The following is a 121,896-nucleotide window of genomic DNA, read 5'->3' as shown; positions in this document are numbered from 1 at the left end:
ATTTCAGAGTAACATTAAATCAGAAGTACCCACAGGGTGCTTGAGAAACACTTGGCGCATCTACACAGGACGCTTATTATTCAGTAGCCTAATGACAATGCACAGTAGTGTGCCAGGCAAAACCTGTGCTAATATGCTACTGCGCGGTGTTACTAGGCTACTGCACAGTAAGTGTCACTAGTAAACCATGTGCTGGTGCTACTGCACAGTAGCATGAGTTACTGCACATTGAGTTAGTACTTTATTATCCAAGTACTAAACTTCATGTGCAGTAACTATGGCCCATTAATGAATATGTAGATGTGCCCACTAAGTATGAGATTTACTACCCTTTTATTTTTATCAAGCTGTGAATGGGACTCAAGCTGAAAAAAACCTAGACGGCCCAAGAGTTTCAGAAGTGACTTCAGTAAGTGATTTTGTATGTTTCCATTCTGATGTATCTGATAGGATCGAGGTGCCAACTTGTCCATCCCCATGGGCTGGATGAGTGACACAGGGGTGGTCCATGGGCCAGATTGGGCCCACAGACCCTTCTCTACTTCCTCCTTCAGTGGGGACCACGTGGCACAGACCAAAAGGGACTGGCTCTGTTGATAGCGCAGTGCCCACTCTGGCTGATCTACGATGCACGCTACATGCCCCCAGCCAGACTGAGCTGTACACGGTGTCTATTCTCAGGGTTGAAATTACAGGGGAGCTCAGGGGGGCTGAGCCACCCATAAGAGAAGAGAGCCCCCCTTTGGCTGGCCAGGCTCTGGCCTGCCCCACACCTTTCTAAGCAGCCTAGGTGGTGGTCATGGCTCTTTCTGCCTGCCACCACTGTAGACCCCACATGCAGCACAGTCCCAGAGTGGCTGGAGTGGGTACTGCATGTCCCGGGCCCTGCCTGTGGAGCTGGACTGGCACACCCCGTGCCCCACCTACGTCTGCTTAGAGCTGGGGCAGCACTGTGGGCTGGATGTTTGACTGACCTGTGATAGGGGCCTAGTTTTAAGTACTAAGCAATGGCATCTCCTGTCTCAAAGTTAAGAGTGCCTCAGGTTATACATCAAAAAACCTTTGCCTCTGTTTTTGTGAAAATTAATGTACCTATTATCAGGCTCACTCACCTACCACTTCAGAAGGATGAAGGGAGTCTCAACACAGCAAGATTCAAGTCATTTGCTAACACCTTAGCCATTATTCTTCCCATTTTCATATTCTTTTCTAACAACGCATTTAGACAAACTATTTTTCTTTGGTTTAAATCAAATTTTGCAGTTTTTAAAAAGGGATGTTGGAGAAAAAAAAATCCCATCTGGCACTGACACCCACAAGATAGACACTTCAAAAAACTTCTTCTCCCTGAGGAACATTCAAAATAGAGTGAACCGCTCTCTTTCATGCCTACGCAACATTAATTCAGTTCTCTTGTGCCTATGCCTTATGATACAGTCTCCAATAACTTGATTGCATCCTCTTTTTTTCCCCACAGGGCTGCTGCCTCATTCTGTATCCAGGATGCATGGTGCTCACCTAATGAGTTCTTATTCAAATATTCTGGTTTCTTATTATTCAGTTTGTGACCTCAGCCTTCTTTATACTATTCACTAACTCTAACTAATAGCAAAATTATTAATTTTACTGGTATTTTCTACCACAGGGATATGCAAGTTCAGTATAATTTTTGAAGCCTTTTCACAAAATTCCTGCAAACCAGCAAACATTGATGAAGAGAGAGAAAGGTAAAAAGTATTGTATAATGCCAAATATTTTGAAAAATCAGGTTCCAGGTGATTCACATTGGACACTCAAAACTACCCATTAATTGTGGGTGTCTAAATTGAATCACATAGGACTTAATTTTTCAGCATCTTTAGCATCATATAATACAAATTAGGTGTCAAAGCACAGCTCCCTCTGACTCCAGGCATTAAAGTCAGGTACCAAGAAAAGAAGGAGTATACACTTAGTGGCCACCTGTTAGAAGCTACCCAGCTTCACACAGGATGTGTTTAAAAGGAGGAGAGAGAGAATCCAATTCTCCAGGACACCATTCAACAGCCAAAACCTTGAAACCCTCCTTTCACTTCCTACCCTCCCCTGCATCATCTGATACATACCTTCCAGTTTCCACTACAAAAGAAGGAGTCCTATAGACCAGTCTCTTCTACTCCACAGCACTGATTCATCCCCAGAGCACATTCATCCTGTGCATTGAACATGGCACAGGTCTCATAATAAAAACAGCAGGTGGTCATACAATTAAAGACCGTATCATAACACATACACACATTGGAGCCAAATGAATATTAATATTGGCATTGCCTGATGCGGGTGCTTGACTTTGCAAGCTTAATTACTATTATTTTAGCAGAATTGCATAGTGTCCCAAGTTTTTAAAAAAAGCAAATTAAAACAAAATTCCCTCATGTAGATGGGAGGGGGGTATCAGTAATGCTGGAAGCTTTAGATTTACCACACAACCCTCTGCTGCTTGAGCTCCCAAAGTAACTGGTATCCCTTGAGGTGGGCCAGAGGAACTGGTATCCCTTGAGGTGGGCCAACTCTGGAAGGCGACACTTTGCCAGCGGGTTTCACAGATAACATTTGACAGCCAAAAAATGAGAACATTTGTGAGACTTGAGCTCCCTTCCAGGCTCTGGACTGGAGTGTCAGTGCCACCTTCTCATTTCCCTGCCCAAGCCCTCTCTCTTCCCCACCTTGCCTCTCCAGCTCAGTGCCGTTTCATGCAGCCAGCCCCATTTTCCACACCTCAGGCTTCTCACGCAGCCCCGTTCTTCTGAACCACCCATTTCTAGTATGACCTATTGCAGTCTGCTCACCCACCCACCATGCCTGGGCCCAACTGGGGCCACAAAGAGCCTAGAAGAAAGAGGTGGTCTGTTTTCAGTTCAGTGGTCCACTCCAGGTCTGCCTACCATAGCCCAGAGCAGCAGTTGCCTGTGTCTGTCTACAACTGAAGAGCAGTGCCACATTCTCAGCTGAAGCATGCACAGTACGGACAGATTCTTTGGAGATTTTAGCTTGGGAAGCTTTGGCAAACTTGCACCTGTCTTGTGCAAACCACAGCTTTTTAGAGACTTATAAAGTTTGGGAGGATTTGCACTGAGATGGAAAAAGGTACATATGACAAGAAAAGCAGACCCCTGCCAAATATTGTCTGCTCTAAACCACAGGGGTACTCAGAGAAACAGCTGCCAGAGTGTCATGGGAGCAAACCAATGTGTGTGTGGGGGGGGGGGGCGGGGTTCTTAGCTTTGTTCTGAACCATCTGAATCATTTTGGTTGAAATTAAAACAAAAACCAAAATATCCAAGTCCGAGGTAGACATCCAGGACAGAATGCTACAGCCTGAATGGATAAAAGTTTGGCAAAGCTATAAGCACCTGAAAACAGGGTCTTAAAATGGAAGTCTTGTGCAACCTTAACAGTACCTGGTGTTACCAGCCTTGCTTGTGTCAAAGATCAAAGTCTTTGATTTCACATGCCAATGGCAAAAGGTCAGATGACAAAAGGTCAGAGGCTAACACAACAAACTCTGTGGTTGTAATTTATCCCTCTGTATTAACAGTGTTGCATATACACACCCCTATCTGTGCCTCATTTCAAATCGCTTGAGCTTTTCATACGAGAGAGAGAGAAACTGACCTTGACCGCCCAGCACAAAAGATAAAGTACCTATAGTAACGAGATTAGCTGACTTTAGTAAAGTTGTAAAATTAAATATACTATGCGCGCCATCCTGTGACCAAACAGAACCAGTACCACCCAAGTAAAAATAACCCCCCTTTTTTATGAAACCTGAGCAAACAAAGAGAGCACAAGTGCCAGCTCGTTAATTATTTATGATTGGTGTATAGTAATTGGTCACCTGTGTCAAAAAAAACTTTGAAAGAACTTCTGCCTAAAGCAGAGAGCAGAGAACCGTGTATACACTCAAGAAGAACAGATCATGCATCTCTCCGCCTACGTTATCTTTCTGGCGTACCGCCGTCTCGTCTTATCGGTCCGTTTATCTCTCTATCTTTGGCGTTATCTTTCTTATCAAGAGCTCTTAGTAATCTGCAGACTGCAATGGCTTATATGAATCGCTCAGAAGCAACTGTCTTACCCACCCTGTAAATGCTAGGTAACATGATATCTGCATGCTGTAACTGAATAAATCAACTCCTCTGCCTACACTGCAGCACATCAGAAGCGTAAGTAAAATAAATCTTTTGTGAAACCATCACGCTGTGTTTAAACCATACTGACTCCTGCTCACAGTTATCACCCACCTGCCCGGTCATAAATCCCCCTCCTCATGCCAAGCCGGTCATGCCGACCCAGGCTCGCAGGTCAAGGGTGCACTGGCGTTAGAGGTGCGACAGCTTGTAATGCTTATTTATACTGATGCTTATATAGTCTCTCAGATTTAAGAGGCCTCATCCTCATTTTGGATTTTGGCTTTAGTGAGAGCAACATCACTGTGTATTCTTACATATTGTTACTGTGAAACTTAAAGCAGAATCATACCAGACTAAGAAAAATTCCCAGCTTATAGGTGTCTCTTTTTTTTGTATTACAATGTATTTTTATACAGAGTTATATATATATACATCCTCTATCATAAACTTAGTTTCATAGTTGGTAGGGTCGGAAGGAACCTAAGCAGATCATCTAGTCCAACCCCCTGCCATGGGCAGGAAAGGATGCTGGGGTCAAATTACCCTGGCTAGGTGATTATCTAGGCTCCTTTTGAAGACCCCCAGGGTAGGGGAGAGCACCACTTCCCTTGGAAGTTGGTTCCAGCTCCTAGCCACCTTGACAGTGAAGTAGTGCCTCCTGATATCTAGCCTGAATCTACTCTCCATCAACTTATGGCTGTTGTTCCTTGTTACCCTCAGTAGTGCTCGGGGGAGCAGGGACTCTCCCATTTCCTGCTGGTCCCCCTTGGCCAGTTTATAGATGGTCACCAGGCCCCCCCTCAGCCTTCTCTTGCAAAGGCTGAACCAGTTCAGGTCCCATAGTCTGTCCTCGTAGGGCCTGCCCTGCTGCCCCCGATCATAAAAGTGGCCCTCCTCTGGACCCTCTCCATGCTGTGCACATCCCTCTTGAAGTGCGGTGCCCAGAACTGGACACAGTACTCCAGCTGCAGCCTGACAAATGTTGCATAGAGGGGGAGAATCACCTCCTTGGACCTGTTCGTGATATATCTGTGGATGCATGACAAGGTGCATCCATAGGTAGACAAAGTTCCATCACACATTTTAAAATCACATTAAGAAACCTGCGCTTCCCATCACAATAAAAGCACGCACTCCCCTGCACCTCGCGCACCCACCCTCCACTACCCCAATTGCAGTCCTTTCGTTCAAACCCCAATTGGGGGTTTACTTTCTCAGTTCATTCACTGTCTTTGTTGCTGTCAGTGTCACTGTCACATCCGCTGCTGCTGATCCTGTCATAGTCTTTCTCATTGTTTCCAGGTCCACTGTCCTCTTCATTCTCCCTGTCCACTTCCCCTCCTGGGGGTCTTTGAACAACCTGTGCTAGGTGTTGCTTTTCCAGATGAAGTTGGCTGCTTCTTCTCCATCCTCACTAACCAATTTCCAGTGGTAGGATTGAAGTTCACTCAGAAACATTTTAGCACATTTTAAGTCTGTTTCCTTGAGCTCAGTGTGCCTGTATAACAGGAGGTTCCTGCATTCCCATGGGGTGCTCCTGACACAGGACACAAAGTGGTCAAAATGCATTGTTTGGGACCCCGGCTGTTCAGTCAGGTGTCTGTACATTGCCACCTCCCTTGTCATCAGCCTGACTCCTGTCACTCTTTCAAGGAACTGGCTTACCTTTTTCCACACACCCTTGGCATACGGGCAGTGCCATAGAAGGTGGTCAATGGTCTCTGCTTCTTCCTGGCAGACCTGCCTGGGGCAACTGGGGCAAATCCCTTCTCCCTCCTTGTACCTCCACACCCTCACTGGGAGTACTCAGTGTGCTATCAACCAAATTAAGTCCCTGTGATCCTTGCAAAGGTCTTTGTGGAAGATCCGGTTCCAGAAGGCTTGGCAATCATCTCCATGGTTGATAGCCTGTCTCTGTCTCTGACTGCCTTCTGTATCTTTTTGTGGCTGGATATAGTTGCCAGGCTTTCCTTCTGTAACCCATACTTGCTGTAAAACTCACTCAGGACCCTGTAGAACCAGGGCTGCTCCATTGTCCACCGTGTCGCATTGGTTTGGTGTGTATGCCCCCACCGTCTCCGGAGGTGACCTGGCTTGTGTACCGTGCCCGCAGGAACAAGTGGATGCCTGGCATCCCCCTGCCCCTAGCCCATTTCTTTTTGTACCGAGTCTTCTTTGCCACCTTCTCCATTCGGGATCCCCAGAAGAAGGCACTCACAGCTCTCTGGATTCTGTGGATGATATGCTTTGCGGGGGGAAGACCAGTGCAGTGTACAGAAGCACTGGTGACAACACTGCCTGTATGACTGCCATGCGCCCACTGATGGAGAAGCGATGCCCATGCCACATACTCGACCTCTGCTTCACCTTGGCCTCCTGCTTGTCCCAGGCCCTCCTTCCACGCAGTTCCAGGTAAAATTCCATCCTCGCGGGGGACCGAGACCCTCAGGAACTCCAAGTCCCTGAGCTTGCCTATGGCCAGGCAGGTGCTTTTGCTCACATTGAGCTTGGCCCCCACTGCCACTTTGTAAATCCATGTGTGCCACAGGACTCTTTCTACTGCACACTTATTCCTGCACAGGATATTTAAATAATCCATGTAGGCCAGGACATTTGTTTGTTCCTTACTTCTCCTGGGGATCTGGACTCCGTGGATCTCAGGGTCCTGCCAGATGGGCTGAGCCAGTGGTTCGATGGTGCAGATGAAGAGGACTGGGGAGAGAGAGCAGCCCTGATGGACTCCTGACTCTATCGTGATCCACTCGCTCAGGAAACTGTTTGCCAGCACCTTGCTGTTTACGTCTGTGTACAGCGTCCTTATCCAGCTAGTGAAAGTCAGAGGGACACCCATCCCCTCTCAAAGAGGAGCCGGTTTGACACTCAGTTGTAGGCTTTTTCCAGATCCAGGTTCAGCACCACTGTCGTCTGTCCACTGTCTCATTCCAGCTGGAGCACATCTCTCAGCCGCAGCAGAGCTCCATGGATCTGGCATCCTGGTACTACACACAACTGGTCCTTGTGGATGATGGCACCCAGGACAGATTTAAATTGCTCAGCCAAGACCTTTCTGTTTATAAAAGCAAGAGAGGCTTTGGCTTTTCTGGGCTCCAGACAGTTTGCCCAGCAGCGAGCTGATCAGTAAGGGTGGGCAAGGAGGGCGGGATGTCTGTCAGAGTGGGCTGGGGCCCCCACAGTGCTGCCCAGGCTGGTAGACCATGGGCTCTTGCCTATGCTCTGATAGCCTCAGGCAAGAAACCCCACCCCTGTGGCTAGTATATCAGCAAAGGGCCAGTGCTTTGGCCATGGGGCCCCAGAAACAGCTCTGCTTGCTGCACAATGCCTGGGAAGAGCTTCAGTTTGGTGGCAAGAATAAGGGGGCTTCCTGAAAGTGGCAGCAGGAGATAATTGGGTCTGTACCCACTGATCAGCTTCTGCTTTCCTCACCCTCAGCTCTATGCAAGTGACAGTGGCAGGGGCAGCTTGCAGGCTGAGGTGTCCCTGCAGGACAGTGAAACCCATCCAAGAGGGAACCTGTAAGAGCCAGAAACCTGGCAAATGCCCTTTCTGTTTGTATGTTAGCTTCCAGCTTACAGAGACTAAATATATATAATTCCCCATAAACCCTGCCGAGACGGTAGAAATTTCCCAGCTGGAGCAGGTTTCCAGCTGTTTACCTGCCTTAGACAGGTTTCATTAAATTTACATGAATGCACAGTGCACTGTTATTTTTGCACACTCCCAAATGCATCATGAACATGCTGATTAACGCTCCTGGGATATAAATGGCCAAAAAACCCCATGGTTCCCTGTCAGAGTATAAAAAGGGTAATTGTTCTAAAAACAAGCATTATTCAGTATCAGCAGCCTTATTTTTACATCAAGGAGTAAACAGTCTTCCATCTTTCCTTTTGCTTTGCCCTGTCTCCTACTGTGAAAGCATTTTCAGAGAATGGAAGGAAGATGAAGATGAATATCAAAGTGCTAGCAAAAAAAATGACAATTTGAAAAGCCCTGTAAGGTGCATATATTTTTTAGCTTTTCTGCATACATCTCCTACAGTCAGGACTGAGTACTTAAAAGAGACTGCTTTCTATGCATCAAACCTGGATTTATTTTTATGCATTTTAAACTATTGGTGGTTAGTTTCATGATTGAGACAATGGAGAAAATTAATATGTAATCCAATAAAAAATAAGCCCTATTTACCAAGTGCTAAGTATCTTCCTATTGGCAATATGCTTTTAGGTGCATTTCCCCTGTTTAAAGTCTTAATTTTGCAGTCTACTGAGAAATCAGATCCCAAATCAGCAAAGCCCAAAAGCATGCTGATTACCTTGATTTGAATTAAAACACCTTAATATGTCATTCTGTCTGCAATAGCCAGCAGGTAAGCCACTGCACATTTTCTAAATTTTTTAGGGGCCCCAGGGGCCAGATAGAATGGCCTCACAGGTCGTATTTTGCCCACCATTGACCTATGGAGTCCAGTCTTCAGCAGCAGCTATGGTTTTAGCTGCTGACAGTTCAACTATGAAAGGGTTAAAACTATAGCTTTTGCCTGAGCAGGAAAGGGAGGGTGAGTGAGTTGAAGACTAAGTGGGGTCCCTAATCTCTATGACCATAATTTTTTTTTCTTCTCTTTACCTTTTAAAAAACAAGTAGCTTGTCTTGTTTGGGGGAATGTGGTATGCAAGACAATATGCTACATTCACAATGCAAAAGAGGAAACTTTCTCTCACATGCATGGATGTTTTTTGCAAGAGAAATGTTTCTTTTTATCTTGAAAATCTTGGCCTTTATGTTACTAAACATAAATCAGCCCTTCACAAGCAGCAGATAAGATTGTGGTAATAAAAGCTGCAGTGGGCTGGGCCTGGCAAAAGTCACAAATGATGTGCACTTAATCAAGAGTGAAAATATTTTGGAGGATCAGAAGGGCATGTTACTAGTAAGACTCTAGGCTCCATCTCCCCCCCCCAAAAAAAAACCTTCAGGCCCTTGTTAATATGAATAGAGCTGATTCTCCCAAAACACTTGGATATTTGCATTTTCCTACTCACTACTGCAACATCTTTAACAAAGCCAAGGCATAATTTTTTTCAGTTCCCCAAATACCACTAGATTGTATAAGAAACCTGAACCACAACCCAGATCATCGCCTCTCTCAGTAACACTCACAGGAGAAGACAGGGGAGAAAGTGACCTGGAGGCTGACACTTTCCATGAGGAGTTCATCTTCTACTGATTCATTAGACTTCCAGTACAGTAAAAGAATAAACCACAGATCTTGCAGGGGCTGGGAAAAGTCTTTACAATAATTTATCTGCCAATGCAACAGAGATGTGCTTGGGCAGGAAGTTTTCTTCTTCTCCCAGCCTCCAAACTACATGTTTTAATGACTATGAGCCATGCTTGCTGTTGAACTTAATCAAATGGCACCAACTTGTTTATACCTGGTGAGGATTTGGCCCATAAGCTACATCCTTTGAAAATAACCACACAAACCCAATTTTTTATTTTGGCATCACATTTTGTTAAATGTTAAATGTGACAATGGCATCTGAGAACTAGATCCCTGCCACTGGTGTGTAGGAGGTCGAGGGGAGGAGAAAGGGTTAGAAGATGTCAGGGTCAGAGGGAAAAAAGAAGATCATTCTGGAGATCAGTGACACGAACATTACCTGACTTTCACTTGGTTCTGAGAGTAATAGAAAACATGCTTGATCCCAAGGGAGGGAGGAGTAACACCTCAGAATGCGTGAGCAAAGGAGAACGGGGTATTGGTTGTAGCCATGTTGGCCTAAGGACATAGGCAGACAAGCTTCTTTGGGTAGATCTGAATGGCACATTAGACAGCAAGGGCACTGCACAAGGTGGTGTACACAGATTTGCTAGCTGCACTCTGTGACCCATACTTTATTCTCTGCACATATATACCAATGAAAAACTAGCACAAGTTAAAAGCATCTGGAAATGGTTTCACAATATAAATTACAGGACATGAGTGAAACTTTCTTATGATTATTTAAAAACAACAGCACATTTCTCTCTTTCTCACCTTACTGCCAACTGCTGGGAGTTTAACGCAGAATGAGGCACCTTTGGGTAGTAATGCAGCAATGATAACTAGCTGATTTCCCAAGAGCTCATGCTGGGGTAACAATTCCTGTGCAATAGCAAAGTACAGTTTCTGGAGGCTTCTGTGTTGTCTTGCTCAGAAACACACCCCCTGTGGTTTAGACCTTGAGGTGCTGAAGTCCGGCTGCCACAGTCATACCTGATTCTAAACAAAACACCAGCAAGGACAGTGTGAGCTTTTCTCCCATTCATCACTGTGCAACAAAAATGTTCAGTCATCATGGGTCACCTTGCTGAAAAAGTTCCTCTTCTGTTCTTGGTGTCATTAACACCATTTGTCCTGCTTTTTTAAAGCTCTATGTGTGTGTGCAGTTCCCAAGAAGCACCATCTAAGGCATCTAAGTAGAAAGAAGACAGACACAGCCTACCAGCCTCTTATCTGAGATCAAATGTACCAAGGGAACAAAACTCAAAGGTAAATTCAAAAGCTAAGTTGCACAATTTGTTAGATACCACATGACCACAATGATGTATATTTACTTAGGTAAATAAGAGTCGAAATTAAATTGTAAACTAACTTGTGTATTACACTTGGTGTATAGTGTATGATGATTTTCATATTTTTAATTCTCTTTTTGCAAGACATTTCTGAATAGTCTTTTCTTTTCTTTTCTTTTCTGAGACTGTAATTAGACTCCCTTTAAGAAAGGCTCCGTTAACCAGTGCTGGCAAAAGATACTGAACTGATGGCCTGGTGTCTCGAGTCCCAAGTATGAACAGCTTTTTCCACTAATTTGCCTTAACTGTAGAAGAGGCACTTGTACTATATAGGGTAAGAGGATGCTTCTATTTTCTCATACCCTCCCAACCTATGCCCTCTCTGATGATTCCCAAGAGGGATGCTAACTTGGGTGACAAATCTGTGATACAGATACTCATTGGGTGTAGCTACACATTCATAGTTTCATAGTTTCATAGTTAGTAGGGTCAGAAGGGACCTGAGCAGATCATCAAGTCCGACCCCCTGCCATGGCAGGAAAGAGTACTGGGGTCAAACAACCCCAGCAAGGTGTACATCTAGCCTCCTCATAAAGACCCCCAGGGTAGGAGCCAGCACCACTTCTCTTGGAAGTTGGTTCCAGATCCTAGCCGCCCTGACAGTGAAGTAGCGCCTCCTGATGTCTAGCCTAAACCTACAAGCCTCTGCCAGCTTGTGACCGTTATTCCTGGTCACTCCTGGCAGTGCTCAGGGGAACAAGGACTTCCCCACTGCCTGCTGGTCCCCCCTGACTAGTTTGTAACAGGCCACTAGATCCCCCCTCAGCCTTCTCTTGTGGAGGCTGAACAGGATCAGATCCCGTAGCCTCTCCTCGTAGGGCCTGCCCTGCTGTCCCCTGATCATGCGGCACCCAGAACTGGACGCAGTACTCCAGGTGTGGCCTGACCAGTGCCGCATAGAGGGGGAGGATCACCTCCCTGGACCTGCTTGTGAACCATCTGTGGATGCATGCCAAGGTGCAGTTGGCATTCCTGACTGCATCCCCACACTGCTGGCCCATGTTCATCTTGGAATCAGTAGTGACTTCAAGGTCCTTTTCTGCCTCTGCACTGATGAGAAGGGAGTTCCCCAGCCTGTAGGTATGGTGCTGGTTGTTCCTCCCCAGGTGCATCACCTTGCACTTGTCGGCGTTGAATCCCATCCTATTCTCGTCCGCCCACCCTTGTAACCTGTCTAGGTCCAATTGTAGCCTATTCCTTCCTTCTAGTGTGCCCACATCCCCCCACAACTTAGTGTCATCAGCAAATTTAAACAGGGTGCTTTTTACCCCCTCGTCCAAGTCACTGATGAAGATGTTGAACAGTGCGGGCCAGAGGACCGAGCCCTGGGGGACCGCACTGCCCACATCCCTCCAGGTCGGAAATGACCCATCCACCACCACTCTCTGGGTGCGGCCCTCCAACCAGTTGGCGACCCATTTGACTGTGTAGGTGTCAACACCACAGCCCCCCCCAGTTTCTTAATGAGAACAAGGTGAGAGACAGTGTCGAAGGCCTTCCGAAAGTCCAGGAAGACTATGTCCACTGCTACCCCTGCATCTAAGGATTTGGTGACCTGGTCGTAGAAGGCCACCAGGTTGGTCTGACAGGACCTGCCTCTAACAAACCTGTGTTGGTTGCCCCTATGCATAATCTCCCCCAGCTGGCCTCTCGTGGCAATGTGCCAGAATAATTCTCTCAAAAAGCTTATCCAGGATTGAGGTAAGACTAACTGGCCTATCGTTCCCCGGGTCCTCCTTCCTCCCTTTTTTGAAGATGGGAACCACATTGGCCCTCTTCCAGTCCTCTGGCACCACACCAGAGCACCAGGAGTGCTCGTACAGCCATGCCAGTGCTCCCGCAATGACCTCAGCTAATTCCCTCAGCACTCTGGGGTGGAGATCATCCAGACCAGCTGACTTGAATACGTCCAGTCCCTCCAGAATTTCCCTGACTAGATCCTCCCTGACCCTTGGCCTAGGTGCACCTCCCCTGGGATCTGAGGGGATCCCAGTGGGGGCGCTGATCTGGTCCCTGCTCAGGAAAATGGAGACAAATAGGTTAGCTTTGTCGTCTGGTGTGACGACCAAATTTCCTAGAGTGTCTTGCAGGGGCTCTACGTTATCCGGTACCTTCTTTTTGCCCCCTATGTATTTAAAAATCGACTTCTTATTGTCCTTAATCTGGGAAGCTAGTCACAATTCCATCTCCGCTTTGGCCTTCCTGACTGCCCCCCCTGCATCCCGGAGCAACTGCAGCATAGTCCTCCCTGGTGATGGCCCCTCTCTTCCATTGGGTGTACGCCTCCCTTTTAGCTAGAAGACATTCCTGGATGCTTTTGGTGAGCCCTGGGGCTTATGTGCCATCCTGCTCCCTTTGATCTGTGTTGAGATTACCACCCTTTGGGCTTGGAGGATCATCTCCTTAAGGAGCAACCACTTTTCTTGGACACCTGACTACCCTACCCTCCAGGACCTCAGTGCTTCCCTGACTATTCTCTGTAGTTCATTGAAGTCTGCCGTCCTGAAATCTAGGGCTGCTGCCTTGCTGCAGGCCTTTGCCACCTTGCGCTGGACGGTGACTTCCAGCAAGGGATGATCACTGTCGCCCAGGTGGTCGAGCACCCACATCCCCCTCACCAGGTCATCACCCGTGGCCAGCACCAGGTCCAGCAAGGCGTCTCCCCTGGTGGGGCTGTGAACCCCCTGGGTTAGGTGGAGGTCCTGCATTCCGGCTAGGAACCTATGTGAGCGGTCAGACTTGGCTGACTGCTCTTCCCAGCAGATGTCTGGAAAGTTCATGATGACCACGTCCTTTGACCTAACTACCTCTGTGAGCTGACTTAAGAATTCCTGGTCTAGCTCTTCCCCTTGGTTGGGTGGTCTGTAGTAGACCCCCACCGTTAAGTCTCTTTCCCCTCGACTGCCTAGTATTCTAACCCAGAGCACTTCCGTGTGCCCCTTCTCTGACCTTGTGCTACCTGGTGAGAATGTGTATTCCTCCTTAATGTATAGCGCCACACCCCTGCCTTTCCTCCCTGTCCTGTCCCTCCTGTACAGCCTATAGCCCTTGATATTCACTGCCCAATCATGCGTTGAGTACCACCACGTTTCAGTGAGCCCCACTATGTCTGGGTTGGCGTCAGCTAGCAGGAGGGTAAGTTCCTCCTGCTTATTTCCTATACTATGAGCGTTTGTGTAAAGGCATTTGAGGCCTCCTGTGGATGTGTGCACTGGCCCCCTAATCATTCATTAACATGCTTTTCCTAATGTGCATTAAATTCAGTACCTCTAATGTAAGGCACTAAATAAATGCACATTAGGTTTCCCTACTGCACAGTACCAAACGCGCATGCTTTTTAGTGACTCTTAATGCACAGTAGCCTATTTTTACTGCACATTAACATATTAGCATTTCTTTGCCATGATGCTTTAAGGTGCAGTAAAATAGGCTACTGTACATTAAAGGACATGGGTAGATGTATGCATATCGATTTGGAAATGAACTATGACTGAATACACTACAGAGGTCAAAACCATTTCAGGGTATCATCCTTCTATCACTGTTATATTGGACTGGATTCAAGCCAGCAACCAAAGGTGAATTGTCTCAGTAGCAATTCCATGTTCACCCCAAAATATTTTTAAGAATAAGTTTTGATGTATATAGACTGTGGATGCAATGCTATGGCTCTGGCTCAACAATAGGCATCACACGCTCACAAAGTCTCACAGGTAAAAGGCTACAACTAAGGCTAATGGAGTACATTATCCATGGATACCACATTACACATGCAGTGAGGGCCAGATCCTATTCCACCCCAATGAAATCTCTGGGGAAAAAAATTAAGTACATCTGTCTTTGTAACACACCTTCCTTAAGACAAAGTCACAGAAAAGTGAGAGGAGATGCATGGGCAACTGGTGCCTCCTGAGTTAGGAGGAGCACTTGCCCCCCCTAGCAGCCATTCAGCAACCTGGGGGGAGTTCCCCCTATGGCTGATCGTGCCAACCTGGAATGGCCAGGGTGCTTCTCCTGGTGCCCCCACTCCCTGGCTGGCACTCTCAGGGGGGCACCAGCGCTCCCACCTGCCCCCCTGCCTGTTGCCTAAGTGGGGAACACTGGGTGTCAGGGGCATACCAGTGCTCTCAGGGGGTGCACCTGCACCCTCATGCACCCCCTATGTATTGCCACTGAGGAGATGGACCCAAATCACCTTCTGCATTGATGGTTTTTCAGGGTGGAATAGGATCATGCTTAGGCACTATTCTATGGAAAAGAATTCAGCCCAGAGGGTACTGTGTTGCCACCCAGTTGAAAGACAATTGGACAACAGTTGTCTATTCCCTTGGCGGGGGGGGGGAGGTTACTGTCTTTATTTCATTTGGAGGCTGCATGTATATTTTCTGCCAGTCTGCTTTAAAGATGTCAGAGGTAAGGAATTTTGTGGGTGATAATTTGTATTGGACCAACTGCATGGCTGTGATAAAGTTAGACAAGCTTTTGAATGGAAGGCATTCTGCTTCAGGTCTGGGGAGGGAAGCATGCACAGCGATGATGACAAAGTAGGGGAGCTGTGAAATTGGATGGGGAGAGAAATTCTCATAGGGTAGCAAACACACAATTAACTGGGACATCAAAACCTATCAGAAGGGAGATGGGTCATTATCACCTGTAGTGTGAAGGAATCATTTCAGGAATCAGGTAGACAGTAGAGTGCCATAAAGTTAATACCAGTGTTCAGTCCTTGCTGCTTAGTGTTCAGCCAGCTTATGAAATTTTGTTCCCAAATTCATCTTTTATTAGGTAGATTTCCCTTGTGCTCGAGGTCAGAAAGGGAGCAGTTTTTCTGTGAGAATTGTACTCCTACTGATATTTGTATTTCTGTCCTTTATACTTCTTCTGTGAGAGCTCATTCTGGCTGGACAAGGTTGTACACACTCTTGCCAGTAGAAGTTCATTGCCTCCTGTGAGTCAGAGTTACCTGCACAAAGGGGCCTTTTACCATGTACTTTTGTCTGTGCCCTGCAGTAAATCTTCAGTTCTTGGTGAATCCTGATACTTCCTCCACAACCATTCATATTGTTACCTCATTTAACTCACAGCAACAGTAGGTTCAACTGAAGAGATGTCTGTCTTTCCCAGTTGGCTATTAGAGATTGAGGGAAGCCCATGGGAGACCTGAAACTTCTTGCAGTTGCTGTTTTCTGGCCAGGCTACTTTATAGGAGGGAACCATGGACAAATGCTTGTGCTCTTTTGGCGCAGGGGATTTTCGACACATGTTGAGCAAAGACTTCAGTTCCGACCTGAAATTGTCGTTGAGCCAGCAGTAAATGAAGGGGTTGTAACAGGTGCTGCTCATTGCAAACCAGTGAAAAGCAAAGTATAAGGCATTGTTAGTGCGAATAGTCTGGCTGGAAAGGAGGACAACGTAGCAATTTAATGGGAACCAGCAAACAGCAAAGAGGACAACTACTAACATCAGCATCTTAATGGTCTTTTTATTCTTTCTACGAAGGGCAAAATACTGTTCCGTAGTCACATCCCCTATAGCACTGCGCAGCCAAAGCTTCTTGGCCACTGTTAGGTAGGCAGCAGAGATAATCAAAAGGGGCAGAACATAGAGCAAGATGAAGGTTGTTAGGTCCAGATACTTCCAGAAGAGATCAGCTGGTTCAGGAAAATCTGGGACACATAGGCAGCGGATAACTTCTTCACTGTAAATAAGAGGATCAACAACAATGAATTAACTAGCCTGGTATCAGATAAGAAAGAAATTAGAAAGGGAAGCCTTCACACGAGAAGGCTGAGGGGGGACCTGGTGACCGTCTATAAACTCATTTGGGGGACCAGAAGGGTTTGGGAGAGGCCTCGTTTCCCCTAGCACCCTCTGGCATAACAAGGAATAACAGCCACAAGTTGTTGGAGAGTAGGTTTAGACTAAACTTCCGTAAGAACTACTTCACGGGCAGGGCAGCTAGGATCTGGAACCAACTTCCAAGGGAAGTGGTGCTGGCTCCTATCCTGGGGGTCTTTAAGAGGAGGCTTGATGCCTACCTGGCTGGGATCATTTGAGCCCCATTTTTTCTCCTGCCTAGGCAGGGGTCAGACTTGAAGATCTACAAGGTCCCTCCCGACCCTACTTCTATGATTCTATGATCTGTAATAAAAATGTACCTTATAAAAATGTTACTGTTAAAACACTTCACAAACATAATCCTCAGCACAAATCTCTGACCATATCTGATAGGTGTTAACATCCTTATTTTACAGAAGAGGAAATGGAGACAGAGACAGAGACAGAAAGAGATACAAAGCAGAGCAGGAGTTAAATCGGTACCCATGAGTTTCTGGTTCCCAGCAGTAGTTTGAATCAATGGAGACACTGGCTGGTGTCAAGGCCAATTTTTACCAAATGAGGATCTGTGCCTCTGTCTTGCTAATCATAAGAAGAATAAAACTAAAGTAATAGAATACAAATACAATAAGAACTGGAAGGCAACCATAGTGTAAACTGCAAATTATAGGTCAAGTCTCTAGTTCAATTATAGATCAGTGTGGCCTCTGCCCTTCAATGATCTACCAACTTATCACTTCTATGCATCTGGTCTTGCAGACTGCAAGTAGGGACCATCCTTACCTGTATTCAAAAGTGAATAATTTTTGGTAGATAGCATGAGGGAGGGAGAAACAGGTGGCCATGATCCAGATAACTGAGATGTAGACAACACCTTTTGCAGTGGAAATGCGAGGTTTCAGTGGGTACATGATAACCTGTGGGAAATATACAGTAAAACTTCTGAAAATTGCACCTTATCTCCCAGCTTTAATTACTGCAGGAAACATCACATTGACTGGCCAGATGTTGCGTGGCCAGCGACTATACACAGCTCCAACTGACTTCAAATGACAGAAGCTGAAGTTAATTATATAAAATGAACTATTTTCACTGAGGAACATGAGTAAAGTAAGCAAGGGTGCTTCCAGGGGTTTGCAACTTTAGGGCAATGCACCAACTTCAGAGGTGCTCTATGCAGGCATAATCTCTGCAGCTGTGCATCTGTTTGCAGGTTGGGTCTAATTAAACAGGATAAATAATGGGGAGACGCACAAAACTTTCACATTCATTCTCCCTGTATAAGACAGACAGAATTGTGGGGGACAATACATTTGGAGTTGGTTCAAAAAAGTTCTGACAGAAAATGCATTTTTTGCCAGTTACATTTTTGACAAATTTCACTATTTTTGCTGCAAATTTCAATTTTCCATTGGGAGAGCCTTTAAGAAAATCCCTCCTCCATCTGGCAGGTCCCTGGGCTTCTGACCATCTCTACCATCCCATCTAACTTCTGCTATATTGTATTTACTCCCCCTTTTGACATGATATGTGAGAGCTGCTTAAGTAAAAAAAACATATCATCACACTGGCATTTCCTTACATACCTGACACTATGTTCATTGAGATCTGAGGTATAAAGAGGATGCGATTTAACCACTGCTTTAAAGCAAGCATTTCCAGTTCATCAAGACTTAAGAGCACTCTCACCTGATGCCTGTCCACTGCAATTGCTGTGAGGGTTAGGGCAGAGACGTGCAGAGAGCAGTACTGTGCAAACCTACTGACGTGACACATTCCTTTCCCGAAGATCCAGGTACTGTTCACAAAACGAGCCTAGGAATAATCCCACGATGGAACAGAGTCAGCTTTTGAGGCACCTGCCACATGCATTATTTCTACCTCCTTTCCCAAAGGATGGAATTTTCAGGCTACAAGTTGTTTAACACAGCGATTCTCAACCTTTTTAGAATTCAAGCCACCCCATTCAGAAAATGTCAGTTCTTTGTTTTCGGGCATTTTTTGATTATGGAACAATATTAAAGCAATTCTTTGGTCACGGAAAACTCAGAACACAGTAGCTCAGAATATTTTTGACACTATGGATTCCTATTTGAAATCTCTGGGTTTAAGTTGTGAATCATGTGTGGGCATTTGTACCCACTGGTACTTTTAAAAGGATCTTACAGCACCCTGGTTGAGAATCACTGGTTTAACACAATCCTATTTGTTTTATCTACTCTTTCTTCTTTAAATGATTTGCTGATTTCTGAAACCTGCAACAAGGCGTTAAACAGATTGGAGCTATCAGGAGCTGATCTGACAGTCCAACTGTTCTGATGCTACTTACTGATCCAGCAACTGCATCAGATCAGTATGGTGAAGTGACTTCTGGTGTTTTTATTTTGCTTCCTTCAGAATATTTTCCTTGTACCTAAAGAACTGTCAGTAAGTCATTTCCTCCTTTACAGCCCTTTGTGCTGGGTACACAGATCACCAAGCATCCCTTAGGTGGTACAAAGCTAGTATATCTTTTCATCAAATCATGTAAAAGGATACTGACCATTAATCATTGTTAAAGGGAGAATTATACTGTGTTTTATATTTATTTATGTATTAGACTGCAACGGATTATTGTACTGAAAACTCTTCAAGGAAGAAAAATAACTAGATGCTGTTAAACAGCACTGTTATTATTGCTTATATAGTGCTGAGAATGTCTTTTGCCTTAAGCACATGCATCTTTTTATTATTAACATCAGATTTTCAAACCAATCATATAAAATCAGAGAAAACATTAAATTTGCCAAAGACTAATTAAATAGACTGCAAAGATCACTAACAAGCATTTCTACAGAACATCCATGCATGCACTGGAAGCAGACAGACTAGGAAATACTTAACTGCCAACAATAGGATGAGTAAAAAAGGTTGATTAAATCGACAAGAATTCTTTGAGCATCACTGGAAGCTCAAATTGCATCTGTAATATGGTACCTTTTGTCATTACCTAGAAAGGAGATCCACATACTAAGCCATTTCTATAATTCTCTTACCAAAGTTCACATTTTAAAGGAAAGGTAGAGGGAAGAGACTTTTGCTGCTCTGTCTTACCAAAGTAAAGGGAGTATTGAGAAGCGTAATCATTATGTCTGCCACAGCCAAATTTACAATGAACAGGCTGGTGGCAGATTGCATCCTCTTGTTCTTGACCACGACGTGACACACCAGGAGGTTCCCAAACAGCGAGAAGACAATGATGAAGGAGTATGCCGCAACTAGCAGGGCTTTCACCATCAGATTCTGGGACTCTGCTCCATATCTGCTCCTGCCCACAAAGTTCTGCCACTCAGCAAGGGTGTAGTTATCCCAGGAAAAGAAACTCGAGATGTTGGGGATTCCAAGAGTTCCTTCAAAACTTCCATTGATGGGTGACGTACCTCGTTTTTCAAAGGCATTAACTAAAGATGGGAGAGAGAGCCAGATGTAATGAGAAACCATGTCTGATAAGCTGCAGCGTTTTTCAGGTTTAGAAATAACTCATCTACAGTACTGCACTGCGAGCCCATCAATGGGAGCTTTGATGATCAATAGTTTGCTGTCTTTAATGCAAGTAATCTTCATGCCTAAAACTAGAATGTGGTAATTATTGTAGATGAAGCAAGCACACACAGCCCCAGCACACAGCTGCCCTTCACTTGGGATGTACTGTTCTCTCTCTGCTTGTCAGTACTTTTATATCTTAGGCAAGCTCCCATCGCATGAAAGCTGCTACCAGAATCTCTGCCCATTGGATTGCATATTAGTTCTACTCTGACGTGGTTGCTTTGTGCAGGAATACACTCCCCCTGGGCTTTGCTCCATGCTCCTACATTTGTAAGAGAACTCCATCTGTGCTCAGAGAGACAGACACATCTCTCTATCCGCTGAGTCATAAGCACCTGACCTCCAGTCTGACTTGCACAAGTAGCTGCTGATTTTATGCAAATTCTGTAGATTTCAAAAATGTACACTGTGCCTGCTATATTCTAGGAGAGATTATAATTCAGAGATATAATTTTAAAATGTGTTATAGACTAGATTCAGCTACTTTACTGCATTGCAACATACACTGTATCCAATAGTAACAGGGTCTAGAGACTAATAAAACAGAGAGAATAACAATGTTAAGTCAATTTACTCAATTCATAGGTTTTTATTCTTGTGAACCAAAATGTTACGGGGCTATTATAAAACTGCTTAAGCCTACATTAAAGGTAATTTTTTATTATCGCTTCCAAAGATTTCTCTCACATACATGGAAGCCAGGCTTCCTATTGGCAACTCTTTTTCCTTGTGGTCAAAAGAATAAAAACTGGATTTTGTATAGTTGAGGTTTTACATGCACACAGTGTGTTATTTGCACATATTCAAGTGTTGAATATTCAGAAAGAGGATATCTACTTTTATGTTTCACAGGACAACAGTAGGTATATGCCTGCATGTGTATGCACACGCATGCACGAACACACACACACACAGCTTTAGAGACCGACACTTCCTAGAGTTAGATTCTGCCTAATAGTCTACAGGCCTGACTCTCTCCTTCAAAGGATTACCACTGTACAGGCCAGTCCTCAACTTACGTTTTGAGTTACTAAGTTTTGCACTTACAACATTTATAAATTGATAGCGTTTCAACTGCATGATGTCAGTTTCGACTTGCAACGTTTGATCCAATGCAACGCCATACCAGCGAACAAGTTCCCTGCGTTGCTCATCTACCTGGAGAACATCTGTCCAAACTTCCTTGGACACTTTCTTTAAGAAAGCAGACAAGACTCCAGGAAAACCTGCAGCCAAGACTTCTGAAAAGACTCCAGCCAAAACCCTTCAAAAAGTCCAACCAAGAACCCTTCAAAAAGTCCAGCAGTCACCTCAAAGTTAAGTCCTTCCAAATCAATGTGATTATTTACAATATAAATACATTAATGTAGCTATGCTACTCATCTATAATTGATCGAATACAAAATTCTGTGGTATTATTGGTGAAAATAGGGTATCGGACTATAGTTCAGGAACTAATCCCCCATTTATAACATTGTTTCTTCTGAGAAAATTGGTTCCGAGTTACAACATTTTGACTTAAGATGCGGTTTTCAGGAACCAATTGCGTCATAAATCCAAGGACTGCCTGTATGTTTTTTCTACTAGACCGGTCTCTGCTCAGTCATAGTATCAATGGAAAACACTAGTGATAGTGTTCATATTGAGTAGTGTCCAAGAGCTCCTATCAAGTTTGGATCCTCAATCTGCTTGGCCATATTCAAAGGCTTAGTAAACTCTTTAGCACTGAGTCTTATTACGTAAATAATTAACCTCCATGGTGCAAACCATATTTCCACAAAGCAGCAGGAAGTAGGGCATCTGGTCTGCTTCTTATGGTCTCCAAAGCAGTTTAACATGCTGGAAAACACTTACCTAGACAATGTTAAACCCTCTATAGAGCTTATTTGCATGCTGCTTTTTTTCTGCAACCATTTCCATATGAACTCTTTTCACAGTAAGCAATGTCAGAGGAAGCTTTCCAATGAGTAGGCTATCAGCTGGCAAGAGTGCTGTGACTGTTCACCATCTGGGCTGGGCAGAGAAAAATCTAGCCGTAGCCAGTTCAGAATTCTCTGGTCCGTGAAAAATGTCTAAGTATGTTGCCAAGCAGGATTCTCCCCTGACTTGGCAATAGCAGGAAAACACCAACAGTTTGACAGTTCGATTTAATGAGGACCAAGGGAACAAGAGCTAAAATGGGGTGGCAAAAAGCTGGTTCAGTTTTGCCAGGGACTAGACAGAGCGCTTGGCTTTTGCATTTCTATGCAGCTCAGCGTAGGCTAACAATGCCAGGAGAAGAGAACAGTCCCAAGATCAGAGGGTGGGGAGTTAAACTGGACAGTCCCAGGCTGAATGCATAACTTTGTCTTCATATTCTCTACACAACTTCTAGCCCTAAGACCAGATTCTCTCTCAATAGTTTCAACAGACAGCCAGCCCTCCCTTCTGCCAACCAACCCCAGAAGTCTTCCTGCTCTCCATATTCCCCTTAACATGCCCACTGGTCTCACTCTTACCCTCCACCCCACTTCTACTTTCCTCTTCCAACCCACTCTCTCATTTAGTATTTGTTTTTACCATAGATGCCATCTTCCTAGCTTTGGCAGCTGGGGAACTGTTCATTAAATCAAAAGTATCAAACCAGATCAAGTCTCTCACAAATCTCCTGCAGCGTTTGAAGCCGGATAATTCCCTAACTCGATCGTTCTTTAATTTCCCCTCCTGCCTTGGTGTCAATCACTTTGGCATTTTTCCAAGCAGCTGATAAAGCCATTTTCGTTTCTTATGAGCAGTCTTTCAGAAAACTCTGCTCCCAGTATAGTCTGCCTTGCCAATCAAATTTCCTGAAAAAGATGATTCAGCCTGTTAAATACATCACAGGAATAAGGTAGCCAAGGTCCTTTGGGTGAATCCAATATCTTTTATTAGACCAACTGAAATAGTTGGAAAAAAAATTTTTTAGCAAGCTTTCAGGTTTAAAAACCCTTCATCAGGCTGAGGAAGCCTCTACAGTTGGTGTGTGCCATCTGGGAATAGTTGCCATTCACTGTGCCATCAGTGAATATAAATATCGCTAGAATCTCTTTGGGCTTTTATTAACTTTTTAAAGAACAGGAGATGCCCTGAGTAATGCTGAATACATCACTGAGAAGTTTCTGAGAAGGCCTTGTCTTTATTACTAGACCAAAACAGACTACACCATCAGTCAGCATTTTTATATAAAAGCATGTATATCTAGAACTGTTAAGAAACTGTTATTTTTTTTAAATATTAGGCAGGTTTATCTTTATGTCCTGTAGCATTACCAGGTAATAACTTTGTGTTCTCTAGTGAAATTTGAGAAGGGTAATATGTTCTAGTAGTGTACATACACCCACTATGAATTACAACTAGGTAAGGAAACCTTATTTTAAAAACAATGATGAAGAGAAACACTGGAAAGCATTTGATCCCATATAGAAACAGACAAACCACCTAAAAGATTCAGTGTTAGTTCCCTGATGACCTGGGGCGTGCCTGGACTGTAAGAAAAAAAGGAGCTCCATTCAACCATGCTTTTTTATGACATTTTTTGCTTAAATAAATCAGGAATCTATTTATTTTCAGTAGGAAATTTTATTTAGCTAGCAAGATATATAAAATGTAAATCCTTCTGATCTAATGCAGATAATTAGCAGAGCCATACAGCTGACATCTACCGTTTACATAACATTGTAAATGGCTTTTTGTGAAAGAAACATTTTAACTTACATCTGGTAAACATTATTCATAATTAGACTGAATGTAAGTTAGAAAGCTTTTGGCATCTAGCTCCCCCCAAAAGTCTCTGTTTGCTGCTATAAAATTCTCTGCTAGGTCTATCTGACAGGCAAGACTGCTGCACAAGGACAGCCATTTGTGAATGGGAAGAAGAATCAGACCATCAGCTCGTTTCCTCATTCCCCAAAATGACTTGCAGGGCTCCTCAACAGTCCAGAAATCTGGTGGTGGAAGAGTGGCGGCATTGCCACTCCCCTGCTCCCAAATTTCCAGAACTGGGGGAGTTCTGCGAGCCAGATAGCATGACCATGTACCGGTACGGGGCTGAATCAGAGCAGCAGGTAGTGCAGAGCCACACTGACTCCATGTAGGATCTATCCAACAGACCAGATCTGGTAGGCAGGCAGCTGGACTGACCCTGCACCACTGATCCGGCCCATGGGGCCAAACAGGTGAGCACTACTGCCCCAAAGGAACAGTGCTTTGTAAATTCTACAAATCTTTTAATACCTTGTGGGCTACGTTCAGTATTTGATGATTTCCACAAAGTACTCCAGATCTCAAAAGTTTACTTGGTTTCATAGCTGCAGAATCAAATGCAGACCCATGATGGCAGAGCCAAGGTAACACAGCTGTAAAGCTCCACCTTACTTCAGGAACTGTCCAAGCTTCTGTATTTCCCCTGATAATTACTGTATGTAGTGTAGTGCTTCCCAACATCCAACTGGGGGGGGGCAGTCAGGGGGACTAATGAACCATACAGCCCAATGAAAGCCATGAAGGCTTTGCACATTATCAGTGCTAAACCATTGAAGGCTATACTAGCAGTATCTCAGATATTTCAATGTGATAGGTCACTTGGAAAGAAGTAAAAAATTATCAGAAGTGACCTTACAGTGGTTTCATGCTGTGATCATATTATTCTAGTCTAGAATTTGTCCCACTGGAAGAGAGCTCTGCTGAAAACTGTGATGTTTCAGTGGGAATACTGAAAAAGAAGAGAAGAGATGTAGGAAAAAATATCAGCTAGAAAAGAAAAGGTAAGTCCATTTTGCCCAGTATTGTCTTAATGCCTCAATCTTTATGTAAGCAAAACTCATGTTGACTTCTCTGAGAATCTCATTTAAACAGCTATCCTACATATTTCATTCGAGTGACAGAAGTAACCAGCCCAAGTCAACTTAAAGCCTCTGGCATTTTCTAGAACTGCACAGCAAAAAAAGCATTTCTATATTTTGTGATATTTTGCAATAGATATAGTGTAGTTTCTCACAGAAAGCTAAAAATATGTCTAAGTCTGGCAGTAATACTTTTAACACTACAAGTAGCATTTTGGGTCCTCAGGCTTCTCTACTCTTACTGCAAAAAAAAGAAAGCAATTCCCATTATGCCTGCAAAACTTCGCATATTGCTCTTAGTCAGTGGTGCTCAACCTTTAAAGCAGTGGCACATGTACTTGTGATCCAACTGCATCATAGGCCACCATTCCCCTCCAGCAGGGGAGGGAAGTGGCTGCCTGTATCAGAGGGAGAGGAATGAAAGAGTAAACTACACCTGCCCTAGGGGAGAAGGGAAAGTAAAAGCAGGAAGAACTGCAGAGATCAGCAGAACAGTGTAGGGCAGGGCAGGACATGTGCCAGGCATTGATCCCCTGTGCTGTAGGCCAGATCCAATCACTTTGGGGGTTGGATCTGGCCTGCGGGTCACACATAGGTCAAGCACCATTACTCTAATTTATTCCTCTATAAAATTCAAAAAAGATTAATACATTTTGTGGAAGGCAGAATTCTTTTATATACATTCCAGTGATGCAAACAAACCTTAAGAAGTTTTACAAAGTAAACATTTTGAAATACTCTAGGGATTCTCTCTCAAAAAGTAGTTTTTTTACTGTTAGACATTTAATAATGCAACACCTAAATCACGTTGCATTCACAGTATCACTAAGAACTACTATTTCACACAAGGAGTAAAACATTAAGGCAAAAATAATTTATGGTAAAATGCTATATAAAACATTGCATATTTATTTCCTATTTCTTCACAATTTTGGCAATATCTTTTTATTTAATGAAACCAGAATCATCTTCTATTTCTTCTTGATGCAGTGGTGTTTTTGAAGGGGTCAAATTCATCCTGTAATTTAAGAAGGTAAATAGGTTTTTTTTTTAAATACTAAAAAGTGCTGAATAAAATAAAATTATTACAAGATCAATTTAGAGCACTGGTAGGTCATTTTATTTAATCTTTTTTTCCAGTAGGTAGGTTTAATTATTTCGTTTTCTTAGTTCTTATTTATTACTTTGAATATAAATGCAATTCATGGACAAACTGTAAATACAATGACGTTCCAAGTAAGACAGTAAATCAGGCTAGAGTTAACTAGACTGGAATAATTATTCCAAAATCAAATCAGTTTCCAAATGAGCTCACGGCAGGAGGTACACGTAACTATATTTTTGGGGGATCCCGGAATTAAATTATGGCATACTCTTATTTTCTTGTATACTAATAATCACAATTAACTATGTACTGTGATACTGCAATAGCATCAGCTGCTTAGAAACTAAGATGATGTACCGCAATTTAAACCCTAACATAGACAAGTATTCTGCAAAAAGCACTGAATGAATCTACGTTGTAGTAAATGTACATATGGAAACAAGTCCGTTTCTTTTTGGATGTGGGTTGCCAAATATTAACTTGCATGTTTATGAACCGCAGTTATGGCTTTTTTTTGGCTCCTAAGAGCTAGAAGAGTTAAACTGCAAAATTAGTTTACTTAATTTTAATAGACAACATAGTACTATTAGAAATAGATACAAAAAAAATCCTGACTAAATATTAGCTATTATTCTGACTACATATCTTTAGTCAAGTAACTTGCAAAGCAATAATAAGTTGCAAAAACTGACGACAAAAAGCATACTGTACCTCGTCCGATTCAAAATCAACTCCCTTACTCATCAGGCTTTGAGAATCTGTTTTGCTGGATGTAGATGTACTTGACACCCTTGATGGTTATAAACAGAAACACATATAAAATCATAATAGAACATGGCACCCATACCAGATGTTCCAGTGAATTTCCCGAGTGACTGGACCAGATCTTATAAAAACATTATTTGTAGTTCCCCCTCTCCTGTTAAAATGCATATACTTAATGTAACAAGTGAGGTATTAATGAAAGAGTGAAAATCAGCTGCCTGTTAGCTGAAGATTAGGTGGTGCCAGTTTTTCAGAAGAGACCAACTCCCAGCTGGGCCACATACTAACCTGGTGAGATTTTCACCAGTACCCATCAAATCCCAATAAAAACAATAGGAGCTGGCCTAACAACAACAAAAATATCTGATCTTCTTTGTAGATTCAATCAGCTATAGATAAAAGCACCATAAAGCCCTGCTGAAGCATGTAATCTATACAGATATTGGGCGAGCCAGGTCCAGCTAATATGATGCCTCTTCTGGGCATGCACTGTGCTTGGCATGGGAGTACCCCAAGCTAAAAGAAAAGCAGTCTTGTTTTGTTTTTTTTTTTCACATCTGTAAGCGGCCTTGAAATCCGTTGTGATAGTTTAAAAAAATGAAATTCAGATCTCTGAAACACTATGAAGCCTGTGCATGTCATATATCATAATTTTTATTTTTGCTTTTAAATTTAGTGAAATGTGATTAGAAATAAAAATGATAAATTCTAATGAATAAAAAGTGAATTTCAGCTAATGGAGCCCTTTATAGATAGTGACAAAAATGAAGTGCTGTGATCCAATAAATATGCAACATACCAGAATGGTTTACAAGACCTCCAAAAGTCCTTAAGCCATTATAAAAATAAATGTACCAACCTCTGATTTACTTTTGAAGCAGTAAAAGGAATTTCTTCCACATCTGAGTCATCATCTACAATGTCCTGGAAAAATATAAAACAAATTATATTTAATATCTACTGCTTTTGGCTAGTACTGTGGCCCAGGGTAGACCCTGCTGAAGTGTGAAGCTCAAGGGACAGAAAGTTTATCGTGCTTCTTTGGGAAAAGGGGAGGATGAGTACATTTTGTAAACAGCAACAGCTTCCCAGTGAGAGATGCAGGCATGGGCTTGGGAGAGGCAAAGTCTCTACGAATTATGAAGCAGGAGAGTAGGAATTGATAAGGATGGGAGAAAAAAAATTAGAAGAAAATGTTTACCTATTATGGAGGAAATGAACAAGGGCTGGGAAGTGAGATTGTGTTGGGCAGGGCCAGATGTCCTCCTAGGCAAGAGGAAGTGGAGCAGAAGAGGGTGGGGTGCGGGAGGGCATGGACTGTTTTTGATCTCTGGGGTATTTAGAGGTGGTGTTTTGTTATACTAATTTTATATTAATATTTTATTCTGTTTTTATAAGACTCAATGTGGAATCTCCAACCCTGAAGGTTTTTAAGACCCCACTAGACAAATCCTTGACTGATATAGTTGGGGGTGGTCTTGCTATGAGTAGGAAGCTGGACTTCCTGAGATCCCTTCAAGCCCTAATTTTCTATGATTTTGTCTTTTATTGTAAGCTTCCCTGAGCATTTTTTGGGCAGCATATACATCTAATAAACAAATATTTTTGTTTTTGCTTGAAAAGGGTAGATAATTAGAACACTACAAAAAGGCAGCAGTATTGCAACTTTACAAGATAGTTTTTCTCACCTCTGAGTAATTCTTAGCAGATGAATTCCGAGAAGGCTGTTGCCTTGAAGATTTAAAGGCTAAAATAAAGGACATGAAAACACATCACAAGTGTTATCTAAAAAGAGTAGTTTTCAACCATTTTTGTACCAGGGCCCATTTGTAAACATTGATGGCCAGTCCCGAGCTGCTGCCTCCCCTCCCTGCCCAGGCCCCAGCCTCCCCAGTGTGTGGGGCAGGGGGTGTGTATGGGGCAAGGAGATGTGTGTGAGGCATGGAGGGCACAAAGCAACCCCTTGCAGTCTGGAACTCTGCCAGCCTGCAAGGGAAAAGCCATGGTTTCCCATGTTTGTCTCTTTTAAAGGAGAATCCATTGTTAAAGGTTGTTAATCCATTTTTAAAGTCTGTTCGCAACCGTTTCAAATATTCTGGCAACCCACAGGTTGAGAAACAGCGATCTAAAATACCCATAATTTATTACATGATCAGGTCATTTCACACAACGTTCCACCTTCAGACTTGCTTTACAGTTTCTTCCATGACAAATCAAAATTAAGCAGGATTAGATCTTCTCTGAAGTAACGTAGCAACTGAGTCTTTGCTGGGGTCAGAAAACTGAAAAGAAATCTGCCATTATCAGAAGCTTCCTATTCTGGCTGAGAAAAGTTTAATTACACTGTTCAAGATAAAGAGGACAAAAGTTAGGGAAATGTACAAGGGTGTTTCAGAAAGTAACAGAGGTTTTGAAATAAGACCATTTTACATACAATGGTCATTTACTGGACTATATCACTTCTCCACATAATCATCAGGGATTCTGTTTTTCTGTTTAAAAATCCCAACTTTTCTGATTAAGCCCCCCAAAGTCCACGTTTCTCCACGATTAAAATGAAACGCCACTAATATATGTATGTGCATGTGTGCATTTTATTTATTTATACACACACAACTGGGCCCATATCCTGGTGAGCTAAGGGAGCAGGAGGAGCTCTGATTTTGTACGATAAAAACAAAATCAAATGCCAAAATATATAGGTATTTAGAATGTATTTTATTATAATGATTGAGGCACTGGTATGCTTCCAAAGTACTTTAAAATTGTGACTATATCAATAAACATTGTGTTCAACTGATAAATAAGAGCTATTGAACACAAGTTCCATTTATATAATGTGTCAGAACGTATTTGCAGTGCTCTTATTTTAAGTAATCTAGGCAATTTTTTTCCTGTATTTTACGTTGCATGCTTTCTATACTAAGGCATCATGAATCTAATACTTGTAGCACAAGACATCAAAACTGAATTAACCACTGATTTCCCCATTCCCATCTACCATACTATCCAAGACAACAAATATATTCATAGCAAATACACCTATCTTCCTGGTCAGTGCCTAGACCTTTTGTATCGCTGATACTGTGCAGTACTCTTGGACAGAAAATGTTAATCAGATTAGGAAGTGAATCAGCACTGCTATATGAACAACACTATGTTCAAGAACACTTGGACTAAATGCGTATTTGGATGCCCAAATGCACTGAGATGCTCACAGGCTGACTGATTTTCTAAACTCAAAATGAAGTTGTAGATACATCTTTAACACAAAGTTGTAAACCAAAAACTGGATTTGCAGATATTTTCAACCAGCAATTAATGGGGGTTCCATACATATGAGATATTTTAGACCATGTGTTGTTACTGTAGCAAAGTTCTTGATGTCTGTGGAATGTATCAAAACTCTCTCACCAAGTCAGCCTAAAGTCAGCACTAAATGATCTTGCTTGCTTCTTTTTGTAGGCAGCATGGGCACCTGATTATTCCTGCAGTGAGTTAGGGAGTCTTAGACAGTTGCGGTGTGGAGGGCCTCTGGAACAGTGGTGGCCACAAATATCACAGACAGTCCGCGTGATGTCATGCAGCAGATGAAGGAGGGGCTAGGCAGCAGAGGCAGGCAAGGCAAGCAGCAGAAAATAAAGCAGCAAGTCAAGCAGGGAGAACAGACTCCCCCCAGAAAGCAGAGCAGCACATTGGGCAGGTGTGACAGCGCCATGCCCGAGCTGCCGACATACTGAGCTCCAGGTGGTTGGCATGGGACTGGGGCGTGGGAAGAACCCTGCCCCAGATGCTGCTGTGACTGGACCATCACCTAAGATCCCATGCTGGGTGACCAAGGTCAAACAGGAAAGAGAGAGGGCACCTCCAAGGAACTGGGAAGAGGAACAGCTGAAGGAGCCACAGCAAAGTGGCTCTCCAGTACAGTGGAAGCAGCAGGCATGCCTGTCGAACAGACAACTGGTGGGAGAATGGACTGTGCTCAGATGCAGCATAGGCTGATCCAGGACTGCACTATACCCTGCCAGATACAAGAAAAGGAAGAGCCCACATGATAGGAGCAACCTGCCAGAAGGCATAGGGAGCTCAACCTGGTGGGTCAGAAGTGGTGCCCAGAGCACCAAACTAAACCCATGCTGTAGGAGGGGTAGCTCAGTGCACCAAGGTGTCACTGCCCTGCCTGACTGACAGGCACAAGCTATTTATGTTATATTATCTGTTTGGCTGTAAGTCCCAAGATAGAGTCACAGGCACAGTGTACGCAGATCTGATGCTCATTGGGCATCTAAAGAAAACAGAATCACGTTGCCGCCCAACTCGTCACTAGAGTTTGGCTATAACACCCAAGCAGAAAGGGGTGGGATATAAAGGGGAAGAGGAGCCCCACAGAAGCTATATCAACATGATCACACCAGGGCTGCCAGAGAACTAGATACCACCTCCTCGCAAGTGAAGGTTCATCTGGAAAAACAACAAAATTGTGGTGTGTGAGAGAGCTAGGTGCAACATGACCAGGTGACCAGGGCATGCCCACAGCCCAGCAGTGGCTACGTCAGGTGTGGACCTGTCACACAGGGGAAGGGGATCTGAATGGCCCTTGGGGAGGGCAAGGGACGAATCTGTAGCACACCTGTCATAAAGGCTGGCCCCCGTTGCTCTAACAGTCCTCTGGTACCTGGCCAATCTCCCATGACCTCATGAGGATCATTATTAAGGGGTCTGAAAGAACTCTGCCAAATCTTTCAGTACCCTAGGATGAGGTCCATCCTTCCCTGATGACTTGAATTCATTCAGACCCAACAAAAGTTCTCTGTCTCGTTAGCTCCTCCCTCAGCTTGTCCCCTTCCTTATCCAGATAATCCTCATTAGGTGTCTGGCTGCAGCTTAATTTTTTTTTTTTTTGTGAAGACTGAGGCAATATAGCTGTTGAGCAGATGCATCTTCTTTGCATCTTCTGTTAGGAGTTCCCCCTGACTGGTTAGCAGAGAGCCCAGTGTTAATAGAGGACCCACAGAAATGGACTATGGGGGTTTTTGCCTTTCTCTGCATCAGACGCATGGTCCTCTTCCTTGGATCTCTCAAACATATTTTAACAAACTACTTCCTGTCCTTGTAGCAGCATCACATTGAGAGTACCTCCAGCCCCTGTGGCACAGCATGGTGTTTTGGGGATTTGTAACTGGTAGCTGTACAAAAGGGTTGTTCATGAAGTTTCACAAACAGGTTAGACATACACTTGTACAGGACAGTCTGAGAGAGGAATGATCCTGCCTTTAGCAGGGAGTTGGACAAAATGATGTTCTACAGTCCCTTTGAGCCCCATTTTTCTATGATTCTATTATAAGGCATCTAAGTGGCTTAGATGCTGTAGGTGACTAAATGTCATTCTATCCCAATCAATTAATTTTATAATACTCTCATTTCATCCTTATGACTGACAAAAAAGGAGCAACAGTCTCAAGTTGCAGCAAGGGAAGTTTACTTTGGATATCAGGAAGAATTTTCTCACTAGGAGGACAGTAAAACACTGGAACAGGTTACCCAGAGAGATGGTGGAAGCTCCATCCTTTGATCTTATTAAGACCCAGACAGACAAAGCCCTGGCTGGGATGATCTTGCAGGGGATGGTCCTACTCTGAACAGGGGGTTAGACTAAATGATCTCTGGAGGTCCCTTCAAACCCTAATTTTCTATGATTCTATGACAGTAACAAAAAAAACCCAAAACAATGAGGACCACCCACCCCCTGGAGTCACTAAGTCCACTTATGCACTTGCTGCTTTTTTCAAATTGGGGTAGAATAGTGACACTTCGGTGCTTAAGATGACTTACTCAAGGAGTTGGAATAGAATCTGGTCCTCATCATTTCCGTAATAAACCCTGGTGACCTGAGCTCAACCGTATTAAAAAACCCTGGCCCTGGTTATTTCTTATACTACCTCTACTTTGTAAAAACTCTATTATTTATTGCCAATGAGTTAGCAGAGTCTTTTATCAACAAAATGCCTACAGAACAACCACCTATCAAATCAAGGTAAGCTAAAAACATGATCCTTCTGAGTTTGCTAAGGAGTGCTAGAAAGAAACAGAGTGGCAGATAGGGGTATTCTGCTCTTCATGCCCTTGAGGGGGCATGAGGACATAATGGATGTGGAAGTGACTGTGGATATTTCCAGTTAAAAATATTCTGAATCCCTATGCAAGGGTGCATGTACACCAAGAGTAGAAACCATAGGTACAAGACTTGAAGGAGGAATTAAAAGTTTCTCACGTTTGACATGCCAGGGATCTTGGTTTTCTCCAATAAAAAAAAACAAAACAAAACCCCCAATTTTCAGTTTAAAATAAGAAATATAAAATCCACAGTTTTCAATTATTAAAATGAAAACCTTAATCATGGAAAAAATGTGGATTTTGGGTTACTTTTTTAAATTGAAAATTGGGGTTTTTTTTTTTTAAATCAGAGAAAACCAGGATCCCTGGACATTACCAATTTGTCAAACCTATCATTATTTTTTATCCAGCACCATCCCATCCACCATATTCACAAGACATTTAGACTTTAAAAAAAAAAAAAAGATTCTGTGCTAAGATTTTACCGTTAACCTTGTCTGGTCAAAAGAAAGGCCATTTCATATATACTTGTGAGGCTCTTTAAAAATAATTTCCACATAAACTTCCAAAGACTGAGAAAAATGCTAAAATGTCTGAGTAGAGGATAATAATAAAGCGAAGTTTAAAACTTGTGATGTGAGAGCCCATGGAAAGTCTGCAAGAATGTGAGGTCCTGTGTGGGAATAATGGCTCTTCCCTCAAAACCGCCTGGAGGACTGGGTCCGTGCAATGCAATATTGAAGACTGTACCAATTCAAAAGAGAGTTTTATGAATGCAATGTCAAACCCATATGCTGCTGTCTTGTTTCAATTAAAAATGGAAAAATCCAGTCCACTTCTGAGAGCTACTCCAACAATGGCCTAGCCTCTTATTACTGTCAGCAGAGGTGCAGAAGACCCATATATTAAAATAGAGAAAGCACTTAGATACTAAAATTATATAAATATAAAATAAAAATAAAAATCAAATAAGACACTTTTCACATATAATACTGAAATTATCTCATATTAAAGTTCTTTAGAAGAGTGAATTTTGAAAACTAAAATGAGCCACTTCTGTGAATGAAGGCAGAAAAAGCCACTCAGAAGATCTAGTATTAATGCTGCTGTTCCACATAACATACTTCCAGAATACTTACAAAAAATGAGACCAGGAAGTGAGGAGCAGATGAAAACTAAAACTGATAGCAATGTATTTACTGTATTCAATATAATTATAAAAATGTAGCCATTAGATAACAAGGTTAATGTTTTAAGCACAAAAACAATTTTAAAATATTTTTTAAAGTTATGAAGTAATTAGATTTGTAAAAATTAATGATACAGTTTGTAACTTTAAACAGCAGAAAGCTGTGGAAAGCTACAATTTTGAAGACTGCTAGCACAGTGTACTTAGTGAAACAGATTTTGGTTTAAAATTGTAATTGAGAAAAAATGTGCTTTTCAAGGGCAGCAAGCCTCATCTGACCTACACTGGGTAAACATGAATACTGTTTTCTTTACGAGAGTTGCTCTAGATTTATCCTCATCTAACAATTGGGATCCTAGCATTTTCACCATTGCATCTGCCACATGTCCACAAGTATTGTTATAAAGCTTGGCTTATTTGCACTCATTAGTGCTTAGTGACATTTTCATCCATTAGATTCTACGTGTTTCCTACAAGATCATATTTGGAGGACTTCAGAAGGCATGAGCATCTGTTCAGCTTGCCCTTTAAAGTGTTTCAAAGATTCACATGCTTGAAATGTCATGCCTGTCTATACCCTAAGAAATTTATTTCATTTGGTTAAATGGAGTTGAAAGATGGTAGTGGAAACCCTCAACTTTCATTTGAACCCCATTCACACTTTATTATTCCACTTCATGACAGCCAAAAGAATCTCCTTGCAATGGCTGAATTCTGACTACTGGAAAGGAAAGGCAACAAGATACTGCATCATAAAAGCAGTTAACTTCATTATGGCTTTTTGCAAGTAGGTAACTATGGGGGAGGCTGAAAAATGCTGATGCCGTACTGATTTTGAACGTACCATCAAAGATAGACATATTCTTGGTAGGCGTAGCAATAGGCTTGTAAGTTCTACTGCTACTGGATGACTCCTGGCTAGTATTTCCTGTAGAGAAAGTAATCAATGTTCAGTTTTGTTCACAGGTCTACCATACCCACAATAATTACAAGTTCTAAAGAGGTGGCCTTGCCCATGCTGGAACAGGTGTCTGATGTACCCGGAGGCTGGCGGGTATGGGCAGCTTCAGCACAGAAAGGGCCATCTGGGTGTCTGTGGGGAGGGCCGAGCACATGCCTATTTCCTACTGCTCTAGGTGGGGCTGGAGCAGGTCCTGGAAGGTGGCCCAGGTCATGCAGAAACCATGGCTTGTCATCCAAGTGTGCTGGATGATGCACAGCCAAAAAAGTACCAGGCCCAGAGGCAACGGGGCTAGAGACCCAGGAGGGTGTCAGCAGCCCCTGCGGTGGCATCATGGAGCCCTTTGTTGGTGTCCCTGCTGGCAACAGTGGCAGCAGTAACCAGGCAAGCGATCACTGTGCATAGGGGAGCCGGGTGAGGCAAGACAGCTGTGGGTCAGGTGAGTTAGCACAGCGGGCTAGCAGGAGTGCTAGCCATCACTGCCAGGGGCAGGGGATGAAGCAGCTATAGGACAGGGCAGCATAGTAGCCAAGGAAAGAGCTGCTGTATACTGTCCCTGTGCTTGGCACACTGCTCTTGGGCAAGGAAAGGGCTGGCCAGAGAGCAGAGAGTGGGGCTGGCTTTTGAAGATGGTTACTGGGTGCTGGCAGCTGCAGCTGGAGCCTAGAGCTCCCCCCATGGTGATGCCAGGGGCCTAGTGCAGGGCTGCAAGAAACTGGGTGCTAATGTGCTCCCTAATCGATGCATGTGTAGACCCCGGTCCAAAAGGGTTTATACCACATTAGCTTACACCACGTTAAATTTATGCCAAAGTAAATGCACATGTAGACATGCACAGTGTCTTCCAACCTGTGGTTCCCTAACCACTTCATTTTTTAAAATATTCATCCTCCTTTCAAATCATAGAATCTGATCCTGTTATCATATCCGCTAACACAGGCTCCCCAAGGCATCCATACTGAGCCTGGTAAAAACAGGCTTGCATCAAGCAAATCCATTTGTACAACTGGGGCCTTATTGCAGCTTTTAACAAAGGGAAGGAATGATACTCTTTAAAGTGCATAATCAGACACAGCCAAGCTACACATCATTTTAGGGCAACATTGAAAAAACTTGCAACAGAAACCTCTAATACTTATAAGACAAAAAACATAACTACTAACCTCTTCCTCTTCGAGACACTCCTCTTGTGGCTGCACTTTGTCCTCTTGTACCTCTTGCTCGAGCCCTTCCTCGCCCTCTTCCTCTGCTGGTTGTTGCAGAGATGGAGAACCCATCATCTGAATCATCGCTACCTTTTTGTTCCATTGTTCTCGTGTCCATACGTTCATCATCACTAGAGAAAGTGGTGTGAACAGTTTCCTGAGATCGGTGGGCTCTAGCCCTGGTCATTGCCTGAAGTGAATGATAAATATAGAATATTTAATTTTAGTAAGGAAGTACATCAGGGTTGATTAGTAATGACATGGTCATACCATCCCAGTTTTGGGACCAATAACAACAACTAAAGGGCATCAAGTTGTGGTGTAAATCAGTTTAGAAAACAGAAATCTTCTTCCTAGTCATGCCGCAGTCACATTTAGTATACAAAGCCAGGATTGCTTATGAAACACTTTTCTTCTTTTCAAAGTCTACAAAACTATTTTTTATAATAGTCTGTTTCAGAGTTTATTATTAGGTGACCATACCACACAATAGTTTGAAATGTTTTCTCTCTGTCATAATATGGTTATTTTTCTACTTTCAAGTGTGTGCAGCAAATAGTTAAGCCTCAAAGGCAAATAAGTTGCGTGACTAAGCTGTCCTTCAATGTAATAAATGTAGTAATAAAAAAATAAAACAGGAATGAGAGAACAACGTTTGGGGGCAAAGGAAATGCAGAGAAAGAAAAAAATATGAAATATAATCTGGAAAAAAGATGAGTAGGTTGAATTTTAAAATCTGCATTTTCAATTTTAACAAAAATCAGGGTCCAGTCCTCCTTAAACTGGAATAAGTAGCAAGTCCTCAGATACCATTATGCTTATTGTGTTACGGAAGTGATAAAACTGACCCATAAGTAGATTTGACCCTCCTAGTATTTGTAAAAAAGCACTCTTTTGCTGAGAAGTGTACAGGATTTCCAGTAATCTGTTTGTATAGCTGTCCTCTGCCCAAGTCAACTTCATTCCCCTTTTTAATTTAGGCAGGACCTTAAATCACAGATGCAACTACATGAAAGAGTAATAGAAATAACTATTACTGGACTTAGGAGCTAGCATGCCACATATACTAAAAATGAGAATTATGGGGTAGCAGCAACTCCTGACTTGATTATATTTCTAGTCTAATAACGTATTTATGTTCCAATAGAAACTAATAGTCCCATATTCCTATGCAAAGTACTTGATATACACTGGGTTTGCAATTCAGGGTAATTACCTCCCGGACTTCTTCATCCTCTTCTTCAGTATTCTTTTTTCTGGTCTCCCTAAATTTTCGCACCTGTATCATAGAAAACAAGTTTAAAAAAAAGTTTTTTCTGTATATCATCATCCAAAATAGGGATCAGCACCCGAAGGTCCATGAACCCGTGTGGATTTGATAGCATTTGGTAACAGAAGGCCCTGACCACATTGCAATGAGACTAGACAGCAGGGGTTTGGCAGGAGGAGGGAGTTCTGCCTGACAGCGCCAGGTAGCAGGGAGAAGCAGTTCTAGTGCCAGCCCACCTCAGACCCAAGATGGCTTAATCTGGCCTGCCACTGGAAATGTTGCCGACCCCTGATTTAAAATTAAGTGAGCAAGTAAAAGAGCCTTTGCTTTAAAAAGGTACAATAAACTACACTTTCAGAAAGTAATCCACACAATCTTTTGGTTTATACAGGCAGTCCTTGGACTTACAACACAATTGGTTCCTGAAATCCTCGTCTTAAGTCAAAACATTTTAACTCAGAACCAATTTTCCCATAGGAAAAACAATGTTATAAATTGGGGATTGGTTCCTGAACCACGGTCTAATATGCTATTTTCACCAAAAATAACCCAGAATGTTGTACTCAATCAATTATAGATGAGTAATATAGCTACATTAAGGTATTTATATTGTAAATAGCAATCATATTGATTTGGAAGGACTTCTTTGAGGTGACTTTGATGGACTTTTTGAAGGGCTCTTGGTTGGACTTTTGGAAGGGTTTTTGGCTGGAGTTCTCAGGAATCTTGGCTGTAGGTTTTTCTGGAGTCTTGTCTGCTTTCTTAAAAAAAAAAAGTGTCCAGGGAAATTTGGACAGATCCTTTCCAGGGAGATGGGCGATGCAGTGAACTTGTTCACTGGTGTGGTGTTGGATCAAGTGCTGTAAAGTCAAAACTGACATCAGAAAGTTGAAACAGTTGTCAATTTATAAACACTGTAAGTGCAAAACGTTGTAACTCAAAACGCTGCAAGTCAAAGACTGCCTGTACTGGACGCGTTTTGAACAGAATTGAAAAACATCATTTTGCCAGGAAGGCTACTCTGATCATAAAGAGCAACATATATATTTTTTTTTTACAAATATGAAACAAATTTTTTTACCCATCTTGGTAATAAAGTTGCACCTGAAAACCCAAGATGTTTTAAAAGTTTTCTTCTATAATCAAAGTAAAAGTTTTCTTCTATAATCAAAGTGAAGAAAGTTTAATAATGTAGTTTATTTTGATCTAGTCCACCCCAGGTTAAAATAAATCTGTGAAACAATCCACAGCTGCATGAGGGGCAGAAGCAACACTATTACTGATGAGTGTAACAGAGAGATCAATGGATCAATGTCAGAATGGCACAATGTTTCAAGAAGGATTCCACAGGGGTCTGTTTTGGGTTCCATACTAGTTAATTTTGTTTTATTAGTGATTTGGATGCAGGAGGAGAGAGCTTGCTGATCTTGTCTGCAGGAAAAACAACACTGGCTTGCAAACACTTTGGATGATGGGATTAGAATTCTAAAGGAACTTAGTAGTAAATAGAAGAATTGGGCACTGGACAACAGAATGAAATTCAAAGACAGGTGATAAGAGGTGTTATACCTAGTGAAGAAAAGCCAAATGTAAATACAGGACAGGAGATAATTGGCTACACAGTAGCATGGCTGAGAAGAATATGAGGATTTGGTGCATCACTGACTCAACTTGAGGGAGAAAAAACTGGCCATTAAAAAATTAGTAAATACAGTATAATCTTTGTTATCCAGCATTCCCAGGGTAAGGGGATTGTTGGTTACGTAAAAATTCCAGTTATCTGAAATAACCTGGCAGTATTTTGCAGATAATGCAGAGTTGGCAGAAGATGGTGGCTGCACTCGGAGCAGCCAGGGCAGGGTGGTGGGCAGCAGCAGTGGAATGCAAGCCCCCCTCCCCACGTCCAGCCAGCTGGCTGAAAATTCCGATTAATAGAGTTCTCTGGTTACTTAAACACCGGAAAACAAAGATTTTACTGTATAATCTTGGGCTGTATTAACAGTACAGAAGATGCAGATGGTAATAATACCACTCTACTAAGCACTAGTTAGGCCTCAGATGAAGTATTGTGTGGAGTTCTGAATTCTGCAGTGCAAGAATGTGGAAAAAGTAGAGAATCCAAAAGGTGAGGCACAGAGATGATAAAGAGGTTGAAATGCAAGCTGTACAAGGAAAAGTTGAGAGGACTAAATATATTTAGTTTGATGAAAATATGATTGTGGGTGGGAGGAGAACATGACAGGCTGCAAATCAAGAAAAATGTGAGACTAACTGCTGAGAGCAGGACACAAAGCAATGGGATTAAACTGCAGCAAAGCAGATTTAGGTTAAATCTCCGGAAAATAATTTTTTACTGTTACAACAGTAGGACAGTGAAACAAGGTGCACAGGAAAGTTGTGGAATCCCCTTCACTGACAGCTTTCAGGGTAAGTATCTGTCTGGAATAGTACTGGAATACCACATCCTACATATGTGCACAGTGGATTGGACTAGATGAACAACTCCACTCTAGTCTATGCCTTGGTTGTTCCTAAGCATGGAAGTAGTTATTCATTACTAACCTCCTCATCTATTTTTTCTTCCTCTGCATCAGTACGACGTTCCTTAAGAAACCTCTGTGTTTTCTCTAACTGAAATTTCACCAATTCTTCTATAGCATCTTTCTCTTCTTTGTCCACAAACTCTTGTACTGCTTCTCCCATTCCTCTTTCAGTCAAAAGTGAAAGTTGCACTTTCTTTGAGGAAGTAAAAAGAAAAAAAAAAATGCATGGGTGAAAAGTACAGCATCTTTCCCTCAAACACACCTGAAAGAGCAAAAACTATTACGTGGCCAAATTATTCCTCAGAAGAGCAATATGCCAAAATAAATATTTTAAATGCAAAGAATGAAGGTTAACATCTCATGTATTTGTTCTTGGTCAGAGAATTACAGATACCCAAAATGACAATGCTAATCCCAGTGTACGTCTTTAGGAACCAAGAAGCAGCAAAATCGTTTACATTTAATTTTTGTACCTGTGACAGTCTTCATCAAATTTCAAGAAAGCCATGTTAGTCTAAAGTCAGGCAGGAGTAAGTAAGTCACAGCACTGGATAAAGTAGGCTGTAGTCTACATGTTTATGGCTCTTTGAATAAGTTAGTTTCTACAGTACTGACACTAAAGACTAAACACTCCTACACTGCACTCACCATCTTATGGGCAAAACTCACATGCATATTTACTACAAAGGAGTACTTTCAACATGCAAAATTAGACCTACGAAAATCATCCAATAACAAAGTGTCAGCATTTCAGATCTCACAAGTTTCTTATTCAATGTGCTTGTATTCTAGATTTGAAAAGAGTTGCTTTACTATAACTAGGAAAATCATTTTTCTTTTGGTTATGATACAGTTATACATTAGCTTCAGGGCACCCAGTTAATTTAGTTTAATATATGTGCATTACAAACACATGAAGTAGATACTGCTGTAGAAACTCATTTTAGGTGCCTCAGGCTTAGAAAAAGAGAAAAGAAGTAGAAAACTACCTTCAGTGAACTCTATTAGATTCTATAAAACATTTTCTCCTCACAGACATATAGCCTTTTAAACACACTCAGTTTATTGAATCGATTCTTCCTAGACTCGGACAATAAAATTGCAAGAGGAAAACCGAATGGTCATTTAAAAAAAAAAAAAATATCTCTTTGGTGAAATTATGTTATTTCCATCATTAAATGCATATTAAACCCTATTGCAGTGATGATTTAATTTCTTAGCATAATGCAATTATTTACATACTCCCATATTAAAAAGCAAGCAGATACATTTATGGGTTACAGGCAAAGGATATGCATGAATCACTAACGGAACAATGTTTTCAGTATATCAAAAACTTAAGATTTCACAGATGAAACCTACAACTTAAAAACAAAGAAACTGAGATACCTTCTCTGCTGTCTGGAAGTACTGCTTTACAAGATCCTCTACTCTCAGGGTTGTCCCTTCAGGGGCAGGTCTGCTAAGAAGCTTCCCGAAATTAATCTCATTTTCTAGAAAAGAGAAACATTAAAACAAGCATCCATCTTGTCACCTTCACCCAATATCAAATTAACTGATAATGACATCACTTTTATCAAATGCTGACCGTGTCTGATGAAGTGAGCTCTGTGATTAAGTGACTATATAAAGGTGCATCTCTAACAAGCTTTCTGGAACACTTCATCCCAGACACATTAGGAAAAGGTCTTACCATAGCTACTCCCTGGACATTCAGATATATTACTAAGCTGTATATCCATGTTATAAAATAATGCAACATTCCCTCAGCAAGCAATCCCAGGCTATTCTTCAAACACTTTTCCTACTTCATGTTATCCATTTTATTGCACTCTAGTAGCAGCCAGCTGTCCTTCAGGCAAGCCTCAACACTAGATAAAGCTCTTGAAGGAGAAGGCCTCCCAACAACCCTCAGCACCAGCTGACATGCTGCTCTTCCACAGAGAATGCTAGAAAACTCTACCAGCAGCAGACTCAGTACCTGTAGCATCATCCAAACAGATCTTGGTTATAAATGTAAAGTCTCTGACCTCATGCTGTATTTAAGTATAGAGTGAATTAGCCATATTAGTCACTTAAGTGCTGAAAGAAAGAAGTGTTATGCAAAGAAGCCCAAGACACACAAGTGGGACATCATCCTGTCATTTTTTATATGTTGTTCGTCCTTCACAGGCAAAGACAACTGCATCCAGCGGGGGCAGGGAAGGAGAGAGAAAAGAAGTGGGAAAGGAGCAGGGAGGGAGAAAAGAGGAAAAAAAAAGAGAAAAAATGGAAAAAGGAGAAAAGAGAGGAAAGAGAAAGGAGGCAGGTGGAGGCTAGGTCACGTGAGTATGTAGGCGATTTATAAACCCAATCTTTGCCTTGAACAATCTGCTGCAGCAGGGGCATGAAAGTGATGAGGACTCAGTATGAAAGGTTTTCATTTTCCTGGCCAAGCGTTTCCTCATTGCTTCCACCATGTGTTGCTGTTTGAAGGCCAGTGCTCTGTTCTGGATTGATGACCTCCAGGATGGACAGTCATAAGTGATTTGCTCCTATGACTCTGGGTTGATGCCAAAACTCATTAGGGACACCTTTAGGGTGTCTTTGTACCACTTCTTTGGTGCGCTGTGAGAGTGTACTCCATTTGACAGTTCATTGTAGAAGATTTTCTTCGGCAGGTGAGTGTTGGGCATTCTTGAAAGATGGTCAGCCCATCTTTGCTGCACCAGTTTCAGTGGCATGTGAATACCCCTACTTTTATATAGCCCTACTTTGAAAGTGAACATATCAAGCAAGCAAGTAAACCCCAAATGATCAGAGCTATAGTAGTGATTTTGTAATTTGAAAGTACCAATAAGTTAAATGTTTATAAATGCACGATGTAATCAGTTAAAAAATAACTGAGAAAACAGCAATCGGATTTTAAATTAGGTAACAGGCTCTTTAAGTGTGGCTACTAAATCAGAAAATCACACGTTTTCACAAGTTCATGCAAATAACATTACAAGCAAACCTGCAAACAGGTTAAAAGTATTGGTAAAACACTTATGTACTATATTAGTGGCCTTTTAAATCAGTACAGCTCGCTCTTACACAAATTGAATCTTCATTAGTGATTGTTACAGATTTATTATTAAGCAACATTGTTAACAGCTATTAACTAAATAAATACTACAAATTCTAGGCACAATGGAAACGCTACTATGTTATTTAACTACTGTTTAACATGTAATGGCTTTAAACAGAAGACATCTGGCATAAGATATTCTCGTACTAGATCAAGGCACTTCCATATCTAGACTTCTGTTTTTACAAAATCTAAAAACAAGGTATGCCACCTGCATAAGCCTGGTATTTTAGGAAACTTTTAAAATGATCAGTTCTAAAGACATACCAAAGGAAATTTCACAATTCTTTCACTCCACCTTTCAGACGAACATGTCCTAAAAATGAGTGTGGACCAGAGATGGCAAATTTGCTGAAATACTAAAGACTAAGTGCAAAAGGAAAAAACCCTGGGTCATGCCTAGTTCACTCTCCCTTTCAGCTTCCACCCTTTGCCACTGTGGGTCCATCAACACATGTAGGTAAAAGGTACAATGGGATCTAATGCATGATCCACACAATCATGCTTCCTGCTGTGTCACGTGCATGGCAGAAGGCACAACTATGGGATTGTGCATTAGATCCCATTGCATCTTACTGCCCATGCAGGGGACAATCCCTGCATCACAATACCAGGCTGCCCCTGCAATAGCTCCTCCAGCTGTGAGTCCCACAGCTGACAAGGCTCAGCTGGGCTCACAGCTGAGGCAACCTTACCTGCACTGCCCCTACTGCAGGGCTCCCTGGCTGCAGAGCTTGCAGCAGGAAGAATGCTGGCACCACTGAGAGTCAATACTGCCCCCACTGCAAGCCCCAGAGCCGAAAGAGCTCACAGGGAGGGGCAGCATCCTTCCTGCAGTGGAGAACACTGCCACCACTGTGAGCCTTGTCAGTTGTGAGGCTAGCACTGGGTGTGCATCTTTGTGGTTGGGAGCCCCTCAATTGGTGCAGAGCACTCTACAGGGGAGCATTTGGCCACTCATTCAATTAATGGCATGATCAGAACAAGCTAAAAAGTTATTACACATTTTTTGTGAAATAATTTTGTAGCTTATTGCTTATTTTATCATACCGTTAATTGGTTGAACAAGTAGCTGGGTCACAATTTAAGGCATAGTTACCTAGTTAAAAGGGGGCCTGTGTGATACAGGATACTGGGCAAGATGGACTTACAGTCTGACCCAGTAAATGGCAGTTCCTATGTTCTTAAATCCCCAGTCAGGGAGGACACTTGCAAGGCCAGATCTTTGACACCTGTGATACAGGGACTTCACAAGGTCATCTAATCCTGCTCAATCATCCCTGACTAAACCATCCCAGCCAAATGTTTGTCTAACGTACTTTTGAAAGTTTCCAAGGATGGAGATTCCACAGCTTCTCTATGTAGCTTGTTCCATTGCTTGACCACCCTCAGTCAGGAAGTTCCTCCTACTCTCCAACCTAAATTTTCCCTGCTGCAACTTTAGGCTGTTGCTCCTAGTCTTGGCCCTTATAGCCACAGGAAAAAGCTTATCCCCGTCCCCTCCATAATCGTTCTCCAGGTACCTGAAGACTGTTATCAAATCCCCTTCTCCTCAGTCTTCTCTTTACTAGTAATGAAAGAAAGAGGGAAGGGGATTTGAGGGGGAAGGGGGCACAAAAATAGCAGCAACTGTGCTGCCAGCCTGGCTGCTGCACCACCGGCAGCACAGCCACTGATGATATCCTATGTGCCACTTCTACCAAGAGCACTCGAGCATCCAGTTATGCCTCTGTGTTTCACAAATCTTTTTAAGCAAATGCACGCACCTAAAAAAAGGAAAGAGTCCTCATATTTCTCATGAAACATGGATTCAAAGGAGGTTAGGTAACAGACATTTCCTAAGTCCACTAGAGCTCAGTAGTTGTGAAATGAGGTAGAAACCTTTGCAAAATGGTAAAAAGGTTAACATGCACACAGCACTTTTCACATTCTCTGCAGATGCTGACAAACCATTACCTTTTAAAATGTTGATATTCAACTGCTATGCAAAGCAACACAGTAGACATGCAGTGCAGAAGGAGTCCTTTCAATACCAAGACTTTTAAAGAAACAAAAAGCCACCCATAAACCCAAATCTTTCTGCAATATTCTAAAGATTAGTTGGGACACCTTGCACATTTGTTAACTGCTTGCCAACATTTTATAAATACTGTTATGAAGATAAAATATAAAGTAACAAGGAAAATTAGCTCACAGCATTATGTTTTCTATTTACCATTTTTCTCTTTTTGCTCACGATGTCTGAAAAAATGAACAATGTCTTTTGGGTTAGCTACCCTATCCATGAATTTCTGGCTGAAACGATGAACATTAAATGGTTCAAAACCTCCTGTGTAGTCAACCTTAAAAAAAAAAGGGGGGGGATGGGAAGAGAAAGAATGCATTAAGGTATGAAATCTGAAGACAGCAGTGTGAAAACTAAGGAATTAATGTATGCCAAGATACATATATTTCCTTTCAAAAAATAATTAAAAACATGAATAAGTTAGTCTGTTGTTAAATGCTGTGCATGTGCAACACACCTCATCATAGTACCCCATGTCTGGCTGCAGAGGTAGCTTGCTCATCTCTGGAGAGAGCAGCATCTTTCAGTAATCCATAAAGTTCTGAAATCCATAAACCATATAAAGCAGTAGCAGTGATATGTACAGAAAGAAATTCCATCCAATCATTCTCTACTACAAGAATTCCAGTCTGAATGCAGGATTTAATTTTTAAATTACATATGAGCAAATAACAACACAAACCTTTTTTTTTTTAAACAAAGTTTCAAAATACACAACAAAGTAACTGGAGTTTTAGAATAAAACAACTGAGCCTTACTCGTAATCTTATGAGGGGCTTTTCTGGCTGACGTGGACTTCCTAGACGTTCCCTTTCTGACTTGTCCAGCATTGCATCAACCTAAAAAAGCACAAATTGAAAGGTCTTACTATAAAATTAGTCTTTAATTCCAATTATTTGCTCTTGTTGTAGCTACCCAGAGGTTTTAAGGTACCGTTTAAAACTAACCCAGTTAGAAAAAATATGGCCATTTAAATAGAGAGTCAAACTCTACTCTCTGATGTGCATAAAGACAGGGTAAAATCTGGCCAAAAATGCATGTAAACTGAAAAGCTCCTCTCACATAAGATTGATAACAACACCAGCACTAAAATGAGCTAGGGTATGTGTATGTTTTAATATCTTATATGGTTCAATATGCTTATCAGATAATCATAATACTTCATGACTGACTACTCTAAGCACAGCCAGTGAAGCCCTATACAGAGGCAGAGACCAGTAGTGGAGAACTTTATTCTGTCATCCGGTGTGCAAGCAGCAGACAGAAAGAGAAGCAAGACGCGCCCCCGGGTCAAGTGAACTGATATCATAAAAGGAAATTACCTTTTCCATACAAAATGCTTGTATTTTTTCAGTTACTTTAGGATCATCTGGGTTAAAAATGTCTGGATGATTGGCAAGGACAATATCTTCTATATAGAAACATCGTACTGTCTCAAGAGGAATCTTCTGCATGTTCATTCTCTTTCCTTTAATGTGCAGCAAACCAATGTGCCTATAATGAAATGAATAAGTTAGTATAAAAGGGACACAGAAGTCACAGAATCCATAATTTTCTAAATGACTTAATTTTAGAAAATTAATCAACCTCACCGAATATCATTCAGCAGTCACAGTGTTCTCAAAACTCTACCCAAGACACCGCCCTCACTAAGTTTGAATTCACGTGGCCAGATTGTGCTTAGCTCTTCCACAAGAATGCAAAACTGCACATGCTGGAGTGATATGAGAGGTGTTCTGCTTAACACAGTTTGGGAGTATGGTAAACTCAAGCACTGCTCTTGACTCATTCCATATGTCACACCCAGGAACACAGCTGCAAATGGTTAGTCAGCCAATTAGGCTGAGTCAAAGTTAGGGATGTGAAAAGTTAAACAATTAATCAATTAATCAATAAGTCCAGTGAGTGACGTGGAGTGTGGCACAGCCTGGTAGAGAAGGGGAGGAAGAAAAGCTATGCAGTGCCCCAGCAGGAACAGGAAAGCAGAAGGCAACAGAGGGAGGAAGGGAAAGGGAGGAGCAAGGGGGATTAGTACCTACAGCCTGAGGTTAAAGAGGAAAACAGTGAAGGGCCTAATGCATCAATTAACCAGTTAGCTTCTCCTTCACAGGTGCTTCTTGCCTCCCAGCAGGGGATTCATGTGTTGTCTGGCTGGGCTTGCTACCACCTCTTTCCCATCCTGTCAAAGGGCTGAGAGATTTTTTAACAATATTTACATCCCTAGTCAAAGTTGGATGGACATAATGCTAGCCACATGACTCCTTTGTTTGCTGGTGGATACAGAACCAAGCAGTTTTTAACCATATTAGCCCTATGGACAGTTAGACTCTGGGAAGCCTTTTGCTGACTTTTCCAGCATGCAAGAAAAACAGAAAAGAGAAAAAAATTAAACAGAAAAATCAAAACATACTTTTTCACAGCTTCCCCTGGTGATAGAGAAGTAACTACTGAACTTCCTGGCTGTGATACATAGAAAAGTTGCTGTTCATTTCTGGTGGGTGCTATTTTACACTCATGTTCATGACCCCAAATAACAAGGTCAATAAAATCATCTAAAAACTGTTCTGGAATGTAATTCGTGGCTCCATGTTTACTCCTGTTCAAAAGAAAAAGAAAGAATTAAAACAAGCATTGTTTTAAAGGAAAAAAAAGTTGTGAATTTAAAGATACTTCAGTTAATGTTTATTTTGTATTTTACAATATTTATTCCCTCCATAGATATGATATATTAATTAAATGTTATGACAAATACTGCTTTTATTGTTTTTTAAAAAGTTATTTTTCTGTGTTTAAAAGAAAGTAGTTGGGAAAAACCCACAAAATTAATGACCTTGGAAATATAATCTCTCTCCTAAAACTTTTAGTAAAATGCATTCCCTTTTTCTGTTCCTCCTCCTGGGTATTTGGACTTTTTCTGTTTCAGTTGTTTTATCTGTTTCTCATTCTTCTTTCATGCAGACTTTTCAATCTTTCATAAATTTCATTTTGCTTTTAAACTTCTTTGAAATTTCTCTACTTCCCTCACTTTAAGGGAATTCCCCCCTAAACCCCAATTACTAAAAGGCACTGACAAGTAAGTAACCCAATTCAGCAAAAATGTTTTTACTAAAGATGCCTGGAAAATTGTGCTTTCTGTGCAATATTCATAGACTTCTGCCTCCTCATTTCCCTAGCAAAACACTGCAGGCAGGAACAGCACAGGCAGGTCCAATTCCCTGCAGTAGATAGGTTTTTATAACAAAACATGCAAAGAAAAGCATGGGAACTTCTAAACTCACCTTCACAGTCAAATAAGTTGAGAAACTGGAACATTAAAATCAGCAGCTGAGTTATTCCACCTTTAGTATACAACCTTATATCTAGACTTGTGTGTATTACGCATGCATACTGGGGGTGTGCAAAATGGGCTGTGTTCAATTCAGATTCAGTCCGAATCAGAGACAGTGATTTGATTCGTTGATTTGGATCACTGTCCTGATTCGATCTGGCTGAATCCGAATCTGAAGAGTCTATGCCAATTTGAAGAATCAGCAATTTGGTCACAGACACAGCTTTAAATGTTTTTTCTACATACCTTGAGGTACCAGGCGTGGCTCGTGAATGCTGCAATGGTGGGGCAGACAGAGCATCCCACAGGAGCATGGGGACCCCCCACAAGCTCAGCGGCGGAACCTCCCTCCCTCCCCCGCTTGGCAATCAGCCAAGGGAGGGACCCCAGGTGCCCTCCCACCACCTCAGCATTGATAAGCCACCTAGTACCCATAGGTATGTAAAAAACATTTCAAGCTCTGTCTACAGCCGAATCATCGAATTTCTTCAAATCCATTTGGAGGGTTCGGATTCAATTCAGAGAGATTAATGGCTCTCCCGATTCGATTCGGAGATTTGGCCGCTGAATCAAATCAGCAACAGAAGCTTCTCACAGCCCTAATGCATATTAAAATAGGACAAAACAGAAATTCAACAGCTGTTTTTATGGCAGGCAATTTTATTCTAACTGTAAAAAGCTACTAATAGGGTTGTGCTCTTTTCACTGTTTTAATTCAGTGACTGACTTCTCACTTATGTTTTTGCTCCTTTACACCTTTCTATCCAACTGGTCTAGCTGCAGAAATCACCACAACATTAAGCAAGTTTTGCTTCTCTCTATACTGTCACTTCCTTGCATAGTATTCCTGAATAGCTTTTTTAATGTTTTGTTGCATTAACTGTATATTTACATACCAAAATCAAACTCCAGTCAATTGGATTACCTGTTTTGATGAATCACGAACAAATTAAACCAGCTGTCTTCATCTTCTTTTGGCCTCAGCATAGTTACTTGCTTACTAACAAACATACGATACAACCTCTCATCTGGAATAGCCCCTGGAATGGATGGAGCAAAACGTTAATCTGTTACCCAGTATGCCAAGGGCGATATCCACAAAGGTATATAGGTGTGTAACTTATCATTGAGACCAATGGTAAATTATTAGTGTCAACAGGGTTTAGATCCCTTAACTACTTTAGGAAAATTAACATTATTGGCAATCAGCGCTTTTTGGCCAGTGTAGCTCATAATGTCACTGATAAATGTTGCGTGCATGTGCGCAGGTGCAGCATGCACACGGACAGGAATGTAACCAGGCAGCTTGAAGAGCAGCATCCTGTCAGTAAGTCTATGGGGAGATGCAAATCGAGACCCCCCCACAATGAAGGAGGGAGTGAAGCAGGGGCAAGGGCAGAGGCAGGTGCTGCCCAGCAAGGGAAACCCTGGGGCCAGACAACCCTGGGGCTGGGAGCAGGACAGAGCTATGAGCGGCTCCCCCAGAGGAGGCATGGGTGGCATATGCTCCTCCCCCAGTTTTGTACATGGGGCAACTGTAGGCTGCTTGCTGCGGGCTCAGGGCCAAAGGCTGCGCTGGGGCTGTGCTCAGGGCAGGTGACGGCGCTGAAAGGGGTGGCTACAGGGAATTTTAGGTGGCTATAGCTCACCCTGCAGCCACCCCTCCCACCACTGCCACTGCCTGCCCCAGGCACAGGCCCAAACCAGCCCCCCCACTGCTGGGAAAAGGCCGGTGCAACCTCTGGCTCCAAGCGCACAGCGAGCAGTCTGCCCTCGCCTCACACACAAGTCCAAGGAGGGCCCATGCCCCTCTTGCCTCCGCCAGGGATGCATGCAGTGGCAGGGAGCCACTCCACTCCCCAGACAAGCCGCCTGTAGCTCCATCCCCCTCCCCCACTCCCTCCCTCACCACTGAAGACCTTGATGTGGATTCCCATGGCCCTTCCCCCTCCCCCCCACAACTTATCGGCCAGATGCTGCTCTCCATGTTGCTGTACTGCATTCCTGTAAAATCAGCTATCAGATCAGTATCAGCTGATATGGCTGGTTAATACATCGGCTGTTGGTATCGGCCAAGAAAATCATTATCAGTGCACTCCTAACAGAAACCCAGGCTAACCCACCTAGATGTTGGCCCCTATGCTTTTGGCAACCTAGTGGGCACCTATGCTTTCTGCCAGAAACCAACTTGGGTCACTCAGAGGTCAAGAACTGCACAGCCTGAGGAGGGTTCAAATCCACATCTTTCATCTCCCAAGAAAGTATCCTAACCACTAGACTTGGGACTAGGCTGAGCTGAGGACACGATAAGCAAAAGAGAGAACAAGGAAGAGGGAGCTTAAATTTATAAGCCATGTGAGGAGGTTACTCTGCTAATGAGGAGGGAGGAAGTGGAGAGGGAAGGGGAAAACCTAGGTTCTTGTCCAGCTCCTGGTATCGTTTATGAATTTAGCATGAAATAGTATTTGGATAAGATGCCTAAGCAAACAAAAAGATAAGTCTGTGTGCTGAGAGGTTTTGTATTTGCCAACAAAAACAAAGTGATGTACAAGAGAACACAAATAATAAGGAAGCAGAGGATGAAAGGGGTTTCATTCAGGAGCAAGGGACGAGAATGTGTAATAAGCAAATATATCATAGGAAATACCGCAACAAACATGATATCCCAAAGGCATAGCAATAGAAGATGGCATTGTTAAGAGATCAATTCTAAGGTGAACAGGGCTCAGAGGATGATGTAATTCTACGCAGAACAGACATGATTAAGGGCTTTATAAACCAATATGGCCAACTAAAGAAAAGAAAATTTTCTTTTCACAGGTACTCAGTTGGAATAGTGTGAGAAGCATGAAAATGGCAGTGAGCAGACATGCGAATTCTGTACAACCTGTTTCTTGGACGCTTGCCTTCCGTTGGTGAGTGAATTACAAAAATGGATTCTTAGAGCTCACAGGGCACACATGGCCTATTGTTGCAAGGTCATGGCAGAAAAGCACAACTTATACACACCACATTTCCAGTGTACAGTATGTACCTGGCTCACTGGCTTTAAATTAAACCAGAATAAGAATCTCAGTAGGAATGGACGTGTTGGTACTGCACTAAAAAACTGTACTAAAAAACAGGGGCCTACACGTGCCTCAGAAATATGCAGGAGGATTAACCAAAGTCTGGCAAATAGGAAGCTTACCTAATCCATACAGAGCAATTTTTGTGCTGCCTTTGCGAAGTAAAAGGGGACTAATATCTATCTTCTCTACAGACACCGAACGTCCAAAATGATTCAGCAATCCTGCACAGCTTAAAATATCCAGTGCACACAGTGCATCTGCCTACACATATAATAAAGAACAGAAAGTTAATCAATTTGCCTTCACACAAACAGTAATAATCTCTCAAATATCATAAAAGAAAATCTGAACAGAATCCAACTTGGTTAAATGGTAACTCATGGAAAGCAGTCAAAGTTATTTTTGCTCTTATTAAAAAGGTTCATCTTTGTTGTACAACATAAGCAAAATCCTGCTATTATACATTATGTAAAATGCAAAATTAAAATCTATAAGAAAAATAATTTAAAGAATAGGTGCCTAATTATTAGCAACAATTGGGAGGGGTTTAAACTAAAAATATTTTGTTATTTTGTAAAAATAATCCAATTAAAATTTAGTAAAAAATACAACCAAAGTACATCAAGCTAGAATACAGCTAATACATAGACAAAAAGGAGTCAAATTACAAGTCAGGATACTGAATCTTTTGCCTTATGAGGAAAAAAAAGTTAGCTTCTACACCTAAATTTAATATTCTTTGAATATCTGTTACTTCTCTCCATCAATAGTGCCTTTATCTCAACTATAAAGTTGGATCCTAGAATAAATTAAAAGATCATATGGTTTCTTATGGTCCATTTTCAAACTGGATGTGGTCTGAGCGTGACATGAGCAAAGCAGAGGACTGTGGGGGGAAAGTGATTAAAAAAGAAAACAAAGAAAGAAAGAAAGAAAGAAAGAAAGAAAGAAAGAGGACTGAAATGATTCAAATGCTTATAATGAAAAAGGGAAAAGAATATTTCTCAACACTGTAATTTCTTTATGATTAAGATAATTACCCCGGTGGGATCATCATGATTACCATGGATACTAAAAACAGGAATAGAAATGTTGAGATTCCCATCCTGGTAGTTCACCCATGGAAACCTAAATAAAAGGAGGGGAAAAAAATGACTTAAAATGTCTTTGCAAGTTCTCTCTATACAAAAAAAAAAAAAAGCATAAAAAAGTATTACTATTGTGAGACGATTACCCTAAATTAGTGGGAATGGGGAGGGGAGGGCAGAGATAAATAAATAATCTATTTCACAGTTCTGCTGATTTATTTCACATTTTCCAAATAAATAATCTATTGGTTGGCCACTATGCTAGGATTTGTTTTCAAGTCCCTGCTTTGCCACAGATTTTCTGTGCAACACTGAAGTAACTTAGGGCTCGATTCACAGTAGACACTAAAAACAAACAAGTTACTGCAACATAAAAATGGCAGGGATTTCCCATGCATCTGCTATTCCACAGCTTATCTTAGTTTAACAATTTGTAAATCCTGAGCTTCGCAAAGATTAAATTTTGGTGCCCTGCCACTGGGCGCATCCACACATGCAGGCATATGAGCTTGCAGCAGCTCAAATAGGAGCAGCACAAATTTGTGCAAGAGATGTTCGCCTCAGCACACATGCCTGAACATTTACTTTGGCGTAGGGCAAATTGTGCCACTGGGGGCAAAGTGACCCTGCCCAGCTCCCCCCACATCTTCAGGAAGGAGGAGCTAGGGCCTGGGGCCAGCACCTGTGCTGGCCCCAGCAGTATAAAAACCTGCCCTGACAAGCAGCTCAGGACTACTTGCCCTCAGGAGCTTGAGGCCCAGCCACTTGGGAGCTGAGGATACCAGCCCCTTGTGCCAGCTGGACTGCTGAAGCATCCTTAACCTGGAGTGGCCCCTGCACCCTCTACCTACTGCAGCAATCTGGCAGTCGGGGCTGCTGCCTAGCTGTAACCTGCTGCCACCTGCGACAACAGCCACCCCTTTGCATCTGTGGCCCCGAGGCTGCACGCCTGCCAGATCTGGATGGGGACTGCAAGGCCTCCTAGGCTGTGGTATGAGAACTGTAACAGAGCCTCCTGCACCTCTGAGCCAGCTGCCAGTGGGCCATGGCTGCACAACTGGCCATCAGACAGCATTACTGTCATGTCTTCTGGTGCTCCCGCTGTGCCATCTGAGCAGCTATCGCCCAGAAGATCTGCTTCTTATGGTGGCCCGCTTTGAACTGTCAGAGCGTACCCTCTTGGTCCCAAATAGCCAGGAGGCCGACCACCTCTGTCTGCCCTCCAGCTGGCCCCCCAGTACCATCCCTGGAAAGGCTCACCTGCCCAGGTCTTGCCACTTGTCTCACCAACAGAGATCCTGGTGTTCCCCATTTAAAAATTACAAGTTCTCCGATAAGAAACCCAAATTATCTAAATTCAAATACCCCAAATTCATGTCCTTTCACTATTAAAGTTAAATGCCACTATATACAGAGAGAATGGTTGGACAATGTTTTATTGATATATTTACAAGTTTAAAGCAATTTGGAAGCCTACCAGTGCCTCTATCATACTAATAAATTGGGTTCTAAATACCTATACACTTTGGCATTTACTTTGTGGGGGGGGGGGAAGGAACAGGGGCTTGTCATAGAAAAAATTAAGCTGCCCCTACCCCCTTCACTCACCAGGGTGTATGGCACTGAGCAGCACTGACATGCCAGTGCCTTGCCCCCCACTCTCAACCCACAGCCTCTATCACCCCCCCATCCCCTCACTCCTGACCCACAGCCCCTGCCTTCCCCCACTAGCTCCCTCCCAGCCACAGCTCTGCCCAGCACCAGGACATGAATCCAGCTGCAGCTGTCCCACCCACTGCATTGTGGCTCTGAGCAGCACCATCCCTTGCTGTTCTTCTCCCTGACCCATGTAGCTCCTGGGAAGCCCTCGACTGGGGATCAGGGACTGAGATGGGCCCTTTCTTCCCAGGCCAGACCCCCTTGCACTGGCTGCTCTAGGAGGGTGGGGGTCTATGTGTGGCTTTGGAGACCTCTCCTACCTGGGGCGCTCCCCCCACTCCCAACTCTCTCTGACACACCCCTGCTCCTACCTCCACCCCTCCCCCCAGCCCATCATGCCCCCCAGGCTGGAGCTGCATGTCCTAGCACTGGTGTGGGCGGAGGCAGGGCTGCAGTTGCCCCTGCAGCCACAGCTCCTGCCAGCAGGTTCCCATGTGGCTGGCCGGGCATGCAAAGTGTAAGATTTGTAGGGGTAGATATGGTTCAGGGGGGAGGGTGTGCGTGGGGTTTGTGGGTGGCTGTAGGATTTGTGGAGGTGAAATTTGAAGGGGGAGGGTGGTTTGGGGCGGGGGGGCTATGTGTGGGGGGAGGGGGACTGCTCAGGAGGGGTGGGTCCCCCGGTTCCAGCAGGGCATGCCACCCCCACCTCGCTCCCCCACAAGGGCGCCATGCACCATCAGGCCAGGCTGGACCAGTTGCATGGAGGCAGGACCTGGCACAGCCCAGTGCATGGTCCCTGCATGCAATGCCAAGACCCAGGGTGACAGCCTGAGTGGCACAGTGTGTCCCAAAGTGCAGTAATTAGTACGCTTCAGCAGACTTGATTAATGCATCGAAACAGCCTCGCTGCTCATGAATAGGTACCCAAAGGGCCTATAGAACAGGATTTGCAGAAGACATGATGGGCACTGTCTAACCTAACCAGTAGGAAATGCTGAGGAGAAAGGCAGGGCTCTGGAATTAGTCTAGACTGGAAAAAAACACAATTATCTGATTTTCACTATGCATTATGCTTAAAAATTACAACAGCCACACACAAACACACACACATAATCATACTTTGGTCATGGTAGATCATAAGATTATTTAAAGAAACTAAAGTTCTCAGAGAGAGAACTCAATCCTACAAGCTGCTCCACAAAAGTAAACCTCTGAGATGGCAGGAAGACCCAGAGATTTCAGTTTCAGTTGGTAGGGTTGGAAGGGACCTAAGCAGATCACCAAGTCTGACGCTCTGCCATGGGCAGGAAAGAATGCTGGGGGTCAAATGACCCCGGCTCAGTAATTATCTAGCCTCCTTTTGAAGCCCCACAGGGTAGGAGCAAGCACCACTTCCCTTGGAAATTGGTTCCAGATCCTAGCCGTCCTGACTGTGAAGTAGTGCCTCCTGATGTCTAGCCTGAACCTACTCTCAGTCAACTTATAGCCGTTACTCCTTGTTACTCCCAGTAGTGCTCAGGGAAGCAGGGACTCTCCCACTGCCTGCTGGTCCCCCTTGGCCAGTTTATATAGCCACCAGATCCCCTCTCAGCCTTCTCTTGTAAAGGTTGAACAGGTTCAGGTCCCATAGCCTCCCCTCATAAGGCTTGCCTTGCTGCCCCCAATCATGAGAGTGGCCCTCCTCTGGACCCTCTCCATGCTGTCCACATCCCTCCTGAAGTGCAGCACCCAGAACTGGACACAGTACTCCAACTGCGGCCTGACAAATGTTGCATAGAAGGGGAGGATCACCTCCTTGTACCTGCTCATAATGCATCTATGGATGCATGACAAAGTGCGGTTGGCCTTACTGACTGCGTCCTCACATTGGTGGCCCATGTTCATGTTGGAATAGATAATGACTCCAAGATCCTTTTCTGCCTCTGCACTGATGAGAAGGGAGTTCCCCAGCCTGTAGGTATGCTGCTGGTTCTTCCTCCGCAGGTGCAATACCTTGCATTTGTCACCGTTGAAATCCATCCTGTTCTCATCCGCCAACCCCTGGAACCTGTCCAAATCTAGTTGCAGCCTGTCCCTCTCCTCTACCATGCCCAGTTCTCCCCACATCTCAGTGTCATCTGCAAATTTGAACAAGGTATTTTTCACACCCTCATCCAAGTTGCTGATGAAGATGTTGAACAGTGCGGGCCCATGGACCGAGCCCTGGGGAACCACTGTCCACGTCCCTCCAGGTTGAAAATGACCCATACACCACCACTTTCTCAGTGCAGCCCTCCAGCCAATTTGTGACCCATCTGACTGTGAAGGCATCAACACCACAGTTGCCTAATTTTTTACTTAGGATGGAGTGAGAGACGGTGTCGAAGGCCTTCCAAGTCCAGAAAGACTACATCCACCGCGACACCTGTGTCCAAGGATTTTGTGACCTGGTTGTAAAAGGCCACCAGGTTGGTCTGACAGGACCTGCCTCTAATGAACCCAGGTTGGTTGCCCCTTTCCCTTGCTCGTCCCTTGCAGGTGTGCTCCTGCATAATTCTCTCAAAGAGCTTCCCCAGGACCAAGGTAAGACTAAAAGGCCTATAGTTTCCTGGTTCCTCCTTCCTCCCTTTTTGAAAATAGGAGAGTCCATCCACAAAGCAGCTTGTGGAATCAAAGTTCACAATAACAAATTAGTTAATTGAAAAAACAGTTATTTCAAAATTTGTAGTAAATATACTTACTTGCTAAAACTGAAATTGACTGACTGGTCACTCACAATTTCAAACTGCACAGGACGATCTCCCATACAGTATTTTCTTAATATCTCAAAGGTAGTATGTAGTGTTTTTCTTGAGGGTTTGTTTTCATGAAAGAGATCCCCACCTAATAAAATAAAGTCCACCTGTACAAGTACCAAAATTTGGGTTATATTCAAATGGTATTTTATAAAATCTTAATACTAATTCCCCAAGTGGTCTTGTAAAATTACTAGTTTTACAAAGAAGTGCATGCATGGAGTTTATCTAGGATTCTATATAAATGCCTTATGTATAAATTATAAAACCAGTAAGCCTCAAATGTCTATGCTTACACTTTGCAATTTAAAAATTATTCTCCATAACAATATAAAAGTTCTATTTAAGGGGAAAAATGAAAATTACAAAAGGGTACACCAGTTAAAACAAACTAATAAGATGCCAACTAGCTTTTACAAGAATAACACACTAAAATTTTTAACTGAATTAAAGTATTTTACAAAGAAAAGTCCAGAATTTTTACTGTAGCTAAATCATAAACATTTAATTTGCACACATTTAATAGGGATGCCGAAGAACTTTGAGTTAGATAAACATTCATTCAACAAAACCATCTTTACCAGGATGACAAAGAATCCATTTAAATATTTGGGAAACAAGACTCCTAAAAATAGAGATAACATTTTCAAAAGTGCCTAAGGGTATGGACATATGAACAACTTACCATAAAAGCAGTGGTTCTCAAACTTTTTTGACTCAGTGCATCCCTCCATAACTAGGGGTGCACCGATAAAAAAATTCTCTCAGCCAATACAGATAGCCAATCCGATAACTGATATTTAGTAATAATGCGAGGCATTTTAAACTACTAACACAAACCCTTTTTTTGGCACGCTTCAGCAGCCTCTTGTATCACATGTATCAGCATCCTGGTGCTTAAAAATGGGGGCAGGGGTGCTTGAACTAAAGCTTGTGAATAAGCTTTAGTTCAAGTACTGCCACCACCATTTTTAAGTGTGAGGGTGATGATATATGACACGCTGTGGCACTTAAATTGGAGCAGCTCTCACAGTTGCTCTAATTAAAGCGCCACTCCTCCCATCCCCAAAACACATGTAAAACTGCCAAGGGTCAACTGCTTGAGCCTGCCCAGCAGGGCTGAGAAGGGAAGCTGTGAGCCTTCCCAGCTGCACACAACTGGGTAGTCTCTGGGCCAGGCTCTCTGGTCTCCTCCCTCTGCCCATGTCAGGGCCACGGGACTATTCCAGGCCTGAAGAAACTGGGCCATTCCTCCCCCACAGTTGGGCCCCAGGTCCCCGGTGCTGGACTCCAGAAGGAAGGGCCCATTCCCCTCCTGGTGCTACTACTGCCAGGGCAGAGCAAGCTTCCGTGCCCCATGGAGGAGGCTGAGGACCCGGCCCCAGGAAGAGCAGGACCTGGTAGGGCTGAGAGTAGGATGACACATGCCTGCCTCTGCTCCCCACCTCCCCTCACCCTCCTGCCACAGCTGGAGCAAAGCCGAATAGGGTAAGGGTGGATGTGGGCCATCTGTCTGCTGTGGGCTCAGGGCTCTCTGCCCTGCTGCCTTTGCCCCAGGAACCACACATGGGCCACATCCCTTGCCTGCCTGGCAGCAGCAAGCACAATTCATTGCCCCTACTGCTGCCAAGTGGGTGAGGGGCACATAGCCAGTGCAGGCCTCCCGAGGGAAAGGCAGCAGGGTGGAAAGCCCCAAGTCCACAGTGGGCAACTGGTATCCACCCTGGGCACAAATATGGAGGGGGCACATGCCCCCCACCATGCCTCCCCTGGGAAGGTACACACAGCAGTGGGGAACTGTCCCCTTTTATGCCCTCCTAAACAAGCTGCCCATGGCTCTGTCCTATTCCCTGCCTTGGCCCAGGTTCCCATGCACTGCCCTGGGTGGGCAGCATCCCCAGACCAGCCCCACTCACTCCTTCATTCTGGAGACCTCGATCTGCCCAGCTACACCTTTCCGCCTCTACAGACTTACCTGCAGGGAGCTGCAGTCCACACTGCCCGGCTGTATTCCTGGCCACGTGCATGTGTGCAGCCACACACATGCACATGGGCCCCCTGTGTCCCGCTCTCAGCGGCCCCAAGCAGGACCCCTTGCAAGCTAAAAGGCTGCCCACCTGCAAGGGGAAACCTGCTGTTTCTGGAGGAAACCCAGGCATCAGTTTTCGGCTTGACATAAGGAAAAATTTCTTTACTGCCTGAGCCCCCAAGGCCTGGAACGGACTCCCTCCAGAGTTCATGCAAGCAACTACTCTGGACTCTTTTAAGAAAGATTTGGATGCCTATCTTGCTGGGATCCTTTGACACTACCTGACTTCCTGCTTGACATAAGGGGGCTGGACTCGATAATCTTCCAAGGTCCCTTCGAGCCCTAATGTCTATGAAACCTATGAAACATGGACAATTCCACACAGCAGCTGACATGCAGTAACACCCAACAGCTCTTTATCCTCTAACAGGTTGCTCACAAGTCCATATCTTAAGCAACTGGGAAACCCGAGTTGTATTTTTAATGGCACTTAAAGTCAACGTAGCACTTAAATCCCATTTACTTCACCACTACAATTAACTCTAACAACCTTCAATTATGGTATAAGGAACACTTTGTAATATTTTCTGAAAAACATCCAAGGTCTAAATCTCAGTGCTTTATTTTTAACATGGCAATAAGACCACTTACTTCATTTTCTTGAGCATGTCTCAAAATTTCATCAAAAGTTACAAACGTATCATTTCCACGAACTGGATCCTTCTCCAGGTATCCAAGGTGAATGTCAGTAGCCACCAGGATTTTAAAAGTATTTTCATCATCCCTGAATGAAACAGAAAATTATTACAATTATTTTATTTTTATATATTTTAGGAAAAAAATACTAAGTAGTCATTTATGATTACTGTGGTAAAAAAATTGGTTAACAGCTTTATTATGAGACGTATACACTTTCCTTCCCAACAAAGAAGGTGTTTGACACTGAAAAATGCAAGGTTCTCCACCTTGGGAGGAAAAACCTGCAGCATCCTTATAGGCTCGGCAGTGCTACGCTGGCTAGCACTACGGAAGAAAGAGACTTGGGGGTCATCATTGACCACAAGATGAACATGCGCCTGCAACATGATGCTGCGGCTAATAGAGCGACCAAAATGCTGGCTTGCATCCATAGATACTTCTCAAGCAAATCCCAGGACGTCATTCTCCCCTTGTACTCGGCCTTGGTGAGGCTGCAGCTGGAGTACTATGTCCAGTTTTGGGCTCCACAATTCAAAAAGGATATGGAGAAGCTTGAGAGAGTCCAGAGAAGAGCCACGCACATGATCAGAAGTCAGGAAAACAGACCTTACAAGGACAGGCTGAGAGCCATGGGGCTCTTTAGCCTGGAAAAGCACAGGTTCAAAGGGTGATCTGATGGCCTCCTGGTTTATCGGGGTGATCACCAGTTCCTGGGGGAACGTTTGTTCACCAGAGCACCCCAAGGGATGACGAGGTCGAACGGTCAGAAACTACTGCGAGACCGTTTCAGGCTGGACACAAGGAAGAATTTCTTTACTGTCTGAGCCCCCAAGGTCTGGAATAGCCTGCTATTGGAGGTGGTTCAAGCACCTACACTGAACACCTTCAAGAGCAAATTGGATGCTTATTTTGCTGGGATCCTATGACCCCAGCTGACTTCCTGCCCTTTGGGTGGGGGGCTGGACTCGATGATCTCCCGAGGTCCCTTCCAGCCCTAACGTCTATGAAAGGCAAGGGGCAGCTTGCAGGAGAGCAAAATATCTTCTATAAAACAAACAAACAAACAAACAAACCACAGGGAACAAAAAGAAGATTAACTCAGTAAGTTACAAAAGCCAATAAAGTATTAAAATAACCTACCGAGCAGTGGCTCTCATTCATTTTAGACTCTGCACACTCTTCCAAAACTTTGGGGAACTGAGCAGCACCCCGTTTCCAAAACTAACTCGTTTACTGCAGTGCACCTCCTGGCGCAGGGCTGAGCGTTGCTGAGTGCAGAGGGGACTGAGGAGGAGGAGCCGGGGGGACACAAATATGTGCTGACGTCCTCGACCAGGGACGGGGCAGTCAGGGGGAGGAAGGAGGAGCAAGCGGGCAGAGATGCACCTACGCTTACCTCCTTGCACCCTGCAAAGGATGTCAGAGCAGCGCAGGGTTCAGAAACACCGCTAGCGTCCTAATACCTCCTAAATAGCCCACCTCAACCTTGCCTGATAAATCCCTGCCCCTCCCCCACGCCGCCCGCCCCCCGCGGCGCGGACGCCCCCCGGGAACTCACTGTGCAGTGCCGGGCCCCATGTCGAGAGGGGTGGCGGGACGAAGGAGGCGCGACCGGGGACGAGCAGGAGCGGGAGCGGACACGGAAGCTGAAGTCGAGGCGGAGGCGGACAGGCCTTGTGCCGAGCGCTCGCCCCGCCCCGCTCAGGCGGCGCCTAGCGTAGGGGCTCTAGGCCCAGCCGCACCTCCGGTTCCCATAGCAACGCGGAGGCGCGCGCATCCTCTCGCGAGAACGGCCCCGACCCAAATCCCGCGCTCACCATCCGCCCGTGAAGCCGAGGGATGGGGGTAGTGAGCGTCGGCCGGAAGTGTTTCTGTTGCAGGTGGTTTCTGGAGGGGGGTGGTGCTGGCTCCGCCCCGTGGCCTGGAGACGCGGGTGGGCACGAGGCGGGCAGGGCTCGGCCTGCGGGCGCCGGGGAGGGGAGGGGAGGGAGGCGGGCCGGGCCGGGCCGGCAACAGTGGAGCGGGTGGCGATGGCAGAGGGGGTCTCCCAGCCGTTTTTGATTGCGGCCCAAGCAGGGGGGGTTGCCTCAGCCCCGGGGCAGGGCAGGTGATTAGCAGGGATCCTCGTTTTCTCTGACTTTAAAAAAAAAACCCCAAAAATACTTTTTGATTAATAAAATCCAAAATCCACATTTTTCCACGATTAAAATGAAACGCCACTATATCTACAACTTTATATTAACAGTGCTTTGTTTTAATCACGGGAAAATGTGGGTTTTTTTCTTTAATCGAAAAATTGGGGATTTTTTTTTTTTAATCGGAAAGAACCAGGATTCCTGGTGACTAGTCTCTGTGAGATGCTTTGTGCCAGCCAGAGGGATCTGCCTTGGCTGGGGTGAGTGAAATGCTACAGGATGCAGCCTCCTGCATTGGGGATGGTGATTTGGGGTCTGGCTCAGGCTCTACCACTACTAGGGGTGGTCCAGAGCAGCTCAGGGATGCCAGGAGGAGGTACAAACGGTGCTTCAGAGCATGATGTTGCTCTCGTTTTTGCAGCCATCAGTTAACTTATGTTGGCTGTGTGTGCGTGTGCGCATGCACACACATATATGTATTTGTTCTGTGGAAGTGAGGCATACATGACTGGAAAAAAAGGCACATGGAAAAAATGAAGTGTTTAATTTTGAACATTTGGCACTTGCAGATGCTAATTAGAAATGAGTGAAAGTGGGAACTCAGATGTGAAAAATATAGGTGCCGTGGAAGATGAGAGAGAGAAGCTTCAGGAGTTCACTGAGAATTTTAATCAACTTGAATTGCTGGAAACGCATAGGCATCTAATTCCCATAGGAACTCAGAGCTGCTGGTCAGGGCAGTCTGAGGATGAGGAAGATGAGCAAGAGAAAAGCGAGGAGTGGTACCAAATGCAAGAAAAGCAACTGGAAAAGAATCCAGATAGGCTGTTGCTCTGGGCAGCTGAAAACAATCGGGTAAGCTGATGTGCTTTGCATGTGTCTGATGGTGTACTCCCTCAAATCAGCGTCTAAATAAAACATGTTAAACACAAATTATCTACCTAGATACAGATATACACACACTTTTGTATATATAAATTATATTAGGAGCCCAATTATTCAGCCAAACCATTTGGGCCAAAACCTGCCAGCAGCTCAGTGTAGGTCACCCATTTTGAAGTCTGAGGATCTCTGCACAAGTTGAGCTGTCTCTGCAGATTAGCTTGTAGGATCATGACCTTGATTTTTATCCAACGCTCAAATGCTAGTGCTTTTCTGAGGTTGTGATGAACCAAAAGAGCATTCTGGGTATTTTCATGTAAATTATGAGCCTAGCAAGTATGCTATTATTTCTGGTAACTGGTAATACATTTGAATGGTGAGAATAGGTCCATCACTTAAAAACAGGAAGTTTGCATTTTGTTAAAGCTACTCAGCTACTTTAAAAACAAAAGCATTGTTGAACACCATATTTTTCTTTTATACCACACTCCCTCAAATAAGACACACACCTTACTTTTGTGAAGGCAGAATGGAGGGGGGGAGTTTTTCCAGAGTTATGGATGCATAGATCAGAAACAGAGCTTAATCTTCAGCTTGCTTTCCTTCCATTTCCTGCTTAACCAGAAACTGAAACCCTAGTTGCTGCTAAAGACTGGTCTCTATTGGTTGATCCACAATTTTTGAAAGAACTAAAAACAGCCTGCAAGGCTGTGAAAAAGGTGAGAGACCAGGAATAACTAGACAGTGGGCCAGAAAAATATTGAGTTGTGATTTACTGAACTGAGGCCACAAACACATATGCTAAGTGGAAAATGCTCTGTTACAGTACTGAAAATGTCCCTATTTATCGATGAGAGAAATTATTTTAAGTTTTGTTTTGTGGATTAGGTGGTTGTTTTTTAAACAGACCTGGTCTGTTTATATCCAACACTATGCTACATGCAGAGATGATGAATTGTGGTTTTGTGGCAAGGAAGCTAGCTATTTTTGACCAAAAATAACACCACCCTTAATAACATGTTATTCTTCAGAATCATGAGGATTGGTGCATTTACCAGTTTGTATAATGCAGGGGTTGTCAACCGGGGGTTCTTGGGAAGGCCCCAGGGAGTACACAGTGGCGGTACAGAGAAGTGTGGAAGTGGCACCGCCATGCACCTGCATGCTGCCACCATCGCCTCTGCTGTTTGTGATCAGAAGCCCCCCACCCCACTCCACGTCTGGAAGGGGGCACCCACCAGAAGGGGTACTCTCCTTTAAAAAAATAAATAAATAAATGGGGTAACAGATGTAAATCTGTCCATGAATACTCTTTTTGTGTAGCTACATATGGTACCAACACATTCATCTCATGTTCCCAAAGGAAACAGCAGCAGTAAAATAATTGATTTAATTTAAAAACTTATTTTTGTCTCAGAAAAATGTTTATGATCACAACCACATGGATTTTTGAGAGGGGCAGGTTTGTTTGTTTAACGTGTATCAGTTGGTTTCTATTTAGAAGCAAAAGGAGCGCATCTCATTGGGGAGTGTTGTACTAAACTGCCTGTCTTTCTTTCTTAGCTTAGTACAGTACAAAGGCTCCTTTCACAAAATCTAGCTCCAGTAAATGTTCAAGATGAAGATAAGTACACACCTCTGCATCGTGCTTCCTACAGCGGACATTTGGACATTGTGCATGAATTGATTGGCCAAGGTGCAGATATCCATGCACTGACTGTGGATGGCTGGACACCCCTGCATAGTGCATGTAAGTGGAACAATACAAAAGTAGCTTCGTTCTTGCTTCAGCATGGTGCAGATATCAATGCTCAGACGAATGGGTTGCTGACACCATTGCATCTTGCTGCAGGAAACAAAAGTAGTAAAGAAACCCTGCAGCTTTTGCTGATGAATCGCTACGTGAAACCAAACTTGAAAAATAACTTGGATGAAACTGCCTTTGATATTGCTAGGAGGACTGATGTCTACTATTATCTCTTTGAAATAGTAGAGGACTGCATAAATTCTGCACCAGACTCCTAAAAAAATCTTTGTATGTGAATTTCTTTTCTTTCTCTGTACAACTGTTGCTGTATTCAAAAGTGGTGTTTTCTCCCTGACAGCAAAGATTTAAATGGAGATACTTTGTGGGGCCTCTTACGACCTAAGATCTCATTATTTTTGCAAACATATATTACAACTTATTGGGGGTATTTATTTTGTTTTGTTTTTTCCCCACTTGCTTCCAGATGTGATCACTCTATTCAAAGAGTTTTGAGAGTATTCAGGACACTGCAGTGAATGTAATATTTAGCCATGGGTCTCCACATATTAAGTGGAGATTGATAGACGCTTATTTAATTACAGTCCAAAACACTAAAATCAAGGAGAAAACTGTAATATATGGCAGTGAAGGGTGGGGCAGGGGCAGGAATTGTTAGTTGTTAGTCAGTGTTTATTAGAATCTTTACTGCAAGAGACTTATTTAAAGTGCGTGAAAATTTGGACTGAATGCAACTCATACAGATGTTACTTCAAACATATAACAATCCTGGAAAGCTTATTAAAACAATATAAAATACTCAATGTTGTGTTGTGGATCTTTGAAAGGCCTAGTCAATGCTGTTGCCTGTACATAGACTAGGAGACCTTATGTATATGGTGCTAGAGCAGTTTGAATTACATTTTTTTTTTTTTTTATTGGCATGTTCATATGGGGATAAGTGTCCTTAAGGGTCTTGTTTACACTCCTCTATCAAAATGGAATACTGTATAAATGCTCTTCCAACTACAGACACATCCAAAAGTTAAATTGCTTGAAAATAAACAGATGAAACACCGTTGTGTCTGAGTTGGTGACATTATACAGTGCAGTAAGGACCTAATATTGTTTCTGATTGATGCTGAAGCCTTGGAGAAGTCTTTCCGACCCCCAAATCGCAACAGGTTTGTAGTTGCAACTTTTTTTATTTTGTGTGCATTCTCAAAAATGTTCTCTAACCTGTGAACTGTTCCTTCCAGTTCAGCTGCTTCTTTGATTCTTTTTAATTAATGAACACCTAGTATTATCCCCAAGCATTAAATGTCATGAGTCAGGCTTCCCAAGTTGTTAGTGGCTTAAAATTGCAAAGGTACATCTGGAGTTCACTACTTGTTTATTTTCTGGTTTTTTTGAATCCAAGGACACACTTGAATTTGAAGCTTTTCTTTCCAACCATGAAGGCTAGAGAAGTGGACACTGAGATTCTCATGTATCCACATCATTCTAGAACCTGGATTTTCAAGGAATATGCAAAATATCATGCAACTCATGACCACATCATTAACATTAGTCTTACTATATAGTTCTTATAGTTCTCCTTTTGTCAGTGTTGTCTTCTGCAAGTTGTTGTAGAGCAGGGATGTTCAAGCTTTTTGAATGTGGGGCCGGATCACGAACTTTTTATCGCCCAGTGGGCCGCTGAGCCATATTCAAAGACCTCACAGGAAGTGGTATCACATCAGAAAGTGATGTCACATAAGCTTTGACACCAATGAAGTTACAGGAAGTGACAATGAAATGGGTCTGGAAATGTGCCTAGGGAAGTTGTGGTTTTCAGAAAGTATGTATGTTTGGTATGGCTTAGGAACAGGACATAATTTTTCTGTACAGGGGGTTGGACTAAATTAGGACTGCCCAGCTGACTACCTGCAGGCCACATGTGGCCCACAAAGGGCCAGGATGTCGCCCACCGTTTACTTGGAGTCTGCAAGCAGTTAAGTATATAGGGCATGGGCCTGGGCAGCCTCCTCTCCCATTGCTGTGTAAGGGGGAAAGGCCAGTTGGTGTGTGTGGGGAGGGGAGTGGTCCATGTCCTGCATATGTAGCCTGCATGGCTGAGGATGGGGTCTGCATGCTGCTGGAGCAGCCTGTGCAGTGAGTGGGTCCTAGGGGGCCCACTCCCACAGCGTGCAGCCTGTGCAACACATGCTGGTGTCATCTGGGGCCCACAGCCTCACCAGATCTGAACAGCCCTGGACTAGCTTATCCTTGAGATTCTTTACTATCTTGATCATGGTCATTGTGGTGTATTAAATAGAAATTGTAGGTATATACTGCAGAGACATGGAAGAGATCTCAAAGTCTAATAAAAGATACCATTTCTACTATAAGTCCTGATTGCCTTTTTAATAAAAGTGAGTTATTATTTGGCCCTATTACTGTAAGGAATAGAACCATACTTACAAGGGAAAATTTTTAAGTAAATCATTGATTTTTAATCCTCCCAGGTTTGTTTGGAAATTCTATTTCATAGGATGTCTGTAGAAGGTGAATGCAACCAAAAATGCATCTTGCACAAGGCAGAGAGATAAACATTAGTCATATTTATTAATATGTTTGCAAATTCTAAAGGCTACATTTGTTCCAGAATAAGACATTAAATTAATTACAGGATCTACACTAGACTTTGAAAATGTGTTAGTATTTATATTAAAGCTCAGATTAAAAATGAAGACGGACATGCCCCTATATTTTCAAAATCACCATTCGAGTTATCAATACATAATACAAGAGCTAGTTGTTTGGATGTAAAATGTGCACCTCTCACACAAATTAGAATCACAGCTGCTTCAGTTTTCATAACCTGGACCTAACAAAGGCTGCTTCTGTAGTCGCTGGCAAAACATCTGTTAATGTTGTGAGCAGGATCAGATCATCAAACTTTGCAAACTCCATCTAGTGTCATTCTGTATGTACTACAATAAGTAACAAAGTTGATTTTTTTTTCTCTTTTCCCGCCCCCCACTCCAGGAAAAGCAAAATGCTGTGCTTGCCTTTTTATTGATGGAATTCATTCTAAGATGTTCAATTGCATGATTTAAAATATAAATGCTTTTAATAATTAGGAGATTATGAGGATGTAGGGTATTAATCAGACTAATCTCATGCTTTATACAGTGGGGTATCCTACTCACCTTGTTCCCTAAGTTGGATCCCAGTCGCAGGGCTCCTTGTAGGCCAGGGCACAAGGAAGTTGTGGCAGCAGTTGCAGCTCTGGCTGCACTGCATACTACAGCTGTATATGATGTAGTTTGTTTCCTTTAAAAATCTTTGTACTGGCAGTGCTTTGGCAATACACAAGGCACACAAAAAACTAAGGACCTTGACAATCTCCAAGTTCAATAGGGAGCAAACTATGTGAGTACCATGAATGTGCCAAGTTCACTCAGCAAAAACATGCAGAAAACTTCTCAGCAGTTGCTCCTCAGCTCTGGAACTCTCCCCCTTGGCCATGTCCACACATGTGGATGTTTAATTCCCCAGGGACAACTAGCAGGTGCCACTGCTACTTCTCCCTGGGGATCTCTCGGGCCATGTGCCTGTGGCTCCAGCCAGCCAGGCTCTGGCTTTGGGAGGTACATACAGCTCTGCTTTTTTTCTCCACAGGTTTTTTTGGCCCCTATATGCGGGGTAAAAAAAAAAGCCCTTTGCACTGCTCCCTTGCAGCATGGAAAACAACAAAGCATGCAGTATGTACACATGCAGCATACGTACTGCATGGCCATGCTTGCCTGGATGCAGCTCTTGAGGCCTACCAGAGCCTGACTCACCTGAAAGGGGTGTAACACTTTCCTACATAGGTAAGCACTTAGCAGGCAAAGCTTGGTGGGGGTATTGAATACAGGAAGGTGGGGAGCCAGTGATATATTCTATTTTAACACTGCTTGATTTTTAGAAGTTATTTTGTCCCCTTGTTTTAGGAGGCTTTTTCTTTACTATAAACTGCCTTGAGGCTCTGGCAGGCCTCCAGTGGGATGAGGCACCAGAGCTGAGGAGCAACTGCAGAGAACAGCCTTCCACATGTCTTGTTGGGAGGAGAGGGCTATACATCAAATCAATATGTGAATGAGTGAAAGAGTAACTATCCTTGGGCCTGGCTAGTATGTCCTGGACCTCAGGACTATAGCTACACCTCTGTTCCGCTCTGGGTATTCCCTGCGCTTCTGCGCTTTGCTGGTCATTGCCCTCCCACCTCTTCTGCTGCATATGCCAGGTTGTTCTTCAGCCTCCCTTAGAGGCACTGGGTGTCCCTGGGGACTTTGCCTGGGTGGTGCCAGTGCCCATGGTGGGACCAAAGCCAGAGGTCAACCCCGACACCATGAATGCCATGTGCCCCCGGAGGCAGGCTGGGCATGGTGAGCTCCCGCAGGTAGCAGCAGCGCTGTCGGCAGCAGGAGCATAGCGGCAACAAGTGAGCTCTTGCAGGCAGCCATGGCACGGTCAGCAGTGGAGGGGGTGGTGAGCACCAACTAGTGGTTGGCAACTAGCTGCAGCCAGCAGCAGCAGCCAGCCGTGATGGTGGTGTCAGCAGCAAGGGGTGGGAAGGCTGGTGAGCAGCAGCCACCCAGAGGTACTGCTGGTGGTGCCTTTTCCCAGGGGTAGACCCGCATTCCAGTGGTTGCTGGGGACTTCGCTAGGGACCAAAACCAGAGGTCAGCCCTGACACAGCACAGCTCAAACACCAAGGGAACGTGCCCGTCACCCTCCAGCCCTTACAAAATGTTGTCAGTCCATGCGACTACTCGGGGTCAGGCTGCTGCCGCATTTGGGCTCAAGGAGGACTATGCCCCCGTGGCCACACTGATATGGACTGGGGGGGAGAGCCGCCTGTCACCTCCTAACCACGTACTGACGTGATGGAAGCGGAGGCTGGGCGCAGGTCGTGTCCCGCGGGTGGGGGGTGGTCTGGCAAGGGAGGGGCCTGCTCCTGCCTGGCCTCTCCGCGATCGCAGGTAGTTTCCCGCCACCGCTTCTCCCGTGCCACGTGCGGAGCCGCGCTCTAGCCCCGCCCCTTCCCGCCGTTCCTATGGCAGCGGCGCGGCGCGGCTGTGGCGGCGGCGGCCCGGGCGGGCGGGCCCGCAGGCGGCGGTGGCGGCGGCGGCGGCATGAGGGAGGCGGCCGCGGAGCAGCGACAGGCGGCGGCCGAGGAAGCGGCGAGCAGGGCCTGCGCGGAGGCGACGGGAGGCGCCCAGCCCTGTGAGCCTGGCGTCCCCGGCCCCCGTCCCGGGCCTCGGCTCTCCCGCCTCGCGCCCCCCGGCCTCTCCCCGCGTGGGGAGGCCCCCCTGGAAGCGGCCCAAGCTCCCAGGGAGGTAGCCGGGCAGGTGCCCCTCTCCCTGCACCTCTAGAGCCAGCCCAGAGGGGCGGGGGGGCAGCCCCTTGCCCAGCCACCTGGGCAAATGGATCCCCACCTCACCCCCCAGTCGTGGTGTGACAGGGCGCCCCCATTTCCACTCCTGTAAGACAGGAGGTCTGCAAAAAGTGAGGGGGGGATGTAAAGTAACCCCACCTACGATGTCTTTTCCCAACAGGGAAGAAATTTGTATATGTCGAGCCACCTAAGAGAGTGAAGGAGATCCTGGAGGAAGAGCTTTATTTTCGGAGAGACGAATGTCAAATTAAACAGCCGGCTGCAGGTAATCGTTCTCCGCGCCTGCCAGATAAGCAAGTGTTTGAGAAATGGCATCAGATGCACTCATGAGGGGTGACGCAGGCGAGCATCCTTCTTGAAAGCCAAAGGCGTAGTCGCATTGGTAGTCTAATTAGCTCAGTGGCTCGGTATTTGCTTCGTGGGTCTGAGATTAGGGGAGTACATAATAGAGCATGAAGTAGTTCATCCAATGTATCGGTCTGACATTACACAGACATTTGGAGATGGTCTATTAGCTTGATCCAATTCCCCTATGACAGATATTATCTTCGTGATAGCACTATACAGAAGAAATGGCTCTTTCCCTTTCAAGAAACAAAAAATAAAAACAAATCCACAAAACCCTCGCAAAGCATTTGGGCTCTGATTGCCGGATTGTATTAGTAAATGGTATTTATTCAGGCAAAGGATTTTTGGCACTTGTATACTTTGCTTGTGGTTATGGAGGAAGGCTACTTTAGTCTAAACGCCCTGTTTGTGAGTTTAGTCCCTGGGACTAGAGATGTGCTTTAAAATATGAAACCTAACTTATAAAAGAGGCAAAAAAAACATGACGAGTTGCCATTTGAAATCTAGAATTGATTTTCAGCATTCCATAGCATTTTAATTTTGCCACTGAAAAAATTAGACTACTGCTGGACGAAGACCTGCCACAGCCTTCTGAATTTTGCCTAGCCCTGTGGATATTTTTTTCTTAAATAAAACACCTAGGGATTAAAATACAAACTGATATCAGGTTTTCTATCTAGAGTAGAACTTTCTGCAGTTTATATATAAAAATCAGCTTGTACTTAGTTGGAATTTGTTTTTAAAATATTTGGTCTGTCTAGCTTGAAGTCACAAGTTCAGTATCCTATTTTTGTAAACCTTGATTTGCAACACTTTGCATCTCTTAGAGTTTCCCAAATCACATGTGTTATACCTCGACTTTAGCAAGGCTTTTGTCAGTGTCCCATGATGTTCTCATCAACAACAAAGGAAACACAGACTAGCTGAAAGTACAGTGAGGTGGGTACATAAATGGTTGGATCATCGTGCTCAGCTAGTAGTCAATATCGGGTGGGGCTCCCCAGGATCTGCTCTGCTTCTGGTATTGTTTAATAACTTCAGTAATGAAGTTGATCATGGGATTGCATGCATGCTTAGCAAATTTGTAGCTGGCACCAAGTTGGGTGGAGTTGCAAAACACTCTGGAGAGTAAGGGTAGCTTCCAGAATGACCTGGATAGATTGGAAAAAAAATGGTCTGCAGTCAACCAAGTGAAATTCAGCAGAGGCAAGTGCCAAGTCCTGCATTTGGCCCAAATAATTGCATGCACAAATATAGACTGGGGAATCACTGACTAGGCTGCATAGAAGGAGTTGGAGATTACAGGAGACCATAAACCAAATATGAATCAACAATGCGCTCTTGTTGCAAAACAGGCCAATGGTGTACTGGGTTGTATTAATAGGAGTGTCACTTGTAAATCAAGGAAAGTAATTTTACTGCTTTATTCAGCACTGGTGAAGTCTCACCAGCTTTGGTGAGGCTTCACCAAAACTGGTATACCATGTCCAGTTCTGGGCCCCACACTTCAAGAAAGATTGGAAAGACTTCAGTGAAAGCATGGCTTATGAGAAAAGGCTGAAAGAGCTAGGGTTATTTAGTCTGGAGAAGAGAAGACTGATGTGGGATTTGATAAGTCTTCAGATACCTGAGGAGTACAGAGAGGATCGAGGTGGGCTTTTTTCTGTGTCCATAGGGGACAGGACTAGGAACAATGGCCTCAACCTGCAGCTGGGGAAATATAGGTTGAAGATTAGAAGGTGCTTCTTGACTATGAAGGTGGTCAAGCACCATAACAAGTTACCTAGGTAAGTTGAGGAATCTTTATCCCTGGAATTTTTCAAGAGCAGGTTGGACAGATGCTTGCTGGAGTGATGTAGTCAAGGATAATTCTGCCTTGCACAGAGGGCTGGAATAGACCAGTGTTTCACAACCCCTGGGTCATGACCCAAAAGTGGATTGCAAGAATATATGAAAGAGTTGGGAACAAACTTTAAAAACAGATTCTCTTTTAAAGGAGAAAAACCACACAAACCCCACCAATCCCCACACACTGTGGGGCTGGGACCTGGGGGTGGGGTGCAGTGGGTCGGGACTGGCCATAGATGTTTACAAATGGGTCTGGATACAAAAAAAAAAAAGTTTGAGAACCACTGGAGTAGAAGACCTCATGAGGTTCCTTCCAGCCCTACCTTCCTATGAACCCATGTCATTTGGAAGTAAAAATGTTCATGCATAAACAAAATTACTTTTGCTTTTATAAGGTCTCAGTTTTACTAAAACTTAGAGTGCTACATGCATTTATGCCTTTTCAGATAGAATTCATATTAGCTACCATACTTTCTTCATATTGCCAAAAGTTAGATATAAATCTAAGCTTGTGACACATGTTCTCGCTGTCTGAATATAGAACACATTTTAAATTGTGGAAATCCTCTCTCAAAACTTTGTCTTTCCTACCATGCATGTATTTTTTAAATATAAACATAATAATTTTGATATAAAATTCCAGTAAAGACAATGCACAGGTAGTTTTATCCTGGGGGAGCCAGTCAAGGTCAGCCCTACACTGTCTGCCTGAGTTCACTTCAGCTTGCTACACTGGGGTAGAAGTGGCATTTACCTGGTCTCCACTGGGATTTTACATCAAGATAGCTGTATTGTGGTAAACTAGTCATCTCAGTGTAAAAACACTTTTCTTCAATGAACATATAGCTTCCCTGTGAATCTGGCCCATATTTCTAGCTCCTTCCTTTATGGTCCTACTGCTAAACTTCTATTTGTATGTTGTTTTTTTAATAGCCCCCTTGTTTTCAGTCTAAATTTTGAATTCCCACTGTACACTAAAATTCCATTTTTATGAAGACCGAACAGATCTCCTTTACCCGAAGAAGGTTGCAAGATCTTGGCTGCCTGCCAAATTTTTAAGATTTAATGCTTGACAACATTTTAGTGGACTGTGAGAGGAGAATGAGATCACTGTTGAGTAATCTCAAGAGCCATTTTTATATTCCTTGTGCAATACTCAGTATTCTCATTGGATGTTCTCTTTGGTGTTCAGGGATTAAAAGATTTTTTCCTTAATGTTATAAAATATGATTGCATTACAGCTGAAGAAAATATATGTAAGATGACTTGCAAACCTTTATAAAACATGCTCAGAATATTTTGTTATTCAGTCTCAATAATTGGCCATTCATTATTAAATTGCTTTTGATATCCACAAAAACAGTGTGAAAGGCATTTTACTGTATTTTTGTTTTTTTTAATGACTTAATATTTACAGCTATTGCCATGTATATATACACACACTCACTTAATGACCCTGATTTCCTAGAGCAAGATCCCACTGTTCTGTTTGGGGGGCAACATGTGAGGGACTACTGGTAGGGGACAGAAAAATGTGAGGGACTATTGGTGAGGGACAGCTGTTGTGAGGAGCTAGCTGGGGTTTTTTCTTTTTCTTTTTTTTTTTCCCCCATTCTCTTCTCTCAGGCTGTTTTTTTCCCCCCTGTCCAATAGACAGGTGCAGATTTGGAAAAATTCCCTATGACTAGAAGAGATGGTTTTAGTTAAGTAAAGATCTGCCATATACAGTACTTATGTTAGTGACCAGATACTAAATATGAATGTCTTTATTTTTCTAATTATATTTTACTTAACCGTTTCCATCTCTTTAATTAGCCTGCCTTGCTTAAGTCTGTGACATTTGAAATATTTTCCATTCAAGTACAAGCAACATACCAGAATTACTTGGCAACACTGTTACCAACCCATGAAGATGCTGGGTGTCATAAAATCATTAAGGATAAAAGTATACATCATGCAGTCCACTTCTGTGCCACAACAGTACTGCTCCTTGAAATACATTCTACTCTGTAGATTTGCAGAATGGTTAACATCAGTTTGTTCTTTTGGAGGATGATTTGATTTAAAATGATTTGCTAACTGCACAATATCTGCTGTAGCACATTCAGAAAAATCTGCTTTTCCAGCCTATCTGTTGGGTCCTTACCAAAAATGATTGTTTGAGTCAACACATTCATGAAATGATAGATCTATCTAGTTCTACAAGAGCCAGAGGGGAGGTTGTTAACGAATATAAATTAGAAACTAGGAAATGCAGAAAACTGATAAGGGAAACAAGGAAATTCAAGGGGAAATCTGCTACCCTGTAGAGATGAGGACAAAAGAAGGGAATCCATTACTAGATGGTTATAGTAGGACTGTTACTAAATAAAACAGAAAAGGTAAAAGTGTTCAATGCATATTTACGTTATATGTGGCAGGAAAAAACAAAAACAAATGAAGTATTCCTAGCAGAGAATGATGATGAAATACTTTCCACTGTAGCAGTAACTAAGGTTGGTGTTACATGGCACCTACTAAAATTAAGCATTTTAAAATGGGCAGTCCCAGATCAATTGTATCTAAGTTTTTTAAAAAGCTGGCGATGGAGCTTTATGGGTCATTAATGTTTATTAACAGTCACTCTTGGATCACTAGGGAAGTTCCAGGACTGGAGGAGAGCTAACATGCCAATATTTCAAAAAAAGTAAATGGTTTGGGTAACTATAGATTTATTAACTCAGCATAAATTATTGACAACCAAATGGAACAGCTATATAGGACTTAATTAAAAATTAAAGTAGGCAACTATAATTGATGCCAGTCCACATGGATTAGTATGGAAAATAGGTTATCAAGTTGATTATATTTTTTTTTACATGATTAAAAGTTTGATTGGGAAAGGTAATGGGTACATAATGCTGAAATGAGATTTAGCTCTTTAAGTGGCACTTACATAGCTGTGTAAGTAAGTGCAGCTTTTGGCACTTGCCCAAATTGTGGATTCTGTATCAACCTATGTAGCTATGTTTGCTTTGTGCTTTCTTCCCCAGCATACTCCGAAGGCTCCACTCTTGCCATATAGGATGCAAGGCAGAATGAAATAGTCTGGCTACACATAAGTCTGTGTGAGTTCCCCCACAAAACCACAGAGGGGTCAGAGTGGTCTTCTACCCTTTAAACCAAATAACCTAGTGACTACCATGCTTCCTCAGAGAATGGGAGATCTAGGTTTTAGGTCCCCTCACCCAGAGGAGTTTGAATTGATAGCTCTTACTCCATAGCAATGTTCTAACCACCAGAACAAAAAGTTATATATTGCTCAGAGTGACCTCTTATTCATAGGTGTAGGGTCAGAAGGGATCTTGCAGATCTTCTAGTCTGACCCCCTGCTCTGGGCAGGAGAGAAAACTGGGCTCAAATGACCCCAGCTAGGTAATTGTCAAGCCTCCTCTTAAAGACCCTCCAAGGTAGGAGCCAGCACCACTTCCCTTGGAAGTGGGTTCCAGATCCTAGCTGTCCTGACTGTGAAGCAGTGCCTTCTAATGTCTAGTTCAAACCTACTCTCAGTCAACTTATGGCTGTTATGATTTGTTATTCGGGGAGGCACTCAGGAGAACAAGGTCTCTCCCATTCCCCGCTAGTCCCCCCCTAGTAAGTTTGTAGACAGCCACCAGGTCCCCTCTCAGCCTTCTCTTGCAAAAGCTGAACAGGTTAAGGTCCTGTAGCCTGTCCTCGTAGGGTCTGCCCTTCTGCCCTCTGATGTGAGTGGCCCTCCTTTGGACCTTCTCCATGCTGTCCACATTCCTCCTGAAGTGTGATGCCCAGGACTGGATATAGTACTCCAGCTGCGGAGTGACCAGTGTAACATAGAGAGGGAGGATCACCTCCTTGGCTCTGCTTGCAATGCATTTGTGGATGCATGACAGGGTATGGTTAGCCCTACTGACCACATCCTTGCATTGGCAGCCCATGTTCATCTTGGAATCAGTAATGACTCCAAGATCTCTTTCTGCCACTGTGCTTTTGAGAAGAGCATTCCCCAGTCTGTAGGTATGTTGCTGGTTCTTACTGCCCAAGTGCAGCACCCTGCACTTGTATTGAAACACATCCTATTCTCATTTGCCCACCCCTGTAACCTGTCCAGGTCCAACTGTATCCTGTCCCTCCCTTCTAGTTTGCCAGCCTCACCCCAAATCTTGGTGTCATCTGCAAACTTAAACAGGGTGTTTTTCACCCCCTCATCCAAGGCACTAATAAAGAAATTGAACAGTGCAGGCCCAAGGACCAAGCTCTGGGGGACTCCTTGAAGTTAATCCACTGGCTACCCAAGAAAGGAAGATACTGTGGCTGGGATTAGGTGAGCAAACCAATGAGGAGCAGCTCAGTGAGGCGGATACTGCTTTGAAAGGGAGGGAGCCCTGGGTTCTGGCTCCAGCCCTGGCAGTGGGATAGTTTCTGCCTCAGAGGAAGAGAGGCCAGGTCCCCCTCCCTTTCAGGGTAGTGTCTGGTTTACATAGCATATTTTTCCTTTGGTTCCACATATCTTCCATTTTTGCTGCCCAGTGGGCCAGCTGCAAGAGAGGGGTGCTCTGGGAACGTCTAGCCCATGGCCTACTGATTAGAGGATTTTCAGGGAAGTAGGAAATGCAGATTCAATTCCCATCTGGACCTAGGAGAGCCTAGAACCTGAACCATTTGGGAAAGTGCTCTAGCTACTAAACTATTGTGCTAAAGCTAGAGAACTCAACCTTTTAGAGCAAGAGGGGTGTGTGCAACCCAGATGCTACAGGCTACCACTACTTTAGTAGGGAAGGGGGAAGAGAGGTAGCTGCTGAGGTCAGAAGGAGGGGGAGAGAAATGGAGGGAAGAGAGGTTTTATTATAGAAAACTAGCATTGGAAGGAACTTCTGGAGATAATCTAGTTATCCCCAGTAAGCAGCCCTTGTCTAAGGATAGAGGAACAGGGAGAGAGCAGGGAGAACTATGGAAGGAATCAGTGCCAGGGTACAGGGCAGGGAAGGGGATGCACTGGGCTGAGGTGCTTGCTGCTGATCCCCTGTGCTGACTGGAGCTGGCCCTCACTTTGGAGTCTTGAATCTGGCTATCAGGTCACAGATTGAACACTATTGTGCTAAAAGATTGGAGGGTCCTCCTTCTCCCTTATTCCAGCAGTTGCATGCATCTGATCCCATTCCATGTGCCAAGAAAATCTGTAAAGCCAAGTAAGTACCAAAGACTGTACTTTTACTGCCTAAGTGGCATTTACCTAGCCATGAAAGTGAAATAGGAGTTGGCCCTTAGACTTCTGTGGACATTTGACTTGATACTGCACAAAAAACTAGAACAATACAAGATCACTATGGCACTCACTGAATGGATGAAAGCTTGGTTAAAACTGCATTCCTTTTCCTGCACATGTCATTTTGTTTTAGGCTCTATTAAAAATATTATGTTTAAGTGGGCCCAGCTTACCAAGAAGCCTACATTGTCCTATATTATTCTCAGTTCTCTTCATTTTCTCTGCCAATCTTTGGATCATCTTCAAGTTTTAAATAGCTTCCATTTTATATTTGTTTCTAGAACGCATTTAAAATGTTGACCAGCAGTGGGCACAATACAAATCCCTGTAGAATCTTACTAGAAACATCTCTGTTTAACCATTTTCTCCATTTACAGCTCCTTACTTCTTGATAGTACTAATGTTTTAATCAGAATATTTTATGCTAATAAGGTTACAGGCAGATACAACTTTAAGCTTTAAAAGTGCAAAAAAGGAGTTGCCACATTAGCTGTTCCAATATAGTTGTTATGTCTGCATTCTTCTTTAGCTCTTCGAGTTAAATAACTAAGTTTAATTCTGGAGGAAACAAGGTTAAAGTTTTGCTCCACTTACACTCTTATAGGAATATATAGATTTGGTAGTTATATTGAAACAGCACTTACTGGAATCATTTTGTACTGGTATAATTGTTACATCTGTTCACCCCCTATGTAAAGTGACTTACAAAATTATATTATATCTATGTAGTTACCTTTATCAATCAACCACTCTTGTAATCTTATTTGACAGCATTTGTGTTCTGCAAAAACACTTTGACTCTATTTGAATCTTTACATTCCTATGAAAAAATTACTACCCACATTTTCGAAGTGTAGCCATTTATTGTGTTGTTGTTGTTGATTTGTAATTGCTATAGTGTTCAGGAGCCTACTTGGGATCCAGGAGGCCATTGGGCTAGGCATTTTGCAAAAACAGACTGAAAGACTGTCCCTTACCCAAAGACTGCAATCTAAATATGAGACAGGAGTGGAAAAATTGATGGGTAATATAAGGAAATAGGACAACATTGGTCAGCACTGCAGATAATAACCTCAGTAGGTTGCAATTGTTGTCAAGTTGTTGTAGACATAATGGTGAAGGAGAGTTTTTAAAGAAAGATTAAATGGAGGAAGTGACATAGCTTCATGGTTGTTTATAAGGGGAATCTACCAAATATGTGGGTTGGCATTGGGTACCATGGGTTGATTAAAGGCAAGAGGTGACCCATCACTCAATGAGAAACCATAGGTAGTGGGGGTGTGCGTAGCAGGCCCTATTCGATTCAGATTTGGTCCAAATCAGGGACAGCGATTCAATTCATTGATTCAGATCACTGTCTCTGATTGGATTTGGCGGAATCCAAAGATTCAGTGCAGATTCAGAGAATCAGCAATTCAACCAAAGACACAGCTTTAAAAAGTTTTTTCTATGTACCTTGAGGTAGCAGGTACAGCTTGTGAACACTGCAGTGCTGGGGCGCATGGAGCATCCCACAGGAGTGCAGGGGGCCCTCCATATGCTCAGTGGTGAACCTGGAAGGTCTGCCGGGGAACATGCAGGGGGACCCCCCCAACTCAGCAGTTGGACACAGGGGGACCCCAGGTGCCCCCCTACAGTCCCAGGAGGCACCAGTTGCCAAGCCAAGGGGTATGGAAGAGACAGGGGGCCCAGTATACTCCCCAGCAGACCCGGAAGTGGACCAGAAGGGCTTCTGGTCCACTTCCTGGTTATCACAGGATGGGATCCCTAAGGATGGCCGTGATCTCCTAAGGCTCCTCGACCATGCTAGTTTGGCCCAATGGGCAGCCTCAATTCTCACCCGCCACGTCTTGATGTATTTATAAAAATAGGGAGGCTGCCTTCAAGTCCTCTTGGACATGGTTTGATAGACTCTCTGAACCCTGTGGGTTCCCAGACCACTTGTGGGTCCCATTTCACAATGTGTTTTGCGGCACCCTAGCATTATGGGCTAGATGCATGGCTCCAAGCCACCCCTTTATCACACCAAGCCTTGCAGATGGCATTGATGTTGTCCAGTCTAGGCCTTAATGCAGTTTGGCCCCTCATGCCGTGCCCTCGCTGGTGCTGGGGTCCCCCCACCTCTTATGCTGTGCCCTCACTGGTGCCCAGGTCCCTGTGCTGCAGTGGGCCTCCAGTGAGGCCTCCTCCTTCCCCAAATAGCTTCACCCAAACAACCGGTTGTTATGAAACAGTAAACAAAACATAAGCCCCAGGCTATAACATAACACATAAGCTCCCATCATTCTCCACCCCTTTAAAAGAATCAAACTTTGCCCCAGACGTTCTCAGAAGCTAGACTCACTCTCAGGCCTCTTTCCCTAGCTCCCTTTAGGAGGGCTCTTTCCTGCTTGGCTGCTGGGAGCAAACTGCCCTCCCTAGTTCCGGCCTGGGGATTTATAAGGGCCCTGCCCTTTCTGATCAGCTGACAGGTCCTGGTGCAGGCTAATTTGTTCTCTAGCCTGTTGCCCTGATAACCTGCACCTGGGCTTCTGTCCATCTCTTCCAGCTCTCCCCGTCTCTTCCAGCTCTCCCCAGGCAGTTTCCGCTCTTCTAGGAGCAGGCACTTTAGTGCCCTGTGACACAGGTCTGCTGCCAAGTGTGGTGGGGACACCCTCTCCTGTGCTTATGTGGGATGCTCCATGGGCCTCAACATCGCAGCACTCACAAGCCCCTGCTACCTAGAGATATGTAGAAAAAACATTTAAAGCTGTCTCTATGTCCGAATCTTTCCAAATCTCTCCAAATCAATTTGGAGGGTTCCGATTCGATTCAGAGAGATTAAAGGGTCCTCCAGTTTCATTCAGATTTGGAGATTTAGCCACCAAATTGGGCCAAATCTCCACCAAATCAAATCAAGGACCAAAGCTTCATGCAGCTCTAATAGGTAGAATGACAGTGTGTTGTAAAATGCCTCAAAGGGGACAAGGAGTTGATTATGTTTGGTACAACTGAGAAGGAGGGGAGCCAATGCAGGAATAGAAGGAGAGGGGATATGTGGTCTAAGCAACAGTGGAGAAAATTATCTTTGCAACATCAGCAGCAATCCTGGTGGATATGTGCAGGGCAAGTTTGCCCTTTTCAACCCAGAGAAAAGAATGTTGTAGTAGTCAAAATACAAGTTAACAAGAGCTTTGATGGGAGACGTAACTACGTAGGTTGGTAGGAAAGATCTTATCTAAGAGGCATCACGAAGAAAGAGTCGTAAGAGCTAAGCATAACCTAGATGTGAGAATTTAGAGTAAGGCCAGAGATGAAGCCCGGATTACAGATTTGACTAACAAGCAAGATCATATCATTGTACGCAGAGATGTGGGTTTTCCAGAAAATTTTGAAGTGGAAAATTTTCCAATGCCCTAAATAGAGTGTGATTTGATTTAATATGTTTATTTGACTTATATTTAGTAAAAAAACTGAAAAAGTACCCCCCTGTTAATTTTATGTTCCAATACCCACAAGTATTTGAACTGAAATATTTGATTAGGAAAAAAATTAAATACAGCACACTTAATGTGGTTTAAATGTTATATTCAAGCAAATTCAAAGCTTTATGTGGAAAGAAATTATTTTTATTCGAATACTTGTCAAAATGCAGACAATACACAGCATATACTTCCCTTAAATTGTTTGTTTAAATTTTAAGAAAAAAAATGAAGGCACAGAAAACTATTGACACACTAATTTTAGCACACCCAAAGAACTGTGGATGATATGCTGTGGCTTGGTTTTGATTTGACCTGCACAGCCAATTAGGTGAATTCATAACTTGATTTTTGGTTTGGGTTATTATGTAAGTGTATTTTAGTAGGCCTGTGTGAAGCAGCAAGTATTTGCTTTGGATTTGGGTTCAGCTGATTTGGAGGGACAGTGATTTGATTTGATGATTTGAATCACTGTCCCCATTCAATTCAGCCAAATCGGATCCGAAGATTCAGCGCTGCTTCAGAGATTCAGCCATACTAAGCAGGCAGCTGTCCTGGATGCTGGATACAGCTGCCTCTAGCTGGTAGGTCCATTGTGCTGGGTAGAGCGGGGAGGGAAGGGTTAGCTTTAGGATTAGGGTTAGGTTTAGGGTTGTCTAACCCAGCCGGGGCAAAGCCGCTGCTCATCTAGGAAGTGCAGGGAGCCCAGGCCAGCTCCCACCGCTACACACCACTTGTCTGGAGGCAGCATAGGGACTCAGTCTTGTACCGGCCTTGCACCAGCTGGCTGAGCGGTGGCATTAGCTCCCACTCCCAGTGCCTTCTGTCTTTCTCCTGGCACAGCCCTGGCCCCACCTGCTGCATGCAGATCCTGGTGCACACGTGCTCACCCCATGCCCTCCCAGGCCAGTGGCAGAAGCAACAGTGAGAGTCGCTGGACAAGCCGCCACGCGAGAAGCTTCCAGACCAGTGGTGCGCAGCAGCGCAAGCTGCCCGACCCCCTCCTTGGCAGCCCAGCCGCAATCCCTCCCTTGCTATGGGTGCGTTGATCTGTCCCCCTCCCCCCCCATGCCCCTTCTTCCCCCCTCTGCTCACCACAACTGACTTACCAGCTGGAGGCAGCTGTGTCCAGTGTTCAGTCTATGGCCGAATCTCCAAAGCAGCACTGAACCTTTTCCGAATCGATTCAGAGGCTTACGATTCAATTCAGACCTTTTAATTGGTCTCCCAATTTGATTTAGATTCAGAGATTCGGCTACCTAATCCAGCCAAATCTCCAAATTGAATCGGCGACCGAAGCTTCGCACAGCCCTAGTGTTTACCGTCCTGTTTACAAATCAATAAAGCATGTACTCTCTTACAGACTTCCTAGGGATACTCACCTGAAAAACATTAATTACAACTTCGAAAATGCCAAGCTTGCCTAGTATTGTATTGGCATCCATTCATTGTTACTAATGAATTTCAGAAACCAGTTAATTTCTAGAAATGGAAAATTTCCCACGGAAAAATAAAGCACTGGAAAATTTTCTGCCGCATATCTCTGGTTGTATGCAATGATCACAAAAAGAAATAATAAGCAAGCTTGAGATGAAGACCTCTATCTTACTCGAGCTAAGCCTGAGGTGGTAGGCTGAACAATATCCGTGAAGAGGTGTCAGGAAAACAGGCTGAGATTTTAATTCTATAGAACTTTGTACATTTGCTCACATGCTCAGGCGGTTTTCACAAAATATGACCTGTAACTATAAAATGTGGAAAATCTACACACATTAACTCCCTTCTGGAGATTAAAGGCTTGTTTCTGCCTCCATAAATCAGCACAAAATCTTTTCCCAAATTTAGTGGTGCAGGACTGAGAACTTAGCATAAATCATGGAATCAGAAAAGCAGGGCAGGACAGGATCTGCAGAGACCATCTACTCCAACCTCCCCTCCCCCCAACAAGAGGCGGAAGCATCCCTATCCAAACCATTCTGTATAAATTCATTGCCTAACCTATTAGTAAAGCTACATGGTCAATGCTAACACAACCACAAGGCATGGCAACGTAACTTGCCACAGCTAAAGTAGAGGGACTGCAGTGGCCAATGTCCTGCAGCTGTGAGGGTTGTTAAAATGAGCTCTAGAGATCCAAGGGAAAGAGCCATGTCTTCTACAGAAAAAAGCAGAATAAACCACAGTCTGAGCCAGTCTGACTACGGAGTAAAATTCCTTCCTGATCCTAAATAATGATGATCAGTTTGACCATGAGTGGAGGGGCAAGACCCTCAACCAGGAACTTCCAGATTGAAGTCCCAGCAGAAGTGCTGGCACACCCCAGTCAAAATCTCCAGTCCTGGCTGTAGCCAACATCTAATGCTTCTGAGGAAGGTGAAAAAACATCTGACATGTAGCAGCAGGAGGGGAAAAAATTCTTTCCTTGGGCCCCATGTGGCAACTAGCAAAGGCTGGAAGCATGGGAAAGATCTATAGCAGAGCATAGGCATAGCTATTCCTAGATCATCCCTGACCAATGCTTGTCCAACCTCTTCTTGAACACCTCCAATGATGGAGATTCCACAATTTCCCTAGAAACTGAATCAGGATTTATGTCTATTACAAACGTCTGTCTAATGGCTTGAAATGGGCTTGTATTGCTGCACTTTGTCTACCAGTGAATCAAAGCTGTTTTGAAACGTTCAGTTTGGCCATGAATAGATGCTGCCACCTGTGTTATCATCTGGGAAATGTCACCATGATGGGCATTCTGAATGCTTGGTTAGCTTTGATAAAATAGAACCAGCCCCAAAATATTTCTCCCAGGATTTGCTGAAGTGCACAGTTGATTAGGTGATGTATATACAGTCATTCCTGGAAGTCTCCCCTGAACATAACTGGAGAATCATAGTCACCTTCTAGATGGGTTAGGTATTGGTAAAAGATCTTGTTCTCAAACAGAAAAGTCACTGTTTGACACAATGTAAGTAGTTATTAAGTTGTAGCCTTGCTTTAAAAATGGCATTTATTATTATGCCTCTATGGGAAATTTCAGAGGACACGTGATATTCCAAGTGTGACCTCCTGGATAGCTAAACTAGTATTACCATTAATACCATATTTACACTAATCCAGGATGAAGTATTTTCCCCCCAATTTGCCCTGTTTTTGGCTCTGTGAGTCTTATATCCCTTTCTGCTCAGTGATTTAGCTGCAACAGGAAGGCTGAAAAACGCTTTCAGCCCTGTCTAGCCCTTGACCATAGAGTTAGAGCACTTTCTTGTGAAGTGGAGTGTAGCTTAAACCCCTCCATCAGGGTAAGGTAGGCCTAGGTCGCCCCAGGGTAACCTAGGTCCCCCAGTTCCTGGGTAAGTGCTGCAACCACTAGTCCTCCTCCCTTTACTTTTCAAAAAGCTGGTGCTGTTGTCTGTGAGATGTGCTGGTTCAGTTGATCTCCCTGCTTTATGAAGCAAGATCCAGATGGATTCCAACAAGATGCAGCCACCTAAGGCTGTCCACTGAAAAAAGAGAGAGCAGTGTATTGCCATGAACAGAACAGTATCTGCCTCTGGAGGTGCACCAGGTGGTCACTGAGAGCACAAAAAGATTTACTGCACTCAGGTGGAATAGGATCACGCTTGTGACCTAGTGACACATTTTTGAGGTGAGTGGAATATAAGTCCTCCAATAACTAGTAGACAAAGTAGGATCTAGACCTAGATGTTTAGTTCAGTAACGTCCTAAGCTAAACTCAGAAATATAAAGAAGCTGGCAATGTCAAACAAAGTGTTTTAGCTATCTGTTGGAATTTCACCTTCTAACATAATCGCAAGGAGGCATGTGATTCAAAGGTCAGGTTGAGTTTTGCGGTGTTATTGTCCCTTAGTTACTTCCCTCCCTCCATCTTTCTGTTATCCGTGGTGTATGATTATTTTTCCAGGGCTCAGTCCTGTACAGAATATAAAAAGAAAACAAGCAGCTGCAGCCTCATTTTTGCAGTCTATCAGGAGTTCAGGAATGTAACCTGTTTGTACCCATCATGCAGAGTTCGTGATATGCTGCCCTTCTCCACTGAATTGAAAAACTCAGGAGTGTTAGAAAATGTGTAGCTTGTTTGATTTACTCTGAGTTAGTCTATCACATGCAGTTGGCTTGTTTTGAAGACTCAGGTTCAAACCTTTACTTATCTTTTGCTTGGCTGAACTCCATTACAGACTAGATTTTACCTTAATAAAATCACTGGGCTGTGCAGATAAGATGATAACAGATTTCCAGTTTCTGTTCTGTCACCCTTCTAGGGTAGTAAAATATTCTGTTAATCCAGTTGTCCTGCAGTCCCTTTAGAGAGTCACTTTTGTTCTTCTTGCTACTCAGACTGCCATGATCAAGCAGCTAGACACCTAGCTCCCACTTCAGCCCCACTGGGATCCAAAAACTAGAGAGCAACAAGGTCCCTCAAGTGTCCTACTTATGCTTGTACCACATCTACAGAGTAATAGGATTGGGCTCAAGGTGGAAATCACCTGGTGGAAATCACCTGGTTGTTGCCTTATGTTTCATTTTAACATAAGGTTTAGATCGTGACAATAGGGGTGTAGTGGAGACTATACAGCGTGCCTGGGAGGCACTATGGGTGGTTGTGGGTCAGGGACCTGAAGGGTTGCAGAGGCTGAAGCTGAAACAGGGCTGAGGGCCCATTGTGAGAGAGACACACAGAGAGATTGGTCCATTCAGGGTCAGGGACCCAGTGGGCCAAAGCTAGAGGGAGAGAGCAGCCCTGTAAAGTTCAGAGACCTTATGGGCTGCCGAACCTGTGCCAGGGCCAGGGGCCTGGCAAGTAGAAGGAGGTAACAAATAGGCAGGGCCAGAAGACCCAGTGAATGGACGTGGTCATGAGTATAGGGGCAGCCGGAAACCACAATTAACGCACCTAAGGAGTTAGTGCCCACAGGAACTGATAGGCTAGCAGGGCCTGGTCAGTTAGTGAGATATAGATGTCAATGGCATGCAGTGTGGGGTTGTGGATTTTGGGTCTGTTGCTGTGACTAGGACTGAGGGGGCCAGCAAATCAGGTTAAGATAGGCCAAGAGCAGATCCAGTGAGCATACTCGGGGATTTTCAGGAACAGTGTCCCAACAGAAAATACAGTTTCCATCAAGACATGGCAGGCAGGGCAACGAGGAGGTTACCCTGAGGAGTTAGCATGATGCAAGATTGTTTTCACCAGCAAGGGGTGCCATGGTCCCCCTGTGGGCCTGTCCCGCTAGAGGCACTCTCCTGGCAGGTGGGAAATACAGATTTGAACCCCCTCAGCATGAAGAGGGCACTGAGCTCAGGTCTTACCCTTCCTGGGTTGATTTTCTAATCAGTAGACTGTTTTTTAGAAGTTGGCACCACTCTCTGCCAGATCAGAAGCAAGCAGCTACAATAGCCTTTTTAAGGGGCCCAGTCCTATTGGTGTGTAGATGTGCTACAAGCATGTGGAAGGCCCTCAAGGAACGTAGTTGCTCTCTAGTTTTTGGATCCTAGTAGGGCTGAGGTGGGAGCTAGGTGTCTAGCTGCTCTGCCACAACAGTTTTGAACTAAAGCAAAGCTGTGAGTATGGGCTTATATGTGCCTCTGCAATTTTCAAGCCAAATACAGGGAAGCACTCTGGCTGCTGACAGACATGAAAAAAAACACACAAAAGAGCACTTTACCAGAAGAGGAAGTGCATTAGTTCGACCCTACTCCCCAGTGTCTATTGACTGAGCGCCTCAATGGGCTTTTTGGAGCTTTTATTTAATAGCTGATTCAGTTGAACCAGCCATTAGATGAAGACGCCAAAAAGCCCTGCTGAAACGCGCAATGTATGCAGACATTGAGCGAGCCAGGACAAACTAACACGCTGCTGCTTCTGAGTATGTGCTGTGTTCAGTGCAGGGGGGCACCGAGTTTAAAGTAAAGCGCTGTGGGGCAGGAGGTTCACGTCTAAGCAGCCTTAGTGAATTTAGGCAGCCACTGAATGGAGGTCGGTGAGGAGAACGTTGGATCACAGTTTTGCACCTCAATTCTCCCCAAGTCCTTTTTTGTATCTGACTCCATCTGAATAAAATGTTGTGGCAGTGAGTTGTGCTGACTGCACAATTTGTAATAAGCATTTTCTTTGATCAAATTCAAATTTGTTTTCTTGCAATTCCATTGAGGGGGATCCCACTGTTCTTAAATAAGCATCACCCAACCAAGGACCTTCACAACACCCATAATTTGATTTATTTCTACCAGGTAATTTTTTTAAACCATGAATTTTATATAGACATATAACTTAACTTTTCCTTATGTGGAAGTCTTTCTATTTCCCTTGCCCTTCACTTGGACCTGTTCTGTATCTCCTATTTTTTACTTGAGACAGTATGACCAAAACTGAACTAAGCATTAATGGTAAGGTATATGACTGGGAAAAATAAATCCATCTGAACACAATAATTTTGGAAGCTTCTGGGAAAATTAGCATATGTGTTTTGAATTGCATATCTGTCAGAGAATAATGCCTTTCAGTATCTGTCAGTCCAAAACATTAGAAAAATGAAGCATATTAAGTTTAATGTCTGGTGCTACAACATTTTGTTGCAATTACCTGTTTCTATTAAGATTTGTTGATTCTAGTTACAGTACTAGGTAGATACAAGATATTTTTAGGTTATAGTAATCCTTTGATACCACAATAGGTGAAAATAAAAGAAACCAAGCTAAAGCAATCAGTGCTTAATGGCATTATTTTAACAAATTATTAACAGTGGCTCTGGAAGGCATTTGGAGCGTGAAAAGAAATTTATCTATGGAAGGCCTGAAGCCAGCATCACAGAACAGGAACAGTTTACTTTCACAACCTAAGTACTACTCCAGGCACGGAGGAATAAGAAGTAAGAGCCAGTAATCAGTAGCTTTCACTATTAGTACCTCACAGTGTGACACTGTTTTATAATACACTCACAACTTGTTAAATTGATTGCACTTGTACCTTGTCTGATTTTATTCTGTTCATGTGGGTACTTATATGTCCCCCTCATCATAGCATCTCAGTAGTTTAAGAGGTCTAAGCTGCCTTTTCCCTTTATAGTAAGAGACATTGCGTGCATCTACACATTCGTTAATGTGCTGTAATTACAGTGCATTAAGCTTTAGTACCTGTAATTACAACTTAATGTGCCATAATCGGCACTACTGTGCAATAGCGCCAGCCCATGCTTTTTTTCTAACACTAATGTGCAGTGGACTAATTCTACTATTCATTAGCATGGGTTTTGCCAACCATGCTACTGTGCAGTAAAATTAGTCTACTGAGCCTTTAACGTCTCGTGTAGACATGCCCAGTAGGTCCCAAAACTCTCCAGGGCTGTGTTGAGGGCTGCTGCAGTAAGTCACCCAAGATCATGAGCTATAACCTTGCTTAGAGGTGCAGATTAATCCTTTTTGATTAATGTTGTTAGGAACTTGTTCTTTTTAATTTCCATCCTTGTTAGGGCCTCATAGGTTTTCTCAGGTCTAGGTCTGCAGTAACCCTTTTACTTCACATTGGCAAGAAACTGATTTGGGATGAGGTCTCAGTTTATGAACACATGTAACACTTGGATAGATTTCAGTTCAGCTAAGACCTGAGGTGCACACATGTACAGACCTGTAAAACCAACTTAAAACTGCTGGAATGGTTCAAAAGTGTACCTGGGAAATCAAGTACTATTTTGAACTGATTCACTGTGAACTGGTTCAGTGTTACTTATGAACACCAAATAATTCATGACATATGTCTAATCAGTCTTCTAGGCATCCTACACTGCATCACTTTTCCCCTCAATCACCCCCCTGCTGCCAAAACTGGCCACTCTGGTACACAGCCGGAACCCTACCACCCTTTCTCCGCCCCCCACCTTTGTTGGCACTGTTTATTAATGAGCTCCCTTTCACTGCTTGTTCCATACAAGCTATCTGTCTAACAGCTAGCTGTGTCCTCAATCCCTACTCAACTATGCCTCTTCATAATGCCCTCTCACCACATCCCAGTCCCTGGAACCTGGAAATGTAGGTTCAAACACTTCCCCTCCTCCTTGGTCACCCATGGTCAGGTAAGCACACTGCAGAGTTCAGTCAAGTTCAGGCTGCTGACTTACTGAACTTCTGTTTAGGAGGGAACCAAAAGCAGAAAAATGAAAATGCTCCCAGCACAAGTCACCTGCTCCCTGGGACCCCGGAAGTGTGGGGCAAACATTCCCTCTTCCAGTTGCCCACTATGAAGCATGCCAGTCTGGGTGCTCACTCATCTCTCTGTCCAGGTTTCAAAACCACATCACTTCACACAATTATGACATTTGGGAATAGTTCAATTGATATATTGCCTCAGTCATTTTACTGTATATGTGGTAAGAGTAGTGGGGAGCTGTAGGAGGTTTTTCTCTTCCCTTATAGTTATCACTGGGCATCTTCAGTTTTTTTCCCCAGCTGGGTAGTAGTATAGCATGCTTGCTATGTCCTGGAGTTTTCTTCCTGAGGAGTTTCTAGATTTTCTAATGAAGACAGCTTCAAAGCAGAGGCATGCAGAGTTTATAAGCTGTGTAAGAGAAGTGAAGCTAGGCCAGAAGTAGGCAGAGCTCATGTGTTCTGCGTAAGCTGCTGTTAAAGCAGGCTTCTCTTCTGTGCATTTCAAGCTGGACGTGTGGCTCCTCCTGAACTAGTATTCCCTTCCAGCCTAGAGATCATCACTTATCTACAAAGTGACCCCTAGGAATTAACTTTCTTTGGCTCATAATTGTTGGCATATATACAAATAGATACTCGCATCCTACATCATCCCTAGTATCCATTTCTTCCTCTCTCAAAGCGCCCATGCTGTGCCATGTAAACTGTTCCACAATGAATTTAGATGCACTCTGCTGAATTATGCAGCCGCCTTGTAAATATACAACGTGGTAGAATTCTGAGGCAAAAACCTGTTAAAAAAAAAAAAAAAATCCCTGCCAGGCAAAACACTTACTAACCTCTTTTGTTTCAATATACTTTTTCCTCCAGGGTGAAAAGCAGCATCTCCCTTTACAGAGGACCCCCGGCAAAGGGCAGATGCACCTGTGTGTTACCAAAACTACTACTATCGTTTTTTTTGCAGCAAACTCCAAGTACCACCAGCTAGAATGTGTATAATCTTTTGTAAAATAAAATGCTAGATCTGTCTCTTGGCACCTAATCAGCTGTAGTACCAGAGCATTGCAACTAAAAGAGGTTGGATATACAAAGACTTGCCCTGTCTGTGTGTAGACAGCATGAACAGATCATCCCCTCAGGTTTATTGACACTTTTTGACCTCAATTTGAAATATCAGGCAAGTGGTATTTTACTAAGGCCTTTCCTAAATACAAAATTTGTATCAGAGTGGTACATGCCCCCTCACGCGGATAAAGTAGCAGAGACATAAAAGTGCTTAATCCATTTACAGCTATTCCACTTAAAAGTGGTACAAAGCAGCTTTATACGCACTGAACTGCTGTAATGATTTCAGTTTAAAAAAATTCCTTGTAAACTAGGCCTACCCTTTAAAAACAGGCATTTTACTTAGGTGCCTAATACAGATTTAAATGCCCAACTTTAGGCACTCATGTCGGGACACTCTGACCTGTGTTTTTTTCCTTTTGGAGCAATACGCACCTTTGGATTCTTGGAGCTGCTGCTACAGAAGCAGGTAGTATTTCTCCTCTTTGTAGCTGCTGTGATCCTGGCTGCATCTCAGCAAAACTTGGAGGTAACATGAGAGCCAAGAGGGAAGATAAAAAAGCCAGCAGCAATCTGGCTTCAGCTTGCTTGCTCACCAACCCATCCCCCTACTTGCATAGAGCACCATTTCACCTAAGAATGGCTGGGGGAGAAAGAGATACTGATGAGATCCTGCTGTGGAAGAGGGAGGAACTAGACACCTGCCTGGAAAACAGCAAAGAAGGGGTTGTTGGGAGGGGAGGAGTCTGCAGAGTTTAGTGGAGGAGGGTGACTTTTAAGGAAAAGAGAGAAAGGACAGGAGATGGGAAACTAAAAGGATAAGAAGAAAAGCAGGGATCCTGGGAATGCAAAGAATTTTTTGAGGAAGAGAGGACATGGGGACAGAAGAGAACTGTATAGGGACCATTTAATGCCAGAAAGGGTGAAGAGAAGACAAGAAAGCTAGAGAGAAAAAAGCAGAAGAGGAATAAGGGTACAGAACGAACCTATATTATATTGACTTTCTCTTAAATCCATCCTAGACATTAACTTTACAAAATGACCAATGGAGGCCTGTCTTTTTGGGTGCCTAGATTGAGCAACCTACTTTTCACAAAGTGCTTAGCACCTGCCTTTGAAAAATCTGGGCCTTTTGAGTTGTCTCATGTTGGACACCCAAAATCATTAGTCCTTTTTGAAAGTATAGAGCTCCACTTATATATTTTTTAGGAAAGTGATGGGGTCTTCATTTTGCTGAAGTTCTTTCATACCACTGTGTTTCTTAGTTATCAGATGCTATTAAAATATTCATCTCCACATAAAAAGGAAACTTGCATGCATCTTGGCCAGCAAATTAGTTAGGAACTTAACAATGCAAGATGTACTATCCACGTATAAACAGTGAATTGTGTAGTTACTACTGGTATTTTGGTCCTGTTTTACTGTAAAGTGACATTAGGTATCTGTGCAAAATTGTAAAACAATGGAAAAATGCTTTAAAATCTGTGAGACTAGACCTTTGCATTGATAGCAGCAGTTTTTAGGCCCAGTCCTAAGAGTTTGTGAATCAGCATCAGTCCTAATTTAATAAAAGTGGAACATCAAAAAACCTGTAATGCCTGATGTTTACAAAGCCGTTGTCCCAGTGTAAAAGTGTAGAAATGGGTATCAGGGAATCTGAAATAACACTTCACCCAACTCCAGCTTATAAGACTTATTGCGGTAGACTAACAAGAAATTATCAATATTATTGATTGCTTGAATTGCCATAGTAGCTGGGAGCCAGGACCACACTATCCTAGGTGCTGTACAAACACAAAACAAAAAGCAAATCGTGAGTCAGAGAATCTAAACTAATAATAAATTCATTACATACTTATTATAAGAACAGTTGCATCACATTCAAAATTTTATTCCAGGTTACATAACATTTAGCATTTATCCTGTATTTAACACTGAAGAGTATTTCACAGCCATCCTTACAATATGCTTATGAAGTAAGCAATCACCATTGTAATTTCAGTCAGTCCTTTCAAATTTGCTTTTCACTTCCATGTCCTCAGGGAGAGCAGAAGCTGACAACAAGGAGCGGGGCAGGGGAAGAAATTGGGGGAGCAGAGGGCTAGATTCCTTCCCCCCACCACCCTTGCAGGTTTATTTTCCCTGCTCTAGCAGTGGGAGGGGAACAAATTCAAGGCAGACCTCCAATAATTAGATTCTATACCTGGAAAATTATAACAGATTTGTAAATTTTCCATACAAAGAATCTAAGTATTGGAGGGTTGTCCTATATTCATTAAGTATGGTAGTTGCATCCAGTAAAGTCTGCAAAAGTATCTTTTGATTTAGCTATAAAGCTAAGATAGCAAACTCCCTCCTTCCCCCCAATGCATTTTTCATCACCCTGAAAACAGTCACAAATTTAGGTTGAATTTGCCAGTTATCTTCACCTGCCAAAAAAACCACAACATTCAGAACTAGATTCAGAGAGGAGGAGGTACTGCCCTTAATCTCCTTTTCATTCACAAGGGAGATCAAAGACACCAGGGGTATCAAAGATACAGCCCATAAGCCAGTGGAGTCATTTCACCCACTGAAATGGGGGCTCATGGAGGGGCTGGGAATGTGGGGGTGGGACAAGCATGTTGGTAGGTGGGGGGAAAAGAGGGTGAGCAATGGCTATGCTAAGTACCACACCATTGCCACTTGCCCTGCTGTCACATCTGGCCCAGGGGGCTGGGTGTGTTTGACACGCACCTTTCTCTAATGCAGTTTTTGCTGAAGGATCTGAAGCCATTTCGCCCCCCAGCATGCCTTCATGTTCAACTACAAGCCTTATTGGGGCAGAATGGTTCTTTATCTCTGGTTAATACTGCTCCATTTTACAGAAATAATGCCAGGTTCAGAAGAGTAGGGACTGGTACCACGGCTTCCAGTTGAGTGACCCACATATCACCTATACAGTCACTTTCTCTCAGGCTCTGGCTCAACTGATATTTAAAGTATTTTATGCAGACTGGAAAACTGTCATTTGGAGACATGGAGAGTGCCTCAGCCCATAACACGCTAAAGCTTGGTGGTCAGGCACATTTTTTGCAAGTGGAAGATATGAGGTCAAATCCTTCAGGCAATGTAGTGATTACCATGGTCTCTCACATCAAGCCCAGGTGTCTTAACCCTACTGAATTATTGCTTTAAAGGAATGACAATATTATCACCAATTTACTAAATGTGACCCTTCGTTTCCTTTGCTTTTTCTCACAAGGGTCCAAAAATTAAATGCCTTAGCTTGGGTGGCAAAGAACATTTTATTTGAAACAACAGAATTGGGGGGGGGGGGGGGGGGGGGGGGGGGGGGGAGAGTTGTGCCAATGAAGGGAGAAAAATCCCAAATTATCTCAGTTTGACCCAAACCAATTTTCCCATATTTTATTGTGGCTTCTGAAGCAAAAAACCCCAAATTATTTGGAAAATAGCTTGGCCATTTACCAGTATGTGTCCATTATGACTGTGATGAGGCTTCAGCTTCTAAGTGCCTAAGTCATTTTTGAAACTGGAATTTAGGATCCCAAGTCACTGTTAGGCACTCTCAAAATGTTGTCCTCAGTCTTTAGCTATACGGGCAAACTCTGTACTGTTCACCCAATGTTCATTTGCAGAATAATGGACTAGTAAAAAAAGAAATGATCCAGTGGTCTAAATACAGGACTGAGAGGTGAGAACTCCTGAAATGTAAACTCAACAATGACACTAATTTTCCCTGTGGCCTTAGCCAAGTCACCAAGTTCCTTGATGCTTCAGATTCTCCACTTATAAAATGGGGATTATAACACCTACTTGCTGGGCTTAGTTATTCAAGTTTATAAACAGCTTTCAGACCCTCAGACAAAAAGCATTTTTGCTTACCCATCTTTTATTCCTTGCTACCTGTCTTGACTTTTTTTCTCCCTTTTCAGTCTTTGTCATTTTTCTTCCTTAGTGATCCTATTTTAAGAGGCTTATTGGACAAAGAAGAAGCTGTGCTGGGTCATAATGGACTCCTACAGTGTCTCAACCCTGCCAAGATAAGGACAGTGTAAAATTGACTGCTTGGGAATAAAGCAATTTCCTTGCCAATTTTTTGTAGTCTTTTTCCATTTAGTATTGTATCCTGGCTCTGAAAGTAGTCTGGCCCAGATGTTTCACAGGAGGATGGAAACCTCTAAATTACATACACACATTAGTACCACCATGGAGCACATTTCTTTTTGATCCTAGACACTGCACATTGTGTTCCTGGGAGCAAGAGGACTGATTTCTTTTGCAACAGTTATCTAGGCTAACCTACACGTAGGTACTGTTTCTGTTCATATCTCCAAATTTTTTTCACATCTGAGTAAGCAATTTTACAGGATACTGTTAAATTCCACAACTAGGAATTCAAAGTACTTGCAAAATACTTCTTTTTAGCTTCATTAATTATATTTTGCATTTTAATTCTATCAAGTGGCATTTTATTCTTGTAGTCTATGGCAGGGTTACAAGGATTGTCCACCTGGCCTTTTCCCTTCTAGTTCTTTTATAGTTCTTCCTCTTTCCAAACTTAGTCCTCCTTTAAAATAAGCAAACTTTTATTATTGTTTTCAGGCACTGATAATAGGATTTACAAATGCTGACTGATTGTTTTGGTCTTGTAAAGTATATCTCTACGATATATTTGAACTACACAATAAATAGAAAGTTCCAAAATCAGCACATCAAGAAGGCAAACAGAAAACAAATAAAGAAAACAACTGCCCAGGAAGGAGTCATTACTGACAAAGTGAGTATTGATTTACAGCAATAAGGAGACAGCAGCCAGTCATTTCCTTTAATTTTCTTCCAAGAATTTTCCATCCATTTGGATTAAGTGACTTGGTTTGAGCAGTCAAATGGATCTCTGAGCAAGCATAATATATCACTTGGAGCTACAGCCCCATCCTGCAATTTGGCTTGGGTACATCCCTGCCTTGGCACAGAGCCCCATTGACTTTGACAGGACTCACTGCCAGCATCGTGGGCCACCTGAATGGACCCAGCTGCAGAATCCCAGGTCTCAGTCTTTAGACCATATTCATTAATTAACTGGTTCAGAGCAGATTGGACTTGAGGGCATTGAGGTGAGGTCCAACTAACACACAATAATTGTCTCTGGTTTTATAAATCCACATCTATTAGTGTTCCAAGGATTACATCTGTCCATAAAGCCAACATGAAAAAATATTTTGGGAAAGCCACTATGTCATAACAGAGTCATGTAAATACCCCCAGAGCCAAATTCTGGCTGTCTGGTACATGTATATCAGAAGACCTGAAATCAAAATGGCTATTAGAGTAACATTTTCTGTTCTCATGTTTGTTCTTGCCCAAACAGATAGAGTAGCTATTATGGGTGCCTTCTTTAACAGAAAAAAACAGAAGCATTCTGGGACAAGGTTTTGTCAGCACATCTGTGCATGTCTGTGCCCTGACCTGGAAATGTCAAGTTTACACAGCAGAGAGCTGTGTAAATGTAATCCTTCTTTACTTGCAGTCGCACATGGGGCAATTGCCAGGCAGAATATAAATGCTTGTTAACACCACAGTTGCTGCCTATGTGGTAATGTGTGTGCCTGTTCCAAACCATTTTATGTAGTAAAGCAGAAAATTAACTATGGATTTAAATGTTCTAGCCATGGGTTATAGTCATCATATATTCTGTAGTCATACTACATATATGTTTAAACACACAGCAGAAAATAGCATCCAGTTCATTCAGGACTGAATTGTACCATTCTTTATGCAACATTCTCAATCTACAAGCACTCACAATAAATCCAATGGGACTATTTATGAAGAAAGGATTGTGAAATCTGATTCTTCGTAATTATTATTCTGGATAATGTTGTCCTGCTGTTCCTTGAACATAATTATTTCAATTTTTAACACAGACTCTGCTGGGTGTCTCCCAGTGCTACAGTGTCTGGCTCAGTAATGGGTGACTGGAAACACATTGCCATTTTCCACTGTCCTTTTAAAATATTTTGAAACACTTGGTGAATTTGGAAGGAACCTTCTAGGCTTAAGTAAATTTTAAATGCAACAAAACACAGTGACTCAGAGAGGATGAAGATGTCAGCCAGGCAGCTTCAGGCAAAACTCTGCTTTTAGAAATAGCAAATATTCAGAATAAGCAAACAAGTTTTGCAGTGCAATGGCTTTATAATGTAAGAGACCAATCCAGCACTATTTCGTTTAATATTCCACTCTGTCAGCAGTCATGGGACTGACTTAGGTCTCTCCGCATGTGGGGTTTCAAATGTCCAGCCACAATTCTTGACTTGTGTCCCATCCAAGAATTAACCAGACCCTGGATTTTTCAGTTTCCAAGATCAAATAAGAATGAGTTCAGAGCTGTAGGCATCCTGTAGCATTACTCAGTTCTTGTAGTAAGTCATACTTCCCATTGACCTCAGTAGGAGTTCTGCCCAAGTAAGGAGTGAGCAGAATTGCTGAATAAAGCCCTGTATTTATGTAGAACCAATCCTAAGGAAAGTGTTGGAGCTTATAGTCTCCATAGAGAGTAAAGGACAGAGTCTTCTTTCTATCTGAGCTCTGCTCAGGTGCAGTTGGTGAAAGACACCTTGCTGGGGTCGTTTGACCCCAGTACTCTTTCCTGCCATGGCAGGGGGTCGGACTCGATGATCTGCTCAAGTCACTTCCCACCCTGCAAACTATGAAAGTGCAGTGAGGTGCTTGTAGCTCCTTGATTATGTACTGCCTCTTGAAACTTTAGCTAGGTACTGACATTGAATCAGCCTGAGGTGGAATTGATCTAAGTTATGTGGTTTTCTGTAAGTGGGTTACTTTCACAGAATCATAGAAAACTAGGTTTGGATGGGGCCTCAGGGGGTCATCTGGTCCAACCCCCTGCTCACTGCAAGGCCAGCCCCAACTAGATCGTTCCAACCAGGTCTCTGTTGAGCTGGGTCTTAAAAACCTCCAAGGATGACAATTCCACCACCTCTCTAGTTAACCTGTCCCAGTGTTTCGCAACCGTCCTAGAGAGAGTTTTTCCTAATATCCAACTTAACCTCTGCTGACTCATATATCCATCTTATTGTCTACTGTAACCACCAGGTCCTTTTCTGCAAAACTGCTGCCCAGCCAGTCAGCCCCCAGCCTGTACTGGTGCATGGGATTGTTTGATCCTAGGTGCAGGGCTTTCCAATTTTCCTTGTTGAACCTCGTGAGATTTCATTTGGCCCAATCCTCCAATTTGTCTAGGTAACTCTGAATCCTAGACCCACCCCACCCCGCAACATATCATAGAAAACTAGGGTTGGAAGGGGCCTCAGGAGGTCATCTACTATACCCCACAGCTTGGTGTCATCCATGAACTTGCTTAGGGTGCAATCCATCCCATCTTCCAGATTGTTAATGAAGATATGGAACAAAACCAGCCCAAGAACTGATCCCTGGGGCACTCCAGTTGATACCAGCTGCCAACTAGACATTGAGTCATTGATCACTACTTGTTGAGCATGACAATCAGCCAGCTTTCTATCCACCTTACAGTCCATTCATCCAACCCTTACCTCTTCAGTTTGCTTGCAAGAATGCTGTGGGAGAGAGTATCAAAAGTCTTGCTAAAGTCAAGGTATATTACATCCATTGCTTTCCCAACATCCACAGAGCCAGTCTTCTCATCATAGAAGGCAATCAGATTGGTCAGGTATGACTTGCCCTTTGTGAATCCATGCTGACTCTTCCTAATCACTTTCTTCTCCTCCAAGTGCTTAGAAAAGGATTCCATGAGGACCTGCCATGATTTTTCCAGGGGCTGAGATGAGCTGAGTGGTCTGTAGTTCCCCACATCCTCCTTCTTCCCTTTCTTCAAGTTGGGCACTATTTTTCCCCCGATTGCCACAACTTTTCAAAGATAATGGCCAGTGGCTCTGCAATCACATCAGCCAACTCCCTCAGCACCCTCAGATGCATTGCATCCAGCCCTATCGACTTGTACATGTCCAGCTTTTCTAAATAGTCCCTGACTTGTTCTTTTGCCACTGAGAGCTGCTCACATCCTTCCCAAACTGTCCTGTCCAGTGCAGTAGTCTGGGAGCTGACTTTGCTTGTGAAGACCAAGGTAAATAAGGCATTGAGTACTTCAAACTTTTCCTCATCATCTGTCACTAGGTTGCCTCCCCCATTCAGTAAGGAACCCACACTTTCCCTGCCCTTCCTCTTGTTGCTGACATGCTTGTAGAAACCCTTCTTGTTACCCTTCACATCTCTTGCTGGCTGCAACTCCAGTTGTGCTTTGGCCTTCCTGACTTCATCCCTGCATGCCCGAGCAATGCTCTTATACTCCTCCCTAATCATCTGTCCAAGCTTCCACTTCTTGTAAGCTTCCTTTTTGTGTTTAAGCTAACCAAAGAGATCCCTACTAAGCCAAGCTGATCGCATGCCACATTTGCTGTTGTACATTGGGATGGTTCATTCCTGCAGCCTCAGTAAGGTTTCTTTAAAATACAACCAGCTGTCCTGGATTCCTTGCCCCCTCACACTAGCCTCCCAGGGGATCCTACCCATCAGTCCCCTGAGGGAGTCAAAATCCAGTTTTCTGAAGTCCAGGGTCCATATTCTGCTGCTCTCCTTTCTTCCTTTTGTCAGGATCCTGAACTTAATCATCTTATGGTCACTGCTACCCATCTTGCCATCCACATCTACATTCCCCACCAATTCTTCCCTGTTTGTGAGCAGCAGGTCAAGAAGAGCGTGTCCCCTAGTTCGTCTCTCCAACACTTGCACCAGGAAGTTGTCTCCAATGCTCTCCAAAAGGTTCCTAGATTGCCTGTACACTGCTGTATTGCCCTCCCAGAGGATCTCAGGGTGATTGAAGTCCCCCATGAGAACCAGGACCTGTGATTGGGAAACTTCTACTAGCTGTTTGAAGAAAGCCTCATCTACCTCATCCCCCTGGTCCGGTGGTCTATAGCAGACTCCCACCATGACATCACCCTTGTTGCTCTGCCCTCTAACCTTAACCCAGAGACTTTCAACAGGCCTATGTCCAGTTTCATATTGGAGCTCTGAATGATCATACAGTCCTTTTACATACACTGCAACTCCTCCTCCTTTTCTCCCCTGCCTATGCTCCCTGAACAGTTTATATTCATCCATGACAGTGCTCCAGTCATGTGAGCCATCCCACCAAGTCTCTGTTATTCCAGCCATGTCATAGTTCCTTGACTATGCAAGGAATTTCCAATTTTTCCTGCTTCCTGCTTCAGATTGGTAGTGAACAGAGTGCACATTCACCCTTTGGGGTGAGGGGGAGCAAATCTTAGACCTGGTTCCACCATTTTTAAACTGCTTTATGTGTGCTGAACTTCTGTTGTATTACAGGTATAGACAGGCTTTGTATCCTGAACTTCTGTTCTGTTATGGGCATAGACCAGTTTCCAAACACTTATGCAGGTTTCTCTCGATTTATGTGGGTTCTTTATATGCAAGTTCACTCTTATGCGATGAACGTATTTAGACCCATAATTCATTACATGCAAAGTAAATTCACTCCTATGTGAGCATAGAAACCCCCGCACCCAAACAGGTAAGTCTGTTGGGGGAGGGGAAAGGGCTGTAGCCCCACTCACCCCAGACCCAGCTGCAGCAGCTCCAAGAGCAGTCAACACGAGCTGCCTGCACCAGGGCACAGAGCAGCCCAGGAGCAGAGGTGAGTGGGGACAGGTGGAGCATGGTGCAGCCTAGCAGCTGCAGGCTGCTGGCGCCGGCCGCTCCTGGGGCCGCTGGGGCTGGGGTGAGTGCCACTCTGCTCCCTCTGCTTTGCTGACTTGTGCAGCCCGGGAAGCAGCACCCTTCCTCCTGCCCCTTCCCTAGCTCCAGCCTCATTCCCTCCCTCCCTCCCTCACCACCATGGGAACCTATTCCTATTTGTTACATTGTAAAGTGGGTTCACTTTATGCAAATTTATGTGCCATTCTCCAGGAACACATGTACAGCATAAATTGAGGGAAACCTGTACCGGTAAAAGTCTGTACCTGGCCTTAAGGTGAAGTTACATGTTACACTTAGACCACACTAAATCTGTGGAATATTAAACAGTGATAAATTATACACCCCAGGGAATTATGCAATTATGCAACCCTGCAATTTAGTGCGTGAAACACATGACTGGAAATAATTTTGTATGATTTAACCTCAGCAGGCTCTGAGCCCCACAGCTAGAGTGCTGGGAACCCCATGTGGAGGCATTGAGCCCAGTGCCGTGCTACTGGATAGCTGGTAAGTGGGGAGGGAAGCTTATTCCTGCAGGAGTGGGGAGGGTGGGCATGAAGGTGTGTGTGGGCCACGTGTGATCAGGCAGCCCCTGCCACTTCCATGCCTCCACATGGGGCTTAAAATCAGAATCATAGAAAATTAGGGCTGGAAGGGACCTCAGGAGGTCATTTAGTCCTACCCCCTGCTCAAAGCAGGACCAGTCCTAAATAGATCATCCTAGCCAAGGCTTTGTCTAGCCAGGTCTTAAAAACCTCCAAGGCTGGAGAGTTCACCACCTCTCTAGGTAACCTGTTCCAGTGTTTTACTACCCTCCTTGTGAAAAAATTCTTCCTAATATCTAACCTAAACTTCCCTTGTTTCAACTTGAGACCATTGCTTCTTGTTCTAACACCTGTCACTACTAAGAACAGTCTAGATTGATCCTCCTTCAAACCCTGTTTTAGGTAGTTAAAGACTGCTACCATATCCCCTCTCAGTCTTCTCTTCTCTAGACTAAATAAGCCCAGTTCCCTCAGCCTGTCCTCACAAGTCATGTGCCCCAGCCCTCTAACCATTTCTGTTGCCCTTCACTGGGCTCTCTCCAACTTGTCCACATCCTTTCTATAGTGGGGGGCCCAAAATCGGACAGAGTACTCCAGATGTGGCCTCACCAGTTCTGAATAGAGAGTTCTGAACCGATTACCTCCTTCAGCTGGCAACACTCCTAATAATGCAGCCCAGTATGCTGTTAACCTTCTTGGCAACCAGGGCACACTGTTGGCTTATTGTCCACTGTAACCCCCAGGTCCTTTCCTACAGAGCTGCTGCCCAGCCACTCAGCCCCCAGCCTGTACTGGTGCATGGGATTGTTCCATCTTAAGTGCAGGACTTTAGACTTGTCCTTGTTGAATCACATGAGATTTCTTTTTGTCTACATCACTCCTCCCATTTGTCTACATCACTCTGAATCCTAATTCTACCTTCCAGCCTATCTACTACTCCCCCATCTTGGTGTCATCTGCAAACTTGCTGAGAGTGCAGTCTATGCCATGTTCCAGGTCATTGCTAAAGATATTGAACAAAACCAGCCCCAGGACCGACCCTTGGGGCACTCCACTTGATACCGGCTGCCAACTAGACACTGAGCCATTGATTACTATCCTCTGAGCCTGATGCTCCAGCCAGTGTTAAATCAACCTTACAGTCCATTCATCCAGCCCATACCTCCTTAGCTTGCTTACAAGAATGTTGTGGGAGACAGTGTCAAAAGCCCTGCTAAAATCAAATCCAAAACTCTACAGCTCTTGGTTCAGAGATGATACCTTTTATTAGACCAACTAAGATATCACAAAAATATATCTTTTTTCTGCAAGCTTTTGGGCACACACGCCTTTCCTCAGGCTCAGGGAAAATTAAAGACAGTAAAAAGTCCCCAGAGGTAGAAAATAAGCTTTATTTTTGCACAGAGGAACCTGAAGGCAGAAATTTGTTCCTCTGGGTTCATAAGAGTGTTTTTGTGAGTTGTTCTTTGATGTGCAGATAAGGCAGGATTCCTTCCCTGCTTGTGTCAGAAAGATTTCTACACCTCCCTGCCTTTCTGCCATCTGACACCACCAGGAAAGGAATCCTGCCTTATCTGCACATCAAAGAGCAACTCACAAAGACAAAGGCAGACAAGGTTCTTTGGGTGAATCTGATATCCTTTATTAGACCAACTTAAATAGTTGGAAAACAATTATTAAGTAAGCTTTTGGGTTCAAAAACCCTTCATCATCACAAAGACACTCTCATGGACCCAGAGGAATAAACTCCCACCTTCAGTTTTCTCTGTGCAAAAACCAAGTTTATTTTCTATCTATGGGGACTTTTTACCATCTTTAATTTTCCCTGAGCCTGAGGAAGGGCATGTGCGCCCAAAAGCTTGCAGAAAAATATATATTTTTTTACAATTTCTTAGGCGGTATAATAAAAGGTATCATCTCTGAACCAAGAGAGGTAGAGTTTTGATTTTTTTTTTTGTCTCAGACCAACATGGCTACCAAATACTTTGCTAAAGTCAAGGTGTACCACATCCACTGGTCTCCCCATACCCACAGAGCCAGTCACCTCATCATAAAAGACAATCAGGTTGTTCAGGCATGACTTGCCCTTGGTGAATCCATGTTGACCATTCCTAATCACCTTTTTCTCCTTCAAGTGCTTAGAAATTGATTCCTGGAGGATCTGCTCCATGATTTTTCCAGGGACTTGAGGTGAGGCTAACAGGTCTGTAGTTCCCCGGATCTTCCTTTTTCCCTTTCTTAAAGATGGACACTATGTCTGCCCTTTTCTAATCACCTGGGGCCACTCCTGATTGCCATGAGTTTTCAAAGATGATGGACAGTGGCTCTGCAATCACATCAGCCAACTCCCTCAGCACTCTCAGGTGCATCCCATCTGGCCCCCTGGACTTGCATATGTCCAGCTTTTCTAAACCAACCTTAACCTGCTCTTTCATCACTGTTGACTCTTCATCTCCTCTTGAAGCTGTGCTGCCCTGTGAAGTAGTCTGGAGCTGACCTTGCCTGTCAAGACTGAAGTGAAAAAGGCATTGAGTACTTCAGCCTTTTCCTCATCATCTGTCACTAGGTTGCCTCCCCCATTCAGTAAGGGACCAACAATTTCCCTGATCTTCCTCTTGCTACTGCCATACTTGTAGAAATCCTTCTTGTTACCCTTTACCTCCCTTGTTAGCTGCAACTCTAATTGTACTTTGGCCCTCCTGGTTGCGTCCAAACAAGCTAGCATGTGTCTGTTGCGGCATTTCAAAAATAGTTTGAGATGCCACAGAAGGCACTGCATAAACTAAAAAAATGTTCCCCATGCTATATATTTCCAGTGTGGACTCCAGGTTTCATACTGGGGAATCCTGGTATCAAAAGAAAACATGCCAGAAAAAAGTGGCATAGGGTGCACTCCTGGAGCATTCCCAGAAGCAACTGGCGGCTGGATCCTCCAAAGAGATGCTTTAGCACTGGACCAAAGGGTCTTTGTGTGTGCCACACGGCCCTGCTGCTCCAGCACACTGCCTCAATGTTTCTGGAGGACATAGAAGCGGGGCTTGGCGGCAGTAGTGGCTTGGAGCTGGCTGGGACCCATACTCTGTCCTGGGATGCTGCAGAGCCTGCCTGGCACCCAGGGTCTGCCCTGGGCCCAGGCACAGCAGCAGGATCAGGTAGGCTGCCTTGTAGCTATGCATAAGGGCCAGCTGTGCCCATGTCTCAGAGGTGGAGGCATCCCATTCTCAGGTCCAGACCAGCAGCAGAGTCAGGAGGAACAAGAGGCTGTGGCAGGGACCATGAGTGACCCTGGTAAGCAGGGACATGAGGGTGAGGGGACTGTGTGGATGGGAGAACTATATAGTGTGTGGGTGTGGAGGGGCAGTGTGGGAGGGGTTGAGTTCACTGCCTGCCCTCCCACCCCCCCCACAGCGTACAGCCCCTGCTGCTGGCAGCAGCAGCCAGCAGCGGGCCCTTGGGGTGCTCATGGCCTGCTGCAGGCAGAGTTCCCTGGCAATGCACAGCACCACCTGAGTCCCAGAAGCAACACATCGCCTATAGAGCTGGCCCAGCCCACTGGCACACACCTTCAAACAACACTGGGCCAGGTCTTGCCCTCACCTGGGGCTCCCAGCACTGAAGGCAGGAGCCATGCACCATCAGGCTGGGCCAGCTCCTGCCTACCACATGGAGGGAAGAGCCAGCCCAGCTTGATGGCACGTGGGCCAGGCGGAGGCAGGAGCCAGCTCTTGCCCCCACATGGTGGGCACATGGAGGAAGGAGCCAGCCCAGCCCAATGGCCTGCGGATTCATCCTGTGGTGCTGGGAGCCCCGAGTGGTGGCAGGAGCCAGCCTGGTTCTGCATGAAAGTGCACACCAGTGGGCTCGGCCAGCTCCATGCACCACTTGTAGCCTCTGGGACTCAGGAAGCACTGTGCACCACTAGGGAGCTCTGCCTGCAGCAGATCATGAGTGCCCTGAGGGCCTGCTGCTGGCTGCTGCTGCCCATGGTGGGGCTGTGTGTCGTAGGCAGGCATGTGGCGGAGCTCCCCCACAAACCCCACACCCACAAACAACCCCGACAAACCCCCACACCCACCCACATATCCAACACAAACCCCACATGCACAAGCCCCCCATGAATCCCCCCACAATCCACTACAAACCCCACACATGCCCTGACACCCAACCACAACACCCACAAAGCTGTCCCAGAAACACCCCCCACATATACACACCCCTTCTCCCCACTCCCCTGCAAACCCCACATCCCCCCAAAAAATCTCACATGCTGCATGCCCGCCACCAGACAGTATGGGACCTGGTGGCAGGAGTTGCAGCTGTGGGGACAACTGCTACACCACAGCCCTGCCTCGTGCCCATGCCAGTGCTGGGACATGCAGCCCCAGCCTGGGGGAGCTCCTGGTCCCAGGAACCACTTAGGGGGTATGATGGTCTTGGGGGAGAGGTGGAAGTGGCAATGGGGTGGGTGATGGGCAGGAGGGATTGAGAAGGCAGTGGGGCCTATGGGTGTATGTGATGGGCTAGGGGTGGCAGCAGAGGTGTGTGTAAGAGAGAGGAAGACGGGGTGGGAAAGCACTCCGGGTAGGAGCAGCTGCCAGAGCCAGGCTCAGAGCCCCCCTGCCCCCTCAGAGCAGCCTGTGTATCGGGGGGGGAGGTTGTTGGCCTGGAAGAGAAGGGGCTTGCCTAGCCCAGTCCCTGAGCCTCAGGCAAGGAATTGCCAGGAATGACATGGGGATTGGTGGGGCCTGGGCACAGGGAGCAGCACAGCAAGGGCTGGCACTGCTCAGAGCCACAAAGCAGTGAGTGGGACAGCTGCAGCTGGACCCAAGTCCTTGTGCTGGAAGGGAGCTGGTGCTGGGAGGGAGAGAGTGGGGGGCAGGCAGGGCCTGCAGGTCAGGAGCAAGGAGCACTGGTGAGGCTATGGGTTAGGAGTAAGGGGCAAGGGCATGGACAGGGCAGGGCACCAGCAAATCAGTGCTGCTCAGGTTCACAAAGCTGCTGTGGGTCCAGGTGCAGCTGGCCCCAGATCCTGGCAAGTGGAAGGGGCCAGGGGAGCTCTGATTTTTCTATGATAAAAAAAACCCAAAAGCAAACACCAAAGTGTATAAGATATTTAGAATTTATTTTATTATGACAATAGAGGCACTAGTAAGCTTCCAGATTGCTTTAAAATCGTCAATAAAACATTGCCCAACTGATCTCTCTCTATATATTGGTGTTTCATTTAATCATGGAAGAATGAGAATTTTGATTATTTTAGTGAGAGAATGTGGGTTTTTTATCAGAGAATTTGCAATTTTTAAACAGGGACCACCAGGATCCCTGCTGGTGAGGCAAATGGCAGGACCCAAGGGCTGGCACCAGGGACCCAGCTGGAGCGCAGATGAGGGGGCTGACCTCCTGGCTATTTGGGGCCAGGAGGACACTCTTCAACAGTTCAAAACAGGCCACTGCAATGAGCACATCTTCCAGGCTATAGCTGCCCAGATGACAGAATGGAGGCACCAGAAAACATGACAGCTGTGCCGTATGAAGGCCAACTGTACAGCCACAGCCCACTGGCAGCTGGCCCAGAGGTGCAGGTGGCTCTGCTGCAGGCCCAGCCACTGATTTTATCCATGCCAAGGCAGGAGCCCTGGGCCCAGGCCCAGCTGATCCATGTGTTAATACATGAATGCTGACCAGGCCTCCGAAGCTCTTGTCTATTTGTAACTTTCATACTATGGGCCCTAAGGCCCACCTGGCTAACTAGTAACCCTGTGTGGGGCTAATGAATGAGTGGTGCAACTAAATTCTTGGGACAACTAATGAAAAAAAAGGATAGGAGTGTTGTGTGGGTCAAAGGGTCAAAACATGAAAATAAGTGTACCTGAGGAGGACACCGATCAGAGCCCCCTGGACTGCACCCACTGCTCCTCAAAGGCATCCAGTGAGCCAGTGGAAGCTGCCCAGTGGTGCTGTGCCCAGAAACATGCATGGACAAGTGACAGGTAAGCAGCTCCCGGGCACCTTCCCAGCCAGAGCCTCCTTCCTGGTCATGTACAGGGCCCACTTGGCCAGGGCCAGGAGGAGGTTGACCAGGAGGTCCCAGGGCTATGGATGGGGTGCCCAAAAATAAAAATGTGGGGGGGAAATTCAACCAGAACCTCAGGAGTAGGTTCTGGAGGTGGAGGCGGAGGGGCTACAGCCTGGAGCATTCAAGTGTCATGTGCACCAGGATCTCCCTCTGCCCACAGAAGGGGCAGGAGACTGGGATGTCCATGAAGCTCGCCACATACACACCCCTGGTGACAGCTTTATGGAGGAGCTGCCAGCTGAGGTCCCCGGTGGCTCATGGGGTGAGGGTGGAGTACAGGCTCAGCCACTGAGGTGTCCCAGCTATGCCCTCGCATAGCAGGTCCTGCCACTTGGTGTCTGGGCAGGACATGAGGGCGGCATGATGGATCGTGTGGCACACAAGTGCATAGAGGTGGCAGTGATGGACAGTGGAGAAGTGGACTGGTTTCATGTCCTCCAGCTGGCTCAGGTGGTGGAGCAGGGAGCACCATGAGGCCTGGCAAGGTGCCAGCCCCATAACAAACTCCAGTGGGCTGGAGGACATGGGGAGGGGGCAGGGATAGCCACTGCACAGGACCTGGTCAAAAAAGGCAAGAGCATGAGGAGGTAGGGCAGATTTCACCTCCTGGACTAGACAGCAGGACGCACATGTTGTGGGTAGACCCATGCGCTGAGCCAGCACAGCAGGGTCCACCCAGTCCTGCCTATCATAGTCCAGGTCTCCGATATGGGTGACACCAGCCAAGATCAACTTCTGTCACAACCAGGGCACCTCTGCCTTTGGCACCTCCAGCTGGGGGTTCCAGAGCAGGGGTTTATCAAGCAGGTCGGCACCCTGGGTGAGTGTTGCAGGGGACCTGGAGGTGGAGACCAGCCTCCAGGCCCCGGAGGAGGTCCTGGTAGAAATCTGGCAGCTCTCGCAGATCCTGCAGGGAGAAGCCCCGCAGGCTGAGGAGCTGCCAGTCATATTGGAGCCCCCAGAGGTGGTGGAGGAAAGTGCATCCCAGGTGGCCCCATGCCGCATGGCTGCCAACACCATATAGCAGTCGCTGTTGGGGCTTAAGGCAGAAGCTCAGGACCCGGTTGTGCAGGCAAACCAGGCCCTGGCCTCCCTACTGCAAGGGGAGGCTCAGGACCTCTGCAGTGACCCAGTGCCATCCCGGCCAAAAAAACTCCAGTACCCATCTCTGGAGCCCCGCCAAGACCTCAGGGGGCACAGGCAGGGTGTATAAGTGGTGCCAGAGCATGGACAGGACCAGCTGGTTCAGCACCAGCACTCTCCCACACAGGGAGATACTCCTCAGGAATCCTGTCCATGCCCACAGATGCTCCACCACCCTTGCCTCTAGCTGGTGCCAGTTCTCCAGTGGGGAGGAGTTCATGGGGGACAGGTAGACCCCCAAGTAGGGCAGTGAGCCCACGCTCCAGCAGATCCTGCAGAGTACAATGCCTGGCAGGCCTTCACCTGTGCCAGGTTGCCTGAGTCCTGGACTGTGGGGAGTACATCATCAGCATATGCTGGCAGGACCAGCTGCACCGCCAGCTCCCAGAGCATCAACCCTGCCACCTGCCTCCGCAGGAAAATGAGGAAGGGCTCCAGGACCAAGGCATACAGCTGCTCTGACAGTATCCAATTGAGCTTGACCAAAACACTTTGCAGAGGTGTACAGCACCTGGAGAGCCCGCATGAAATGGGGCCTGAAGGCATAGGCCCACACCGTGCCCGTGAGGTACCCGTGATCCATTCTGTCAAACAACTTTTCCTGGTCCAGGGATAGGAAGACGAAAGACAAGCCCTCCCAGCGTGCTCTCTCCAGGAGGTCCAGAACCAGATACAGGCTGTCAAAGATGGAACATCCAGGTACCACGTACATCTGCTTGGGATGGATCACATCTGCCAACACAGACTGCAGGCGAAGCGAAATGGCCTTTGCTGCCACCTTGTAGTCCATGCAGAGAAGGGACACAGGACACCAGTTCCTCATGTTAGAAGGGGGAGCCCCCTTCTTTGGCAGGAGGTCGGCACGGCCCTCCAGCACAACAGGGTGAGTTCCCCACTTCCCTCAGATTCAGCCCAGACTGTGGCAAAGTCCAGGCTGAGGATGTCCCAGAAGGCCCAGAGGAAGTGCGCGGTCAGCCCATTGATGCCCGGCCCCTTGTTGCCAGGCATCAAGCAGAGGGTGGCCTAAAACTCAGACACAGTGAGAGGAGTCTCCAGCCAGTCCTGGTCTCCCACGCTGACCTGTGGGAGTCTCTCCCACAGGGTCTGACTGGCTTTGGCATTGGTTGGATCCAGGGAGAAGAGCTCTTCATAGAAGGCCTGTGGACACTGGTGCATCTCACCTGGATCTGTAAGGGGGGGGTGCTGTCACCTGCCAGAAGGCAGGTGATGTACTTCTTGGCTCTCTGCCTCCTCTCCAGGGCGTAGAAGAAGCAGGAGCCATGGTCCATCTCCCGAAAGAGCTGGACACATGAGCAAACAAATGCACCATGGGCATGGTGGGCATCCAGAGCACGAAGTTCTTCTCACCGCTCCTGCAGAGGGACAGGCTGGTTGGGTCAGTCTTCAGGTGTCTCTCCAACTCCAGCACTTCCCGCTCAAGTGGCTCCCGAACCGCCTCCCTCTGTCCGGTGTGCCCCCGAGTGTAGCTGCAGCAAAAAAGCCATATGTGCACCTTCTCCACATCCCACCATCTCCAAGCCGAGGGGAAAGCTGCCTGTTGCTCCTGCCAGGCCAGCCAGAACTCTGGGAAGGCCTCTCTAAAGCCCACATCCTCCAGCAGACTGGCATTAAAATGCCAGTAGGCCAACCCTAGATGCCCAGCCCCAGTGTGGCCCAGGCCCAGACAAGGTGGTGATCATTAAAAGGGGCTGGCCAGATGCCAGAGGAGTGGGCCTGGGGAAAGTGCAGCAAAGAGATATAAATCCAGTTCATGCCTACCCCCTCCCTCATGCAGGTGAAGACGGCGGGCTGGCGTGATGGCAGGTGTGCCAGATGTCCATGAGGGAGTAGTCCGTCAGGATCTCCCCAAGGATACCCATGGCAGCTTGATTCCACTCCCTGCTTGATGGGTCTCGCATGACATTAAAGTCCTTGCCAAGGAGCAGGCACTTATGAGAGTTGATATAAAGTGGCCACCTGGCAGAAAAAATCTACCAACTCCAGGTCCCTCACAGGGGCGTACACATTCACAAGGTTCAGGACCAGCCCCTGTACTTGGACCCGGAGGTGCAGCAGGCGGCCCAGCATGACCTCAATGTCCTGGAGAACCTCAGGCTGCAGGCCTGGGGAGAACAGTGTGGCCACTCCACAAGAGGTGGCTGAGAGTTGACTAAAACAGACGCTGCCTCCCCACTCCAACTGCCAATTAGGCTCATCGGCCAGAGTCACCAGGGTCTCCTGTAAGAATTCCACGGGGTACCCTCCCTCCTGAAGGAAGGAGAGCACCCAGCATCTCCCGAGACTCTTCCTGCAGCCAGGGATGTTGAGGGCCATGATCTTAAATGACCTCATGGCTGGCGGGGGTGGAGTAGATGGTTCAGCAGGGGCCTCGCACATCTCAATGCCCAGTGTGGGGTTTGCCGGCTTGTGCAGCACCCTCCCATCAGTATAGAGGGCATCTATGAAACTGCGGGCCTGCCTATAGATCAGGGCATTGCAGCTTTTGGGTCCCTTGCCTTGTCCCACCAGTGCCCTAGCGGTGGCAAGGACACTGTCAAAATCTCCTCAGCAGTACAAGGCAAGCTGTATCTTGCTGGCAGACTGCTGGGTGTACTCGTGGTCAAGAAATGCAAGTAGCTCACCCCTGGGGACCACCAGGACTGAGATCTGCAGGCTCCACAGAGCCTGCTGGTTCTCGGGCACCCTCCTCCTGGTCCTGGGGTCCAGCAGGCGCCTTATATACCATCTGAGCCCCCAGGTCCACTAAGACCCCAGACTCTGGCTGGTATTGGGAGAGCTCTGCAGATCCTAAGGATGGGGGTGGGGTTCCCTCACAAGATGTCAGGGCAGAGCTGGAAGCCATGGGGTCTGCATGGGGTCTCTGACAAGATTGGACTGTTGATCTGGGGACCCCACCCTGACCCCCTCTGGTGTGGGATCATTGGGTGGGCTAATAGCAGGGTTTGACGGGGGGCGGGAAAGGAGGAGATGCATCAGGCACCAAGGTGGCATCAGCATTTGCCTCGGGGTACTAGGAGAGAAGACCTCCCTCCTCAGGGCCCACTGGAGTGAGCCCCAGGGCCCCCATCTCCCCCAGATTGTCAGAGGGGAAGGGTGCTGCTGCCAGACCTTCCATTGGGTCAGCCTCGGCCTCAGCCTCAGTGCCTGTGGTCTTGTGGGGGGCTAGGCCCTGGCCAGTGGATTGAGGGGCTTCTCCCATGGGCTCCTGTTTGGGACTGTCTGGCAGCCCCAAAGTCTCCTCCTCTGGGATTACCTGTTTGATCTTTCCCGGGGGTGGGATGTCAGGCACAGCTGGGGAGGGCCCTGGAAGCTGGGCCACTTCCTTCCCCCTGCATGTGGTGGTCTGGGGGGGGGGGGTGGAAAAGGAGGCCTCCACGTCAGCTGCACCCGGGCCTTCCCCTTGGCTTTGTGCCCAGAGGGGACCCACACCCACTCAGCCATGGGGTGGTCCTCAGATGGACAGGCTCCAGTAGAAGGTGAGGGGTGGGGCAGTTACACCTTCTGCCAGGAGGCACAGCTAGGGGCAGGCTCCCTCTCCTCCCTTGGCTTCTGCCCCCCTCCCCAGGACTCCACCTAACTTGGTTGGAGACGAGGTCCCCTGAGCTCACAGGGGGACTGGGAGTTGTGACTGGGTTGTCAGTGGGGCCTGAGGGGAGAGGGGCGCTGGTTGTAGGGGCACCCCTTTTGCCAGTGGGACCTGCAGATGCCCTCCCTGCCTGACCCAGCGGGTACTCGTGATGCAAGTGCCCTGGGACATGGCACCGGAAGCATCACAGGTCCTCCAGCATTTAGAAAATCCTCACTAGGGCCCCCCCAAAAAGGAATCGCGAGACAGTCCTTGGCCTCCAGCTGCATTTTCATCTCCAACTTCTTGAGGGGGGCAGCAACAGCAGGATCATAACCTGGTGATGGAAGGAGCACACATGGCAGAGGCTGGGATCTTGGCCCCCCAGTGAGAGGGCCACCACCAGGGAGATAACTCCCCAGGGTTTGGAGATGGGAGAGCAGGGCCCAACTGGGGACATAAGGTGGGATGAAGTGGAGGGCCACTCTGGTCCCCAGCTTTTCTAGGGGCTTGAGGGGGATGTACTCACCCTCCACCATGAGCCCCCTCTCCACCGCCTTTTGTGCGGCAGCCTGTGAGGAAAGAAAAAAGACCCCCTTGCCATGAAAGCAGGAGGCTGTCACGATCTTGGGGGCCCCCACTACCCAAGCCAGGGCCTGCACCCAGGTCTCAAAGTGCAGGTTCTCCTGCTTGGGTAGTTGGCACTTCACTCCGTGCCTGCGGGTGAGTGCCAGAAATGGGGCCCTGCTGCCTGAGCTGGAAGGACCCCATGGCTTCAGGTTGTCCTGCACCCACCTGTGCATAGCTACAGTTCCCCTGCTGGGTGGCCACATTGGTGGGGCCAGGGCTAGAGCCAGGGCTAGGCCAAGTGGGTGTGCTGGCTGATGTAGAGCACCTGGTCCTCTCAGGCACCAGTGGTCTAGGCTTAGAGGCACCCCAAGCTGCGGAGGAGGCTGAAGAGGAGCCCTTCCCACTGCCCTCACCACTGCTCTGATGGTGGGGAAGGGGGCTTGGGAACTCCTTCAGGGGAGGTTTGGCCTGGGGAGACCCCCTGGGTCTGTTGGGTCCCTGCCAGAGTCCTGCCTGCCCCTGCAGGTTGCAGGCTTCTCTACAACCCCCCCAGAGGAGGTTGGTTGGACTCTGCCTCTGGGGTGGGCTGCAGGGGCATACAACTCCTTGGGGGCTAGGCTGGGATTTGCCCCCATAGTGGGGGCTTCAGGAAGCTCTGTGGGAGCATCTTCCCCTCCAAAATGTTCCTGCACACACACACACACAAGGGCTAGGGAGACTTGAGCTGTCTTACTCAGCCACACAGTAAACGCCAGGGCAGGGGGAGTGGACCACAGGACTTACCACATGAGGGCAAACACACAGGGGAACTGCTGAGGCAGATGTAAAAAATGGCTGCAGAGGTGGAGGGGTTTTGTTTGTGGAAGCTCAGTCCATAAGCCCCTCAGGCCTCCAGCCAGGAACTCAGCAGCAGGGCAGCAGCCAGGAACACAAACAAAGGAGTTGATATGATGAGGCAGCTGTAGGGGAGTGCAGAAGCAACAGTCAATTAAGGAAGAAATCTAGTGCAAGTGTGGTATGGGGAGGTACAAGGTGGTGCAGGAGGGAATCCCCCTCTGTCCTGAGAGGGGACATCAGCAGAACAGGTGGCAGCAGCAGCAGTGGTAGTAGCCATCCAGTTCAGCCACTCAGGGCTTGCTACAGGTGAAACTGGAGGTAATGGTGGAGGGTGGCCTGCCAAGGTAGCTGGGGCAGGCAAGGTACCTTCAGGCTCTGGCAGTGATGGTGTCGGAGGAGCCCCAGAAGCAGTGCAAGTTTCCTCCCCAGGCTGTCCCCCAACCACAGCTTGGCGGCAAGCTGGGCAGCAGGCTGGAACAGGAGTGCGGAAGCTGGGGTGTGGTACAGTGCAGTGGCCTCTCCTCTCAAGGGGGAGCAGCAGCATGTGGCATGCAGCAAAGGACACCCCCCCCTTGAGGGGGGCAGCAGCAGCAGCAGCCCAAGGCAGGAAGGGGTGCAGCCAATTTGTTCTCAAAGCTTTTGAAGGCAAGCCAGCAGCTAGCCAGCAAGGTACAGCTCACCTTGCTGGCAGACTGACAGGTTCAAATAGTGTTACAAGTTAGTTTAGTTTGTAAAAAAAATAAATACTCATCAGGAATAAATAAATAAAAGTAACTAATTTTGCATAATTTTGATTTTTTTTCTTTGCATAGTCTGAACGTTTTTGTGCACAATTCCCTGAAGTGTAGATAGTTAGGATGTGCTACAAGGAATTGCATGTTAGGGGTTAATAGCATTTATTGCCTGAACACATCTAACTTGCCACTAGAAGGCTGGCAAGCAAGAATATGGCTAGGAGCCAAGAGACCTGAGCAATATCCCTGCTCTGAGTTGGAGGAGCTGGGAGCAGTGCATCCTGGGATGCTGGATGACTGTATATTGCTCATTTTATCTCTATGGAGCAGACTGAAGTTACCATAACAGGAGCTGTGTAGCATGGCCGAAAGTCAACTCTCACCCGAAGAGGCATAGCTTCGTGATGCTCAGAGGGCACTTAACATGAGTTAACAAGCTTTAACATGCAGATGCTTGCATTTTAAGTACCCTTAGTGTGGTCTAAGTGCAACATGTAACTTCACTCTTTGAGCACGGAATTGGGTCTAAATTGTGCCATTAGCATGTTCCATTCCAGCAGAAGAATTAAGGTAGAGAGGAGGTAGCATGCAATATTTTGCCCTATTTTTTCCAATTCTTTCTATTGAAAGGAAGTCAAGAATTAAAAAAAAAAAAAAAAATGATCCAGTGGTCTAAATACAAGACTGAGAGGTAAGAGCTCTTGAATTGTAAACCTTACAGTGACACAAATTTTCTCCACGGCCATAGCCAAATCACTAAGCTCCTTCATGCTTCAGATTCTCTACCTATAAAACAGAGAAAACACTGTAACAGGGTAGCCTCCTTGTCAGGTCTCTGCCGGCCACCCTGCTCCTAGGGCAACTGCCCACTTCATTTACCTGCCGTACCTTGATGGAAAAAATATGAGTTGTTACTAAGGCGGGAGGCTACCCATTACTTGCCCTGCTGCCAAGGGCCTAATACCTGCTCCAACCTCCCCTCTGTGAGTCCCATGCGTCACAGATTTTACTCTGGTGTTACTTCTCCAGCCTATGGCTGGAGCAAACTGGGCACAGTTGTAGCTCTTCTCTACAGCCCCAAAGGGCCACTCACATACCACCCCTCTCTCACTGGGGTCCCATTTACTCTGCTAACTCTCACTCAGCCTCTTTTGTACTGCCCTCTATCAGAAGCCACACTCATCCTGCTTGGCCTCATACAGCTTCGGGCTTAGCAATCCTCGCCTCGGGTCAGCCCCAGCACAGTCTGTTGGGTGTCTCCCACTACCCTCTCCTGAGCATTGACCAAGCGACTCTACAACTATAGGCCTATATCTCTCCTGGCCCCTCGCTGGGACACTGTGCCTCCACTGGGCCTCCTCACTCACCCACACTCAGAGGGCTGCTCTAATCATCACCCCTCTCACACAGAGTCTTACTACTCAGCGCCCCCAGGCTTTCACCTTCTCCCTGGACGTGGCCCCAGGTCACTCCTTCTACCTGAGCTCTGCCTCAGGGCTCCTTAGTAACCCCTGGGCTCCCCCTGCTCACTAGAACACTGCCATGGACGTGGGGCTGGGGTTATAAGGCACCCCGACCCGCCTTTCACCAGAAAGGTAACTGGCCTGGCTCCCACACCACTAGGAGCCCCATCAGACCACCCTTCCCCAGCAGGGTGCAGTTTTGTCTTACCCAGGACTAGTGACAATGTGTAGGGGGTGCACATGCACCCCTGAGAGCACCAGTGCACCCCCTGACCAGACACATTCACCAATTAGACAGCAGGCAGTGGGTGGGGGGCAGGCACAAATACTGGTTCCCCCTCCCCGGCAAGTGCCAGCTGGGGAGTGGAGTGCCACAGAGCTCCCAGCCGCAGCCAGCCACTTCTGGAAGCCCCTGTCCATCAGTGGGATTGGGCGCAGAAGGACCCTCCCCCCAGTCAATGGGACTGGCCGCAGACAGACCCCGCTAAGGCAGCACCAGTCGCCCATGCCCAAGACATGGGGTCATCTCCACCCCATAGCCCCTGCCTTTACCTCCTGACTATGGCTAGAGCAGCCTCTCAGCCTGATGTTACCTCCTTCCTTCCTGCAGCAAACTGCAGCCCAGCTTATATCCCTGGGTCCAAAATGGTTGTCCTCATCAGGCACCTGGCTGCTGCCTGTTTTCTGCCCTTGAAGTGGCAGGCACCAAAGGTGCACTGCCACAAACACCTTGCTGGGCTTATTCAAGTTTATAAACCGTTTTCAGACCCTTTTTATTATTACTAATTCGTGTAATAATTATTAATTCTAATTAAAACATACCATTATAAGACAGATAACTAGGTGATAACATTACCACATTTCCACTTGCAAGCAAGCAAAAACTCCCTGCCCATAAATAAAAGAAGTAAATTTCTAAACCTTCAGATCCAGAAAATATTAATTCCCAGACAGTTCCAAAATACCATGCTCCTATATTTGACCAATGAGTTGTATGGTTTGTTTTTTTTAATCAATTAGTAAAAATGGTCTAAATTATGTTTTTTAAATATAATGGTCTATCACAGACGAGCAATTATAAATATTCAGTGAAGAATAGGATTGGTACTACTTAGGTTTTTAAAAGTGCCTTGGATATGGAAAATTGAAGGGACCTTACAGATCATCGGATCCAGCCCCACGACACTTGGGCAGGAAAGACTGCTGGGATCAGATGACCCCAGCAAGGTGGGCTTCAAGATGCTTGTTGAAGATTGCCAGGGTGAAGTGTGTATCTACTTTTATGTACAACAATCAAAATAAAGTTTATAGAGCTGGGCAAGTAATGCTAGCACCAGCACCACTCCTCCTTTTCCTCTGTCACCCCGGCCTTGCCACAAGCTTACATGGGGTAGGGACTGTCATTGTCTCTATTTGTACGATTCCCAGTGCAGTGCAACTGTGACCTGACTGGTATCTGGGTGATACTACTATACAATTATTATTACAATTAATAGCAAATAGCTACTAATTAAATAAGGATCAAATTCATCCCATCAGAACATCAACTGTCTTCAGTGGATTTACACAAGAGATCAATTCAGCTTTTTCAATTCAATATGAACAAATAGCAACATATTTTAAAACTTTGCCTTTCCATAAAACCACTTTCAGATTGAGCTGTGCAAAAAAATGATTTTTCAGTTGACTAGCAGAAGCAAAAGATCAGAAAAAATGTTTTAGTTTCCCCAGTACACAGAAAAAGAACAAAGATTCCTACGAGGCTGATTGAAATGTTCTGTTCAACTCAAAGCATTTGCTTTGGTTTGTTTGGTGTTAGTTTTTTTTCACTTCTCTCATTTTTTTAAATTGAATTTGGGTTTTGAAATATTGGGAAAAAAATCAAAATATCTGTTTCAAAAATGGGTAAATGAATCTTTAAAACTTTTCCAATTCAGTCTTTCTATCCTTCTGTCCTCCACACGAAGTCACTGTGAATTCACAAATCACCCTTAGTGTTAGTCAACCCCAACTGGCATTGTGTGATAAACAGGCCATTCATTCAAAAAGCCCTAAGCAGCACTTCTCTCTGTGTTGGCAGGGACTTTTCCCTTTTAGAAGGTTTACAAAGTACACAGCACTCTAAATCTTCTAAAAAAAATTTAAAAAGGGAAAACTTTCTTAAAGGACAAACCCAGAGAATATGGTCCAAAATCCAGGAGGTGTAGCAACAGTGCGGAAGGGGGATTTACTGTACTTAGGCCAGTGACTATTTAGGCTGGGACACCCAGAGGTGCAGCAGGGGCAACATGTAGGGGGTGGAAGTGGGTGTATGTACACCCCTGTGCGTGGTGATGCACCCCCTGCAAAATGGCGCCACCAACACTGTCAGCGGCACCTGTGGGCGGTCGCCACTTGCCACCCCTCCTATCAGCATTGCCTGCAGTGTCTGCAGGTGGTCTACGTTCACCCCCGGCTGCCACTGCCACCACCAGCAGTGCCTGCAGGTGGTCACCGACCAGTGGTTGGTGCTCACTAGCCTCCCCACTCCCCGCTGCCAACAGCGCCGGCAGCATCTGTGGGAGCTCCCCACTCACCACCACCGGGCTCCCACTGCCACCGGCACAGCCGCCCCCCCAGCCACCCCAGCTCATGCTTTGCCCCAGGATCTGAGGAGATAAGGCATGTATGAGGAAATAAGCAGGTGAGTGCATGCTCAGGCTCTTCTCTGCTTGACTAGTGCCCCACCACAACTGTTTGCCTCTCTGCAAAGAGCTAAACACTGCAATAAATACGTTTGTTTTTGAAAGAGGTGCTGCTCAATTCACAGGGTGCCTTGAATCTAATGATGCCTAGAGTCCACTGAGGGGTGTGAATCTAAAAAGGTTGAGAACCACTGACTTCTTCACTGTTAAAACAGTGAGACAGTGGAACAGACTGCCTGGAGAAGTTGTGGACTCTCCGTCACTGAAGGCATTTGAGAAGAGGTCGGACAGCTGCTGGCCAGGGATGATCTAGGCGTTGCTATGACTGTTTTCCACCATGGGCATTTCCCATGCTTCTGCGCTTTGCTGGTTGCTCCCCACCCTGCTTTTCTGCTCCGTGTCATTGTTTTAGGACTCCCTCAGGGGCACTGGGTGTTGGCTGCAGCCAAAGCTGGGGACTTTGAGTGGGGTGTGCTAGTGCCTCTGCTGGGACCAAAGCCAGAGGTTCCTGGTTATTGGGTCCTGCCCCTCTGCTCAGTGTCAGACCAATGCCATATTTGGGGCCAGGAATACATTTTATTCCATGGTCAGATTGGTACAGACTGGGGTGGGGGTTTGCCTTCCTCTGTAGCAGGGGCAGGGCTCTCTCCTTGAACCCATATTGACAACCTTTTATAGAAGCAAGACATTACCTGCCTGATTCCCGCGTTACCTGTGGCAGGTTTGGGTGTCAGGATTGACAAGTCTCATGTTGTGTTTAGACAGTGACGAATTAAGATTTATTGGGGTCCTGGGCAACGAGAAAATCCTCCTATGAGTTTACATGATGGCTGTAGGGGGTGGTGTGACCAGGGCTGGTCCCGCCTCAGGCAGTGGTCACACTCTGGGGCTAGGTGCAGACATTCAAAAAGCCCAAGGTGGAATTGGTCTAAGTTATGTGGTTTTCTGTAAGCAGCATAGTTTAGGTTGGCGGTAAACAGAACACACATTTCCCCTTCGGCGGGAGAGGCAAATCTTTGACCCGGTTCTGCCATTTTGAAACCCATCCATGTGTGCTGCACTTCTGTTCTGCTACAGGTATAGACCAGCTTCTCCTCACTTCTACTGTTAAAGTGTAACGTCTGTACCTGGGAGGTCTCTTCTGCCAGCCCTGCTTCTCTGTGACCCCCTAAATTCGGCTGAGGCCTCTGGCTGTGGGCAATTCATTAAAAATGAATTCAATTCAATTAAAAAAAAATGAGAGAAGTGAAAAAACCCGTACTTGTACCAAACTGTTTTGAGTTGAACAAAGCATTTCCATCAGCCTCAGTGGGATGTTTGTTCTTCTTCTGTGTACGGGGGAAACTAAAACATTGTTGTCTCATCTTTTGCTTCAGTCGGTCAGCTGAAAAATCTTTTTTTTTTTTTTGCATAGCTCAATCTGAAAGTGGTTTTATGGAAAGGCGAAGTTTTCAAATATGTGGCTACTTGTTCGTATCTAATTAACACAGCTGAGTTGATCTTGTGTGTGAATCCACTGAAGACAGTTGATGTACGGATGGGGTGAATTTGACCCTCATTTCATTAGCAGGGGTTTTGTGTTTGCCTGCTTGTTTTTTGTGGGTTTTTTTTTTTTTTTGCACAGCGCAATCTGAAAGGGTTTTAAAGAAAGGGAAGTTTTCAAATATGTTGCTATTTGTTCATCTCTAATTGAGAGAGCTGAGTTGGTCTCTTGTGTAAATCCACTGAAGACAGTTGATGTATCAATGGGATATTTAATTAGTAACTATTTTTTTTTGCTTGATCTGAAAGCCATTTTAAGGAAAGGCAAAGTTTTCAAATATTTGTTCATATCTAACTGAGAGCAGAGATGATCACTGAAGACAGTCAATGTATTAATGGGATGAATTTGACCCTCATTTCATTAGTAGTTCTTTTTTTTTTTCTTTCTTTCTTTTTTTTTTTTGCACAGCTTGATCTGAAAGCGGTTTTAAGGAAAGGCAGTTTTCAAATAGGTTGCTATTTGTTCATATCTAATTGAAACAGCCAAGCTGATCTCTTGTGTAAATCCACTGAAGACGACTGATGTATCAATAGGATATTTCATTAGTAACTTTTTTTTTGCTTGATCTGAAAGCGGTTTTATGGAAAAGCAACCTTTTTCAAATATGGGCTATTTGTTCATGTCTAACTGAAACAGCTGAGTTGATCTCTTGTGCAAATCCACTGAAGACAGCTGATGTATTAAATGGGATGAATTTGACCCTCATGTCATTAGTAGCTCTTTTTATCTATTTATTTTTTGCACCGCTCGATCTGAAAGCGGTTCTAAGGAAAGGCGAAGTTTTCAGATAGGTTGCTATTTGTTCATATCTAATTGAAACAGCCGAGCTCATCTCTTGTGTAAATCCACTGAATCGAGGGGATGAATCTGACCCTCACTTCATTAGTAGGTCTTTTCTTTCGTTGTGGTTTGGTCTGGTTGTTTCGCACAGCTCGGTGTGACGGAAAGACAAAAGTTGCCCCATTCGCTGAGCGCGGAGCGAGCCGGGCGGACGCGGGACGGGACAGGACGGGAGGAAAAGGCGGCGCCACGTGGAGCGGGGCGGGGCCGGAGCCAGGCCGGGCCGCTATGCGCGGGGGGTGGCCGCGGACCTTGCCTTGGGCTGGAGCTGAGAGGCGGCCGCGGACTTTGGCCGGGGCCGAGGCTGAGAGGCGGCGGCAGCAGCAGCAGCAGCAGCATGCCCACGCCCTTGCCTGCGCCGCCGCCATGCCGCCGGAGCGGGCCCCGCGGAGCCTCCCGCGCTGGCGGCGGCGCGTGGCGGCGGCCGGGCTGGCTTGCTCGGCGCTGGCGCTGTGCGCCTGCCTGCGGGACCTGCCGGCGCCGCCCCGGCCGGGCGCCCGCACCGTGCTGCTGTGGTGGGAGCCCTTCGGGCGCAGCCGGCGCCTGCCCGACTGCGCGCTGCGCTTCAACGTCAGCGGCTGCCGCCTGAGCGCCGAGCGGCGGCGCTACGCCGAGGCCGCGGCCGTGCTCTTCCACCACCGCGACCTGGTGCGGCACGGGCGCGCTCAGCTGCCCCCCGGCGCCCCGCAGCGCCCCCCGGGGCAGCGCTGGGTCTGGATGAACTTCGAGTCGCCCTCGCACTCGCCCGGGCTGCGCGGCTGGGGCGGGCTCTTCAACTGGACCATGTCCTACCGCCTGGACTCCGACGTCTTCGTGCCCTACGGGGCGCTGCGGGCGGCGCGGGCGCCGGGGCGCCTGGTCCTGCCGCGCAAGACCAAGCTGGTGGCCTGGGTCATCAGCCACTGGAACGAGGAGCACGCGCGGGTGCGCTACTACCGCCAGCTGCAGAAGTACCTGCCCGTGGACGTGTACGGGGCGCAGGGCCTGGCGCTGAAGGAGGGCGGCGTGGTGCGGACGGTGTCCGAGTACAAGTTCTACCTGGCCTTCGAGAACTCGCAGCACACCGACTACATCACCGAGAAGCTGTGGAGGAACGCCTTCAAGGCCGGCGCCGTGCCCATTGTGCTGGGCCCCCGGCGGGCCAACTACGAGCTCTTCGTCCCCCCCAACTCCTTCATCCACGTCGACGACTTCTCCAGCCCCCGGAAGCTGGCCGTCTACCTGAAATTCCTCGACAGAAACCCGCGGAGTTACAGGCGCTATTTTGCCTGGCGCGAGAAGTACGACGTGCACGTCGCGTCGTTCTGGGACGAGCACTACTGCCGGGCTTGCGAGGCCCTCCAGGCGGCTGGCGATGACCAGGTCAAGTCCGTGCAAAACCTGGCCGGCTGGTTTGAAAGCTGATGGCTTTGGGTGGGGAAGCTCGCTTGGCCAGCTTCTCCCAAAGCCCGGCTTAAAGGGAGTGGCATCTCTCAGGTGTTAGAGACCCTGGCAAAAACTAGGGACCGTGGAAATTGCTGGGGAGGAGAGTAGGCCAGCAAGCTCTTGGAGCTCTAGGGTTGTTGCCTTGTGAGTTGCCATTGCCGGGCTGTGACAGCCCCAGCACTTCCTCTAGTCCAACGTTTGCCTGGACATGAACTCCCCTAGGTGTCCCAAGCTGAAACCATAATTGTTGTACAGATTGACACAAA

The 121,896-nt window shown here is 45.2% G+C and overlaps 5 protein-coding genes across 9 annotated transcripts in view; 3 read left to right on the top strand and 2 right to left on the bottom strand.

Annotated features, from left to right (window-relative positions):
- Nucleotides 1-10,064: 10,064 nt before the first annotated feature.
- Nucleotides 10,065-22,986, bottom strand: GPR83 (G protein-coupled receptor 83). The gene is made up of 4 exons (XM_090030535.1): nucleotides 19,740-22,986; nucleotides 18,336-18,461; nucleotides 17,430-17,563; nucleotides 10,065-16,506 (listed from the first exon to the last, which is right to left on the bottom strand). Exons 1-4 carry the CDS (start codon nucleotides 20,124-20,126, stop codon nucleotides 15,882-15,884), a joined length of 1,272 nt encoding a protein of 423 aa, XP_089886661.1. The 5' UTR covers nucleotides 20,127-22,986; the 3' UTR covers nucleotides 10,065-15,881.
- Nucleotides 22,987-23,113: 127 nt separating this feature from the next.
- On the bottom strand, nucleotides 23,114-61,785 carry MRE11 (MRE11 double strand break repair nuclease). 2 transcript variants are annotated; one of them, XM_090030526.1, is made up of 19 exons: nucleotides 61,623-61,785; nucleotides 60,017-60,149; nucleotides 57,283-57,443; nucleotides 52,856-52,943; nucleotides 51,935-52,076; nucleotides 49,670-49,784; nucleotides 47,827-48,012; nucleotides 46,739-46,910; nucleotides 46,175-46,255; nucleotides 45,567-45,693; nucleotides 41,632-41,735; nucleotides 40,262-40,435; nucleotides 37,646-37,708; nucleotides 36,388-36,619; nucleotides 35,108-35,191; nucleotides 28,649-28,707; nucleotides 27,820-27,884; nucleotides 26,907-26,985; nucleotides 23,114-26,108 (listed from the first exon to the last, which is right to left on the bottom strand). In XM_090030526.1, exons 1-19 carry the CDS (start codon nucleotides 61,640-61,642, stop codon nucleotides 26,055-26,057), a joined length of 2,139 nt encoding a protein of 712 aa, XP_089886652.1. In that variant the 5' UTR covers nucleotides 61,643-61,785; the 3' UTR covers nucleotides 23,114-26,054. The 2 variants fall into 2 exon arrangements, with proteins under 2 accessions (XP_089886652.1, XP_089886659.1); XM_090030533.1 differs by lacking the exon at nucleotides 61,623-61,785 and adding an exon at nucleotides 61,205-61,356.
- A 67-nt stretch (nucleotides 61,786-61,852) lies between these two features.
- Nucleotides 61,853-67,069, top strand: ANKRD49 (ankyrin repeat domain 49). 3 transcript variants are annotated; one of them, XM_090030544.1, is made up of 3 exons: nucleotides 61,853-61,944; nucleotides 62,769-63,054; nucleotides 64,645-67,069. In XM_090030544.1, exons 2-3 carry the CDS (start codon nucleotides 62,782-62,784, stop codon nucleotides 65,104-65,106), a joined length of 735 nt encoding a protein of 244 aa, XP_089886670.1. In that variant the 5' UTR covers nucleotides 61,853-61,944; nucleotides 62,769-62,781; the 3' UTR covers nucleotides 65,107-67,069. The 3 variants fall into 3 exon arrangements, with proteins under 3 accessions (XP_089886670.1, XP_089886673.1, XP_089886665.1); XM_090030547.1 differs by having other exon boundaries at nucleotides 61,941-61,997; XM_090030539.1 differs by lacking the exon at nucleotides 61,853-61,944 and adding an exon at nucleotides 62,085-62,459 and having other exon boundaries at nucleotides 64,645-67,068.
- A 2,830-nt stretch (nucleotides 67,070-69,899) lies between these two features.
- On the top strand, nucleotides 69,900-92,010 carry C1H11orf97 (chromosome 1 C11orf97 homolog). 2 transcript variants are annotated; one of them, XM_090030515.1, is made up of 4 exons: nucleotides 69,901-70,081; nucleotides 70,414-70,518; nucleotides 87,947-88,072; nucleotides 90,213-92,010. In XM_090030515.1, exons 1-4 carry the CDS (start codon nucleotides 69,991-69,993, stop codon nucleotides 90,215-90,217), a joined length of 327 nt encoding a protein of 108 aa, XP_089886641.1. In that variant the 5' UTR covers nucleotides 69,901-69,990; the 3' UTR covers nucleotides 90,218-92,010. The 2 variants fall into 2 exon arrangements, with proteins under 2 accessions (XP_089886634.1, XP_089886641.1); XM_090030508.1 differs by lacking the exon at nucleotides 90,213-92,010 and having other exon boundaries at nucleotides 69,900-70,081; nucleotides 87,947-88,086.
- Nucleotides 92,011-120,302: 28,292 nt separating this feature from the next.
- FUT4 (fucosyltransferase 4) overlaps nucleotides 120,303-121,896 on the top strand; it is a 5,208-nt gene continuing 3,614 nt past the window's right edge. The window contains exon 1 of the mRNA XM_090030489.1: nucleotides 120,303-121,896. This exon is cut by the window's right edge and continues 3,614 nt beyond it. Within this exon, the coding sequence (XP_089886615.1) occupies nucleotides 120,434-121,609 (1,176 nt within the window). The 5' untranslated portion in view covers nucleotides 120,303-120,433 and the 3' untranslated portion in view covers nucleotides 121,610-121,896.

The sequence above is a fragment of the Crocodylus siamensis genome, chromosome 1 (genome assembly GCF_052110815.1).
Source record: "Crocodylus siamensis isolate JL-2025a chromosome 1, ASM5211081v1, whole genome shotgun sequence".
Taxonomy (NCBI): Eukaryota; Metazoa; Chordata; order Crocodylia; family Crocodylidae; genus Crocodylus; species Crocodylus siamensis.
This window is presented reverse-complemented; position numbering and strand designations above follow the sequence as displayed.

Excerpts from the sequence above, each read along its gene's own strand:
- GPR83 (XM_090030535.1), bottom strand. The coding sequence starts at position 20,126 with ATGGTTTCTCATTACATCTGGCTCTCTCTCCCATCTTTAGTTAATGCC. Across the intron at positions 18,462-19,739 it reads TCAATACTCCCTTTACTTTG|GCTCGTTTTGTGAACAGTAC; the intron begins GTAAGACAGAGC and ends GATTATTCCTAG. Across the intron at positions 17,564-18,335 it reads TTGCAGTGGACAGGCATCAG|GTTATCATGTACCCACTGAA; the intron begins GTGAGAGTGCTC and ends TATTTCCCACAG.
- C1H11orf97 (XM_090030508.1), top strand. The coding sequence starts at position 69,991 with ATGAGGGAGGCGGCCGCGGAGCAGCGACAGGCGGCGGCCGAGGAAGCG. Across the intron at positions 70,082-70,413 it reads GACGGGAGGCGCCCAGCCCT|GGAAGAAATTTGTATATGTC; the intron begins GTGAGCCTGGCG and ends TTTTCCCAACAG. Across the intron at positions 70,519-87,946 it reads AATTAAACAGCCGGCTGCAG|TGGCTCTGGAAGGCATTTGG; the intron begins GTAATCGTTCTC and ends AATTATTAACAG.
- MRE11 (XM_090030526.1), bottom strand. The coding sequence starts at position 61,642 with ATGGGGCCCGGCACTGCACA. Across the intron at positions 37,709-40,261 it reads AAGAAAAAATAGATGAGGAG|GTGCGAAAATTTAGGGAGAC; the intron begins GTTAGTAATGAA and ends TCTATGATACAG. Across the intron at positions 35,192-36,387 it reads AGTGTCTCGAAGAGGAAGAG|GAAATACTAGCCAGGAGTCA; the intron begins GTTAGTAGTTAT and ends CTTTCTCTACAG.
- ANKRD49 (XM_090030544.1), top strand. The coding sequence starts at position 62,782 with ATGAGTGAAAGTGGGAACTCAGATGTGAAAAATATAGGTGCCGTGGAA. Across the intron at positions 63,055-64,644 it reads GGGCAGCTGAAAACAATCGG|CTTAGTACAGTACAAAGGCT; the intron begins GTAAGCTGATGT and ends TTTCTTTCTTAG.